This window comes from Zalophus californianus, chromosome 15 (assembly GCF_009762305.2).
Source record: "Zalophus californianus isolate mZalCal1 chromosome 15, mZalCal1.pri.v2, whole genome shotgun sequence".
NCBI classification, from domain to species: domain Eukaryota; kingdom Metazoa; phylum Chordata; class Mammalia; order Carnivora; family Otariidae; genus Zalophus; species Zalophus californianus.
Window position 1 is genome coordinate 16,815,580 of NC_045609.1, and position 142,274 is coordinate 16,957,853.

At 46.6% G+C, this 142,274-nt stretch overlaps 5 protein-coding genes across 10 annotated transcripts in view; 2 read left to right on the plus strand and 3 right to left on the minus strand.

Moving 5' to 3' along the window:
* Positions 1-8,959: 8,959 nt before the first annotated feature.
* On the minus strand, positions 8,960-20,934 carry SPRTN (SprT-like N-terminal domain). The gene is made up of 5 exons (XM_027593373.2): positions 20,399-20,934; positions 19,300-19,399; positions 14,010-14,138; positions 10,998-11,262; positions 8,960-9,795 (listed from the first exon to the last, which is right to left on the minus strand). Exons 1-5 carry the CDS (start codon positions 20,617-20,619, stop codon positions 9,056-9,058), a joined length of 1,455 nt encoding a protein of 484 aa, XP_027449174.2. The 5' UTR covers positions 20,620-20,934; the 3' UTR covers positions 8,960-9,055.
* A 179-nt stretch (positions 20,935-21,113) lies between these two features.
* EXOC8 (exocyst complex component 8) lies at positions 21,114-25,912 on the plus strand. The gene is given in 3 exon segments (XM_027593352.2): positions 21,114-21,630; positions 21,632-23,445; positions 24,773-25,912. Coding segments are annotated over 2 exon segments (2,178 nt in total). The 5' UTR covers positions 21,114-21,249; the 3' UTR covers positions 23,429-23,445; positions 24,773-25,912.
* Positions 25,913-43,830: 17,918 nt separating this feature from the next.
* GNPAT (glyceronephosphate O-acyltransferase) lies at positions 43,831-77,581 on the minus strand. Of its 4 annotated transcripts, XM_027595923.2 has the most exons (17): positions 77,355-77,484; positions 72,072-72,185; positions 68,901-69,083; positions 61,997-62,173; positions 59,490-59,619; positions 56,816-56,943; positions 56,414-56,489; positions 56,015-56,166; positions 55,773-55,903; positions 53,880-54,103; positions 50,243-50,485; positions 48,789-48,868; positions 47,788-47,928; positions 46,580-46,679; positions 46,403-46,496; positions 45,420-45,481; positions 43,831-44,134 (listed from the first exon to the last, which is right to left on the minus strand). In XM_027595923.2, exons 2-17 carry the CDS (start codon positions 72,111-72,113, stop codon positions 44,091-44,093), a joined length of 2,007 nt encoding a protein of 668 aa, XP_027451724.1. In that variant the 5' UTR covers positions 72,114-72,185; positions 77,355-77,484; the 3' UTR covers positions 43,831-44,090. The 4 variants fall into 4 exon arrangements, with proteins under 4 accessions (XP_027451724.1, XP_027451723.1, XP_027451725.1 ...); XM_027595922.2 differs by lacking the exon at positions 72,072-72,185 and having other exon boundaries at positions 77,355-77,581; XM_027595924.2 differs by lacking the exons at positions 72,072-72,185; positions 77,355-77,484 and adding an exon at positions 69,782-69,899.
* Positions 77,582-77,604: 23 nt separating this feature from the next.
* On the plus strand, positions 77,605-92,411 carry C15H1orf131 (chromosome 15 C1orf131 homolog). 2 transcript variants are annotated; one of them, XM_027595926.2, is made up of 7 exons: positions 77,605-77,807; positions 79,903-80,249; positions 89,257-89,313; positions 90,044-90,139; positions 90,291-90,377; positions 90,942-90,994; positions 92,107-92,411. In XM_027595926.2, exons 1-7 carry the CDS (start codon positions 77,720-77,722, stop codon positions 92,243-92,245), a joined length of 867 nt encoding a protein of 288 aa, XP_027451727.1. In that variant the 5' UTR covers positions 77,605-77,719; the 3' UTR covers positions 92,246-92,411. The 2 variants fall into 2 exon arrangements, with proteins under 2 accessions (XP_027451727.1, XP_027451728.1); XM_027595927.2 differs by lacking the exon at positions 90,044-90,139.
* An 8,955-nt stretch (positions 92,412-101,366) lies between these two features.
* The window catches only part of TRIM67 (tripartite motif containing 67), a 45,701-nt gene continuing 4,793 nt past the window's right edge, over positions 101,367-142,274 (minus strand). For both annotated transcript variants that reach the window (XM_027596674.2, XM_027596673.2), the window contains 9 exons: positions 114,413-114,508; positions 113,331-113,453; positions 112,243-112,353; positions 110,958-111,117; positions 108,777-108,922; positions 106,332-106,470; positions 104,649-104,952; positions 102,612-102,774; positions 101,367-101,473 (listed from right to left, as the gene is read on the minus strand). In XM_027596674.2, coding sequence (XP_027452475.1) covers positions 101,408-101,473; positions 102,612-102,774; positions 104,649-104,952; positions 106,332-106,470; positions 108,777-108,922; positions 110,958-111,117; positions 112,243-112,353; positions 113,331-113,453; positions 114,413-114,508 — 1,308 coding nt within the window. In that variant the 3' untranslated portion in view covers positions 101,367-101,407. The remainder of the gene's footprint in view (positions 101,474-102,611; positions 102,775-104,648; positions 104,953-106,331; positions 106,471-108,776; positions 108,923-110,957; positions 111,118-112,242; positions 112,354-113,330; positions 113,454-114,412; positions 114,509-142,274) is intronic.

Here is a 142,274-nt window from a genome sequence, read left to right on the forward strand (position 1 = left end):
TACTCTAACACCAGTGCTGTTGATGTATACTGCGTCACCCCTCTGCAGGAACAGAAGGGGCATTAGGCATAGATCTGTAATTGTCCACAGGTGTCCTGGTGTGTGTGCACAAAAGTTTAATTCGTGTGGTCATGGTCAGAGACTAAAATATAAGCGCTCTTGTAATGTGAGATCAGTACACATGTTCATTTATCTCTTAGCTAAAGACCTTTAGTGTGGTGGTTTTGTTATGTTCTAGCCTATCGTGGGGCATTTGGGAAAATGTACTGAAATATAGCGGGATGGATGAAGGGAGAGGGCAAATGAGTCAGAGATGAAGACTAATTAAATTAGGTCGTGTTGTAAAAAGAGCACAGGACTGACAAATCTCTGTTTAGTTCTAGCCCACTTAATTATGTGACCGTTGGAGCCTTTCTCATCTGAAAACAAACACCTGCCGAGCCGTGTAAGACCTAAATGAAGTACAGATTATTTCCAAGGTGCGCATGGCCCAAGCGTGAGGACTCTGTGGTCGCCATAGACCGCGGTGGTAAATATTTACACCGTATGGTTAATCATGTCCTTGTGGACTGGAGGTTTTCAGTTCACTTATAAACGCTCACGAGGAGATGCCCAGACTCCACCACTTCAGGATCGTTCTTTGACATCCAAGGTCAGGAATCCATTCCCCCACTCTGCTGTTGGTGTTAGTGCAGATTCTTTTCCTCTTCACCAGCAAGTAAATTTCACCTGAAGTACGGCAAGTGCCCAAGGATAACCATTGGACAAATGACGTGAAGGGCCTACCTAGAAGCCAGTGAGGCGCGAACGCCTTCAAAATGCTGAAGGAAAATGCTTTCCAAACGAGAGTGCTAAGCTCGGGCAAGTTATCAATGGAGTTGTGAGGGTAAACAAAGCCACAGGTCTTGAAAAATTTACCACCCACATCCCCTTTCGCAGGAAGACGTGTGAAGGCCATGCTCCCCCAGACTGAGGAAGTCAACCGAGAAAGGGGAAGCTAAGGGATCCAGGAAACAGGAGACCCAGCAGAGTGGTGGAGGGGGTCTCCAGAACAATGGGGAAAGGAGACCTCAGGAAGACGGCTGCCTAGCTGGGCAGGCAGAGAGACAGCTGCCTCCAGACTGCTGTGGGCTAGGGGCCCCGGGGAAACTGGGACAATCAGGACAAGACACAAGCCAGTCGTGGGTGGAAGTCATCACGGTTTAGTCTGCGTCCCAGCTCCGAATACCACCAGGTCGTCTGAACTGTGGCCTGATCTAAGGCACAACGGAATTGCATGAGGAAGATGGGGTTGAGGGCGGCCGGGGGGGGGGGGGGGCTGGACAGGGCCCTACATTCTTATCTTCCATGTGGGGAGCCGGTTAGCAAACAAGCTGTCACCCGGGAAGTCCGACGTGTGGCAACGTGATGACGTTACTGAGAACTAAACAGCTGCCAAACCCGAAAGAACCACTTAAGGTTTAAAATCTGTGCTCAGGAGAAGAAATCTAAAGCCATTCCTATGCCTGGACTCTCTAGATGGAGCCTCCTTCTCTGGAAGCTCGTGGAATTACTCTTTGTCCCTAGAGCTCTGTAGTTTTACAGTGTGCTTTAGTGTGATACCCCTGTCAGCCACTGTGGTAGGCATGTGGACTGCAAACTCATGCCCTACCACGTGGGGGCATTGTCTAAAACTATTACATTAATTATGTCCCCCCTCCGTTCTCTTGCTCTTTCTGGAACTCCCATGGTCCAGACACTGCATCTACTGGGTTGTGCCTCTTGCTCTTAGTTACTACGTGTCTTTGTCCTTTACGTTTTTTTACGTCTCTTTTCCAGTTTTGCCAGCGAGGGTTTCATGTCTATTATCAGGTTTTAATTTCAGGAGCTCTCTTTTGTTCTGTTTTTTTTTTTTTTTTTTTTTTTTTAGTATATGAGAACCAGTTCTTAATAGATACGTATTTAACCTTGCTTTGTGTTCATTTTTTTACTCTTTCATATTAGAGGTTTTGCTCACACGTCTGGTTATTCTGCTGGATGTTCGTGTCTAAGGGGAGGTACTCGAGCTTCTGGTTTTCCAAGAAATATCGGCAGCCGCCTAAATCTGAATCTCTTTCATAATCTTCCCAACACGTGCAGATAAGGAGAACCGAGTAAGTCACCTAGGACACATGCCCTCAGCATAACCATGAGACCACAGAAGTTCAACCTGCAGGAAAGCAGAGAACTAAGCCTCTGAGAGTCAGCATCAGGACCCACGTGAAGGCAGAGTCAGGTGGAAACTGTATAATAAAGGGACGAGGGCAACAGGGGCCTGGTGGTGGCAGTACACACCGGGGGGGGGGGGGAGAAAGGCAGGGACCCCACCACGAGTGATGGAAATACAGACAGTCTCCGACTGACGATGGCTGACTCAACGATTTTTCAACTTTACAATGGTGCAAAAGCAATACGCATTCAGTAGAAACTGTACTTGGGATTTTGAGTTCGGGATCTTTTCCCAGGCCACGGATCACGTGGTACAATCCTCATGATGCTGGGTGACGGCAGTGGCCTCAGCTCCGAGGCAGGCACATGACCACGAGAGTCAACAACCGACCCACTTCCCACCGTTCTGTGCCCCGACAGGCTCTCTGCTTTTCACTTCCAGTGCAGTATTCAGGCGATTACGTGAGCTATGCATCACTTTATTATTAAGCAGGCTATGTGTTAGATGACTTTGCCCAACTGTAGGCTAACCTCAGTGGTCTGAGCACGCTCAAGGTCAGCTGGGCTGAGCTGTGATGTTCGGTAGGTTAGTGTATTAAGGGCATCTTCAGCTTACCATGGGTTCATCAGTTGTAAGTCAAGGAAGATCTATACTGATAAATCTGACCCTGGTTCAGCAGAGCAGTGGCCACTGGGTCGTCGAGAGGAAGAAGTTTGAAAGTTCATGAGATTGAAGGTGGCTGTTTGGGGAAGGTACCGTTTCTGGGAGGAGGGGTAGAGGTCTCCTGGAGGCTTGATGGTAAAGTGCAAGAAGGAAGCAAGGGTCTCACAGGGGGGTGGAAAAAATCACAGAATCAGAAGAGAACAACCCCTCCCAGCTCAAAATAAAAGTGTTCTCTGGGGGGGAATACTGCATTTCCCTGTACCAACAGAACACGAGTAAATCGACTCCAGTGAGCCACACAAACCCTCCTCTCTGCCTGGATAGAACCAACTGTTTCTGCAAGTCAAGAAAGGATGCCTCTCAAAATGAGCAGAAAAAGGAAGACAACATCTATAAACACTGCCATTAGAAAACAAAATGAGAATCGTTTATAGCTGATGAAAAGTCTCCCCTCAACGATAAGGCAGAAGAGAACTGCAACAAGAACTAGCCTGAATCAAGTATCCTTAAACAGGACTTTGCAGAAATTAAACTTAACACTGGAACTTAAAAACTCAAAATGTCAGGGGCGCCTGGGTGGCTCAGTCCGTTAGGCATCTGCCTTCGGCTCAGGTCATGATGCCAGGATCCTGGGATCGAGCCCCGCGGGCTCCCTGCTCAGTGGGGAGTCTGCTTCTCCCTGTGCCCCTCCCCCTGCTGCATGTGCACACGCTCTCTCTTTCAAATAAAATCTTTTAAGAAATCTTTCAAATGTCAGAACAAAAATGAAACAACCTTCAGCAAGCTGTAAAAAATTTAAAAAGACAAAATTATCTCAAGATTAAATTACAGGGTGGCCAAGGAAGAATAGATTTCGACTGAAAATACAGTGAAGGGCATTGGAAAAAAGGAGAAAGCAGCCAAGAGTCCATAACAAAAGTTACAGGAGAAAGTAGTGTGGTACACACAAGTGTGTATGCATTGAGGGGCGCTCACACGGTGAAACGAGCATTGAGTCGGCCCTTACACAACATGGAGGACTCACAGACATGCTAAGAAGCTGGACTTCACCTCCCCTTGTGGATCCTTTGGAGGTGGCTATTGAATATCTGGTGTTAAGAGTGGAATTGAACAAGTGTGGGTGGGTCCATCTTCATAAATGCGTTACTGGGGCGCCTGTGTGGCTCAGTTTGGTTAAGCGTCTGCCTTTGGCTCAGGTCACATTCTCAGGGTCCTGGATCGAGTCCCACGTCAGGCTCCCTGCTCAGTGGGAAACCTGCTTCTCCTTCCTCTCTCCCTCTGTCAGCCGGTCAGGTGCCCCTCTACTGAATTATTTTAAATGTATACAAATGCATAAAAGAACCCTGTGAGGAATCTAATGTAAAAAAATATAAACACCCTCCCATTTCTTTCATATAGACGCAGATTTTCATATATTTAGTTTGCAAGGAATGCCTATAACCTGGAATGATTTGGGTCTTAAGCGTGTTCTAGCTTGAAAATACACAACCTTGCATTCTCAGAGAAATATGGAGAAGAGTCAGTGTTCATGGGGGTATTATTGAGAAAGCACATAAAAATGGAACTTGAAAATGCCTAGCCATTTGATCCACTTAACACCAAGAATCTAAGAGGCTCCTCTTTGTTCTGTTAGACAAATTCTGATGTAGGGGCAAGGGACAGTATTTGTGTCCTAGGAAGCCTTCAGACTAATGTAGGCGAATCAGAGCAAAGTGCGTCGTCTCAGACATACTCAAAGGAAGAGCACTATAATTCAGAAATAGTAGGAAAGTATAGGTGTTGCCGTGTCTGGGAGGCTTCCTGTTATGAACTGCCCGGGTTTTGCCCTATGTGTGGGTTACCGCTTGCTTTCTTGCAGACAACTGTGAAAGTCAGCGTGTTCAGTGAGAGGTGAAATGGAAACAAGGCTGGGGAGGTTAGGGTGCCCTGTACATCAGTCCCTGTTTGTTTGAACAAGCACACATTCTTGGCCAGCTGTGTGTCTTCGCGCAGGACTTGAGATCATAACCTATCCTTTCCCTTCTACGAATCAGAACTGGCAATTATTGTTCCAGTTGTTGGCAAGTTTCTTGTCCATTTGGTTTGGCCTCGGCTTTGTTTTTTCCCTCCCGAGAAGTTTAACTTACCAAGAGCGCCCCCTGGTGTTCGGTAAACAAGAGGGTACGTCTTTTGGCGAGTTTGGCTCCAAGCAGGGAAGGGAGCCAACAGCAGCTTGTTTCTGTATTACAGTGCACAACACTGTAACTAATAATTAATAATGATCTGGCTCCAGAGTCACCCAAGAAGAGCAGGCTTTTCATTTCAAAAGATATGTGATGATGAAGTACGTATCCTATAACCTTCTGGTGGAATGTTAGAAAAAACGAGAAAGCCAGCGCTAATCTCCACATGGCGTCCTTTTAAAAAACTCCCAAGGCAATTTAATCTGTAGTAATAATTGTCATATTAGAGTTTCACTTCAGCGGTGGATATGCTGCTAGTCAACAACTACAACAAATTGCCAAAAAAGCGAGGACACAGGGTAAACAGGAAACCAGTGGCCCTCAGTAAGAATGAACAAACTACAAAGAGCTCAGCTTTGTCCTGAGCAGCCTGATGAGAGGTCCTGCATGGGCCCAGGTGCAGGATCCCAGGGAGGCACTAAATTTGCAGAAGATACAGTAACTGTTTCACTTTGACAGTGAAATTTACTTAAAAATCCTGTAAGCTTTGCGGGGTGCCTGGTTGGCCCAGTCTGACACTTGGTTTCCGCTCAGGTCATAATCTCAGGGTCGTGCCCTGTGCGGGGCTCCGCGCTCAGCACAGTCGGCTTGAGATTCTCTGCCTCTCTGCCCATCCGGCTTGTGCTCTCTTGCTCTCTCAAACGAATCTTTAAAATCAAAATCTGGTAGCACTGGGTGTTACATGCAACTGATGAATCGTTGAACTAATGATGGACTGTATGTTGGCTAACTGAACATAAAAAATCCTGTAGGGGCGCCTGGGTGGCTCAGGCGGTTCAGCGTCTACCTTCGGCTCGGGTCATGATCCCAGGGTCCTGGGATCGAGACCCGCATCGGGCTCCCTGCTCACAGCGGGGAGCCTGCTTCTCCCTCTCCCTCTGCCTGCCACTCCCCCTGCTTGTGCTCACTCGCTGTCAAGTAAATAAATGTTTTTAAAAAAATCCTGTGAGCTTTGAAAAAAACAAACTCAGTGCTTTAGGACAATGGGACAATATGAGTTTTCTGTTGTATTTTCCACTTTAGCTACACATTTATATAGCCTAAAGAGCAAGACAGAACTTTCCAAATTTAAAATTAGGTAGATAATGGATAGCCCCTGACTTGAGTTTTTATAAAGTTTACTACCCTTCTCCCCTACCCCATCTCTCCGGAATGAAGGGTGATAGCATTTAAAGGTTGATCCAGATACACCAGCTGTTATTAGGGCAGGGCGTGCACTTTAATGGGTAAAAAACTAAACCAACGGAACAGAAAACGATTTCTCTGATGTAAGTGACTCAGAGTTGGGGGGTAGCAGAATTCTTTTGGTGCAAGTTTTCTCAAATGCTTTAACACGAATTGAAGTGAGGCTATATAATTCCAAACTTAAAGTTACCTTCCCTTTTCTTGCCACCTAACATGTTATCATCCATTAAACTGACCAACTCAAGGGGCGCCCCTGGTGGTTCAGTCGGTTAAGCAACTGACTTGATTTCCAGCTTGGGTCATGATCTCAAGAGTTGTGAGAGGTCATGATCTCAGCGCAGAGCCTGCTGAAGATTCTCTCCCTTTCTCTGCCCCTCCCCGCCCCCAAAAAACCACCGACCAGCTCTTTATTTTACCACCTAGCTCTTTCTCAGCCCACCCTCTCCCCAGCCCTGCCACTGCCCTTCTTCCTCCCATTTATGTTGCCCCCCGAGAATCCATCAAAACACTTCTCAAATGTTCTTGACTGGCTTACAAAACCTTTCCAGCCCCTCTCCCCACCCGCCCCTCCCCTCCAGAGCACCGCCTCCACCTGAAGCAACAGATGTGTGTTACCAGGGACCACACAAACCAGACATAAGGTGGACATGACACCACCCTCAAAATTCCACCTAGCTAGATCTGTCTGCAGTCCTGCCATTTTACCCCTCACATCTTAACTCTCTTCATTCGGAATGGCTTAGCTCCCCCCGTAGAGTGTGCTGGTCCAGTTCCAACACCTTTCTTCTGCTCCTTCATTCTGCAAGGCCCTTTCCATCCTTCCTTACCAGGCTACCCTGACTCACCCTAGAAGATCCAGCTCGGAACGTGTTTCCTCCAGGAAGCGTCCCCTGACGTCCTGGCTGTGCTGATCGTCCCGAAGTCCCCACAGCTCCCAGCAGAAACCAGTCAAGAGCACTTCCTGTGTTCAAATTAATCTGTTTCTTGTCTCACTACCCAACTAGGCTGTTTATAAAGCCTGAGAACATGGACTATCTTATTCTTTGCCGCAGAACCTCATACAATTTTGGCTCAAAAAACTGTTTACCTGCACATAATTTGCTAAATTGAATTAAGAGAAAATGATCCTCTGTGAAAGTATATAATTGCATATAGTCAACATAATACACATATTGTAAGTCATTTATCTCTAAATATTTATTAAAATACTATTTTTCAACTTCATACTTAAGAAATACCAAACTTGTAAACACTCAACCAGATGAGCTAACGAAAGGACTGATAGTAGCGTGAAGACAGTTGAACAAGTGGAACCCTCCTACATCGCCGGCAGTATTTACTAAAGCCAAACCTGCAAACACCCTGTGCCCGGGCACCTCCAGTCCTGGGTATATGCCCAACAGCAATGAGTCAGAATTTCTTAGCAGCATTATTCACAATAGCCAGTTGCCAGACTGGGACTAATTCCCATGTCCAGTAATATTAGGATGCTCGGATAAACTGGCAAATTGAGACAGACACTACAGAGCAATGGAAACAGAAGGAACTTCTAACGTGGCAACGAGGGTAGTGCTTTATGAAGTTCAAAAACAAGCTCAAGCAACCCGTGGTGACGAGATGTAAACAGCGGTCACGTCTGGAGGTTGTGGCTGGTGCCGTGAAGAGGCACCCACGCGGGCCGCCTCCTGCGGGACCTGCAACGTTCCCTCCGTGACCTGGGCAGCTGCCGCCCAGGAGAGCACGATGTCCAAGTTCACACTTAGGAGCTGGCCCCTCAGGTGTGTGGGTCACGTCGCAACAAAGGTCAGAAAAAAGAAACTTGTGAACTAAACTCTTGGAAAAAGCCAACATGCTAGAGGTACAGGCATGAGAAAGTAAACTGATAAAAGTACCTTTGTCTCTTTGCTATAACTTGGAAAGGGATGTTTTTAAAAAGAAGTATACTTTTTTAAAATGCACAAGTGGTAGTCCTTTTTATTATAAACGGTTACAACTTTGGCCTAAGGTTCATAATACTGTTTCCAGATAATGTTCCACTGTTAACATAAACTAGGCAACTCTGTGATGTGACTTCTGCCAGTTACTCAAGCACCTGACCCACTCATTCAGCTACATTTTGAGAAAACCGCTCAACTCTGGCCTACAGGAGTGCAGGACTAATAGTCTAAAATTTTTATTTTACTATATTCCTTCTGTACTTTAACCTAAAACCTGCTGCCACCTTTTTAGTGATGACAGAAAATAAAATTCTTTAAAATACAGAAAATGTATTTCCGCTAAGATTAAAAAAAGAAACCAAAACCAAAAACGGCTGAGTACCCTAAAACAACTGATATACTTTGTCCTCCAGATTGTATTTTTGGTCAATGTGTCGGTCTGACGTTCTGAATATTAACTTCAGTTCTGGGACTGAGTTTTAATAGTAATAAAGAAATACTCAGTTTAACCAAATACCTGACAGGATTCCTCAGTGAATATTCTGAGGAAAGTCTATAAATAAAAACATTAACAGACTCAAATACCTTTAAGAGCAAGAGAGAACAATAGTATCTAAAAATTGTATGTGTATACACGCAGAATAAACTCTGGGCTACAGGATACACAAGGCAAGGGTGAAAATATAGCACCTTTCAACATAGAATATTTTCCATTACGATCTCATATATGTATATATCAAGCAAAACTAGATCATAACCTACAAATCTTAGTATTCACCAGAACTTCCTGAGTGGCTGACACCCTATTCGTGGGGTAATACAGGTGGCGTGTGACACCCGTTTGTTTTTCCAAGACTTTTTCAGCTTTTGACTTCGATGCTATCACCTTCGAGGCACAAGTCCAAGTGCTCATTAATCTGAGACTCCAAAACTTCATTCTGACAAACGGGACAACCGACCATTCTGGCTGAGCTGCTGGGGTTCGGAGTCGCAGCTGTAGGATGTGGACTCCACTTTGGAGCACCGCCACCACTTTGTACTTGCTCTTTCTTGATAAAAAAATTGTCAAGAACGGTCTTGTCCTCTAGCCTGGGTCGTTTACTTGGGAAGGTCTCGTCAGGCCCACTCACGTCCTGGGGTGCAGTCACAGATGTTGATTCCGGTGCTTTTAAAGAATTTCTCAGGGACTTCTTCGGAGAGGTGACCCTTCTCTGAGAACCAGAAGAGACTGAGTTTTTAGTGATGTCACCAGCTGCTAGACTTTTCACTGGAGATCCGTTCACACTTCGGAAGGCCTTCTGGCTGGCAACTGAGACTCTAGGAAAGTAGTTGCTTAACACGTTTTGGTGACTGGTAGTGAGAACAGGGGACACTAGAGGAGTTTTTTTACTCGAACCATTCTGTTCCAATTTCACCTCAACTTTAGAGTTAGGTCGGAGAGCTTTTGCTGAGTGGTCTTGACTTAAAAGATCTTGGGTTTTATTAAGAGCATACGGAGTGACAAACTTCCCAGATGAAGGCGAATTGCTCGTTTCTCCGAGAACATATCCTTTCCCGCTGAAAGGGATTAACAGTTGGGTTTCTCCTCTGTTGGGTTTCTCTGCAAAAGAAGCAAAGGTTTTCTTGACTCGGAATTAATACAGCACCAAATGTTAAGCTCATGACCTATCAATGGGAGAAGGACGCTCTGCAGCGGTCAGGGGCCCTGGGGCGGGGAGACACAAAGAAGCAGACACATCTCCTCCTGTTCCGGTGAGGAGTTCCGGCATCCAAACACTGCCAGCAAAGGGACTTTACCCTGAAAGTCACTTAGCATTCTTTTTTTTTTTAAAGATTTTATTCATTTATTTGACAGAGAGAGAGAGAGACCCAGCGAGAGAGGGAACACCAGCAGGCAAGCAGGGGGAGGGGGAGAGGGAGAAGCAGATTCCTACCCCCCCCCCCCCGCCGCGAAGCAGGGAGCCGATGCGGGGCTCGATCCCAGGACCCTGGGGTCACGACCTGAGCCGACGGCAGGCGCTTAGCGACTGGGCCACCCAGGCGCCCTGAAAATCACTTAGCGTTCTTGAAGTTTAGTTCCAGAGGGAAAAGTCTGCTCCCACACTCTTACCTTTTCTCCTACTCCCACAGAATGAGGATATGTAATCTCTCCACGTGAATTCTTCTCTAGCTCCTCCACTCACTTAACAGTTTGGATTTGGGAAGAGGAGCTTACTACGTTTCTGGATGCAACCACCAAAATCCCAAGGGAAGAAGCATTAACTTTAGTGACCTGGTTCCCTCTTCAAAAGGCGGTTACTCTGAACTTCATAGGAAAGGGATAAATCTTGAAGATGAAGCACCAGCACATACATGTCATAGCCTTTTCCCATTCTTCTCCCAGCGAAAATACATACAGCAACAGCAGAAGTCACTCGGCTAGAATCCAACCGATAGGAAGGGCTGGGGTCAGGACCAATTCCGGGCATTGTTATTTGAATTATTGTTTTTATTGTGACAATCATTTTGCCTTCTGTTTCCCAATGACTCATCGAGTCAAGGCAGGGAAAGGGACTTTACCCTCCAGGATTATCCGTGGAAACTATTTCCACTTTAACTGCCATCTACATCGAGCCAAGTACATTTTTCTACCATCACTTCATAAACGGGGGGATTTTTTTCCTAAGGCCACGCTTACAAATGTCTCTAGGAGAAAGAATCCTTATTAAGCTCATCCTACCAGCAGTCGTCCAGAGGCCAGCCCCGGCTGTACGCGGGGAACCGCGGGTCCCAGCCAAGGGCGAAGCACAGACAGCAAGTTACCTTTATTTTCGGCGGCTGCTGGCAGCTTCCCCAGTTTTGTCTTTCCTTTGCCCTTCCCGGAGTAGTTCTCTGGCTCCTTGATTTTGATATAAGTGCCGCCGCAGGTCCTCTGGTGCTCGGCCCACCAGTAGTCGTGAGCGGAGGGCGCCCGGTTGGTGGCGCGCTTGACGTAGCCATAGTAGGGCTTCCTGTCCCTGCACGGGCCGCTGCAGCGCCACCAGTGTCGCCGGTACTCGTCCACCTCGTCGTGGAAAGTGTGGTGCACCTGGGCGAGAGAGAGCGCTCAGTGTTAAGGGGACAAGCTAACAGGAGTAAGGAAACAGACAAGCGGCCTTCCACTGTCGGACCTTTCCAGTTTCTGAGAGCTTTCTGCGGTGACGCTTTGGGGAAGACAGCGACTAGATTTAGCTTCTGCGCAGAAGTTCATTTTGATGGACTGGCAGCAGCTAACGCTTCATGAACTGTTCTAAAGACAGAGAGCCGTGAGACTAGAGGACAAAAACATTTTTTTTAACCCATAAAAGCCCTTATCAATGCTAAAAGCTTTAGAAACCGAATTTTAAAATAATCAAAAATTAAAGACACAATTTTATACAATACCATAATAAAAGAATTGTTCCCACTGCTCAACTGATCTTTTCCCCTACAAGTAACACTCCCAAAGGGTTCTGGACTATCTCCTATAAATGCCCCACCCCACCCACACAAGCCTCTTGCCTGATGCAGCCTCTGTGACACCCACTCCACGTTCTCGAAGCTCTTTGCTCGTGTCTCTGTCATGAGCCTTATGGGGCATCATTTTATCTGCTGAAGGCGAAAAGCTCCCCAGATTTCAAATGTTTTCATCTTTGTGTCCCTAGCAGCTAATACAGGCTCTGGCACAGGGAGGGTGCTCAGTCAGTATTTGCTGGCTGACTTAATGAAAAGCTTCATTCATTGATTCAAAGAAAATTCTCTGCAAATGTGCTTTTCAGTCCTTACACAGGATCCTTTAGTTTCACCCTCTAGAAGGGACCTTACTTACAGGTGAAAGCGGTCTGGATGAAAGGAAAGTCAGCCCTCCCGCCTTGGTGGCCCTGCGGACAGCAGGGCACCAATGAAGACCCGATAATCCTAAATAACTCCTCGTACCTTCCTCTTCTGTCTTCTCAGTAGACCATTACTACTGTACGAGGTAAGGAGCAGCCATAGATGAGATTTTTTTTTTTTTTTAACCAAAGACCTTTAACTTTCTAATAATTTCCCTGAGGGAAAGAATGTGAAGCCTTCTATAACGCTACAGCTAAGTTTTACACTGGCTCTCCATCCTAAGCAAAACACCTCTCTGCCTTGCCAAGCATGCCGATAGTGCATGCACGTGATGTTCAGTGCACAAGACCCTGGAGGGTGGGGACAAAGACGTACAGAACACCCGCCTTCTCCCTTATGTTGAGATTTCTTCATTTAATTCACCGGCCAAAGAGCCAGGGCATTGGATCTGTTTTGCTTCCAATTCCTGTAACTCCTACAGCCTGGGGATGTGACTTCTCTAACGATGTCGTCACTAAAATAAAACTGTGCAACTGGATGCCCTGTGGAGTTTGTTATAACAGGATGTAACCTGTAAAAGCAAGGGGTGTCCACTCGGTAAAACCTCTCCTAAATGAAAACACACAGACGTGCAAGATAAGAGAATATATCCTCTTCCAACTGAACAATAGGAAGTACACCAAGACTTGGCTTAAAGTGAAAACGCTAATGAGGAAACTAAAAGCCTTCTGTACCAGCAACTCCACAATTCTTTTGCTAGTTGGGACTCTGGCTTTTTTAATGCAAGCCACTTTCTTATGTTGAAGTAACTCCATTCGATAATTACATGAGCTCTCTAGAAAATTAAAAGCCAACAGCTAGAAGAAAATATACAGAAGGCGAGCACTCTCCATTTCCCACCACGCTGCCCTTTACTGGCTTTTAAAGGCAGGAAATAAATCTTTGCAGGAACGAATAGTCTATTTGGTTCAATCCGATGCGATACCCATTAAGCCCTAGTGGGGGCGCTGCATCACACATCTTACACAAAAAGGTGTACAAAGACAAGAGCCGCCCTGTGTTCAGAATAAAATACTGTAAAAGGTCAAAGAGCTGCGGAGGACATTCAAAGGACGGAGCAGTCCCGGCCCGCCACAAAGACGCAGGGCACGTGCCAGAGCACAGAGGAAGTGGCGCATGTGAGGGAGAGGATGTGTGAGGAGCGGCACCGGGGCTGGAAAGTTGCCTCAGAACCAAGACAAGCTGGGGGCTGTGGGAGGCAGGAGAAAAGGCACAGTACAGTCACCTGATAAAATGAATCAGTAATAATAAAAACAGCTAGTCTTTTAACTTGTACTCAAAGCGGGCTACAATGTTTTGTGTGTATTTTCTCCTTCCATCCTCAAGGACCCACAGGTAAGTATCCTTACTGCCCTCATTGCCTCCTCCTGCGTGAAGGCCCCACCGTTGGCCATCTCCGTGGAGCCAGCATCGGAACCCCGGCGTCAGACTCCTGGGTTTTGTGACCCCGGGCTCTGCTTCCTACAGTAACACGCAGAAATATGAATCCAGGAAGACTTCTGGTGATGGGAATGACACACGAAATGGCAGCAGATACAGGAATGATCGAAGGAGGAGATTATCACAAGGAAATGAAGCTAAGGGACAGTTGGTGAATGAAATGAAGCTAACGACCCAGAGGTGGTGCAGACCTGCAGCCACTTCTGCATCCAGTGTCGCCCTAGCTATGCCCAGAGGCTTTGGGGGGGCCGCAGTGAGGCCCAGCCCGAGACGAGCCAGTCAGCTTCTCTTCGCCCGTCTACCACTCCCTGTGGAAAATCCTCAAAGGCAGTATTTATTCCTACCTGCTGTCTATTTTTAGTTAAATCCCAAGGATTACTGAATAACTACTAAAAATCATAAATGTTATACTTATTTAATATGTAGTAAACTAATTACTTAAATTAGTAAATGTTATATTTATTTATTGTTTAAATCATATACCGTTATATTGGCTCCAGTCAGGCGATTGATGCGATGCATATGTTTACAAAACTCTGGGCCGTGCCCCTCCCGGTCTTTATCATTATTAGTGACAAATAAATAGGCATGTATCATTTCATGCAAGAGGGTCTGAAACAGAAAACAAATCAATTTGTTAGGGTGCTTTTGAAAATAAAAATGCATTTTCTTACTCTACCTGGAGTCTTAACTTTGTTTGGATCACGGGCTCCTTTCAGAAACTGATAGAAGTCATGAACTGTCTTTCTAGAAAAATTACGTACACATACATTCACAAAACTTTGCATATATGCTCCGAAGCTCTGCAGATCCCAGGTTAAGAACTCTGTTCCAAGAAAAGCCTTTTTAAACTCTTCATCAACACCCAAAAGGAAAGATCAATGAACTCAACTACATAACAACTTTAAAATTCTGTGTGGGGGAGAAAACACAGTGACTGAAAAGACAAATTCAGAACGATATATGTGCAATGCATCTCTCAGGCTACTAATTCTTAAAACATGAAGAGCTACTAAAGTCAACAGAAAATGACCAATAACCCAATTTTTGAGTGGGCAAAGGTCATAGATGGGTTCACAGAAAAAGAGATAGAAAGTCTCTGTCAATACTATAGAAACCAAATTTTAAAATGATAAAAAATTAGGATAAGCCATAAACCTGAAAAAAAATGTGCACTTCATTTATAAAAACAAGTACAAACTAATGGTTCACCAGTAGGTCCCTCCTGCTTATCTAGATTAGTAAAACTCCTGAAGTTTGACACAGTTAGTAAAGCTAAGGAAAAAAACATTCCCATCTATCTCTGATGGGACTGAAAAATGGTACACACCCTCACAGAGGAGAATTTGGTAACATCTCACAAAATCACAAATGCATGTATCCTCTGACCCAGCAATCCTGAGACTAATACGAAAGGTCACATGTACCAGGCATTTTCATTGTGGCACTGTTTATAATGTTAAGACTGGAAGTAAGTGTTTAGCAATAGGGGCCTGGCTGAAGGAACTAGGGAAAAATCCACATCATGGAATTCTATACAGACCTAAAAAAGAATGAAAAAGATCTCTATGCAATCATTTGGAGAAACCTACAGGGTATACTGTTTAAATGAAAAGGACAAAGTACAGAAGAATGTACACGGTATTTTGTATAAGAAGTATGTATGTTAGGTGATTGGGAGAGGAAATAAGAATGGACATAAATATTTGCAAAACAGGGGCACCTGGGTGGCACAGTTGGTTAAGCGTCTGACTCTTGGTTTCAGCTCAGGTCACAATCTCAGGGTTGTGAGATTGAGCCCCACGGCAGGCTCCGCACTCAGCACAGAGTCCACCTGAGGTCCTGTGTCTCCCTCTCCCTCACCCCTCCCGGAGGCTCATGCTCACTCTCTCTCTCTCAAATAAATAAATCTTTAAAAAAAACATTTGCAAAACAGAAAAATGAAACAAAAAAGAAACTAGTAACAACAGTATCCTATAGTAGTAGGGAAGTTCGGCATAGAGAGGGATGGGGTAGGACAACATTTCTGTGTGTATAGCTTTCTATAGTTTTGGGATTTTTGAATCATGTAAAATTTCGAAACAAACAATAAAACCTACTGCTCTAGTGAATAGCATCTGATCGTAAATCCTGCAATTGGCCCAAATTTCATCTGAATTCACATAAACCTTCGAATTAAAACAACAGCCTACTGCTCATTTCCACACCAAGGATGCAGAACTGTAGGTGCAAAATTCACCAAAGTATTTAAGGCTGCTATTTTATAATGTATCCTAAAGAAATGTGAAACATTTTTTAAAAAGTGAAAGTCACGGGGCGCCTGGGTGGCTCAGTTGGTTCACCGTCTGCTTTCGGCTCAGGTCATGATCTCAGGGTCTTGGGATCGAGCCCTGTGTCAGGCTCTCTGCTCAGCAGGGAGTCGGCTTCTCCCTCTCACTTGCCCTTTGTGCCCTCCCTCTCTTTCTCAAATAAATAAATAAAATCTTAAAAAATATATATGCGTGGGTGCCTGGGTGGCGCGGCTGGTTGGGTGACTGCCTTCAGCTCAGGTCATGATCCTGGAGTCCCGGGACTGAGTCCCGCGTCGGGCTCCCTGCTCAGCGGGGAGTCTGCTTCTCCCTCTGACCCAACCCCCTCTCATGCTCTCTCTCTCTCTCTCTCAAATAAATAAATGGAATCTTTAAAAAAAAAAAGCAAGTCATTATTGACACTTAAAATTTAAAAAAAAAAAAAAATATATATATATGCTTAAAAAAAGCAAAAGTCATAAAGGTCTTCAAGAGCAAACCTTGTTCATGATTTTTTTACAAAGAATTTCCACCAGAAGAACTAGACTGCCATTAATGAACTATAGTCTTATCAAATTATGCTGAACAGAAAAATGGGTGAATCAAACATTTTAACTTGGTCATTACGAAAACATCCCTTTTAAAATTATCAACTCCGGGGGCGCGTGGGTGGCTCAGTCGTTGAGCGTCTGCCTTCAGCTCAGGTCATGATCCCAGGGTCCTGGGATCGAGCCCTGCATCGGGCTCCCTGCTCGGCAGGAAGCCTGCTTCTCCCTCTCCCACTCCCCCTGCTTGTGTTCCCTCTCTCGCTGTGTCTCTCTCTGCCAAATAAATAAATAAAATCTTTAAAAAGATAAAATAAAATAAAATAATAAAATAATCAACTCCATCTCTGAAAATGAACTTAATCTCTTCAAGTAAATGCCACTTTTTTGGGACTCAAACTCAAAGGGCATTCTACATCTCAAATGTTTTCCAACATTCTAAAGTAATGATCAGTAACTATTCTTTTTTTTTTTTTAAGATTTTATTTATTTATTTAAGACACAGAGAGAGAGAGAGAGAGCACAAGCAGGGGGAGCTTCAGGCAGAGGGAAAGGGAGAAGCAGACTTCCCGCTGAGCAGGGAGCCTGATGCGAGGCCCGATCCCAGGACCCCGGGATCATGACCTGAGCTGAAGGCAGACGCTTAACCAACTGAGCCACCCAGGCGCCTTGATCAGCAACTATTCTTATAAAGGAGAAATAAATTTAGGTTCCTAATTTTGGGTTCAATTTAAATACCTTGAAAATGGCACCTGGCACCATACTGAACAATTCTATTTTTAGATATCTACCATTTTCCACATTTAGGCTAGATCCAAGGCTCTACTCAACGCGGTCCCAAAACACCTCTACTTCCCCCCACCGTTCTCTGGCCAAAAGGAACTGCTTCTGGTCCTCAATACGCCCTAAGTTTCATGCCTCACTTTTGTTCGTAGCATGCCCATTCCTTGTGCCAAGAGTAGTCTTCCTCTACCATCTCTACTTGTCAGAAGCCAGTCTTCCCCATAAGGCTCACTTCCATGTCTTAAATAGCAGGAGTAACAATTATAAAGTGGTAGTGATGAGGCCAAATGGTACAGGGAATAGAACAGGAGCTTCAGAGCCAGGGAAACTAGTGCCTAAACCAAGGATTTGTTATTGATTATGCACAGGACCCTGGACAAGTTACAACGTGCTCCTCGTCCCTAAAATGGGCATATCCTGATCTTGCAGGGCTATACACACTAGGTTAACTATTAACTAGATTAACACTAGTTAATCTAGTCCAAAATATGGCACACAATATACGCTCAATAAAGAGTGAGTGGTAGGAGTGGTGATGTCAGTAGTCACAAAATACACGTGCATGAAGCTTTTCTTCTTTGTCCTCAACCAAAGTCTTTTCCTTTGCTGAATCTTCTTCATTATAATTTAGGTCATACTCTATGTACAGACCAGAGTCACACTGTTCCTCCTTGGTCCTTCTTACCCCGATTTCATATTGTAACCTTCTGCCAACAGCAAATGCTCACTTGATAGCATTACCACACATTTCCCATTCTCTTCTCGCCCATTACCTTTATAAAAAAAAAATTTGTTCGTGTTTAATCATTTACATAATAAATATTCACTAAGCAACTACTGTTCTAATTAGAGCTCCTCATAAGGTTGATTTGTTCAAAATTTTTTATGCTACTTTTTTTCCCTGCTTATTCATTGTGTTACCAAGAGAGTTGTGTTAACATCTGCAACTATGATTGTGGATTCTTTCTTTTTGCTTCTACTAATCTATGCTTCATGTAATTTAAAGTTGTTACTTTTAAGGATCAAATCATGTTTTTATTTAATCGATTATTTTATCATTCTAAATTGTTAACCTTTTTTTTTTGGTAAAACTTCTTCCCTTAAAATCTTTAGTCTGATACAACAGTTTTCTGTTATTGTTTGGATGATATACTTTTTTCCAACCTTCTACATTTAATGCATGTGTGTCATTATCTTAAGCACATCTCTTTTCATCTAGTATGTCATTCCATGTCTAATTAGTGCTTAGTCCATTTACATTTAATATAATTACTGATACTGTCTTTATGCCTTTTTTTGCAGGGTTTTATTCCTTTATTCCTTTCTTTTTTTATTATTTCTGCTGTACCATTTTACACTTAGTAACCATTTACTTTTTTTCTAATTGTTGGTAAAGAGCACGTAACATAAAATTTACCATCTTAACTATTTTTAAGTGTACAGTTCTGGAGTGTGAAGTATATTCACACTGTTCTGAAACCCATTACCTTTCATTATCCTTAAAAACACCATCTTTCATATTTCCAAGCGTGTTTTAACATATTTCCCATCCAATCTCTACCACCCTACCCTCTTTCATGCATTCGTTTCAAGTGCCATAACTGGGGCAAGACCAGTCACACTGGGTGCATCTTGGGGAATTTCAGGCATCTTCTAGACTCAACTAACCATAATCTGGGAGCTCCCACTGCTCCATTTCGCTAGTGAAGCGTGCCCCCGCCCATGCTGGTGGTTATACCAGCTCAGGTAGATATTCTGGGAGGGCGGCACCATGGTGGCTGAACAATCAAAATCTGTGTGCCTCAGTAGGAAGATATGGGTCCTAACTTTTTCTCTGCTCCTAAATATGTAACTTCAACCAGTTACTTACCCTCTCTGAACCTTAACATCCTCGTTTATAAAAAGGAGGACAACACACATTGTACAAAAACAGGGTTGTTGTGAAGATCAAATTAGATAATATACCCGAAAGCCTTTAGCTGTGAAGAACTATAAAAATATAAGGTAATCCTTAACAGTTGCCCTGCAATTAAAATTTGCAATGACAAAAAACAGGTTTTCTTTTTTTTAACATTACAGGTTAATTTCACAGCAGTCTAAATCAGTAATAAGCATTTTTAATTACTCAGCTAAGAATCAAGTTTATGCAAAAAATACCTCTACGAGATCCTTTCTTGGTCTCAACTTTAAAAGAGGTTCACTGAGACGGATGGAACACATTCCACCCCTCCCTTCATAGCTGCATATCCCAGCACACCTGGAAAACAACCACCACAAAAGCATTATTTATGTAATATACACAAAAGAGAAATAGAGATGAAAGAGTAAATCCTTATACATTCTTGGGCAGTTCACACTAGTGTACCTTCCTTGTTAGGACATAATTTGCATTTCACCCCGGTGAGAGAGATTTGTCAACAGTAGTGCATCCCTTGCCCTAGCCAGGCAGGCTGCAGGAGCCCAAAGAGGACGATCCTGTTCTGCTGCTGCTCCCAGTCTCCTCCCTACAAACCATAATCAGTTTGTGTTAACAGCCAGATCTCCATTAGCACATCTCTAAACTGTAACAGAAGGCTTTATGAAGGAGATTTGTTCTTTAAACACAGTTTCGTGTCATATCTTAATCTGTCTTACTTTAGGCTGTTTTGTATCCCTTCAAAAACAAGCACCGTGGTATACAACCCCATCTTAAACTTGTTAACTCCGTTCATGTGCAGGAACAGATTATTTCAAACCGGGACTTCTCAACCTTAGTGTACATCCTTTTAGAGGCATCCGCGAAGATCCTTTGGGTCCAGAAATATGGAAATGTCAACCCCAGGCCCCTTCTAACACCTGAGCTCACTACTAAGTGGTGATATCTTAAGGAGCATAGAAGAGGACAACACACATCCTTGGGAGGCTTCGCTGCCTCCTCGGCATTCTTTCTTAGGGGCTGACTCTGGTTGCTTCTCCCTCCTGGGTCAGAAATGTGTTAATTTATTTTCAAATCAGAGGAGATCCAAAGACACATCCCTTTCTCTCACTGTGTCCTTTACAAATCAAACTGTTATCGGGACGGGACACAAGGTTTCTTAAAGTTGCTAGAGCGGGAGAGAGACAGAGTAGGGAAGAGACAGATACACCAAGATGAGCTGCTGGTCCAAAACAAGACCCCCGCGTTTCACTCCCCCTGCGCCCATCGGGGCGGAGGGGGGGCGGGGGCTGCAGGGGAGCTGCCAACCGCCCTCGTTTCCCAGCGGGGCTCGGGACTCACAGGGTCATTCGCATGCTCCACTTCACCTCGACGGCCTCCAGCTGGCCCCAGAAGAACCGATCGTTGAACTGCACAAACAGGGCCTGCAAATCCGGGGTTGGGTCCACCAACTCCCAGGACGCGTCCACCAGCGACAGGGGCGCCCGGGCCCGGTCGCGCTCCGACCCCTGCAAGTTCCACTCCTCCTGAAGCCGTAGTGCCAACAGCAGATCCTCATCCATCACGGCCGGGATCCCAGGCGGCGTCCGCCGGCGTTACGCTGGCTCCACGTCTCCGAAGCTCCGAGGGCCTGGTCGAGCTCCTAGGAGATACCGGCTCTCGGGCTGCTCTCGGGCTGGCCCGCCGGTCTCGCGAGAACTCAGGAATTACCGGCTCTAGAACGAGAACTGAGTTTGCCCCAAACGCCGAAGCCAAGATTCTGGGGCTTAAAAAAGAGAATTCGGCATGACACCTCCTAGTGGGCTCAAAACGTGGGTTCCCACGGCTTGGACTCCAGGGAGGTTTCAGAAAACTGGTTACCGCCTTACGCTTCGCCGCTAACGTCAAACACCAACGTCATGCTCAGCCCATGCGCAGTACCCACGTCCCTCTGCCTCGCCCTCCACTCGCTTCCGCAATAGCGCCCCCGGCGCATGAGCCCTAGGCGGCGGGCGTTCCCGCGCAGGCGCGCTGTCTGCGCCCGGCCCCTGCGCAGGCGCGGTGTCTGAAGCTCAGACCCGGGCGCAGGCGTACTCGTCTCTCTTCCGTCCTGCTTCCTCAGCCCTGGAGCTCGGCGGGGCTTGGGTGGGTCTCGACCGCGGCGGCACCGGCGGCGGCGATAGTGACAGTGACTGCGTGAGACTCGGACGGAAATGGCGATGGCGATGTCGGACAGTGGGGCGACCCGCCTGCGGCGGCATCTGGAGTCGGGGGGCTTTGAGGCGCGGATGTACGTGAAGCAGCTCTCGCAGCAGTCAGACGGGGACCGGGACCTGCAGGAGCACCGGCAGCGCATCCAGGCGCTGGCGGAGGAGACGGCGCAGAACCTGAAGCGCAACGTCTACCAGAACTACCGGCAGTTCATAGAGACGGCCCGCGAGATCTCCTACCTGGAGAGCGAGATGTATCAGCTCAGCCATCTGCTGACCGAGCAGAAGAGCAGCCTGGAGAGCATCCCGCTTACCCTGCTGCCGGCTGCCGCCGCCGCTGGCGCTGCTGCGGCCTCCGGAGGGGAGGAAGGGGGAGGTGGCGCGGGGGGGCCGAGACCACCTGCGGGGCCAGGCTGGCTTTTTTCCCACTCCCGGGGGTGCCTCCCGCGACAGTTCGGGTCAGGGCGAGGAAGGGAAGCAGCGCACTCTCACCACCCTACTCGAGAAGGTGGAAGGCTGCAGGCACCTGCTGGAGACGCCGGGGCAGTACCTGGTGTACAACGGGGACCTGGTGGAATACGAAGCTGACCACATGGCCCAGCTGCAGCGGGTGCACGGCTTTCTCATGAACGACTGTTTGCTGGTGGCCACCTGGCTGCCGCAGCGGCGGGGGATGTATCGCTACAACGCTCTCTATCCCCTGGATGGTTTGGCCGTGGTCAATGTCAAGGACAACCCGCCCATGAAGGACATGTTCAAGCTGCTGATGTTTCCCGAGAGCCGTATTTTTCAGGCGGAAAATGCTAAAATCAAACGAGAATGGCTGGAAGTGCTGGAGGAAACCAAGAGGGCCCTCAGTGAAAAAAGACGAAGGGAGCAGGAGGAGGCCGCAGCCCCGCGAGGACCGCCCCAGGTGACTTCCAAGCCCAGTAACCCATTTGAGGAGGAAGACGACGACGAACCAGCTGTTCCTGAGGTAGAAGAGGAGAAGGTGGATCTCTCACTGGAATGGATCCAGGAGTTGCCTGAAGACCTGGATGTCTGTATTGCCCAGAGGGACTTTGAAGGAGCCGTTGATCTGCTGGATAAGTTGAACCATTACCTGGAGGATAAGCCCAGTCCACCTCCTGTGAAAGAACTAAGGGCCAAAGTGGATGAGCGGGTCCGGCAGCTCACGGAGGTGCTCATGTTTGAGCTCTCCCCAGATCGTTCCCTGAGAGGTGGTCCCAAGGCTACTCGAAGGGCAGTTTCTCAACTAATCCGGCTTGGCCAGTGCACAAAGGCTTGTGAGCTGTTTTTGAGAAACAGGGCAGCGGCTGTGCACACTGCAATACGTCAGCTTCGCATCGAAGGTGCCACCTTACTCTACATTCATAAGCTGTGCCATGTCTTCTTTACCAGCCTTCTTGAGACTGCCCGGGAATTTGAGACGGATTTCGCAGGCACTGACAGTGGCTGCTACTCTGCCTTTGTGGTCTGGGCGAGGTCGGCCATGGGCATGTTCGTGGATGCTTTTAGCAAGCAGGTGTTTGATAGTAAGGAGAGCCTCTCTACCGCAGCTGAGTGCGTGAAAGTGGCCAAGGAGCATTGTCAGCAACTGGGTGACATTGGGCTCGACCTCACCTTCATCATCCATGCCCTTCTGGTGAAAGACATCCAAGGGGCCTTGCACAGTTACAAAGAAATCATCATCGAGGCCACTAAGCATCGCAACTCTGAGGAGATGTGGAGGAGGATGAACTTGATGACCCCAGAGGCCCTGGGCAAGCTCAAAGAGGAGATGAAGACTTGTGGGGTCCGAAACTTCGAGCAGTACACCGGGGATGACTGCTGGGTGAACCTGAGTTACACCGTGGTTGCCTTCACCAAACAGACCATGGGCTTCTTGGAAGAAGCCCTGAAGCTGTATTTCCCAGAGCTGCACATGGTACTTTTGGAGAGCCTGGTGGAAATCATCTTGGTTGCCGTGCAGCATGTGGATTACAGCCTTCGGTGTGAGCAGGATCCAGAGAAAAAGGCTTTTATCAGACAGAATGCATCCTTTCTCTATGAGACCGTCCTCCCGGTGGTGGAGAAGAGGTTTGAAGAAGGTGTGGGGAAACCTGCCAAGCAACTCCAGGACCTGAGGAATGCATCCAGACTTATTCGTGTGAACCCTGAAAGTACAACGTCAGTGGTCTGATGCCCCTGGCGCTCTATGTATGCGTATATATTGCTTATATATTATTTATATTTATATTACGTTGCATTAGCATATCCTTTATAGTCTTAAACACAGCTTAAAAATAAAAGACGCCCTCTCAAATAGAAATGCAGAATCAAAAGGAAAAAGAAGAAAAAGTTAAAATTAAGGCCAAATAACAAAACATTGGAATTATTAAAACATACACTTTCCTTTTAAATTATGCTCTCTAATGAATATATCGTCACACTACAGCATTTCAGGGTATCCTTTTGGGTCAAAACACACTTTCTTCCAGTCTATATTATGCAGCCCGGAGAAACCATATCTATAAATATGTAGAGTTTAAGTATGTTGTGAGCTTTCCCAGTTCACTAAAAGGTCCTCTTAAAGAGTACAGTGCCATACAAAATACCCTGCTTCATACACTTCCCCACCTTAAAATGTGATCGAACAATTTCGGGAAAAGAAAGGAACTGAGAACATTGGATTTAGGGTAAATTCCGGTCAAAAGAATTCCTTCTTGCAAGCGGCTAGTTTGTGGACTCAAATACTTGGGTCTTTATAGACTATAAGGGGAAGCTTTCATAAAAACAGCTCAGCAAACATTGCCATTGTAATTTGAGTGGCTAATAATTTTCACTGCTAATTAGCAGCTTTCTAATACTTGATTTGGGAGCATTTACTTGAATCTTAAGGACTGTGGTAAATTTTCTTTCCACCTATTCCTGAACTGTGTGAATTTCCAGCCGCAGTTTTTGTCCTTATCATACAAAAAAATTAAAATGATTAAAGAAAACCACCCAAACAGGACAGACTGAGGAAGCTGGTAGCGGCCAGTGATTTTTAGCTGCCTTCCCCCACTTTCCCGATAAATTATATATAGTGGCTCAGACTACATGAAAACGGGAGAAAAGTTTTCATTGAAATATTTATTTAGATTTCAGGGAGGATCTAGGTGGATGGGAAATTAGGAAAAAAAAAATCATATGCAAACCCTACAGTGTTCTCAAGTCGGACTGCTTTGAGCAGAGATTTGGTTTTGTTTTTTTGTAACAAAGTGGAGAACAAAAAGGCAAGACGATGTGTCCAAAGTCAAGGGAGGAAAAGAACTTTCCCTGACTCCTGACTCCTACTAAAATGCTACATACTGCCTTTTTCTTTTGTGTTTTCCTTTGTTCTTAAAAGTAAATATGCTTACTTCAGATTGTTTAGTAAAACAAAAATAGCTAAAGCAATTGGAGCTTCCCAAGATTTCTGAACTACTGCTTCTATTGTACATAGATTACATGAGATTCCCCATACTTTGAGAGAAACTGTGCTAAGATCCATTTCTTCCTCCAGCCTCCAGTTGTGATTCTTGTCCAAAAGTGCCATTTCTGATGCTGAGGACTTCCAAAGGTCATGTCTTTTATTTGAATTCAAATAGTGGTGTTAAGACTGGAAATTATGTAAAACCTAAAATAGCTTCCAAGAGTGGCTTAGGGTTTGTGAAGCTCCTTGACTCAGTTACTCGCTGCCAGAGGAGCCCTTTTATTTATTTTTAGCTATGCATTTTAAAAGTTGAAAATTATCAAAGTTACAGATTTTCTTTGATTACTTTTTTCACATAAATTTAGGATTTTCTAGATAATAACCATAACTGGATATCTCAGCTGAGCAAAAACAGTTATAATTTGTCTTTTTTAAGATCACTGGAAACGAATTTGGTAACAGTGTTATGATTATTTTGTGCAACTTATGGTTTCTAAAATTATATTGTATAAAACACGTGTAAATATCTGGTGCTGGGTCCATGAAATAATACTTCTGAAATCAAAACTTAAGGCATGAAGTTGTAAAAACTTAAATGTGTGTGCTCAGATATTTAAATGGTTGCTTCTTCATAGAACTGTCTGCTTTCTAAAACTGGAAGTACAGAATTTTCTTTGGGTAAAATTTGTGTGTTCCTTAATCAAAGTTGTAGCTGAAGGAAGTCTGCTGGTGGTGATTCAATTAGTGTGGGAAGTTGATCAAAGTCCACCAGTATCATAATGTCTCTTCCCTCTAATTCTTGTTTCGTTAGACTCCAAAACAAATCCTAAAAATTGAATGCAGTTAGAGTTTGTCCAAAAATATAGCACATAATTGTAATGTACCACTATAGAGTTGATTGCCTTTTCTTGTCTGCTTCAAACATAACACTGTCACTCGAGCTTGGAATCACAGACTTGATTGAACTAATTACTGTTGAAAAAAAGACACTGTGGAATTAAGTCTCTTTTTGATTAAAGCCTCGTTTCACTTAAAGTGCTGAACACTTCTTTTTGTTTAAAATACTACCTATAGTTAAATTATCGGCACTTGTATTTTGCTTACCTAGGATTGGGAATTTGGGACTTGACATGAGGTATAAAATCAGTATATGTACATTTTGCTTATTGATACGCTGTGATATGAGGGAATCTGAAATGTTTATCAAAATAAAGCTTAAAATTTTTCTTACACTGGATAAAATTGGTGTTACAGTGTTCTATCTCTTTAATTAGGATTCAATGTTCTTATGTTCTCGTTACAGAAATATTGGGGTTTTATAAAAGATTTTATTTATTTGACAGAGAGCACACAAGCAGGGGAAGTGGCAGGCAGAGGGAGAGGGAGAAGCAGACTCCCTACTGAGCATGGAGCCCCGAAGGCAGATGCTTCATCAACTGAGCCACCCAAGTGCCCCTGAAATACTGTTTTAAGAGCCTAGGGTTTTTTTTTGTTCTGTTTTGTCTTTCTCTATGGGGATGACAGGTAGGAAGCTGTTAGCTAATTTAAATATATGTTCTGCTTACTGTCAAAATTGTGATTAAATCAGATCTCAGTTGTTTGTTTTTTTTTTAGGACTACCTTGAATGGGAAATTTCAGACAAAATGAATTTGCTCTAAAAAGTGGATTTTATACCATCTGCACATCGCTAAATGAAGAAAATATAACGGAGGCCATATGACCTAGGAACTAGGAACATAAATGACAAGGGTCTGTTTTTTAATACATATAGATCCTGAGGGAACTTTCACATATAACTGATTTAAAACTATTATTGAAAAATAAAAGTATTGAATGCTATGCCTTACATTGACTATAATGTGTGGGGTGGGGAGGACAAAATAAATTTGAGCATGCTTTCTCTGAAATTCTTAAGAATTGGAAAAATGGAGAATAAAAATTTGGAAAAACTAGGTTAGAGAGTAAATTAAATACACAATAGTGTGTTGCAAATTACATCAATTAAACAATTGAATGCAGACTGTGTTGTAAGAAAAAACCCAAAACAACCCTGTGCGTTGTTATTTTCATACTCAGTATTTCATGGGAATACTGAGAAGAGGGCAACGTGTTTTTGAGGAGTTTGGAGAGTCTTCATGGAACTGTTGGCATTTGAGCCAAAAACGTAAGAATGAGAACCTCCCTTTAGGGAATCATTTACCAATGATTATTGTGTTCCAAGCAGCATGATAAGCACCTATTGTGTTCCAAGCAGCATGATAAGCATGATAAGATAAGATAAAATAACCTGGTTATTTTATCTAATCTTCACATCAATCTATGAAGGAGTTGAAGTTTTGTGAAGTAATTTGCAAGTAATTCAACCTACAAAGAGTTCCCTAAGTGGCTCAGAAGGGATTCGAACTCAGACTCTGTCTAGCGCTGACTTCTGAGCCATTGAACTCTATTATTGGATTATGTCTGATGGTTGACATCTCACATACAGATCGCTCTTTATTTCAAAGGCTTATCCATTCACAAGTGTATTCTGTTAAAATTAAAGGTGTTATGTCACAGGACTTTTTTTTAAAGATTTCTTATTCATTAGAGAGAGAGCACGAGCAGGGGGGAGGAACAGAGGGAGAGGGAGACGACAAGGGGCTCAAGGGAGCCTGACGTGGGGCTCAATTCCAGAACCCCAAGATCATGACCTGAGCCAAAGGCAGATGCTTAACCAAGTGAACCACCCAGGCGCCCCGTCACAGGATCTTATAATTTATAACTTCCTTAAAAAAAAATAAAGTAGCAGATTTGAGGTAATGAGATAGTTAAAACCAGATTATTTCCATTGACACCATTTGGTTTTGTTTAAAACATTTCATTTAGAGACAGGTGTCTGGCTGGCTCAGTCAGTGGAGCATGCGACTCTTGGTCTCAGGATTATGAGTTTGAGCCCCACATTGGGTGTAGAGGTTACTTAAAAATAGCATCTTGGGGCTCCTGGGTGGCTCAGTCGTTAAGCGTCTGCCTTCGGCTCCGGTCACTATCCCAGGGTCCTGGGATCGAGCCGCGCATCGGGCTCCCTGCTCAGCGGGGAGCCTGCTTCTCCCTCTCCCACTCCCCCTGCTTGTGTTCCTGCTCTTGCTAGCTCTCTGTCAAATAAATAAATATTTTTTTAAAAAGTTAAAAAAAATAAAATCTTGAAAAATTTTTTAAAAAATTAAATAAAACATTTTCTTTCTTTAAAAAAAAAGATTTTATTTATTTGAGAGAGTGAGAGAGCCTGAGAGGGGGGAGGGTCAGAGGGAGAAGCAGAAGCAGGGAGCCTGATGTGGGACTCGATCCTACGACTCCAGGATCATGACCTGAGCCGAAGGTAGCCGCTTAACCAACTGAGCCACCCAGACGTCCCTACTTTTTTTCTTAAGTAATCTCTCCATGCAACGTGGGTCTCGAACTCATGACCCTGAGATTAAGAGTCACATGCTCTGCGGACTGAGCCAGTCAGCCGCCCATTTACATCAATTTGTACATTATTGAATTCTTTGTAATTGGTAAAATTAAGTAGTCTCGAACTTGATGAAATGTCATTGGGCATTAAGATACATGTAACTTAGCTCCTACATTAAGTGGTCAAGCTCCTCAACAGCTGAGTGGGTGTCATTGAAATAGGAAAGTTGCCGGACAAGAGCTTGTTTTTTAAATGTCACCCTTGATTAGTTTCACCTAATATGTTGACTTACTCTCAGATTTATTATCTACCTAGCTGAACACATTAAACGAAGTTATATAAGCCAAGCCAGTGTTGAAAAGTCTCTAAAATATTTGTGTGTGTTGTCTCAAACATCGCTGGTGGGAATTACTGTAAACTGGGGCACTGGCAATTCGGCAAGACTTAAAACCACAGAATTATACAAACCCTTTGACCCTACAGTCCACTTCTGGAGATTTATCCTACAAATATATATATGCATACTTCCTAAATTAAATTGATCCATTAAACATGTGATTTATGAATAAGTTTTTAAGAACACTTCTAGTTTCCGTTTTTGCAAGTTGCACTCAGTCCTGACAAGTAAAAAGCTGAACAGACTGAAAAATCAACAAGTCTTGGATCCACAAAGAGCGGGGCAAACCACTGCCCCAAGACTGGCAAGACCAGCAGGCAAATGCAAGAAGTCCTGTCTTAGGGAAGCAGAGGCTCAGGGGGGAAACCACTGTGGAAACCAGTAGAGAAACCTCAATCGGAACCGACAAAAGCTGGAGACTCCGTGCCCACAACTCAGGGTTAAAAACTCCAGGGGGGACCCAGTCCTAAGGGGAAACCCCACGGTATTGTGAACTATACCTCCTTCCAGGTTCTTGCAGTTTAGTATCAGAGGGAAACTCCTCAGGCTTCCAGTAGGGGGCGGGAGAGGGACCATTCTGAAATGGGATAGAGCCCTCTGCTTTTCTTAACAAGACCTGCCCTCAGGGGAGACTAGTTGACCTGACCCTAACCTGCTAGGGTAGTATCAGAGCTTGGCTGGCCAGGGGAAGGGAAGTACCCAACCTTAGCCCACTTTAGGCACCCTGTCCCCGCCAAGGGGGAGAAAACAGCTGGGAAACACTTCTGAAATTCACTGAAACACAGACGTAATCACCAGCTGATAGAGTTCTGCTCCCCCACACTCACCGTCACCTCACTAAGGGCCTATTTACAGCAGTTCCTTTTTCCTGGGAACTCCATGTCCAGCTACCGAGAAAAAATTGGAAGACATACCAAAAGGCAAAAACACAATTTGAAGAGACAGAGGAAGCGTCAGAACCAGACATGGCAGGGATGTTGGAATTATCAGACTGGGAATTGGAAAAAACCATGATTAATCTGCCAAGGGCTCTAATGGATGAAGTAGACAGCCTGCAATAACAGATGAGCAGTGTAAGCAGAGAGATGGAAATCTTCAGAAAGAACAAAAAAGAAAGGCTAGAGGGGCGCCTGGGTGTCTCAGTAGGTTAAGCGTCTGCCTTCGGCTCAGGTCATGATCCCAGGGTCCTGGGATCGAGCCCCACATCAGGCTCCCTGCTCAGCAGGGAGTCTGCTTCTCTCTCTCTCTCTCTCTCTGTCTCTCCCTCCCCCCACTTGTGTGCGCGTGCTCTCTCTCAAATAAATAAAATCTATAAAGAAAAAAAAGAGGGGCGCCTGGGTGGCTCAGTTGGTTAAGCGGCTGCCTTCGGCTCAGGTCATGATCCTGGAGTCCCTGGATCGAGTCCCGCATGGGGCTCCCTGCTCGGCAGGGAGTCTGCTTCGCCCTCTGACCCTCCCCCCTCTCATGTTCTCTCTCTCTCTCATTCTCTCTCTCTCAAATAAATAGGTAAAATCCTTGAAAAAAAAAAAAGAAAAATAAAAAAAAGGAAATGCTAGAGATTAAAAAAAAAAAAACCCACAACAACAAAATAACAACAAAAACTCACACTTGTAATAGAAATGAAGAGTGCCTTTGATGGGCTGCTTAGTAGACTGGACCTGGCTGAGGAAAGACTCTCGGAGCTGGAGGATGTACCAACAGAATCCTTGAAAACTGCAAAGAAAAGAGAACAAAGACAAAAAACAAAAAACAAAAAACACAACAACAACAAAAACAAAAACAAAAACAAACAAAACCCCAGAATATCCAAAGACTGAGAAACAACCTTAAGAAGTAAGACATACTGTAGGGGCGCCTGGGTGGCTCAGTCAGTTGAGCACCTGACTTTTGAGTATGGATCAGGCCACGATCTCGGGGCTGTGAGATCAGCCCATGGTGGGCTCCATGCTCAGTGCAGAGTCTGCTTGGGATTCTCTCTCCCTCTCTCGGCCCCTCCCCCTCTCTACTCCTCCATGCTCTCTCTCTCAAAAAGAAAAGAGAAAGTGTCACTTACTGTAATGAGAATACCAGAGGAGAAGAAGGAGAGAAAGAAACAAAAATATTGGTACAGGTTTTACTGAAGAGGTTACAGTTTTTGTAATAGCACGAGGGGAGACCGCCCAGAGGCCTATGGAATTTCAGTGCACACATACAACGTAATACATGCAGCTTGACAGTGAATGTCCTGTCCAGGTCCTGAGGTGGAAAGATGTCTAAAATATGTTGTTAACAGGGGTGTCTGGCTGTCTTAGTGGACAGAGCGTGTGACTCCTAATCTTGGGGCTGTGAGTTCGAGCCCCACATGGGGTGTAGAGATTACTTAAAAAAATAAAATATGGGTTCACCTGGGTGGCTCAGTCAGTTAAGCGTCTGCCTTCGGCTCAGGTCGTGATCCCAGGGTCCTGGGATCGAGCCCTGAATCGGGCTCCCTGCTCGGCGGGAAGCCTGCTTCTCCCTCTCCCACTCCCCCTGCTTGTGTTCCCTCTCTCGCTGTGTCTCTCCCTCTGTCAAATAAATAAATAAAATCTTAAAAAAATAAATTAAATAAAATATGTTGTTAAGTGTAAGGCAAAGTGCAGAATAATCATACACTGTGCTACCTTAGGAATAAAGAAGGAGAAAATACAGTTACGTATTTGCACAGATATTCCGAAGGGGTCCAAGCAGCTAGAATGGACTGGGTAGAGGCAGGCATGGAAACACAATACAGATTTTTTTTTTTCATATTTGAACATTCCATGTTTCCAAAACATTTTACTAAGTAAGCAAAACATTTTTTAAAGATTTATTTATTTATTTATTTATATGAGAGAGAAAGAGAGAGAGCATGAGAGAGGGGAGGGTCAGAGGGAGAAGCAGACTCCCCACCGAGCGGGGAGCCTGACGCGGGACTCGATCCCGGGACTCCGGGATCATGACCTGAGCCGAAGGCAGTCACCTAACCGACTGAGCCACCCAGGCGCCCAAGAAAAACATTTTTAAGTATATGATCTTAAAAATAAGGTCCACTCTTTCCATTCCGTCATATGTCTTTCCAGTACTTTTTTTATACGTATGTGTGAGGTCTAAGGATACTTTTTTTGTTGTTTTAAAGGAAGAGAGAGAGAGCGAGCAGGGGGAGAGGCAGGAGAGAAAGAGAATCTCAAGCCGACTTTGCATGTAGCACGGAGCCCCACTCAGGGCTCGCTCCCACAACCCTGAAATCATGACCTGAGCCGAAATCACGAGTCAGGTACTTAACCGACTGAGCCACTCAGGTGCTCCTAAGAATATTTATTTTTAAAGACTTTTATTTTTGAATAGTTTCAACGTATAGAGAGTAACAGGAATATAAAGAATTCCGTGTCTTCATTGCCCAGCTCCAACAATTGTCAACGTTCTGTCATTGTTTCAACTATACCCAGCAACTCCACACCCTGCCCATCCCCACTGGGTTGTGGTTAATTATCATTATTACTTACAGTTTTGCTGGAGATAAACTTTACACACATTGTAATGTATAAATCTTAGCTCTAAAATTTTGGAAAGCGGTTCTACTTACGTAACAACTCTCCAAAAAAGATGTCAACCATTTTCATTTTTCCGTGTGGTGATGATGATACCACCTCTCTTCTGTGTAGCCCCTGTTCTGGTTCTTTCCCTCACCTCGGGTTCTTTTTCTGGAAAAGAAAAATCAGGTTTTCATACATAATTGAGAGTGGTAACACATAGACCCTGTCGCTGGGTGCTTGAAGGTTTCAGTGAGTTATTTTGAGCGAGCCTTATCCATGGAGATACCAGGCACATTCCTGCATCCCCAGACTCGCAGCCCTCGCCATGCTGGGAAGCTGGGAAGGGTTGGAGGGGACTGTGGGGTGGGTGGTTCTAGTCTTTCTCTAGGAGATGAAACATCCAATCCAAGGTCAGACTGTCCGATAAGTAGTCCCTTTGCCACCTGTGGCCGTTTAAATACAAATTGTCAAATAATAATAAAACTCAGTTCCTCAGATATACTAGCCACATTACAAGTGCTAAATGGCCACAGGTGGCCAAGTGTGTACCTTATCGGACTCCGCAGATATAGAACATCTCCATCATTACAGAATATTCTACTGGACAGGGTTCATCTAGGAGACAGAAAGGGGGGTGAGACACCAAAGAAGTGGAAAGTGAAGTTTGCAAGGTGCAGAACTAAAAAAAAATGTTGAAGGACGCCTGAGTGGCTCAATTGGCTAAGCGTCTGCCTTCAGCTCAGGTCATGACCCCAGAGACCTGGGATCGAGTCCCGCTCGCTCGGGCTCCCTGCTCAGCGGGGAGCATCCCTCTCCCTCTGCCCGCCGCTCCCCCTGCTTGTGCTCGCTCTCTCGCTCTGACAGATGAATAAATAAAATCTTTAAAAAAAATTTTTTTAATTTAAAAAATGTTGAAAGCTTTATCTTTGGGATATGTACCCTGCTACCATCATTTGCTCCTCGTAAAAAATCATTCGTCTTTGTGCTTCGTTTTCTTTTTACCTGCTGTTTTACCTACTCCCTTTTTATTGGTCCAGCCCACTGTGCTCTTATTCTCTCTTTTCTCTTGCTCTTTTCTCATTAAATTGTATTTATTGACGATTAAGAGAATTTTGCTTCCAGTTCTAGTGGACTAGGTATTTCTGACCGGTCCCTCCCTGAGAACAATTAGAACTATAAAAGATATATAAGCAAAGACTATATTTGAAGGCCATAGCATAACAAAAATGCTTATCTGGTGTTTCTCCCTGGTCCTGGCAGGAGGCTTCTCAGCCCGTGGAATTTCCCGAGTGATAGGAGTGTCTTTGTTATGCTAATAAGATGCTCCTGGTGGGATCCTAGATGGCTCCAGGCTGGCGACTGGTCCCCAGAAAGCTAATCATGTGACTAGAAGACTAGAACTCTCCACCCTCCCACCCCAAGCCCCGGGAGGCAGGGGAAACTGGAGATTGAGTTCAATCATACGGCAGTGATTTAATCAAGCTGGTGTATGGGACGAAACCTCGATAGAACTGAAAAAGGCTCCCGGAGCTTCCTGGTTGGCAGACGAATGGAGGTACTGAGAGAGCACATCCAGACCTCTCAGGGACAGAGACTTCTGTGGCCCTCCATCCCCTCCATGCCTTGCCTTTTGTGGCTCTTTCATTTGGCTGTCCCCGAGTTGTATCTTTTATAATAAAACTGTAATTGTAAATATAGCATTTTCTTGAGTTCTGTGAGTTATTCTAGTTAGGTATCAAACCTTAGAGGGGGGCGTCATGGAATACCCCAAATTTATGGCTGGATGGGCAGAAGTGAGGGGGTTGAGGACACCAAGGACTTGCAGCTAGCACCTGACATGCGAGCAGTCCTGTGGGTCTGAGCTCCTTAACCTTTGGGATCTACATTAACTCCAGGTAGTTAGGATCAGAATTAGACGGAATTGTGGGATACTCAGTGGTGCTACTGGGGTCAGAACGTAAAGGTATCGCAGAGCTAACAAGGGAGTGAAATATTATGGGGCAAGAGTCCAGAAGAAGGAAACCCAGTGAGGTGAGCCCAGCATTTGGAAAGTAGCTTTTCTGGGGCGCCTGGGTGGCTCAGTTAAGCATCTGCCTTCGGCTCAGGTCGTGATCCCAGGATCCTGGGATCGAGTCCCGCATCGGGCTCCCTGCTCAGCAGGAAGCCTGCTTCTCCCTGTCCCCTACCCCCCTTGTGTGTGCACTCTCCCTCTCTCAAATAAATAAATAAAATCTTTTTTTTTTTAAAAAGTAGCTTTTCCTAGTTTCTCCACTTCGCTTCTTGTGAAGTGGCAGGATAAGTGAAGCAGGCTGTCAACAGACACACAGAGCTAGAGAGAGAAAAATCAGATTTTGGGATGACCCTGACAAAATCCCATCTAAACTTTGGAACAGAACCCTGGAAGTCGATACCCTATGAATAAAGATGAAATAAAGTGGCCATCGTGAGGACTGAAGCCGTCATTCCTGATGGGTGGACCCGTCTTAAACCCTAATTGGATTAAGGGCATCTTAGGTGGCTATTGCCTCTGGCAGTCTGCTAGGAGAAAAGACTCAATCTTTCACCCGGATGATAAAATTCTCCCAAGCCTCAAATATTCCTTTGTGTGCAATGTGTAGCACTCAAATAAAAATAAGGAGCTCAATGAAGAAAAGAGACCATTTGATTAGGACCCAAGAGAAACCGTACATAGCAGAAACAGGCCAACAGAAGACCCACACAGACGAGCTGTCAGGCACAAGACTAATACGTTCACAGGGATAAACACAACATTGAGTTTCTCGGAGAACTGGGCGCTAAAAACAACTAACACAAAAATAATGAAATGGCATGCCCAGAGCTGTAAAACTCAAGAACGGTAATTGAAAACTCCATAGAGGGGTTTACAAGTAAATCAGACGCAGCATGAATGACCTGGAAGGTAGGTTGGAAGAAAAGTCTCCAGACTAAAACAGAGAAACGGAAGGTAAGCGATTAGAACCTCAGAAGGAAAGCATTGTTTTCCTATTTTCGTCTTTATTTTTTCCTTTTACCCGAATGTGTGGGAAATTACTTCATCTTCCAAAATCCTACTGAATTTTTCATTCCATATCTGCTTCCACATTTTTTTTAAAGATTTTATTTATTTATTTATTTATTTATTTATTTATTTGAGAGAGCAAGAATGAGAGAGAGAGAGAGAGAGAGAGCACATGAGAGGAGGAAGGGTCAGAGGGAGAAGCAGACTCCCTGCTGAGCAGGGAGCCTGATGCGGGACTCGATCCCGAGACTCTGATCATGACCTGAGCTGAAGGCAGTTGCTTAACCCACTAAGCCACCCAGGTGCCCCTGCTTCCACATTTTTAATTTCCAAAAGTTCCCTTTGTGTGTGACTGTCCCCTTTTGCTAGAGCACCTTCTATCGCACTGAGGATATTCAGAATATCTGGTTTTGTTGCTGCTTCATGTTGAAGCTTTGTTCTGCCTTGTGCATTTTCTGCTTTACTTCATCCCTCTCGTGAAAGAGGTACTACTTACTTGCCACTCCTGTTTACAGTTTGGGAACCAAAAAACTGACAAGAATCTCTGAACACATGGGTGGGGTCTTGCCACCCCTGGGCTTCCAGTGTGAGATGATCTGGGGACCCCAATGTGTCACAGCTTCCCCTGGCACCCCTTTGTCAGATTGCCCATAGACTTCTCCAGTCTCTTGCCTTGAGGTGTGGTTGACAGCACTCTGGGAGCTGAGGAGACACCTCGTCCTTGTTCTCAGGTACCACTTCGTCGGAGGAAAAGACCTCCCAGTGGTGGGCGCCTGGGTGGCTCAGTTGGTTAAGCCCCTGCCTTCGGCTCAGGTCATGATCCCGGAGTCCCGGGATCGAGTCCCGCATCGGACTCCCCCTTCTCTGTGGGGAGCCTGCTTCTTCCTCTGCCTCTGCCTGCGACTCCCCCTGCTTGTGCTCACTCTGTCTCTCTCTCTCTCTATGTCAAATAAATAAATAAAATATTAAAAAAAAAAAAAAGACCTCCCAGTGGTCACAGAGGCAGACACAGGCAGGCCCGGCTTTGGGGAGTAGGAGACAAGATGGGATCTAATTGCTTCATAAATAGCTTTTATCCCAATCTCCTGAAAGGACTCACCATCGAATGAGAAGAGGGTTCACGAATGTACATACGTGATTGTAATGACCTGTCATATGGATTTCAAATAATAATGGAAGCCCAGAAGAAGTTCCATATCTGAAGAACGGGGTGGGGAAGTTTCCAGGGGAAAAGAAAACAGATTCTGGAAAGGTGACGAGAGAGTTTGTTTGGGCTCTGCAGGTGAGCCGCCTGGGCACTAGCGAGAGCGTGAAACACGGGGACTTCCAACTAACTCTCCAGGTGTGGTCTGCTGTGATCTCCAGGCTTGCCTTAAGGAACTGATGAGTGATGTGATGAGCACTGGATGTTATACGCAACTGATAAATTAGTGAACACTAGACCTGAAGCCAATGAGGTACTATATGTTGGCTAGTTGAATTTAACTTAAAATAAAAATTTTACAAAATGAAAAAAGGAACTGATGAGTCATTCTATCTCTGGGACCAGAAAGCTGGACAAACCGCTTTGCGTCTTTGTCAAACTGAAAGTCAGAAAACTCATTTTTCATTCCCAGCTAACACAGCTGAGGCAGGCTCACACTTTCTAAGAAAAGTTCATTTTCATGTGTTAGTGATTTGTGGGGTTGTTTCCTTTTTGCTCTCTGTAGTCAGTGGCCCAGTTTCCAAAGAAAGCATGTTTCAAACTCTCAGAGACGACACAGAAGCAGCACGTTATGGACCCCACAATCCATTTTTCCCTCTGAGATGATTGGGATCTTTCCTCTCCGCTTCCTCTTATTTCATGGTCAATAACTTCTAATAGGTTTCTCATTTCCTGACTCCCGGAAGCTGTTCTCCATCTGGTTTTGTTCCAGACAGTGCAGAAGATGCTAATTCAAGCCTCCCAAACCAACCTGCCATGGAAGCACAGTTTGGTCTCAGGGATGTGCCTGTTCAATAGCTGTTTGTAGATCAATATAAGCCGGGCCTTGGGGGCCCCCAGTGGCCTTCTAGACTGGTTCCAACCATGCTGGTGCGGTCTCTGATAGTACAATCAGGCAAAACATTTCCCCCCACAGGCAAACTGGTTTTACAGAAGGTTACCTGTTAAAAGTCACAACAAAAATGAAAAACAAAACAAAACAAAACATTCAGAAGGCCCATTCTTTCACGAAGAGGTAACGTGCATGCTTTCAATTACTAACCATTTGTTTTCTCAATGTAGGCGACTGAGAGAAATCTGACAGAAGCAGTGCAGGCTGGATACTTGTGAGCTGAAAGGCGACAAATGAATGGTTGACTTCACTGACTTAGGAGATCTAAACCCTTAACTTGCCAGAGATGCAGCCGACTGACGTGTGCCAGAGAACCCGAGCAAGGCTCAGGACCTGGGGGGGGGGGGGGGCGGGGGGAGAGAGGCGGGGCATGAGGAAGAGGTCTGCTCTTAGGAGTTTGTGAGAGAGCATCAGAGCCCCAGGGAGCCTGCCCACCTCGCCCACCCTCCGGGGGGGGGGGGGCGGGGAGCTGCTCCTCTGCCTCTAGAGGAGAGATGTTCTCTCTGAAGAGGTTAAACCAAAGTGACTCTAGTCTTAGATTCACTGAGCACAGTTGGGTCTAGGTGTTGTGAAAGCGTATTTGCTGGATGAGACCCTCAGCACCCCCAATCCCCCGCATGCTGGCAGCGACTTGCAGGACATGGAACGATTCCTCTCTGGAGAAACTGCCTGGCCAAAGAGGAGAAGACCAAAATCTACTGACGTTTTGGATCTCTCAACAAAACCGCCAGGATTCTGTCCTAATACCTACCTGTGCAGCCCACTCTGGGAAGCCCGCCCCCGCAGAGAGAGCTGCCCATCAGCTCCGTGGTGTCTCACTGCTAAGTGTGAGTGGGTAGGCAAAGGTCACTGGGTATCTGGGGGAAATCTCAGACATGAAAGGCAAAAACAAAGCAAAACAGTGGCAGAGATAGAACTGCAAGAGACAAAGAAAATGTCCACAATACCATAAATGTTATCCAAGAGATTAAGAGGATATCGCGTCCATGAGACAAAGACAGGGGGTTAGAAAATTAGAAGCCAGGAGGTCCTAACATAAAATAATATGAATTTTAGCAATAAAGAGTCGAGAAAACAGAAGGGAGCCAATTATAAAAGAAATAATACAAGAACATTCCTGAAGAACACACATCTATTAAAAAGGTCCACCGAAGGCTCAGAATAAAGGATTTAAAGATTTTATTTATTTATTAGAGAGAGAGAGAGAGCAAGTGGGGAGGGGAAGGATGAGGAGAGAGGGAGAGAGAATCTCAAGCAGACTCCTCACTGAGCACGGAGCCTGATGTGGGGCTCAATCTCATGGGCCTGAGATCGTGACCTGAGCCAAAATCAAGAGTCAGACGCTTAACCACCTGAGCCACCCAGGCGCCCCCAGAAAAAAGGATTTAAAAACACAGACAACAAACCAACAAAATGAAAAGGCAACCTATTGAATAGGAGAAAATATTTGCAAATCATGTATCTGATAAGGGGATACTATCCAAAATATATGAAGAACCCACACAACTCAATAGCAAAAAAAACAATCCAATTAAAAAATGATCAGGGGATTGGAACAGACATTTCTCCAAAGAGGCCATCCAGATGGCCAACGAGTACATGAAAAGATGCTCACCATCACTCATCATCAGGGAAAAGCAAGTTAAAAACCACAGTGAGAGATCACTTCACACCTATTAAAATGGCTGCTCTCAAACTCCAAGAAATAACAAGTGGTGGCGAGGATGTGGGGAAAAGGGACCCTTGTGCACTGTTGGTGAGAGCGTAATTGGTGCAGACACTGTGGAAGACAGTATGGAGGTTCCTCAAAATATTAAAAATAGAGCTACCCTACGACCCAGTAATTCCACTTATGGGGATTTATCTGAAGGAAATGAAAACAGTAACTTGAAAAGACATCTGGACCCCCATGTTCACTGCAGCATAATTTACAATGGCCAAGACATGGAAGTAACCTAAGTGTCCATTCATGAATGGATAAAAAAGTTGTGGTACATACACACATGATATATTATTCAGCCATTAAAAAGAAGGAAACCTTGCCATTTGCAACAGCATGGATAGAACTTGAGGGCATTATGCTAAATGAAATAAGGCAAACAGAAAAAGATAAATACTCTATGATCTCATTAATAGGTGGAATTGAAGAAAACAACCCCCCCCCACACACACAACCAAAAAAAACCAACAAAAAACCAAGCTCAGTGGATCTAGAGAAGAGATTGGTGGTTGTCTGGAGAGGGCTTGGCAATGGGCGAAATGGCTGAAAGCAGTCAAAAGGTGTACATTTCCAGTTACAAAGTGAATGTCGTGAAGATGTAATACACAGCATGGTAACTATAGTTAATACTGCATTGCATATTTTAAAGTAGACAAATTAGATCTTGAAAGTTCTCATCACAAGAAAAAAAATTTTTGTAACTGTATGGTGACAGATTAACTAGACTTCCTGTGGTGATCATTTTGCAATATATACAGATATCAGATCATTATGTTGTACACCTGAAACTAATATAATGTTATGTCAGTTATCTCTTACTTAAAAAAAAAGGGGAGGAGGGAGAGAAAGACAGAAGAGAAAACCAGGAAGATCCAGAGTGAGGACTCCAGCCGACATTGTTGGATTTGAAGGAGCCCCGAGCCAAGGAAGGAGGGCGGCGTCTAGGAGCTGGGAAGGGCAAGGAAACAGATTCTCCCACTCGAGCCTCCTGATCAAGCTGACACCTTGATTTTAGCCCAGTGAGATTCCTTTCAGACTTCTGACCTCATCTACTCTAAGATCGTACATTTGTTGAAGCCACAGAAAACAAAACATAAAACACTGACAACAAACACATCACCTGAAATTTCAGAAACTATAGAAAAGAGATCCTAAAGACTTTCTGAGAAGGCCTATAAATAGGTTGTGTTCAGGAATCAGAACGCTCTTTTGACTTAAGAAGAATAACTTTAGAAACTAGAAGACAAGGGAGAGATGCTTTTCGAAATTCTCAGGGAAGGGCGCCTGGGTGGCTCAGTTGGTTAAGCGACTGCCTTCGACTCAGGTCATGATCCTGGAGTCCCGGGATCGAGTCCTGCATCGGGCTCCCTGCTCAGTGGGGAGTCTGCTTCTTCCTCTGACCCTCTTCCCTCTCGTGCTCTCTATCTCTCATTCTCTCTCTCGAATAAATAAATAAAATCTTTAAAAAAATAAAAGTGATCTATCAATCTGTTTCAAAAAAAAAAAAAAAGAAATTCTCAGGGAAAATGATTTCTAACCTAGAATTCACCCAGCTAAATCATCAGGCCACTATGGGTGGAAAGAAGACATTTTTACACAGGTGAGGTCTAAAGCATTAATCTCTCTTACAGTGGAAGACAGGACTTCACTAGAATTGATAAACAATTGATAAAATTGAAAAAGGAAGAAATGGGACCCAAAGAGGGGAATCCAACACAGAAAAGTGAAGGGAATTGCCAAGAGGACAGTGATGGGAAATCCCCGGTTGACAGCTGTGTAGCAGGCCCAGAGTGGGTTCTAGAAAAAAATGACACTTGAATCTATTGATGGGAGATTTGTACTTTCTGTCAGAGTTGGTAATTTTAATTTAGGAAAACAAGTAAAGCTATGAACAAAGTCAAACCAGGCATCAGTATCTATTTTCTACCCCAAATTGAATGTTCCCATTCTATTAGTGGAAGTAGAGATGTAGGGAAAAGTTGTGATTTCTACCATGGCACAGCCAAACTTGGGATATGGCAGGTGTCTGGGTGACACACTGAGCTATGCACGGCAGCATAATGCTGTTGCGCTGAGCAGCGGGGCTGAGGCAGGCTCTCAAGGTTGTAGGTCAAGGACGCAAGCACCTAGGGCCACAGGAACCCACTAGAGAGCACCCAATCTCGCCTTCTCTTAGAGGCCAACTAGGGTTTGTCCCTGCCAGTCGTAGTAGTAACGGATTATGCTTATTGCCCAAGACAGTTTCAAATATTTTACCGACATTCCTATTTTTCTTTTCTTTTCTACGTAAGCTTTATGCCCAACATGGGGCTTGAACTCAGGACCCTGAGATCAAGAGTCACCTGCTGTACGGACTGAGCCAGCCACGTGCCCTTGGCATTCCTATTTCTCACAGCCCAAGAGGGATTATCAGCATCCTTATTGTATGATAAGGAGCCTGAGGCTTTGAGTATAAATAAATCACACAAGAACACAGGGCAGAGCTGGATTTCAAACCCAGTTGGACCGGAGGCCTTGCATTTTTAGCTGCTACATTATCCTGTTTGGACAGGAGACTTTCTTGGAAAGCCACCTGCGACAGGCCTTTTTACTTCAAGGCAGTGGTGGCTTCAGAATTTCTAGATGGGCGGGAGTGGACGGGCGGAGGGACACCTGTGTGGTTTAAAAGTGGCCGTGCGCAGGGGCATGCGTGGGGGTACAGGATGGGGTACAGGCACGGGGGAGGGCACAGGATACGTGCCTTGAAAGTGCGTTGGCACAGGAAGCATGCTATCCTCTAAGACGCTAGGTTTCCTTGAGTTACTTGAGAGGGTTAGAAGAGACGGGTCCATTCCTCACAGCAGCCTCTGTTCCACAGCCTCATTCGGGTTTGCTGCACCCCGCCTTCCTGCCCCTCTACTTTGCTGGCTTTGATGTCAGAGCCGGCCAGGAGGGAAGCTGACAGGCACGGGCACCCAGAACTCTAGGCTTTGCCCCCAGATTTGAAGTGTATTCAATGTACACAAGTCATCCTACCCCGCCTTCAACCTTTATGCGCATAGTGTGAATGTCGCGGAGAAAACCGAATAAGCGAAATTGGGCGGATGGCGACTCTGTCGAAGGCACACCTACTCAGCAAGGCCTGGCCCGGGGCCCAGGCTCGCAGCTGCCCTGGGCTCACACGCCCTCCCTGCGCGGCGGCAGCTTCGTGCCCCTGCCTGGCTGGCTGGCGTGCCGCGAACTCCTTTGCCGGGGACTCCTCCACTCTTCGTATCAACACGCGCGGATCTCGGGCTTCCCACACAAGCAGAGGCGCACGGAGGCCCCCGCGGCACCGGCGCACGGGCTAGCGCCGCGGCTCTCCACGACCTACGCGAGCAGCGGAAACAGCCTGGCCTCTGCAAAACCACTGCACGTTCCGCGCATCTGGACACAGCGAGTCCTGGCACCACACGCCGAAACGTCCCAACATTTTCCGCGGCACTTACATTCCAGTCCGAATGTTTTCCGAGAGTCCCTCAGCCGCCGGCCGTGTCGACCCTGTTGCTATGGACTGACTTGTGGCCCCCCCAAATTCTCATCTTGAAGCCCGAGCCACCCTCCCCCAGCATCACTGCGGAGATGGAGCCTCTGGGGAGCAACTGGGGCTACGTGGAGTAAAGAGGCAGGGCTGCAGTGGGAGCTCACAGCAAGATGGCGGCCTCCCACAAGCCCAGAGAGAGGCCTGAGAATGAACCCTACCCCGTTGGCACCTTCATCTGGGGACTTGTAGCCTCCGGAACTGTGAGGAAAGAAACTTCTGCTGTGTAAGCCACCCTTGTCTGGTATTTAGTTATGGCGGCCCAAGCGGACTACTACCCCTGCCTTTCTTTTTAATTTCATTGCCACGACTCTTGCTTCAGCCATGCTGGTCTTTCAGGTACTCCAGAACCAGCCCCAGGACATTGTGTTCTCTATTCTCTCAGCACACCTTGCCCCCTGACCCCCACTCTCACGCTTTGAGGGCTGGCACCTACTCATCTTAATGCTCGACTTACATATCACTTCCAGAGGTGGCTGTCTGTCACAATTTTTGGTGTTCACCCATCTTATTTCAAACTTTCTTCCGAAAATTTTTTAAGGTTTATTTTCATTTTTTTAAAAGATTATTTATTTGAGAGAGTGAGCAAGCACAAGCAGGGGGGAAGGGCGGAGGAGAAGGACAAGCAGAATCCCTGCTGAGTGGGGAGCCCAATGCTGGACTGGATCCCAGGACCCTGGGATCATGACCTGAGCCAAAGGCAGACGCTTAACTGACTGAGCCACGCAGGCGCCCTGACAGTTTATCTAAAGTAATCTCTACACCCAACGTGGGGCTTGAACTCAAGACAGCAAGATCGAGAGTCACATGCTCTACTGACTGAGCCAGCCAGACTCCCCCTCTTCTCCCGAATTCTTAGGCCCATTTTTTTTTCCTTAAGCCTATCACTTCTCTTTGTTGCACGTACTTTCTCTAAAGCACTTGTAGTGATCAGGCCCTTGGGTGGCAAACTTTTACATAAGCTAGCTAAGTTATTACACAACTCTGCCAAACTTTTACTTGTTTGAGGCCACTGGATGGAAGGACAGCCACGAGAACTGGAGGTGTGCCCTCACAGTGGTTTGCTTCTGACAGCCACGCCTTCAGTGTCCATGTCACACTGTCATTCATGAATCAGCATACAAGTTTAATACGTGTGATAGTAAGTTGACAAGTCTCAGTGAAATAGGTCTGGGCTGGGGTGCCTGGGTGGCTCCGTCGTTAAGCGTCTGCCTGCGGCTCAGGTCATGATCCCGGGGTCCTGGGGTCGAGCCCCGCGTCGGGCTCCCTGCTCGGCGGGAAGCCCGCTTCTCCCTCTCCCTCTGCCCCTGCTTGTGTTCCCTCTCCTGCTGGGTCTCTCTGTCAAATAAGTAAAATCTTAAAAGAAAAAAAAAAAGGAAATAGGACTGGGCTTTGTTTTCCCAAACATGTTTCCAAAAGACCGTTTTATTTTAAAACACACACAGAGTTGGACACAAAAGCCTCTGTAACCGTCGTGGTGGAGAGGGTTACACCGACTGCACACACTGGTCACCTCCTCTCTGCCGAGCCCACGGCTCTCCTGTTGTACGAAGCACGAGCAGGTGGCTCTCTTCCTTCGTGGCCCTGTTTGTTGGAGTAAGAGTCCTTGGATGACAGCCATTATGTGACCAAATTTCCTGTAACTGTTTGACAATATTAAAGTTTTGCAGTCGCTGGCTTTCCTACTGGTGTCTTACAACCTAAGAGAAAAAAAGACAGCCCATGAAATGACCTTGAGTCATTTCCGCATACAGTTGTTTAAGCCTTGTGTGGTTTCACAGGCTGACAGAGCACTGGTGGAGATACCTGCCCCTCCGCAGGGGAAGCAGCAGCGGCCCCCACCCCCTGCACCCCTTACGGCCCAGGGCAGAGCCAGGATCAGAACCCAGTCTGCTTTCGGGACTTCTAGTCCAGTATGTTCTAGTACGTTCATACCCATGTTATATTTGCCACCCGCGATTAAGAAATCAATTCCATCATCCTCACAGAATGAGGGTTTTAGGGGTTGTTTCAGCTATACGCCCCTCTTACCAAACTCAAAATCGAGTTTCAATGGTACATATTCTAAGATTTCAGACAGAAGACTGGGATTTCAACCTTCATCTTTTCTTCAACAAGAAACTAGTATTCCACCTTGCCTACTGATGTCAACCATTCCTTTGCCTTCGACCCTTTTACTTCAACCATTCTCCTTTACCATATGGTTTCCCCTCATCCCACCAGATATCTACCTGAAGCTCTTCCATGCAGGTTTGACAAATGTACTGAATTAGGGTTAGGTACAAGAATATCCACTCAACAATGTAGTGCTTATTCAATATCATCAGCAGGTAACTATTTTGTTTTTCAAACACTGACCCCCTCCCCTTCTAAAACCACCCCGTTGTTCCTAAGAGAAATATTCGCTACTTCCTCTGCCCCCTTAGATCTCTTTCCCTATATCCACACTCTTGACTCTCTCTTCGTACTGCAAACAAATGACCTGCCTTTCTGGGCTGGACTATCTGTTGATAAGCAGATGGTGTCTGGAGAAGAGTAAGGGTTGGATTATTCTCCCAAGGAATGCTATCACCCCCAATTCTGAGTTCAGAAAGTCTATATGCTGTGAACACTGATCCCAACCCTTTGCCAGGGATCCAACGGTAGAGAGGAAGAGAATAAATCCGAGGACTCAGATAAGAGGTATTTTCTCCATGTCCACCAAGACTGGATGTGAAGGGTCCAGATCTCAGACCCTAATTAGTTATGCTAGACGCTGGTAATTATGTTGTAGAAGACTGACCATGTTCTGCTTGTTGTGTTTTCTCTGCACTTTCTCCTTATTTTCCTTGAGAAAAACCTAGATAATATAAATAGTTCTGTTTATATTAAAACTCTGTTGTTCGTTTTGATAAAGTATTTGGTGCCATAGTATACTTTCTTGTTTTACTGTATGGTGATAAATACAACGTGAAAACCCATCATGTGTCACTGAACTGTACTTACCAAGCATTTCTTCTAATTTTGTCATGGCAGGTTCGTTCACATTAAATACACTGTCACTATTTCTAGGAAAAAAAGCAAAAAGTTCTTATTACATAAACTTGGGTAAGGGAAGTCAATGTTCATTATTTATACAGTAAGACCACTTTTTTTCTTTTTTTTAAAAGATTTTATTTATTTGACAGAAAGAGGGATAGAGAGAGAGAGAGGGCACAAGCAGGCAGAGCGGCAGAGGCAGAGGGAGAAGCAGGCTCCCCACTGAGCAGGGAGTCCCGATGCGGGACTCGATCCCAGGACCCCGAGATCATGACCTGAGCCGAAGGCAGACGCTTCACCGACGGAGCCACCCAGGCGTCCCAAGACTACTTTTCTTTTCAAGTTTGTTTGTTTATTTATTTATTTTTGCAATCTCGAGTTGCAGGTTCTACCAACTGAGCCAGCCAGGTGCTCTAAGACTACTTCTCGATAATGTTCGTCAAGGCCAAGTCTTTAAGTAGTTGACAAGCCCGTTGCTCCTGCCCTACTTGCTGGCTTCATGCTTCATCCTTCTGATGACATGAGAGACATACTACAAGACTCCCCGTGAAGCCTGGTCACTCTTACATTCATTCACTCAGAAGAGGAAACAGCTATCTGCACATACACATATGTGTGTCTTTATGTATTATACGTGTATGTTTGTGTGTCTATATAAGTGCGCGCACACACACACTCTATTACACTCCCCCAAAATCTTTCTTATAATTCACCTATACATTTCAATATTAGGTCAAGGCCAAAATGTTAGCCTAAAATACCTTCTTTCTTTGCTTCAATACCATTTTCATTCGTAACTACGTAAAATTCGCACAGTAACTCCTGCTGACATAACTCATCAGGAGATGGATGAATGAAGCACGATATCCTGTTTCGGGGACTTTGTCTGCATTCGGTGCTCAGCAACTGTTAGCGGTCACTGCCCCTCCAGCCCCGTGCACAGTACTTACACTTTCTTCTTCTCTACCACACCCAGCCTCACAAAAGCTGCTAAGGCATTTTTCTGTACGTCGCAAGACAAGACATCGTAACACTGCGAGGTACCTACGGCACAGGGAGAAAAGAGTCAGAGGACCCCTTTTTGTTCCCAACTACAAAAAGTCACCACCCACAGAGGTATGACTAACCTTGATCAAGAAGCTGACTGGTGAATTTTCGAACTCCAGCCAAGTACTGTTTCTCAGTGAAGCAGTCTTCTTCTTCATTCAAGAGGTATTTGCAAATTATCTGATTTTAACAGAAAGGGTGAGGAGAACAGAAAGAGAAAAGGCAGCCAAATACACTGCAGCAGCGACTGATGCCACCTGCCCCCCCCGCCCCTTGACCGAAAGCTACATGATGTCAGAGCAGAATAAAGACTCTCCAAGGTTTGTCCAGAAAAGCTACAGAATTCTTAGGCGGTCCCTCTGGACCTTGTATCACTCACTGCTTATAATCAGAAAAAAAGTCTGAAATAGTATTGACATTTATTAAAATACATTTTCTCACTTTCACGGGTTTCAAGTTGAGTGAATTACCATCAGCTTAACAGATCTTATGCTGCTCAGGAAGAGAGGGGCCAGATTTTGTGTAACTGCTTTCTCCCTAAAAACACCTAAGAGTTTGTTAGGCCCCCAAATGCTTCATGACTTGTACCACAGAAAGGTGCTTATGGGCAGAAGGAGCATTTCTCAGATACCCACTCAGTGCTGGACTTGGCACAGGGGCTCTGTCATCGGTCAGAGCACCCCCCCGCCAGGACGTCGGTCCCGGGGGCTGCTAACCCATGCTCAGAGCCAGAGCCAGAGCCAGAGTCCTCTTCTGGCAAATATGTATGGCCTTTCTGAGGGGTTCCACTGCAGACCCCCCGTCCCTTTGAATCCTGGCACCATTCCTGCTGGGCATCTCTACCGTCCCCTCTGTTTTAACCACTTCTTAGAGCTCTGACAAACTCGGACACTTGCACTTGAACCTTTTCTTCCCCTTCCATTGGCCTTTGTGATACATATCACTGACATGACATATCATTCCAATCTTGCATTCAGCGAGTGCCCACAATGTTTCAAACGCCAAGCTATGAGAAAAGCTGTAAGGTACAGCATGACGGCGCTTGGGTCTAAGTGTGGTTCCGGGCATCCTGAAGCTGTTACCCTCTCGGGTCTGTAAGGGACCCCTCTAGCGGAGCAAGGTCTTCACCTGAGAGGTGAATCTTTCATCCTACTGAGCAATCTCTCTAGTTCCACCATTCACCTGGGGAAGAGACTTGCCTTTCGGACCAGGAGCAAACACAGGGTGGGAGGTCTTAGTTATACTGGATACAGGAGGATGAAGGAGAACTTGCCAAAGAGTTACATACCTGATAACATTCCACAAAAGGTTTAAAGAGACCTATTAAAAATTCTACCACGGTATTTCCTTTCTCTGTAACTAGGATGTCCCTTGTCGTCACTTGTATTGTCTCATTTTTACAAAGCAGGTAACAGCCTTCTTCAAAGTCCTGGGAAGGGAGGGGAGAAGACAGGGAGCATCCACTAATTTAGGTTAATGGGTACACTGCTGGTCTCAGTAAACGCAGCATGTGCCCTCAGAACGAGAAAACACCAGCTAATTCCACAACCCTTCCAGAAGGTTCTGGTTGTTCGATAGCAGCCAGAGAAGCATGTGTTCCAATACTCAAAATGTTGAACCCCAAACACAGCAAACACACACAAGACTCATGAGTCTTAGAAATCATGACCCGGGTGGTGGATTTTCTCACTTTGCATAGCCACATTCCTTAAATTTACATAGGAAGTGCATATAGCAGGTCCTAAAAATATGTGGAATTATGCTTATGCTCAGAAAACTGCTGACCTCATTCTCAACGGAGTAAAACCTGGGCTCCTTGGCACAGCGTAAAGAAACCTGACCACCTTCTGTCTGTCCTGGTACACCCCCTGCCCCAGCTAACCGGAGGTCCAGCTCTGGAGGCTCTATCCCTGACAAACTATCTACGCCATCAGGCAAGACCATTGCTCTCTAATCTCAAAGCAAAAGGTCCGACACATTCCAACAAGTTCTTAACGGGAAAATGTGTACTGGTTGGTAAATTTTTAACAAAACAGTGTTGATTTATTTACAATGGCTGCACTCAAGGTTTAAAGAATGACTCTCTTCTTGCCAAATAATCCCTACTTTATTGATTAAACTTGACCAAGAATCAAAATAGAGCTCACAGAACTGTGAGTGTCCAAGAGTCTCGTTATTTCTGCTGCGTGTAGCCTTGGAGAAAGGGAAGTCACACGCGTGAATCCAAGCCTACCACGTCCAGAACTCACACTGTGAACACACTTGTGCTCTTTGGCTGTAAAGATTTACCTTTAGTGCGTTTCCCGGAAGGAAGATGAACTCATCTGAAAAAACACTGAGCAGGAAGTGAAAGCCACTGTAGACATCCTCTGGAAATAAATTAATTACATCCAATTACAACGCTGGTTTTTAAACTTTCAGGAAGTACCAAGAAGTCCACGACTCTCCAAAATGCACTTAACTCCAAAGACATATTACTCAATGCCAGGGACGAGAATTCAGGCCCCCAAAGGAAGCTATTTGGCCTTCCAAATTTTATAGTTTAGCAGTGCCAACAGCTGAATCCGAATCACAACCAGGCCTCTACCCAGTCAGTGTGCTGATGAGCGCGAGGCTACATTTCTTAAAAGCTAGGGTACATCACGTACCCCTGCCCAGGGCTCCCTAGTGGAGAAGGAAAGGAATGAATTACTTCAATGCCTTCTCTAGTCCTACCTCCTGTTGCCTTTACCGTATCTTTAGCACTAGGATACACCAGCACACAAAAGAAAATACCGTCTCATTCTCCAGACACATAGGTCTCCCTTGCCCATTAACTACAGAGGTTTCTTCATTTTTCTGACACATGCTATGAACTTTCTCATTAGAAGATATACGGATGTGTGGACACGAAGTGTTGCCTCCAATTTCAGGGTGGTCCCAACACTAGAAGACCACGCATGTACCCCTTAGTTGTGAGTGAACTCTGATGTAAGAAACCTCAGAACTAAGACCAACATTTGAGTGTTCTGTGTCTTGAACTAAACTGACTTCTCCAGGCCCGTTTCCTCATTCACAAATGAGGGCATGGACACAAGACGTAAGGTTCCTTCCAAGGCTAAAGGTCTAAGTCTGACTTTTCCTTAGAATTATCTATGGAGCTTTGAAAATCAAAAACAAGAGCATCAGTGTCTGGCCCACACTCCGGACCAACTGAATCAGCACCTTTGGGGGTGGGGCTCACCCTCCAGTAACTCCAGCAGAGCTGGGGTAGAACACCCCTGACCTTGACAACAGGTTCCTGGGAACAAAACGGTGTTGTTCATTGTTCCACTCCTCACTGCCACTAGAACACGACTGACTGTGTATCTAGAAGGCACTCCTGCACTGCTGGACTGTTTACCCACCCCGCCTGGTGCTGCCAGACGAGGGAGAAAGGGCCTCAGGCCAGGAGATGGAGAGCTGTGCTCTAGGCCCAGACCCCTGCTTAGAGAATTATGTAACTTGCCAGGCCTTCCTTCCCTTATTTATAAAAGGAGAGGTTCAGGTTAATTTCTTAGGTCCCTTTCCATTCCCAAATTGGAAGCAGAGGGCCATGTGTTGGCACCAACCTAACTTCTTCAGAGTGTACAGGCCCCCTTCTTTGCTGCTGTCTGGGGTGCACACATGTGGCTGAGCATTCTAAGGCTTCAAGTGTTGCTCCCTTTAGGGAGCTGAATGTCCGGGTCTCTTCCAAAGCTCAAGACCACATTCCTGTAAGTTACCTTTCCGGAACCCGGGGGTCATCTGCAGTGCCATAGCTACTAAGGAAGGGCGGACAAAAATGTTGAGCAACTGGTTCTTATAAGCCGAGCACATGAGGAGGGTGATATGCTGGAAAATAAGTCCATTGACCGCTTCGGAGTCTCCGGAGTCCATATTCAGAACCACCTGGTCTTTGACGAGGCTGGCGATGTTGGAATGCAGGAGAATGTTGGACTGGATAACTTCTTCAGCAGGTTCATTATCTACACACAGAGACAACTCACTCAGCGGACGGCACAGAAATGGTACGGGTCTCTGCTGGGTGTCTTAGGCCTGGTGTCCAGCAATGCTAGTGACTGGGCAGATTCACTTTCAGGCGCCAGGTTCTAGCTTTGGGCTCTGCCAATTGAAGTAATGATACCCTATGGGAAAGATATATTTTGTTCTGGGTTTTGTTTGTTTTTAAGTAATCTCTGTGTCCAATGTGGGGCTCAAACTGATGACCCTGAGATCTAGAGTCACACGTTCTTCCAACTGAGCCAGCCAGGCGCCCCTGTGAAACAGACTTTTATAAAGTACTATAAACTCTCTCTCTAAAGACATTTAATACGCTTTTTTTTTAATCTACCCCCAGTTTGTCAGCCATTCTGAAATACGTATCAGTTCCTGCTCTGGAAACCAACACTTCCTCAGAAACCAAGTGTATCCGAAGTATTGTTAAGAGCAAGTTGCAGGAGAAGAAAATCATACCCATGTGAATTTAACAATGTAAGACAAGAAGGCTCATGATTAAAACATGCTTCATTCACTTACACACACACACACACACACACACACACACACACACACACACACATTCTCCTTGCTCAGAACAATTAATTCCAAGACTGCAAAAATATTGCTTTGCAACTTTGCTGGTGAACCAAAGGGCAACTCAAGAGGCACTCCCCTAGCACCAGGCTTCCCTGAGCACAGAGGGATGCTGAGGAGATTTTCTGGTTTTCCCACATCAGAGAAAACTAAACGATTGGGCCCAGGATCCTGGTAACTCACTGCAGTGACACTACACTAGCCTGTAGATAGCCAAGGAGTTACAAATACAGAAACATAATGAAGAGATGGTGATAGTTAACATTCTTGGTAAGGGAGATCATTTTACTGTTACCCTGGGCCAAAGAGCTGGCTGCCGGGCTATGTAACCAGGCGTGCTGCTCCCACTGGGCAGCAAGGTCTGCTGATGCTTCAGGGAGGGGGCGACTGAGGGGTGTGGTTTTCCTTCTGGACTCTATCACATCCTCCTGGACTCACACGCCTTGCGTCAGCTTGCTTGAGGTAATGATGTAACCTATGATACTGTTATATACATAAAAGAACATGCTATGGCATGATAATACAGGTCTCATAAAGAGCTCTAGCTATGGGAACGACTGGGAGTATGGGAGGAGCCCAGTAAAGAAGAAGAAAGGAACTGAAATTAGGAAATGTACTGAATCATCTCCACGATTCTGTTACTTAGATACCAACATGGTAACGAGTTATTCTAGTTGCCGAACAGGGACTTTTAGCCATGGACTGGCCACCTATTCATCCCACCTTGAAAAAGGAAACCACTTGGAAAGAGGTGCCTGTGTTCTCACATGCTCTCGGGGGCCAACAGGAGTTAGCACTCTACCTATTCTTTTCTCAGGGTTTTCCACCTGAATCACACTCAACATGTCCTTCGCCTCCCACGAGACCGTGAAAATACCAGGACACGTGTCTGAGTCATCTTCATTTCCCCCTTGATGACCACCGTCCTATTCGATGGCCCCTTCTGCTAGCAGTTCTGCCTAAACGCCTCGTAGCTCCTCTGTGGCTCTGTCACGGCCTCGGTGGAGGCTCGTGTCCTTCTCACTGAGGCCCAGCAGCCTTCCGGTCCGTCTCCCTGCCTCTGGTCTTCCCCCCAACCCCCCGACAGTGGCCCACCTTTAAGAATGACACGGGCTGTTTTCTACAGCTGTTTTCAGTCATGCTCCCCTGCTTAAAATCTGCTCCTACGTTAGCAATCCCTCGCCCACTCATCTTCCTGAACGGCTCTTACTTTTCCATCAAGATGGAACCTGACATCCAAAGTCCTTCCCGGAGCAGGGGCCCTTCCCTACACAGAACTCTCAGCAACCCTCTGCAGTCTGTCCATAGCTCTTTTTTTTTTTTTTTAAAAGATTGTATTTACTTATTTATTTATTTGAGAGAGAGTGGGGTGGGGGGTGGCGCCTGGGTGGCTCAGTCGGTTAAGCGTCTGCCTTCGGCTCAGGTCATGATCTCAGGGTCCTGGGATTAAGCCCCACGTCAGGCTCCCTGCTCAGCGGGGAGTCTGATTCTTTCTCTCTCCCCCTCCCCCTTGCTTGTTCTCACTCTCTCTCAAATAAATAAATAAAATCTTAAAATAAAAAGAGAGAGAGAAAGCATGAGTAGGGGGAGCGGCAGAGGGAGGACAAGCAGACTCCCCGCTGATCATGACCGGAGCTGAAGGCAGACGCTTAACCGACAACCGACTGAGCCACCCAGGTGCCCCTGTCCATAGCTCTCTGTGTTTACTTCACTGGACATCCCCCCTCCCACAAGCCAGGAGAACCTCCAGCACAGGGGCTGCAGCCTGTTCATCTTTGCATCCCTGGCAGTTACCAGCACCGACTAGACTCAAGAGGTTTAATGAGTGAACAGCAGGTAGCTGAGTATAAATGGACTCCATTTCCAACGGTGGTCTCTGCAATTTTAACTCAAAGAGAATGAAAACAACTAAAGCCAACACTTGTCATATAACATCCCAAACTCCCGGCATAGTATTTACAACTCTAATGAGGTTTTTACAAAGTTGTTATTTTCAGAGAATCGTATAAAATTCTACAAGACCAGACCTTCAATCCTTACGATGCAGTGAGGCAAATGGATTGCGAATATAAGGTGGTTTATTTATTTTTTTATTTTTTTAAAGATTTTATTTATTTATTTGAGAGATAGAGAGACACACAGCGAGAGAGGGAACACAAGCAGGGGGAGTGGGAGAGGGAGAAGCAGGCCTCCCGCGGAGCAGGGAGCCCGATGCGGGGCTCGATCCCAGGGCCCTGGGAGCATGACCTGAGCCGAAGGCAGACGCTGAACGACTAAGCCACCCAGGCGCCCCTATAAGGTGTACTTATAAAAGTACACCCCTATAAAAGGAGGTGGGTGTACTACCCTGATCATGGTGGGCACTGAGCCGTGTACGGAACTGTCGAATAAACGCGGCACACCAGAAACAAATAGAACGTGCTGTGCCAACTACATTTCGATAACAAAAATTTTGAAAAAATGAAAATAAAGAGGTGGTATGGAGGAAGGAATACGTGGAGGACAAGAATATTCATTTACTCTCCACTCCGCTGGGGGCCAAGGAGACCGTGTTCTCGTTCTCCAGATACTCAGAGTCTCACAAGAAGTGACGCGTAAACAACTACTGTCGAGTAATCACCATCCTGTACAATGTCCCAGAGTGATGGAAACAAATAAAGTTTTCTTTCTCTCTGAGCAAAGCTTTGCTCTGCATCCTGCATAGGGTTTTTCATGCTTAGGCTAGAATTCTTCCAGAGTAAGAAATAAAAAGCAAGCACTCTCATCATGTACGTCCCACATACGTACCGGGCCAAGTGAGAAAGCCCCCGAAGGCCTGGGTTAAGCCTTTGAGCCATAAAGTCTTCTCCACCAGAGCATCGAAGTCCATGGATGGCCGGTTCTGAAGCAGAACCGCAACCGTTAGGGCCCAGGGGCTCAGAACCAGGTTTTGAATCTGCAGAAGCTGCATTTTATAGGCAACTTCAGTGACAAAGGCATGCATGTCCTCTGACTGTTTCTGAGGAATATACCTACAAGGAAGAACAGAGAAGAACAAATTACAGCTCTGCTACCTACACTAATGTGAAGGGAGGGTGGGGCGTGGGAGAAGACAGACCCTTGAGGAGGCTTCTCGTACTTTCTGCCAACCAAATTCTCTCAGGTCACAGTGCAGGAACATACCTTTACTTCACTACAGCGCAGCCTGTCCAAGGGGGCAGAGTCCTGTTCTTCCCGGTTCTGGGCAAAAAACCCCCTCTGCTGCCTTACAAAGAGACCTATCACTTCCCCTGTGAAAGCAGGGGCCTCCCCCAGTAGACGGAACTACTCGGTCCTCTCAGAATCCACTGTGCTTTGAACACCTGTCTCCCAGAACACGCGTACCAGGTCACATGGTAACTGCTCGTGTCTGCGCCGGACAGGCTAGCCGGTTTGCCTGGCGGCTACGCTGCCCTTCTAAGCAGCTCAAGGTCACCTGCCAAGTACTGCCACGATCCTCAGCTGACAGACTCTTCAGGCACGGATCAGCAAACTGGGAGTCAGATGGTATCAGGAGGCTGTACGGAGCAGATGAAGCAGGGACATGCACAGGACCCAAAGCAGCCACACGGTAAGGTGGCTTCACGTGAAAGCTAGGGCCGATGAGAGAACAACCGGCCAACCCGATCTGAGATCTAGAGAGGGAAAGCCTGTGGCAGCAAAAACCTAACACCGGCTTGAGAGCTAATGAAGCTGCTAGTGACGCACACAGGCGGCCGTGGGCCCACTGGCGCAATAAATTATGAATGATGTTGTAATCACGGGAAGCCTGGCTGAGCAGATGGTTTGTCTCCCTTACTTCCCCAGGTGTATTTCTCCAAATTAAGAAAACCCAAGTGTGTGTCTGTACCTGCATCCTGAAAGGACCTAATACATTTCTGTGCCCATAAAACTACAACCTTCTGGGGGCGCCTGGGTGGCGCAGTGGGCGAAGCGTCTGACTCTTGGTCTCGGCTCCGGTCATGATCTCAGGGTCGTGGGATGGAGCCCCGAGTCGGGCTCTGCGCTCAGCACAGAGTCTGCTTGTCCCTCTTCCTTTCCTTCCTGCCCCCACCCTCCCACTTTCTCTCTTTCTCAAATAAATAAATAAAATCTCAAAAAACATAACAAAACTGTAACCCTGAGGAGAGGGACTCACGCCCATTCATTGTTATCATATAATCCCTTCTAGGATCAAAAATAATACCTACCACACACTCTGGCTGACCTACCAGTAGTGCTCAGCAACTCTCCCCCGCACAGAATGGGTAGGGTACTAGGCGCTGGAGTATACTACAGGCGGTAGAGAACTGGTTCCCCTGAGAAGAATGAGCAGCACCGTCTGACTCTGTGTATTTGACATATATACCCTGCAGCTAACCGTTTTCTTTGGCAAACATAATTCTCCTCTTAATTTTTTTTTTTTTTAACTTTTAAGTAATCTCCACACCCAGCGTAGGGCTCAAACTCATAATCCTGAGATCAAGAGTCAAACGCTCCATCGACTGAGCCAGCCAGGTGCCCTGCAAACGTAATTCTTTAACTGAAGCTTTCTGCTTCCCTGATACGTGGTCTCAGATAACCAAATTTCAGTCCTAGAAGGGGTCAACTCAAGAATCACAACCACACCTCCAGATTTTCATCCTTATTTCTATGTCAGTTATGAAAACACAGGCCTTGCACCTTGGAACCAAGTTATATGGGCTCCGACTCAACCTCCCAGCCGCCAGAGATCGAAGTGACACAGGGTCTCCAAAGTATACATGGATAGTTCCAAAATTTTCAGAGAGAACCTTCCTGGCTTTCAACAATCCCTAATAACAGAGGAAATGAAACAAAGAAGAGTAAGTTCAGAAAGGAGTTGGTGTATAAACCAGCATTTTCTCTAAATTCAAGTAAAATCAAGTTGGTTATCCTTTACGTACAGTTGTAGATTCTTTCGGCTTAGGAACCCCTAGCAGCTCATACACGTAAAGCATTTCTTCCAATATCTTATCGTAACTGATGCTGATTGGAACAAGGTAGGTATCAAAAACTTCTCTTTTAAAAAATGGTTCCATCACAATATTCAGAAGACCTGTCAACAGGGAGAAATGGTTTTCTGTATGCAGTGAAACGAGGATACATAAACAGGAAGATACTGAAGCGTACATTATATCCTAAGCCCATAAATATAAACAGTTACAACTTAAAGAAACAGTTACACTTATAAAGAAAAAAATATCTTGCAAAAAAAAAAAAACAGTGTCAAGCTGTATTTAGCAGCTCCGATGACACCACACCTTCTGGGTTTGTATTCTTCTTTCAATCTCTAAAGGACCTACCAAATTTCGGAGTCAATGTCTTGGCAGAGCGACTTCTTGTCCCTTCGAGGAAAAATTCAACAGGAGCATAACCATTCTTTAAAGAGAAAACACAAACAAACAAAACAAAACACAAAACCCATTGCCTACTCTCAAAGTGAGAAACGCTTCTTTTGATTCCTTTCCCCAAGCTGCCCCCGCACCCCACCCCGGCCTCCCGAGCAAACACTGCGCACAGCGCACCCAGGTAAGAGAGCCGCACGGGGCAAACAGACCGGGGAGGTCATGCACATTCCTTCACGGGGACAAGAAGCCGAGCGGGCCATTCGGGGGTGAAGAATTTAAGTCCGATCCTACGGCAAGCTCAAGCTCGAGTGAAAAGGAAATGCAGCCTGAAAGTACTCGGAAGTTCTCTGCCTTTACCCGCAACATGGTTTTCACGTATTCAGAGAACACCGCCCAGTAGAGTTTATTGCCACCAAAGGTACGCCGCATGAAGAAGGCGCCCGACATCCGCAGCAACTCCCCGACCATCTTCATTCCCAGGAAGTCTAAACAATAAATAGAGAAGGGCTTCATCTTTATTTGCAGATCTTGAAACTTTCTATAAATACCTAAACTCACATTCTGTGACGAAAGAGTTCACGTATGGAAGCCACTGCTATGATGATCACTAATCGTACTTCCCGAGCTGAAAATCCGGAAGAGACATCAAACAGAATTATGGGAGAGCCTTGGACAGCGTGGGCAGGCCCACCGGGGGGCTACCACGTGTGTCCCCCGCACCCCCGCATTTATAACCACGGCCGGCACGGTGATGAGCTCAGTAAGGTGATCATGCCGCTTGACGACAGACCGGCATGTGTCCTCCGTGTTGGCCACCTGGCCAGACCAGCTCTCGCCTTTCTTTCTTACCCATGAGGTAAAAATATCAGCCTTCTTTTAGTAGCACAGATGAAATAAAGCAAGTCTGGGATGCTTTAGTCTGCCATTCGTTTTAAAACCCTCCTTTTTTCCATTTTCCTTAATTTTCAATGCTCACATGTCTGGACAGATGAAAATGCTTTTAAAGTACTTAAGTCCCTGGCAATTTTTACCTCACTCTTTACTGCATTTATTAACCAAGGTGTACGCCTGAATCCCAACTTTGCTGGCTCCCTCCAAAGGGAGAAGATAAACAGTGATTTGCGTTAGCAATCCTGCTTTTAGGAATCAGTCCTCCAGAAATAAAAGCACCAATATGAGAATATATTGTAAAACTGCAACCACAAAACTACCGAATTACGGTTGGCCGTAATATTCACCTACCCTGCTGAATATTATAATGTTAGATATGAAGTTGGGCCTTCATCTTACACTGTATCCAAATTAACTCGAAATGGATCAAAGGCCTAAATGTAAGACCTAAAACTATAAAATTCTTAGAGGAAAACACAGAGGTAAAACTTCATGATATTAAATGTGGCAATGATTTCCTGGATAGGACACTGAACGCACAGAGAACAAAAGAAACTGACAAAGAAATTGGGCTATATCACAATGAAAAGCTTCTGTGCATCAAAGGATCCATTGATAGAGTGCAAAGTCAACTTTGGGAGAAATTTGATGTGAGAAGGGAAAAAATATTTGCAGATCATGTATCTGGTAAGGGGTTATTATCGATAATATATAAAGAACTCCTACAACTCAAGAACAACAACAAAAAACCCAATTCAAAAATAGGCAAAAGACTTGAATAGATACTCTTCCAAAAAAGATACAGAAATGGTCAAAAAGTACATGAAAAGATGATCAACAATGTTAGTCACCAGGGAAATGCAAATCAAAATCACACTGAGATACCACGTCCTACCCATTAGGATGGCTATTATTAAAAAACAGAAAAGCAAAACAAGAAAACCCCAGGAATGCCTAGGTGACTCAGTTGGTTAGGTGTCTGCCTTTGGCTCAGGTCATGATCCCAGGGTCCTGGGATTGAGTCCTGCATTGGGCTCCTTGCTCAGCGGGGAGCCCGCTTCTCCCTCTGTCTGCCACTCCCCCTGTTCGTGTTCTGACAAATAAATAAAATCTTAAAAAAACAAAAACTACAAGAAAATAAATGTTGGATGCAGAGAAACTGGACCATTGTGTACTGTGCTGATGGGATGTAAAATGGTGCAGCCACTATGGAAGACAATATGGTCTTCAAAAAATTTTTAAAAAATTAGCACATAATCCAGCAATTCTACTTCTGGCAATATACCCGGAAGACTCAAACATCTGCAGAGACTCAAGCAGATGTTTGTACACCTATGGTCATAGCAGCATTATTCACAATAGCCAAAAGGTGGAAGCAACCCAAGCGTCCACGGACAGAACAATGGATAAACAACATGTGCTCTATACGTCCAATCAAATAGGATTCGGCCTTTAGGAAGAAAATTCTGAAACATGGTGCAACATGAATGGACCCTGAGGACATGATGCTGAGTGAAAGAAACCAGTCATGAAAGGACAAATCCTGTAGGATTCCACGCATATGAGGTATCTAGAGGAGCCAAATTCCTACAGACAGAAAGTAGAATGGTGGTGGCCAGCAGCCGGCGGGAGACCAGAATGAGGAGTTAGTGTTGAATGGGGACAGAATTTCAGGTCTGCCGAGATGAAAAGTGGGTGGAGTTCTGTGGACGGAAGGTGGTGAGGGATGCGCAACAATGTGAATGTATTTAATACCACTGAACTACGGACTTAAAGACGGTTACGGCGGTAAATTTTATGTTTTGTGTCTTTTACCATAATTAAAAAATATGTAAAAAAATTTTTACTGACCTTAGAGATAAACCACTGATAAATTATCAGATAAAAAAAGCAAAGGCAGGTCATACATATGGTGGCATCTCATTTTTCAAACCTAAACCGAAACGCCCCTGTGCACACATTCTTGTTTCCGTCTGCAGTGAGGACGGCACGGAGAGACTTAACCCCAACTACCGGACACCGGGGTCAGATGGCAGGAGGGGGAGGGGGTCTGCATCCTCATCTTCAAGTACCTCAATCACTGCGAAAATTGTTTCAGTGACTATTTTCATTTTTATAATTAAAACAAAACAATACGTACCTGTTCCTGCAGCTATGACTGGTACCGGTAAATCATAGTTGTATAAGAGAAAAGACAACATCAGAAAGTCAATGTAGCTTCGATGACTGGGCAGCAGGACAACGGGGTGCTCTTGGATGGCTCGTTGTAGCTTTAAAAGAAATGTTACGGTTTGAATACTTTCTGTTTTCCTATTATTAAAATCACATGTCACATCAGAAAATGGAAGAATGGGTATATGTACAGAGGGAGTACTAAGGATAATAATGTCTTCCTGCCTCCCCTACTACACACAGAAAACTTATCTCAGAGTTTTAGTTAACCTCACATAATGCAAGATTAAAAATGTACATTTTATAGATCCTAATAATAACAGGGATGATCACCAACATATTAGCTGGGCACCCTATTAAGCATTTTACATACTAAGCATTTTACGTGCATTGTTTAATACGACATATTTGTAAATAAGGCCTAAGCATTAGGTTCCTCATTTGCGACATGGGTCACGCATCTGATCGACGGCCAAGCTGCAGATGGAACTGAACTGAGTCTGAATTAAAAAGTCAGCTGTTATCCAATGCGCTAGACTGGTTGTGTGCAGTAAGAGAGAACAAAGTGTCTCTCAGGTAGATTAATAAAAACAAATTGGACAAATGCGAGGTATGGTATTTCTCTATTTATACACTGGACTTGCCGCCAGGAAGAATGGGTGCCCTTAGAAGGAATCTGAGCTTCCAGATATATTCCATAGGCTATCAGCCTCAAAAATATTCACCTGGATCAATGTGTTATCTGTTTTTAAAAAATCTAAATATAATTCACCAAGGCAAGGTAATGTGTGATCAGTTAAGAAGACGTGGCCAGTCAACATTCTCTCGATGGCTGTATCAAACATTTTTATTTTTTAAGATTTATTTATTTCTTTGAGAGAGTGAGAGAGTGCATGAGCACGCATGGGGGCGTGGGCAGAGGGAAAGAATCTCAAGCAGACTCCCTAATGAGCGTGGAGCCCGACGCAGGGCTTAATCTCATGACCCATGAGATCATGACCCCAGTCGAAACCAAGAGTTGGATGTTCAACTGACTGAGCCACCCAGGCATCCCCCCCCCGCAAGGGGGGCTCTCTGGCTCTCTTGAGAGAGAGCCAGAGAGTAACTCAGCAAACTAGAGAATAGTCATTGGAGGAAAACAGAAGAAATATATGAAAGTAAAATAAATGACTGAATAAAACATTAAAAAACATGTAGAAGGCCAATGGAGGTAAGAGCTTCTTAGTAAGGGTAAAAACAATATTAAAAATAAAAAATGAATAAAAATAGGAAAAGCTCTTCCTTCCAGAAGAAAGCAGACTATAACACGCCTGTTAAATCACTCCTGAGTGATGGAATTAGAAAAATCACCATTTGGCAATCATCTGAGTAATAACTGGTTCAGGCAAAAATCATCAGTCAATGTGAAAACTTGTGGAGGAGACTATGCTGGAAACCAGGACCCTGAAACATCCTTAGAGTATCTCTCCACACGATACTTATTCTTTACCAAGGGAAATAGGGTAATTTTACAGTGGAGGAACCCGGCTGATACCACATGATGAAAGTGAACTCTACCAGTAAGGGGGCAGACAGCCACCATGAGCTCCTCGATCTGTTGCACTGAGAAGAATACAACGTTGTCTCCTGCCCAAGCCCCACAACTGTGAGTCTAATCCTGAGAAAACAACACTCAAATCCAAATCAAGACATGCTATAAAATGACTGGTCCGTTTTTTTGTTTTTTGTTTTTTTTTTCTCAAAACTAGTATGAAACACAAAGACTGTGCACCTGGGTGGCTCAGATGGTTACGTGTCTGCCTTCGGCTCAGGTCATGATCCCAGGGTCCTGGGATCGAGTCCCGCCTCGGGCTCCCTGCTCAGCGGGGAGCCTGCTTCTCCCTCTGCCTCTTATGGATAAATAAATAAAATCTTAAAAAAAAAAAAAAAAAAAAAAGAAACACAAAGACTAAGGAATTGTTCCAGATTAAAAGAGTCTAAAGAGATACGGAAGCTGAATGTAACACATGATGTAGGATTTCTTTTGCTACACAAGATATAACCGGGGTGATCGACGAGATACGAATGAGGTCTGCATTACTGTGTATTAGTGCTGTATCGATGTCAATTTGCTTATTTTGATAATTGCACCATAAGGGAATGTCCTTGTTTATGGGAAAAACACAGCAGAGTATTGAGGAGAGGATAAAGGAAATGTTGTAAGGGGACCCAGGTGGATCATATGCAGAAATTCTTGGCATTACTTCTGTAGCTTTGCGGACATCTGGCATGAAGTTTGTCTGTAAGTCTTACCTGACTAAGTGAATTAGTCTGAGGTCTGTAGGTCTGAAAGCAAAAAACATCACCCTCCAGAGAAGCAAAGCAGCCTGGACGCCTGCTGACGAGGGCCTGCTCATTTAGTGCAGAATGAGAGGTCTTGGAGTTGATTAAATCGTGAGGGGTAGAAGAGGTTGTTTTTAAACAAGCAGTACTCACTTTCTGAATACCTTCTTCATTTACACACACCTTGGAGAAAATTTGTTTAAATATTTTGCTCAGGGCAAAGGCAAAAAACCGGATGGCTCCCAGACGCAGTTTGTGGCTCATTTCATCCAAAATCTCACAAACTTCCTCTTGGAGGACATCGACGGATTGAAGGGATTCCTTGGAAAGCTAGAAAGAAAGGGGAAACAGGGGTACGACTCTGAAGAAAAGCCAGAACTCTATTCACTCAAACTGCTATGACTAGTTCCAAATGGACGGGTAGCTCAAAAATGTTACATTTTCTTTCTCATTTAAATTGACATAATTTATCTTCCAACATAAATAGATAAATGATCCTATTTAGACAACTTCAATGACTGGAAATTCAAAAAGAAAGAGAATAGGCTCTCTAGGATAGCATCTCACCTTTCCATTTGATTTGTTAATAAGCTTACAGCCAAATTCTCTAAAATAAGTTGTTGCCCAGGAACTAGTGTGCTAGCATAGATATTTGGCAGTTTCTTTCAGCAGATTGCTGCAGCACTTCATCTGCTTGCTCCATGCTACTACAAAGTAATATACAAAGTAAAAATACAAGATTATGTTGAAGTAACCATTCAGACTATATCAGAGATACAGGTTACTGGGACAAAACTCTCCAAAGTATCAAAGGATAACTAGTGAACTCAATGACCTCACACTGGAACTCTCTTTATTCCGAAGGCGTACCACATCTCTTTGTAAAGAGAACAAAATGTTGGCTGTGTGCTAGGCCTGGGGATGGGGATGAATAAGTCAGTGTCTGTCCTCAGGGAATTCTAATTTGACCCCTTAAGCAAGCACGTTGAAAAAGAATGGCATCTATGTGATAAATAATATTTATCCTTTGCAGAGGAGAATGTGATGCTTTAGGATGAGGCCCAGAAGATGAGAGGGTAGGATGCTAGAGTCCCAACTTCCTAAATTACATGAAGCTTCTCTTTAAAAAAAAAAAAAAAAATTTAAAAATAATAAAAATAAAAAAATAAAAATAATTTTAAAAATAATTCTCTCTTTTAAAAATAAAAAAAATTTAAAAATAAGAAATTAACATTGCATAAAATTAGCCATTTCAAACTAAACAATTCAGTGGCACTTGGTACCTTCACAAACGGATAATCCTCCTCTCCCTAGCTCCATATTTTATCTTTTGCAGGGAAATAGAGGAATCAATGGACTGGTGGTAAGGATGGATTTCAGGACACAAGCCTAGGAAAAGGGAGTACACTTGGAAAACCATCAAAATAGTTCAGGCCGGAGACAGAAAAGGCCCCCAGAAAGGCAATAACAGGTGCCGAGGGGAAGGGGACGGGGCGTGAGTGCTCAGCTGTTTCGGGCAACAGAATGCATGGTGGGGCCGTCCTGGAATTGGCAGTAGAGAGCAGGGGTAGAAGGCAGTGCGGTGCAGGGGCTGAGAAGGCAGGTACACTGATTTTGAGGTGTTCAGAGCCATATAAGGGAGAGGGCCTGCAGGGAGAAGGACAACTGGAGATAAGAGTCTGAACCGCGATTACCTAGCCAGGGCTAGAGGTCCTGTTTGAGCACCACCAGACTACAGATGCAAACGGAAATGACAGAGTGGGTAAAACAGACCAGGGAGACTGCAGGGATGGAGGTAAGAGGCTGAGGGTTCAACCTTAAGGAACACTGACCGGCGGATGGAGGAACTCGTCAAGACATTAACAAGGAAGATGATAAGAGAACCCGACTGTGTGATGCCATAAATGTCAAGGTACGAGAGGTCCTGCAGGAGAGAGTGTCCGACAAAAACTGACACAGTCAAGATACAGTGAAGACTGAAGGGACCCCTTCGACTGGGCCACGGGGAGAGCCCCAGTAAGCTCTACTGGCTCAAACGCAGCCGCCTGCTCAAAGCAGGAGGTGCACGGGGAAGGACACACCACACCTTTGAGAAGCTGGGATGAGAAGGGAGAGAGACGTGGAGCATTAAAAAGAACGAATCCATGACTGAGCAGGCCCCCACCGGGAGGTGCTGATGCCCAGCTGGGCCCGTGCAGAAGGCTGAAGAGGACAGACAAGCCCCCTGGGGACCTGAAGGAATTGGGCAGATGAAGAACACAGGTGAGCAGGCTGGTCTGTTCAGAAGGAACGGTCTTCTCCAGGACTGGAGGAGAGCACAGAAGCAGAGAATGACCTGATCTCTCATTTTGTGCAACGGGACTTCTTGTTTGCCCAACAGATATGTCTGTCCTTCCAGATCCTTCTTCCCGGAAACCTAAGATAAGATTAGAAGATGAATAGCTTTATAAACTCCTTGTTCCAGTGTTGTCCCTTGGTCAGTCTGTTCTCCACATCACAAACCTGAGTGGTTTCTTTTTTTTTTTAAGGTTTTATTTATTTATTTGAGAGAGAGAGAGAGAGAGAGAGAGAGAGAGAGAGAGCGAGCATGAGCAGGGGGAGGGGCAGAGAGAGAGGGAGAAGCTTGGATGTGGGGCTCGATCCCAGGGATCCTGACCCGAGCAGATGCTTCACTGACTGAGCCCCCCAGGTGCCCCTGAGCGGTATCTTAAACGCAGAACTAATCTCATCCTTCCTGGGCCGCAGCCTTTCACTGGCTGCCCTGCATGTTCGGTGGGACAAAGGCAGCCTGAGGTGACAGCAGAACTAGAAGAGACAGGAGCTACCGAGGAGGGCAGCGTAGGAAGGGCAAGCGAGAAGCCCAAGACGGCATCTGGATTTCTGGTCTGAGCAGCGGGCATGTGGAGGGGCCGCTCTTGGAGATATGCAGAACTGGGTGGGGGGGGTGTGCATGGTACAAGTGCTGGGGGTGGGGGGGCCAAAGAGCTCCTGAATGTGAGATGCTTTTGGGTTTTCCAAGTAGGTATTCCAGTAGACAAAAATATATGCATGAAATTCAAAAGAGATCTGGGTTGAAGCAACAGATACCAATTATTATTTACTATATATTGTTATTTATAACATATTATTTAATAATATAATAGGGAGACATCAGCATTTAAGGAATCTGATGATAAATAAAACTGCCCAGTGAGTAGGTAGAATAAGAAGGGATTAGAACAAAATCCTGAGGAATAGCAGCATTTAAAGAGACAGGCAAAGGAAAAGAAGCCCATATAGACAACTGAGGAATGATCAAAAAGATTTGGTGGTGGTGGTGGAGCGGGGCACCTGGCTGGTTCAGTTGAAGCATGCGACTCTTGATCTCGGGACTGTGGCTTCGAGCCCCACACTGGGTGTAGTAATTTACTTAAAAATAAAATCTTAAAAAAAAAAAAAGATTTGGTGGGTAAGGGGGAGAAAATATGGTATCACAGAAAAAAAGGAGGGAGAGTGTGCCAAAGGCCACGAAGGATGTCAACAAGGTTGATTTTAGCCATCAGGAAGGAGTCATTCACAGTCTTGGAAAGAGCAATTACAGCGGGTTGGAAACTGGATCCCAGTGAGCTGTGTATACATGGGGGGTGAGAAAGTACAGACCCAAGTACGGCAAACACAGCTGACTTCTTCCAGGAGGAGAGTACAAGTGAGAAAGGAAGTGCTGAGTCATAAGGAGAGAAGGAATATGCCCAAACAAGGCTGATTTCAGCTGGAAGAGGACTGAACGAGTTCAGTGATGATGGTAAAGAGCTAATGAAGAGGAAGAAGTTGAAGACATTTGAGGGGACAGACAATAGAGCAAAGTCCCTGAGGAGGACGGAGCAGGTGAAGTTCAGAGCAAAGGAGTAGGGGAGGGATTGCACTCCAACAGGAGAAAGGGCTCCCTGTCCCTTTTTAACAGGAGGGAAGAAGAGAATGAGGGTACAGACGCAGGTAAATTAGTAGCTGGGTCCCAGGAAGTTGGGAGTTGTCACATAATGGTTTACACTGTCTTTATGAAGTAGGAAGAAATGTCACCTGTTGAGGGTAAGGGACGGAGGTTGGAGGCTCAGAAAGAATAGGGCTGACACTGATACTTCCATTTTGGAGACCGGGAGAGAGTTCCCTGAGGAAACAAGGAATTCTTGGGTAACACTGAGGGCCCAGCTGTGTTGCATAATCCTGAGTTTAGAACAATTCCAATTTACTTACATTAAGTGATTTTTTTTTTCTCAGCAGCACAGCCAAGTGTGAGAAACACTGGCTTATATCAGTCATACTTAACCTGGCCGTGTATTAGAATTACTTGGGGAGCTTTTAAAAAAGAAAAAAGAAGAAGAAAGAGATGCCTGGGTCCTATCCCAGACCAATTACATCGGAATCTCGGTGGACAGGACAAAAGCATTTTTTTTTCATTCATTCATTCGAGAAATATTTATTGAATGTGTACTATGTGTTAGGCACTAGGAATACAGCAAAAAAAAGATAAAAATATAGAATACAGAAAAAAAAGAGAGTCATAAGGGAGATAAAAATTTTTGCCTTCATGGAGTTTTTGCCTTCATAGCCTTCAAGGCTAAAAAATTTAGCCTTCATACCAGTGGAAAATAATAGTTAACTTTCTGTAAAAGTTCTCCAGGTGATCCTAACAAAGAGCCAGTATCGAGAACCACTGTCTTTAGCTTCTAATTGATGAGGAAACTTTACTTCACTTATGAAATAGGCCCACTCAGAGAGGACTAATAGTTTCCCCAAGACAAATCATGACAGACAAATTAAACCAAAAGGGTGAGCATAGGTCATACGTTCATTCAAATCAGAAGAAAACAGACAGGAGCGCCTGGGTGGCTCAGTTAGTGAAGCGTCTGCCCTCGGATCAGGTCGTGATCCCGGGGTCCTGGGATGGAGCCAAGCCCGCATCGGGCTCCCTGCTCAGCGAGGAGCCTGCTTCTCCCTCTACCTCTGCCCCTGCTCGTGTGCACGCTCTCTCTCTTGCTCACTCTCTGTCTCAAATAAATAAATCTTAAAAAAAAGTCAACGGAGCACAGTCTCTACAGGTAAATCTCAAAGCCTGGGAACGCCTGGACAAGGTGACAGGGAGGGCCGGCCATGAGGAAGCTGGAATCGTGCCCACTGAATACCTCTATCTGATGTCTTCAAATGACATGTCCAAAACAGACCTTAGCTTTTCTCTCAAGCCCATTCCCTCTCCTCAGTTCCCTATCTCAGTGAATGCTTCTGTCATCCTCTCTTTTCCTTCCTGTCATTCACCCAACTGATCATAAATAAGGTCTACTCCACCTCTGAAATTTTTCTTTCTGTTTTGAGAGGGAGTGAGAGAGGAGGAGGGAGGGGCAGAGGGAGAATCTTAAGCTCAGCACGGAGCTCCATGCTCAGCACGGAGCCTGACTCAGGGCTCAATCTCAGGTTCCTAAGATCATGACCTGAGCCAAAATCTAGACTCGGACACAACGGACTGAGCCACCCAGGCACCCCTACCTCTTAAATTTCTTAAATCTGTCCATCTCTGTTTCTACAACCACAGTCTAGGCAACTGTGATCCCACAAAAGGGTTACTGGAAGAGCATCATGACCAGACTTCCTGTCTCCACTTGTGGCAGAATGGTGTTTCTAAAACATTAACTGATCACACCACACTCCAACCTAAAACCTTTCAATGGCTTTGCACTGTACGTAGGATAAAATCTAATTCCTCTGGATGGTTTATAAGATTTATTTATTATTTATTTTTAGAGAGAGCGAGCGAGCATGAGTAGGGGGAGGGCAGAGGGAGAGAGAGAGAGGGGAAGAGAGAATCTCCAGCAGACTCCCCACTGAGCGGGGAGCCCAACTTGGGGCTTGATCTCAAAACCCTGAGATCATGACCCAAGCTGAAGTCAGATGCTTAACTGACTGAGCCACCCAGGTGGCCCCTCTGAATGGTTTATAACACCCTTTGTGATGTGGCCCCTGTCTCTAAATTCCTACCATTTTACCCCCTCTTTGCTCTCTCTGGTCTGGTCATACCGAACTGCTCCTAGTACTGTGACCATGCATGTTCTCTAGTTGCTAAAATATACTGGTGGCTCCCAAACTTTGCTATACTTTGGAACCAACTGGGCTGCTGCTCCTTTTTTTTCTTCTTGAGAGACAGAATGTGAACGGGGGTGGGGTAGAGGGAGAAAGAATCGTAAGCAGGTGCACACCCAGCATGGAGCCCAACAAGGGGCTCGATCTCACGACCCTGAGATCCTGACCTGAGCCAAAACCAAGAGTTGGACGCTTAACCAAATGAGCCACCCAGGTGCCGCCCCTCGACTGGGCTTCTTTAAAAACTACTCCTAGGATGTCTGGCTCCTTCCCTGACATTCTAATTCATATGGGGGTGAGATCTATGCACAGGGATTCTTGAAAGTTTCTCTAGCAATTTTAATGTGCAGTGAGATTTAACCATGGGCAAAAAGTTATTTGCTCTGCTAGGAATACTTCTTCACCCACTTCACCTGGAAAACCCCTAACCATCTTTTAGGCATCATTAAGAAAAAAAAAAAAAATCACCTTTCTAATTCCCTACACAAAATTATTTGCCCTATGATTACTGCCCCTGTACACTGGGCTCCCACTAGCATGTCTTGTATCTTATTTCATTGTAATTGACTGTACAACTGTCATTGTTCCCTGTCAGACTACAGTTGACCCTTGAACAACGTGGGGGCTGGGTGCCAACCCCCTAGGTGGTTGAAAATCCACATGTAACTTTTGGCTCCCCAAAACTTGACTAATGGCCTACCGCTGACTGATAACCTTACGGATAACATAAACAGTTGGTTTACAGGTATTTTCAACGTTACATGCATTATAGACTGTATTCTCACAGTAAAATAAGCTAGAGAAAGCCTTTTTAAGAAAACTATAAGGAAAACATATTTACAGTACTGTACTGTACTTACTGAAAAAAAAATCTATGTATAAGTGGACCTGTGCTGTTCCTTGTTGACAATGAACAAATCTGGTTTTGGGTGAAGAGGGAATCACTTACCTGTTTAATGACATAATGAACTTCTTCAGAATTGAGAACACTAGATTTAATATCACTTGGCTTGCAAGGAGTAATTCCCTTATAGACAAGAGGTGTGTAGCATTTCATTGCAAATTTCAAGTCACTGACATGCCTCCTCTCCTCTAAAATATCTTCAAATTCATCCCATTTTTTGAGCTCCTTCTGTGGGTAAGGCAAACGAAAGAAAGTAATGCACATACTGTAAAGTAAATTAGGACAGATGAGAGACTACACTGGTAAGGTTTCATCTTTGCCAACATTTTTATGCTAGGACATACGAACAAGAGCAGAGTGAACGGACAATAGGTCTTCCTATACCAAGAAAAGGAAACGTAATGATAGCTGGGGTCCAAAAAATGGATATTGAAGTATAATATTTTATTATTTCTGCTTGCTATCTTTGTAAAGCCAGTACCCCTCTGGGAAAGTTAACAAAGATAGCAAAGATTGAGTCATTAAGCTCTAGAATCATCTGATCAACTTTGCAATCAATTTTATCTGACCAATTTTATCAAGCACATTGATAAATTTGTCTGCCTCTTCTACGTAGCTTTAAAAATTAAAGCATACAATAGAAATTCTAAATTATGTCAAATCAAATAAAAATACATGGGTGCAAATAAAAGGAAAATTCACTTAAGAAAAAAGTGCTCCCACAGAAGCTATTGGCGAGCAGTCTGTCTTGCTATGACTACTTTCTTACCCCCTTTGACTCCCTGCAGTTCAGCTTCCATCCAACCAGTCCCTGAAACCGCTGTTTATCAGGCTACCAATGACTACTGATTGTTAATTCTTAAAATTTTGTTTTTCTGATTATAAAAGTAATAATAGTAAAAATGATAATTACAGCTAACACGTACAGTTGTTTCCTAAAGGTCAGGCACTATTCCAAGGCATGCTTCCTTAATATGGGAATGATCCTCCACAATGGGAAAACCAAGGCATGGAGAACCAAAATAACTCACTCAGCGTTCCACTCTGCAAAGGACAGAGGCATGATTCAAACTCGAGCCTTATGGCTTCACAGAACTTGCTCCTAACCTCTATCCTACACTACTCACCATGTTAACTATGGAAAGTTTGGAAACGTGGAAACATACAAGTAAACATAAATTGCCCACAATTTTATACCTCAGGAACAACTACTCTTTACCACTTCCTAGTTTCCTTATTTTTTTTTCATTCACAGCTACACAAATACATGGCTTTTATTCAAAATGTGGACCATACCAAATATAGTTTATCTTGCCTTTTCAAATATGTTACGAGCATTTTCCTGTATTACATATTGTTTAAAAACATTTTAGTGGAAGCAACTTCCTCAAATACTTTTTTTTCCCTGGTGACCGAAGGGCTGAGGTTTGGCCTTTACCCTCCTCGAGAAGTGCTGCTGAGATGGCAGGGGTGCCTGGTAATGCATGGCTCCCTTCCATCTCCGGGCTGTGATGAGAAGCCAAGAGCCGCATCCCTTCTCCCTGGCTACCACGGGTTTTGCCAACACAAGGCTGTCTTCTACCCGGCAGACCCTAGGCACTTCCATCTTTCCCGAATTGACCTGTGGAGGCAGCGGTCAACTTACGGGGGAAAAAACGCTTAGAGAGTCTGGGGCACTTAAATAGCAATTAGGTCACTTTTACTTCTTTACTGTATCTTAAACGGGTATAGGGTTTTGTCAAAAAGATTCTAATAAAATGTTCTAAAGCCAAAAAAAAATTTTTTTTCCTAATTACCAAAGTGCTATATGTTCATTATAAAAATCTGGAAAATACAGTAAAGCACACAGAAGAAAATTAAAATTATCTGTTGTCCAATGACTCGGGGCAGGGGTGGGGTGGGGTGGGGTGGGGTCCATTTTAGTGAATGCTTTTTTTTCTGGGCAGGTAGACACATTCCTTCCCCTAACATACATACATTTTGATTTGCCACCTGATTTTTCCACTTCATGTTATAAACACTTCCCTTTCATTTAAGTTTCTTCCACCGTATTATTTTTAATAATGGACATGTGAATTATGTTTCATGCACTGCTATTATGAGAAAATGCAACACACATTATTATTTCTTTCGAACTTAAATCATTAAACCCTGGTCTCTTTCTAGTCTTCATCTTCCTAGACCTCCCTCCAGCCTGACACCATCCTCAAGGGCTCCCTCCTTTCTCCACCTCCAACCATCCCGAAATTTTCCTACTTTGGTTTTTAATTCATGACTCTTGTCAGAGCAGAAGATCCATCTCATTGCTCTAAACCCGCGATTCTCAACCTGAAGGGAAAACTTCCTCCCAAAACTAAAATATGCCTTCTGTCCTCCCACTTCCCTTAAATGTTAACATCTCCAGCCCTCTTATCTTCATACACTTCATACACTGTGCTGAGTCCTCACACCTACTCAACTGGCTTTAGATACTAATTATACACGCCACTGAAACTCCTGCTCTGTTTTCTTTGCCCATGGGAGCTCCTGATAGACACATTTATTTGCAAACACTTCACCTATGGCCTTTCCCAAATTGAACTCATTTCTCCTCTGCACAGTCCTACAACCTGATGATTTCCCAGAAATCTCAACAACCGCCATGCCACATACATCCCTCTGCCTTATCCTATCTGCCTCCCCCCACACCCTCACCCGCGATCCATCTAATCCTGTCCAGGTGGACTTTAAGGATGTAGCAGGACTCCTCCTCAGTCACAGGTCCAGCCTGTGCACTTTATCACCATAGCGCCCTCACTGGTCTCCTTGCCCCTTTGAATCAACCCTCCATGCGGCCACGTGCTCTTTTCAAAACACAATTCTGACCAAATTGTTCCCTGCTTAAAATACTTCCAGGATTCCCACCTCCTTCAGAATTAAGACCTAAGCCACTTGTGGTATCATACAAGGAACTCTCTGACCTGACCCGTCCCTCCCTCTCCAGACTCACTGGCCACCATGCTCAAGGTCTACTCAATACCAAGTGACTTGCATTTCCCCCTAATACAATTCACTGTGGACATGATTCTGGGCCTTAGCACATGCTCATCTCTGGGCCCCGAAGGTCTTTTTGTTCCTCTGTCATCCTTGCTCAGGCATTACTGCTGTGAAAACCCTCCTTGAGCTACCCACAGGGATTCACTCTTTCTCATTAGAATGTCTTTAACTACTACCTACCTCTATTAGGGTATGTAGCCATAACCCTGCAATCGTTCGCATGTCTATCTCCCTAAGATGCAATTATCTTGAAGGTGGGAAACACATGTCCTCTTTGCATTTCCCAACATCGAGCTGCGTTTGGAATATAGCATAATTGAATGACTAAATGTTGAAGTAATGGAAAAAGATACAGAATGTTAAACTGAGAACATGACTAGGCATAATGAGAATATAAACAGGGGAGCATTCATGAGTCTCAATATAAAAAGGGTAGCATGTAAAACATGTGAAGTATGCAAACATGCACATTTTTATGCCCACGTAAATAGAGAATATATGCGGAAAAAAATCTAACTGCTAGAATTCTGGTGTAAAGCTGCAGTCCTTGTAACATACCATACTCCTGCTTCTAAGTTTCAAGAACCTTCTCAAATTTCACATTTGTCATTAGTAAAACAATAGACAATTTATATATAGACTCAGACTTGGTACAATGCAACAAACTATCATAAATTATATAATTTTAGGGATAAAAGGGGACTCAGAGACTTTCCACGTAGTGGTCCTGGGGTGGAAAGAGAAAAGGATCAGAATCAGCTGGGAAGATATATGCTATATATATCAATATACAGGCATGTATAAACAGGTTACATATATATATGAATATATAAAATACTTACAAATAAGTATACATACGGGTACACACACACACACACACACACACACACACGGAGAAAGAGGGAGAGATCCTTCCGCACTGTTCACCTGGAAATACTTAGCCATCAACCACAGTTCCTGTTTACCTCTGTGTACCATTTCCCAGCTCTCCCCTCAACCGAGACTGAATTGATCATCTTCTCCTTTGAGACTTGACTGAGCCTTTCCCAACAGCATCTAAAATACTTCATTAACCTGGATTGTTATCTCCCCTACAAGATTATAAACTTCTTGTCTGTGTCTTACATGTTTTTATATTCCCTAGTAAGAATTCAGTCATTGTAGAATGAAAAAATAAATTACAGCCACTTCCTGAACCCTGCTGCTGATGGCTCCCCAATATTCACAGACTAAAGCTCAAACTGCTCCCAATCCGGTCCTAACCTGATGTCTAATCCAGTAGTTTTTAACCCAGGCTGCACATGAGAATAACCTGGGCACTTTAAAAATATACTGATGCCCAGGTCACCCTAGAGATTTTTTTTTTTTTTTTTTTTTTTTAAGTAAGCTCCACACCCTGAGACCAAGACCTGAGATAAAGAGTCAGACGCTTAACAGACTGAGCCATCCGGATGGCCCTAGAGATTCTTGATTAATTTGGTCTGTGAATGGTACCTGGGCATCAGAATGATTTTTAAAAGTACTCCCAATGATTCCTACATGCAGCTAGGGTTGAGTGTTAACTACTCATTCGTTGGTCTTCCCTAAGCCATGATGGAGAAGTATTTACCATCATAAAATAAATATATTTACATGGCCACTTATCTAGGAGCACAATACAAAGAGGAGCCCAAAAAAGGTTTAGGTTATATCCCCCCCTTTGTTTCTCTCTCTTTTTACAGCAGCCCCTCCTTATTTGTAGCTAAACAGGCTTCTCCTTGTACCTCCCTTTTGACTGCTCTGGAGGATTCATTCATTCAACAGATAGTTATGGAGAGCCCACCACATACCAGGCATTGTTCCACAGGCTGCGAATAAAGCATGAACAAGGCAGACAAAGAATGTGTACTGAAAGAGCCTACACTCCCTTGAGGAAAGACAGACAACAAATAAACAAGTTTACTTAAGCATACCAGCAGGAGCATGCTGGTGAGTGTTTAACTGTGCGAGAGCCCTAATGTATAGCATTCGCCAGTTTCTGTGGCATTTACACTCCCACCGTGGCAGATTTCAAGCTACCAACACGGCCTCACTGAACACAGAGCTGGGGGGAGATGTGTAGTAGGCATGATTCCATAGGATTTCCATCTTACAGTATCATAGACAGAAATAACCTCAAGGGCATAGATAATAGTAAAATCTAGTAAAATAATTAGGAAGTGCTGAGTTTTGAGTATTTGTTACTTTTTAACAAAGTTTATTTAACTGTAAACTTATAAAACTTAATTTTTAATTTTTAATAATGTCTCTGTTCCAACAATGGGCTCACAGACGTCATGGAAAATGAACAATCAGCTTTGACAGTCAGTACAAGACTGCCGTAAGCACAACACTGGAAAGGGAATGTAAAGGAAACAGAGTAACAAGAAGGAGTGACTGGAGAGCTGCTTTAGATCGAGTGGTTGGGTAAGGCCTCTCTGAGAGGGGATATTTGAGCAGCGACCTCAAAAAAAACCAGGGAGGGGCGGGATGGAAGGGGAGACAAGCGATGCAAATTTCCGGGAAAACAGCATGCCACTCAGAGGGAACGGCGAACACTCTTGAGAGACCATGCTTACTGTCCGAGAAACAGAAGGCTGGTGTGGTTGAAGCCCATAGTGCAAGATTAGTAAATTCAGGGAGGTAGCAATTACGTAGTCTTGTAAGATATTGTAAAGAGTCCAGATTTTTCATTCAGACTTTAACAGGAAGCCATAGCTTGGGTTCTGGGTATACCAGTAATTCCCCATCCCCAGTCTTCTTTTCATTCTGTGGTCTCATTGAAAGATTGCAGGCAGACCTATGGCCTCACATAGAATCTACTGGCTGATGTCTGACGAATCCATATATTTAGGCCAGACCTTCCTCTTTTGCTCTGGTACCATATTTCTTACTCTATCCGGATGACTCCACCACATCTTGTGATGTTATCTGGTCCATAACATAGTAATCCATAAGTTAAAAATCATTAATTTTACCACTGGCATCTCACACTGAACACATCCCAAACTGAAATTATTATATTACCCTGACTAAACCTGTTCCTCTCCCCAGATTTCCTATCAGCAAAAGGCATCAACATCCGCCCACGTGCCAAATCACAGACACCTCCATTTCCTTAGCCACGACATTTCCACTGTCCTAAATATCACACAAACTCACCCATCTCCCCTCTCCCCAGGCTCACTGCCATTGCTTCAGGCTTTCATCACTTCTCTGAATTACTGCAGTGGTGTTCTGCTGCTCTCCACGCTCTGGCGTCAGATTCCTTCTCCAGTGAGATTCTCCTACAGTCTCTACTCAAGTAAAGGTTATCCACACAAATAACCATTCCAGAAACCTAGTCTTCTTAGACTTCCAAAAATACAAATCTGATCATCCTGAAATGTTCCCTTAGAAAGTGAAGATTTTATCCTTAAGGGTGTATAAACCTGATATATAAAACCCCCTTAGGAAGTACCTTCTGCCTACATCCTTGGTTTTGTTTCTCACGTGTCCTTTATTCCACCCTTACTACTTGGTTCTTCCAAACATGCAAAGGAGGGGCTTTCTTACATGGATGCCTAGGCCAGCCTTCCTCTCCTCTCTCATCTTCGAGTCACAACTCAAAAACTCAGCTCAGGTGTCACCTTCTCTTAAAAGCCTTCTCTGAAGCCCCAAACACATCAGGTGCTCCTTCTTATTCCTCCCACAACATACCGTGCATGATTCAGTCATTGGCCTTATCTCAACTGTAATTGTTCATTGCCGTGACTTTCTTTCAAGTCCACAGACACAAGGGGTGGAGCTTTCACTTCCACATCTTGGAAGTTGAGATTGAGTAGGATGCTGTAGGTATGAGTGCTGCAATGTTTGCTGCAATCAAGAGTACGTCAAATATCTCTTGAGCACCACTCTCACATTAGATGGGAGTATTGTGCAGTGTGGCTGAAAAAAGGACAGCCTGAAATAGGAAGAAAACGTTCAGGTCATCATGAAAAGCAGACTATGCACACAAGAGTAGGGAGGGTTCTGTCCAATTCAGAAGCAGAAAAAGCTCTCACACAATTGCTTTAATTTTTCATGTGAACAAATTGGCAAAAGTGTTATCATGAAAGAACCAGTGGTAAACGGGGATGTAAAAAAACCAACTCTTTCCTTTAATACACAGGTGCAAAGCTGTAGTCAACTCACAAACCGGTTTAGGGCTGAAAAAGCTACCTGTGGCGAGTCAGATGTACTAAGCAACCTGCTTCCCTACATGTCGGCTCTGGAATAGCAGAATCAGAAAATGAGGTCAAAGATAGTTCTACCAGAGTTGTGGGGTGAGAAGGTCAATGAGGAGAGAGGTTAGAGTAATAACCCTCACAGAAGTGGACAGTTGACAGCAATTATAAGCCGAGAGCTCTCCCCATCAAGGAAACAAGCTGACACATCAGTATTCTTTGGAACATGGAGAAACTTCTGTTTCCTCCATATATAGCCCTATATATATATATATATAACGATTCTATTTTGAGACTGAGTTTTTTTGTTTTTCTTGTTTTGTCTTTTCCCTGTTATGACCTTCCGACACAAATTAACATTAAAGTCAGAAACTGGCACTAGCCTGCAGGACATAGTAACATGCTCTTAAAATGCACTCTTTTATTTCCTTGTAAAGTAGATAAAAATTAATTTAGTGGTTAAAATATATATATATATCCGTTGCCCCAGGACTGTGCAATCCTGAGAACTACAAAGGGTTGACCTCATCATTTCTTCACATAAATTGTGAGTGACCAACATTGTGGTGGCAAAAAAGATCGGTTAACATCAGGAGAGGGGGAGGGGCCTGGGGGTTAGAAAGCAAGTTGGGAGAGGCTGGGTGGCATTGGTTGTCTTCCAAAATGACTTCTGCAAAAAAAGTAAGGATGGAAGACAAAACGCAACAAAAATTTCCAGAAGTTCCAAATCTTCCTAGATTAAAAACTTTACGTCTTACAAACTCTATGCCCACATACAAGCCAAGTACTTTTCTTCCAGGAACATCACGGCAGCAAAAGGGCAGGGTGGGGAGCCGGCCGCATGCGGGATGTAACTCAGGCCGAGTCAGACCCGCAGGTTTCTCCGGTTTAATGAAAATTTCAGGTAGCCCTCGCTAGAGACGGAGATCCCATTCTCACGCCTCATTCCTGTATCAGGGGCTTTCTGAAGGCCCCGTGCCTGGTGGAGGGAACGAGAAGGAACGAGTGGGAAGGAACCAGAGGAACCATCACCCATAGAAACTTCCAAAAGCATACACACAGTTACACACGCAGCGATACACCGTTGCCTTGGAAACCAAGTCAACCACCTACCCCCTCCTCGGCGGCCCCGGGACCCACTCTTTTGGGCCAGGGGTCGTGGCCGGTGGGAGGCCGGGACCGAGCGGGTGGGGTCCTCTCTGGCGGCCCCGCCCCAGGCCTCGTTCCCCTGGGCGCCTACCGAATAGAGGAGCACGACAGCGCCGGGACTGGCGGAGCCGACGGAGAAAGAGTTAGACGAACTGGAAGAATCCATGGTGCGGCTGCCGTTCCGGGCGGGGCCTGAAATTCTTTGCTAAGCGGTGGTGATGCTGCTGCTGGGGGCGGTTCTTCCGCGCTGGGCGTCCCGACCTCGCCTAGGGCGGCGGCACCCTCTGCTGCCGCTCCACAGGACCCCGGGCGCCGCCATCTTAACCAGGACGGAAGCCGCGCCGGGACCTGCGACGCGCGCGCGCTCACCGCGTCGGAACTCGGAAGTGTGGGTGCCGCGAGGCCGAGATCCCCGCGGGCTCTGGGCAGTACCGCGGGGGCACACACATCCCCCCGATGGCCCAGGAGCAGGGGTTGGGGTCCCGCGCGCTTCCCGGCTCTCAGACGCTCCTGGACGCCCTGCTCCGGAACCTCTACGATTTTGGTGAGTGCGGGGCCTCGGAGCCCACGTGGAGAGCGGGCTGGCAGCTGAGGTCAGCTGTGCCTTCGGAACTAGGCCGCCCTCGGCTCTCGGTTCTTGCACGTGGAGCACCCCTCAGCTCGTCCGACCTGGTTCTTATGATGGGTCCGGCACACACCTCCGACAGAGTTCCCCTCCCCCTCGCCCCACGATCGGGCTCCGTTGTTGTTCTTCATGGATCGAGCCTCCCAAGTCGTCTCTGAGTGCGGGCGCCAACCTAGTTGCTTGTCGTTAAGCACCGAGGCTTTCAGGCTTACAGGGTGTGATGCACACAGGACCTTGGGCTCTCGAAAATAGCCCACCCTTTGTCATTTCGCGGCCCTCTGGGAAGCCCGCTTCCCCCACACCACCGTCCCAGCCCCGCGTGACCCTGGCGCGTTGGTACCGCCTGGTCACCGTAGAGCCCCAACCTTCAGTGTGTTCCAACCCCCGCGGACTTCAGAGAACGTTTTCACGTGAAGCTTTTCACAGCCTTTTCTTCCACCAAGTTGGCCACCCTCTCCTATCTTCCTTGGGGAAAAGGAAATAAAAACGGTTATTCAAGATTGGGAACCGCTTGGCACCTTAGTAGGAAGACAGTTCCACACACTCCGAAGAATTTGCTCCAGGTGAGGTGACATCCCTTGTTCAGGCAAGAGATAGCCTCGGCATTAGTGTCTTTAAGAAGCAAACGTTTCTTAAATTTGTAAGGTGCTGTTGCAAAAGCTATCGTAGTTTGGAGCCATTGCTCAAAATTCTAAGCTCACTTACACGGTAAAAATAATAGCTAAAAAGTATAGAGAATTTGCCATATAGTCCATGTCTTTCATGTATTTACTCATTTAATCTTCGCTTCCTGGTGAAATACATACTGTCATTAATCCCATTTATTACAAATGTAGAAACAAGTATTAGGGGTTAAAAAAGGTATTGAAGCTCACCTAGCAATTAATTTGCCGAGCCTGGGTTCCAATCCCCAGACTGTCTAGCCCCTGTCCCTCCCCTTGTATTGACTTGTCCTATGGACACAACATCTCTGTGCCCTTGGGAATATCGGAGGACAGAGAAGACTTAGTCTCTGGCCTTGAGAAGTTTAAAAACTAGAGGAAAAGACAATTCTGCCAAATCCTAAACATAGTTTATGTTAGCCCAGGCTTGAAATTATGCGAGGCGCTCTGAAGGCTTGGGCTGTAACTACCCATTTTTAGGTGCCCAATGCCAAAGTTTAGTTGACCCTTAATGTTAAGTGAACATAAATAAATGATCAGCTGATACTTAGCACTGTGATACTTGCACTGTAGGTGAGTAATGAGGTCAGAACCTTCAGGTGACTGGTCAGAATTGAACAGGTGAAACAAAGAGGAGATACGGGGATTTCGTAGAAAATAAATGTGTTCAAATTGAGTCACTTGCCGTAGGTTCATCTTAATTAATAACTGAAAAAAAAAATAGGAAGACTATGATACCCACCTGTAACCCTAGAGAGTGTTAAAAAAAACAAAACACCAGCTGCAGCGGCAGACATTTTTAGCACAAAGTGAGATCCCCAACTGGGATTACCAGGGGACTATTGCCTTGAGGTCGCTGTTAGTATGGAGTGAGGTGAGGGCTGAAGTAATTGTGCCATGAGTCCAAGACATGAATACAGTTAGTTACCTAGCAAAAGATGTTGCATCTTGGATTCTACAAATTGTGCAAATACAACAAACCATGAGAGACTCAATCATAGGAAACAAACTGAGGGTTGCTGGAGGGGAGGGAGGTGAAGGGATGGGGTAACTGGGTGGTGGGCATTGAGGAGGGCATGTGATGGAATGAGCACTGGGTGTTATATGAGACGGATGAATCACAGGCCTGTACCAATAATACATTATATGTTAATTAATTGAATTAAAATTAAATAAATAAAAATACCCCCCCAAAATTGTGCAAACACAACCCCCTTTGAAGAAAAAGAAATCTTTTGTTTCTTTGTTATTTCTGGGTGTTGATAGCCATGGCGTACGTACAAGCGCATTCACATGATTTGACGATTTGATAAAACCAAAGGTATTTTTCCGCTCTGTGTTTGAACAAACAGGAGAGGCAGAAGATGAAGCAGAACAGAAAAGCATCAGAAAGAGAGTAGAAAACAAGAAGAGAGGTGCCGGGACTCCGGTGGCTGTGGCAACAGAGCCAGCTCCCCTACCAGGTTCTTCTGTAAGAGGCCAAAGGAAGAGTGCCTCCAGCTTCTTCAAGGGACTCCGAGAAGAGCTGCAGTGTGCACCTGCCGTGTCCCCCACCGGTTCCCCTTCAGGACCAGGAGTCCCTAGTGCTGCAGTGTTTCCCTCAACCCTGAAGAACAACAGGGAGCCAGTAGAAGTGATAGAATTTCACAGCGGAAATAAGAAAAGAAAAGAGAAGCTGGGTGAAGATGAGGACACGCAGGTAATGAGTTGGTTAGTTTATATGTATATGGTGAAAACTCTGACATTGCAGTTTTAGAGAAGTCTCTTTTCTTTCTTTTTTAAGAAGGTCTGGGCACCTGGGTGGCTCAGTCAGATCATGGCTCAAGTCATGATCTCAGGGTCCTGAGATTGAGCCCCGTGTCGGGCTTCCTGCTCAGCGGCGAGTCTGCTTCTCCCTCTCCCTTTGCCCCTCCCCCTGCTTGTGCTTTCTCTCTCTCTCTCAAATAAATAAATAAAATTGTTTAAAAAAAATCTTTACAAAGAATATATACATGTATATGTAAAAGTTTTTATTCATTTAAGTAATCTTACACCCAACGTGGGGCTTGAACTCGTGACCCCAAGATCAAGAGTTGCAGGCTGTACTGACTAAGCCAGCCAGGCTCCTCTAGATGAGTATCTTTATAGACTGTGTCAGGGGTCCCCAAGACCACCCTCTGGCTTGAGGATTTGCTAAAAGCACTCACAAGGGTGCCTGGGTGGCTCAGTTGGTTAGGCGACTGCCTTCGGCTCAGGTCACGATCCTGGAGTCCCGGGATCGAGTCCTGCATCGGGCTCCCTGCTCGGCGGGGGGCCTGCTTCTCCCTCTGACCCTCTCCCCTCTCATGTACTCTCTCTCTCTCTCTCTCTCTCTCTCTCTCATTCTCACTCTCTCAAAATAAATAAATCTTTAAAAAAAATAAAAAAATAAAAGCACTCACAGGACTCAACACTCAGCATGTAGTCACCATTGTGGTTACAAATTACTACAGCAAAAGGATACAGAGTAAAACCAGTGAAGGGAAAGGGTGCAATGGGGCGAGGTCCGGAGGAAACCAGGTGTAAGTGTCTAGGTGTCCCCTCCCAGTGGAGTTGCATGGGTTGTGTTTCATTTCCCCAGCAGTGACGTGTAACGGCATGTGGGAAGTATTGCCAACCAGGGAATTTCACCCCAGCCTGGGTGTCCAGGGATTTTATTGAAGATCACTTATGTAGACATGCAGACTGACCTTAGTTACTGAAGCTCGAGGCCCCCAGAAAAAAAGTAGGTATTCACCATAAATCACATTTTTAGTATAAATAATCTGGGCAGACTTGGTGTGGCTTGGCTCAAGGCCTTGGGTATGCAAAAGCACTCTTACCAGTCAGCTCCCAGGAACCAGCCAAGGGCCAATTCTGAAAACAAGACTTCCTTAGGAATGTGCAGAGTTTGAGAAACGCAAGCCTGCTGAGTGGACCCTTTCATGCTGATAAGCCTTCTGCTTTATGGTGCTCAGAAAAGTCAGCTATTCAACAACTATTTTTGGCTGCAAGGCACCAGGATACAGCATTGAACAAAAGAGACAAAACTGCTTTTTCTCAAGGAACTTACGTTCTGATGGAAAGCAGTTGGATTTCACTGAACAGTAATCTCTCCCAGACTTCATTTGTAAGGCTCACTCAAAATTCAGTCCAGGAGAGAGGTGTAGTTGCTTATCCACCTTTTCCCACAGGGATATTATGGTTTTGTCAAATTCATTGCAAAAATCCAGATACTCTGTTTCTGTTGCATTCCTCACGTCCTGTAAACTTTCATCTATCATCAAAGGAAAAGGGGATTTATTAGTTTCCTCAGGGGCTGCTGGGCAGAAATTCGTTCTCTCACAGTTCTGGAGGCCAGAAAGGCAAAAATCAAGGTGTTGGCTGGGCACACTCTCCTGCAAAAGGGAGTCCTTCCTTTCTTCTTCCAGCTTCTGGTGACTCTGAGCATTCCTTGACTTGTGGCTGCATCACGCTCCACTCTGCCTCCATCTGCACATGGCCCTCTCTGTCCGAGTCCTCAGATCTCCCTCTGCCTTTCTCGTAGCCAATGACAGTTGTCCTTGGGTTTAGGGCCCACCCGAAATCTAGGATGGGTCTCATCATGAGGTCCTTAATTTAATTACACTACAAAGCCCCTTTTTCCAAATAAGATCCATTCATTGATTCTGGGTATTAGAACATGGATGTGTCTTTTTTTGGAGACCACAGTTCAACCCACTTCAAAGACAGTCGGGCTTGTCTCGTTCTTGGTGAACGCGTATGAGCATGTCCTGGCATCCAGCGCTTACCATGTCTTTTTTATGTTTTTTTTTTTTTAAAGATTTTATTTATTTAAGAGAGAGAGAATGAGAGATAGCGGGCACGAGAGGGAAGAGGGTCAGAGGGAGAAGCAGACTCCCTGCTGAGCAGGGAGCCTGATGTGGGACTCGATCCCGGGACTCCAGGATCATGACCTGAGCCGAAGGCAGTCGCTTAACCAACTGAGCCACCCAGGCGCCCTTTTTTATGCTTTAAAAAAACCAGCTGTGTCATCTTTCCTAGCATTGAGGTAGCTCTTCATGTCATGCTCACCCCCGTGTCTTCCTCGAAGACTAATAGCGCTTTTTGTAATCATCTACCTTTATTTTAGGATTCTAGGTCAGTTTCCAGCTCATACTCTAAATATTGGGGCACCGGGAGCTCTGACAGGCAGGCCAGGAAGCGGATTTCCTTGGCCCTTCAGCTGGCCAGAGTCCCCACGCTGGCTAGCCAGGGAAGCTTACAGTGGTCAGTATTACCACAGCGAAACCTCGTGCACCTTACAAATACTAGTATCTTCTGTGTGTGCCCTGCAGTGAAAAGGGTTGGGCACTGCTTTGCATTATATATAATTCTGCGTTTGGAGAAGCTGACTAACAAAGCATGTGAGTACGCTCCCTCATTTCCTCAGGTGTCTTGGTCTTCTGTTTCCTCTTACACTCGTTGTTGGGTTCTTTCTAGAATGGAAAGTTTTCTAATAGGACAAAAACGTTGGCATTGAATGAGTGCATTTCTCTGTCTCTTACTAATAGAGCATCTGCTGCCGGCTGTTGGATTCTTTTTCTTCCCGTTCCGTTTGATCCCTTTTTCATTGTAGTTGGCTTTTCTTGGGAACCTCAGCTCATCCGACATTTTGGATTTTGTGACCTTTATGAAATTTTTCAGTTGTGTTTGGCGTTCTGCCCTTTCCTCCTTTTTAAAATGTATCCTTTGAACACATGAATGTGTCTGGCTAAGGAGACAGAAAATGAACACAGTCAAAACACAAACGCCTGTAAAAAGACTTGAGGATGTCGATATTGCAATGTGTAAACAAATAGAAATGAATAGAACGTTAGTTATTAACGGCATATCCTGGGTAAAGGGAATGCCAGCTAAGGAATAGTCAGTCAGCTGGGAGTAATTAGGTTACGTGACGCTATGCCAAGAGTTTGTATAACGTGGTAAATGATAGTTGTGGCCCCTGTTCTCTGGAAGCTTATGGGTCATCGTGGGACAGTTTAGACAGACATGGAATCAGCCCAAATGTCTAATATATTGATAGCCTGCACAGAGTCAGCTGGTTGTCTTTGGAGAATACTTGAGAGGTACTAACAAGTTGGACAGCCCAGCTGGCCCTGCCTGAACCCAGGAAGTGACTTTCTTTCCCTAGAACATAGACCTGTGACGTATATACTGTGATTAAACAGCATTGTGTATTGAAACAGGTGTTCATGGTGTGCTATGGTGATTTATAATAAATACATATAGATTTGGTCTTTGTCCCCCAATTTTGGCGCAGAACTCCGATAACCCCTGTAATTCCCTAAGTGATGTAAAGGTGTCTTTTGTAGTGAGGGACTTGGAGAAGCTATAAAGGTGGGAGCAGGTTGCCCAGAGAATCAGCCGCCTGAATAGAGGTTTAGAAATTTCAGTCCCATCTCCCTGATCTCTGGGGAGGAGTAATGGGCCGGAGGTTGAATTAACTGCCTGGGGCCAGTGATTTTATCTGTCATACTTATGTAACGAAGCCTCTGTAGAAACCCAGAGGGCCTGGAAAGCTGGGTTGGTGACCGTGTGGAGGTGCTTGGAGAGTGACATGTTCAGAGAGGACATGGAAGTGCCTCGTCCTGTCTCACATGCCTTACCCTATGCATCCCCCCATCTGCCTGTTCCTGAGTTACATCCTTTTGATAATCAGCCAGTGATCTGGTAAGTTAGATGGCTTTCTTGAGTTCTGTGAGCCACTCTAGCAAACTAATCGAAGCCGAAGAGGGGGCTCGGGGAACTGCTAGTCTGTAGGTGGTTAGAAGCACGCACAGGTGACAACGTGGGCTTGCAGCTGGTGAATGAAGTGGGTGGCAGTCTTGTAGGACTGAGCCCTTAACCTGTGCAATCTGATGCCATCTCCAGGTAGAGAGCGTCACAATTGAACTGTAGCTGGTGCGGGAGCATTGCTTGTTGGCTATGTGGGAAAACCCTCCCCCGACATCACCCCATTTAGTGGATTAATCAGGGAACGTGGCCATCATTTATATAACATTTTACCCATTCCAACTGTCTAACCTACCAATGAACTTCCTAATCCTATCGCTTTTATAAAGCAGTGACTATAGAAGTAGTTTGACAGGAAATAGTAGGTAACAGATCATTTATGCACTTACTCATTTATTCCACAAATAATTGGGTGCCTGCTATTCGCCAGACCCTGGAGATCCAACAGCGAACAAGATACAGTCTTCTGCCCTCATGGAGTATACAGTCTACTGCTGGAGTCAGACAAATCCCAAGTAAATTAATAATGTGATTAAAAAGTTTTAAAGAGCGCCTGGGTGGTTCAGTTGGTTTAGCGTCTGCCTTCGGCTCAGGTCATGATCTCAGGGTCTTGGGATCGAGCCCCACACCGGGCTCCCTGCTCAGCGGGGAGCCCCTCATGCTGGCACTCTCTCTCTCTCTCTCTCTCTCCCTCTTTCTCTCAAATAAATAAAATCTTTTTAAAAAGTTTTAAACCCTCTGAGGGAAAGAAGTAGGGTCTTGAGAGTAAGAGGCAGAACGTCCTTTTGGTAGAGTGGGCAGGCAGTCTCAGGAGGCGGTGACACGAGGCTCTGCCAAAGCTGACCAGTGAAGGAAGCCGGAAGGGTAATGTCCTGGGTGTGAGAAGGCTGGAGGGGCTCTGGAAGCTGGAAACCTGGTGGAATTGGACAGAGGCGAGAAGCAGATGAGCTGTGGTGCACGGTCAGGCCAAGGCCAGCCGTTGCCAGGTCTTGCAGGCAATGGTCAGGCCTTTGAAATTTAGTTTAAAGTACATGGAGAGCCCCCAGAGAGTTTTAAGGGCATGAGGTGATGTGACTTACTCGGGCCCCTGCATAGTAAATAGATTAGAGGTGAGCAATGGCAAGAGGGCTGTGGGGCCTGAGTTAGGAGTTTATTGCAGTGGTCCTGGGTCAGGTTGGGGTGACCTGGACTTGGGATTGGAGGAATGAGTGGGTGAACTGCTCTTTAACGAGTGCAAGGCTGCCTATGAGGAAGAATGAAAGCACCAGGTGTGGCTGAACATGATCCAAGTGTTGCTTGGCTGGTGTGTCTTATCAGTATTTTCTCCACCTTTAGCATCATCTGTGTCCTGAACCCTAGCCTCCTATGTGGCCTCCATAGAAAAGAGATAAGAAGACATAATAGTAATAATAGAACAGTGGACTCTAGATCCGAAGGGGCTCTTGGCTTCTGCGGCCTGGACACAGGTACGTGCAGACTAGCAAATCACTATAATACCGAAGATTTACGGGTGCTTGCTACATACCACAGGCGATTACTTTGTTCACTAGTTCATTAATTATCTCACTGAATCCTCACAATTCATGTGCCCTGTCTTCATTTGACAGAAGAAATTGCTGCCTAGAGAGGTTAAGATACTTGCCTATGTTTAAACAGTCAGCCGCCCCCTATCTGCGGTTGCAGAACCCCAGAGCTTTGGAAAGCACAGTTTTGTTTCGAAGCTTGGTGCAGATTTGTTTGGCAGCAAAACCTTATCTGAACTCATGTGAGGCTTAGGAGTTATTTTTGTCTGTTCCATTTGGCATGAAGATTCATAGATATTGTGGCAGAAATATGAATGTACTTAATTACGGGTTACTGTCTTGGCCCCCACTGGAAGTGGTATATTGTATTTAGCATATTCACAGTATTACCTTTCTAAAATGTCAAAGCCTCTGAATTTTCTAAGGATTCCACAGAAAGGATTGTGGATGTGAAGTAAGAACCAGAGTTCAGGTTCGTACCCCCAGGCTTTCTGGCTTGAAAGCTGCTCCACCAGAGAGAGGGAGAGAGAGAGAGCAGATTAGGTTAGGCTTGTCATCCTTTGAGTAACACAAGCGCACGGACCCAGAATCTTCACTAGGTGTTACTGCTGCAGGTTCTTACTGCCCTCATAATCTCTGCAATATCTAGTCACTCCCTAGGGCGCAACCCTGAAGTCCCCCACGCTCCAGGGCACCCTTTACCTTTGTTCCACACCCCTGTTCTTTAGCAAATACAGTGCTGGTTAACAAGAGAGTGTTTATTTACCCAGCGACTCTCATTGGACAGAGGTTGGACAGTAACTAGTAGAATAAAAGAATCTAACCAGTGCAGCAGAAAATAGCCGTGGTCAGCAGGTCAGCCCGTGGACGCGTTCACTGAGCCTGGGGGACTGCCGACCTTTATCAGCCGCACCCCCAAACTCTTCCTTCCTTTGTTTTATAGCTTGCTTCTTCTTCAGAGCCTAACACGCAGGTTCTCAAAATCCGCAAACATTTCTCTTTACTGTGTGTGGGACAGTAAAGCTTTACTGGTCAGGATAGATTAGGCTGTGGTTTGGTAACGTAGTCTCTACATTTCAGTGGTTTGAAGGCAAAAGTTAATTATTTTTACATGACCATCAGGCTTGGCAAGGACAGTGTGTGCTGCTCCACAGCGTGCTCATGTAGGGACCCAGGATAATAGGGGCTCCACCGTCTGGAAGGCTCTTCATTGCTTTGGTGAAGAAGGGGAGTCGATGAATGGCTCTTAGAGGTTCCTTGTGGAAGGGGCATACTTCCCCTCTGCTCACATTGCTTTGACCAAAGAAAGTCACGTAGCCCCTATCTAACCTCAGGTAGGCAGCGAAGCCTAGAAGCAGGGGAGGACCCAGTGTTGCCTGCAGGTAAGCCTGTTGCAGTGAGCACCAGGGGAAAGCAGACAGGGAGAACCACTGATGGTCTCTAAATCAGGCAATATGTGATGAATACTGGACTGAAAGGTCTTTAAAGCTGTGAATAGAAGTTAGATATTGGTGGGGTCATGCGTATGGACTCAGCATCACAAAATAGTGAGCTAAGAATTATTTTCCAAGTGTTTGCTCTTTTTTTTTTTTAAGAATTTATTTATTTGACAGAGAAAGACACAGCGAGAGAGGGAACACAAGCAGGGGGAGTGGGAGAGGGAGAAGCAGACTCCCTGCTGAGCAGGGAGCCGGATGTGGGGCTCAATCCCAGGACCCCGGGATCATGACCCTAGCCGAAGGCAGACGCTCAACGACTGAGCCACCCAGGTGCCCCCAAATGTTTGCTTTTATGATAAACAAGGATCCAGAATCCAGACCTTTTCTCAAACACATCAAGAGCTGCAAAGCTGAGCTATTTCTGGTGAAACGTTAACGGAGGGCATGGGAAGGGCAAGGTACATACGTCCCGCCAGACCTGCCACCCAGGACCGCCCAGCCCCCTGGCCCAGGTGTCCCCACAGCCAGGATGAGCTGAGGCCTGCATGCGGGGACGGGGTTATTCTGTGGGGCTGGCGTTCGGGAAAGCAGGGACATTAGAGGCCGTGCCCCTCTCCTCTGTGGGCCACTTTCGCCCCATGGTACCATGGCTCCACAGCTCCTGTTGGGAGAAGGCGAGACCAGGAGACCTGTAGAGTGCTGTGACTACCGCGCTTCTCAGCATGGTGTAGGGCAGGGCACTGGGCTGTCCCCACACAGCGCCCCCTGCTGAGCAGGATGGACGGGAGGTGCTACCCTGGCGAGCCGCCGGCTGGCCATCTCTCCACCGTTGTCCTGTGGGGGAGAAGGGTGCCTTCTCTAGAGACTTCACAGCTTGTGGGGCCTGCTTCCTGCTGGTTCAGATTTGGTGGCTGGGGTTGAGTAGTGACCGCTGCTGTTAGCCAGAAGTGACAGTACATTTCTTTAAAATCTCAAGCTACTGGTCAGTTCTGTGGGCCGGTAACCATAGCTAGTGGCTGTGTCGCCGTAAAGAGTCACACGCTTTGAAGGCATTTGCAGCATCATTATTTTCTATTGGGAATTATAAACCAAATCTCAATTTCTAGAAGTGTGATGTTCCTGAAAGAAATATTTAGTTAAGAGAGTTTTATTAGCCATTATTTTAATGGCTGGATGGGAAGAAAAAGGGAGAGAAAGAGTTATTTAAATATAATGCTTAGGGGCGCCTGGGTGGCTCAGTCAGTTAAGTGTCCGACTCTTGATATCGGCTCAGGTCATGATCTCAGGGTCATGATTCTCTCTCTCTCTCTCTCTCTCCCCCCCCACCCCACCCCCCTGCTCATGCACACACTCTCTCTCTTCTAAAAAAATAAAAAATAAAAAAATATATAATGTTTACCCTCCAGCATCCCTGCTCCCTCACCCTCTTCTAAACCCCCTACTGAACAGAATCTTCTGCATGTGGTTTATGAGAGACAGACATCGGTCTCTCTCATTATCTTTTTTATTTTTGTATTTTTTTAAAAAATTCTCATCCTTAAGCTATGAGGCCTTAACGTTTTTTTTTCTTCATTTTTCTTCCATTAAGACTTTCGTGCAACTTGCTTGTGTTATCATTTGATATTTAGGCATCTGGGCCAGTTTCAAAGCTTTTTAAAACATGACTACTCTGGGGGCACCTGGGTGACTCAGTCGGTTAAGCGTCTGCCTTCAGCTCAGGTCATGGTCCCAGGGTCTTGGGATCGAGTCCTGCATCAGGCTCCCTGCTCAGTGGGGAGCCTGCTTCTCCCTCCCCCTCTGCCTGACGCTCCCCCGCTTGTGCTGTCTCTCTCTGTCAAATAAATAAATAAAATCTTAAAAAATAGTAAAAAAATGTCTTCATTTGTATTAAAAAAAACAATTACTCTCTTGGGGACAAATACTGCAATGATACGGTAACAGATGATCTTAATAAGAATTCTTTTCTTTTCAGACCAAAACTAGTATCCCTGAGAAAGATGTGGATAGACAAGAATTTAACTTAGAGAAGGTATGTGTTTTGAAACTGTTCAATTTTTTCAGCTTTCTAATACCAAAAAAAAAAAAAAGCTTCTATGTCCAGTGGTTGAAATAATGGTTAAGCAAATCCCACTGCATTCAGGTGATAAATATCAGGCTATCATTTAAAACACGCTGGTTTGTGGCCACAGTGCTCACGATGCAGAGGTAAGTAGAAAAGCAGGGAGGGATGTGTGTATTCTGCAGTTGTAACTAGTTTTTTAAAATGCATGAGAAAAAAGACAGGAGGAGGTAATTGAACTGTTTAGGGTGGGCCTTGGTGACTTTTTCTCTTCCTCTGCAGCATCTTTTAAAAAAACAAACACACGGATTTATGTTTGAAGCTGCTATGAGAAATGGTTTCTCAGTGTGAGTAAGAGTGTTCGGAGAGGTACTTTTAAGCGGCAGTTCTTGTCCGGAAGGGAGATAGCTTGTTTCAGAGAGAATCCAAGTATGCAGAGCCCTGCATTTAATCCTAATTCTGTTGCTCATTTGTGTGCTGGTGAGTCTTTGATTCAACTGTCAGAAATTCAACACGGGAGAACGGGCGTTGTGAGGTTATGGTAGGAAGTTACGTAAGACCTCCACAAAGCTCCATAAACCACAGCACGGCCGGCTTCTTGCTACAGCACATCGTGTCGGGTGTGGGCCGCTCCTAGGGGACAGAGCTCTTCTCTGGAGTCTGGAATGCACCTGGGGCTCATTCCACTCTGCGTCTACAGGCTCGCTTGGAAGTGCACCGGTTCGGGATCAGGGGTTATGGAAAAGGGAAAGAACGAATCCTGGAACGGGAACGTGCCGTCATGCTGGGTGCTAAGGTGAGGGGCTGCTTCTGTCTTCCATCAACAGACAGGATACATACAGGAAAGGGGAGAGCCCAGGGCAAGGCAGGGCAGGGGGCACTGGGAGATCCTTGCAAAAGAAAAAATGCTATCCCTTGGTTTGTTTTTTTTTCCCCTTGCATTTCAGCCTCCCAAAAACAGTTATGTGAATTACAAGGTGTTGCAGGAGCAAATCAAAGAAAAGAAGGCAGCGAAAGAAGAAGAAAAGAGAACGGTACGAGTAATAGCCCTTTTGTTACTAAGCTAGAACGGGAAGGTGGCTGCGACTGGCCATGGTGGAATGCTGGATCTGCTCTTTGGGGGGCAGTGTAGACCGCAGTAAGATGAGAGCGACATGCTCGTTCTCTCCACCTGTTCAGGTCAGCTTCATTTGTAACACCAGCCAGGGAAGCCGGCATATTCACGCGAGAGGTTTGCTTTGAAATAGCAAGTTCCTGCTCAGGTCACGTCAGCTACTGTGATCTTTTTCCCATCTTGCGTTTTACGTTGTAAAACACAAGGGCCTCTGACAAACCACAGAGGGGTTCATGCTGTGCTCCCTTCCTTTCCCCTAAAATGGAAGATGGGACATCTCTCCTGTCAGTCTTTTCTGGAACGACCTTTCATGCTCTTGAAAGAGTTTCAGGATGAAACCGAGTGTATGTTTAATATTGCCTGCTTGAGAAAAAGTTGAAAAGTAAATGGTATCTCACTGGTTTTTGATCACAAACCTCTAGTCTGTTTTTCAATCTCCATTATCCATTACTGACTCACATATTATCTTAAATTCTGAAATCAGGCCCAGGACACAGATATTTTCAAGAAAAAGAAGAGGAGAGGGCAGGAAGACAGGTGAGTGACATCCTCAGGTCCTGGGGTGGAGTGATCTGGATAAACCTATTGATTAGTTCTGACGGTGACACCCTGAGTATACGAGGTGTTTCTAGCCTGTTAGAGTGCTTTGCTGTCCCTCATGCATTCTGAGCAAGTCCCGGGAGGGGACGACGGGGGAAGACATTGTCCCAGACTGAACAGCTCCCTCAGAACTGAATCAGGAATCTTCTCTAGGCTCCCATTTCCAAAGATCAGACAGCTCAGGTGACTCATGGAGAAACCGAGATTCCCATTCCCAACCCCTGCTAAGAGCCTGCCCACATGGCAGCGCAGTCTGGGCCTGAGTCCTGTTCACCGACCCACCGCAGGAAGCAGAGCACCGTGGTCTGAGGAACAGAGCATTGATTCTGTTGCTACGTGCTAGTTTCTTAGCTTTTGTTCAAAAATGCCTTTTCTCTCTCCTTGAATTTACTGTTTCAAAATTGACTTCTTTCGTCTTAAGCTTTTGCTTGGATTCCTAGTGAGCTTGCACATGGGTGGTCATTTGTCCTGGCCACATATGTCTGTCTGTCTGAGGGTCCCCTGCGTGCCAGGCATGTAGGTGTCTTAGGTGTCAGGTGTCGAGGATTCAGCCATGATCGCACGGGTGCCAGGGGTGGGGTCGGGGGTGGTTAGTACCTGCCTTTGAGGAGCTTACATTGTAGTGAGGGAACACCCCGAAACATACAAACAGGTAAGCAAGGGGATGTCAGGTGCTGGCAGGTTCTATGAAGAGGTTGCAATAAAGCGTTAAAAAAGAAAATCACTGGGGGTGGGGGGGCCGGGCTGTCATTCTAGGGAGGTGACCTCCGAGTTGAGAACTGAGTGAAGAGGAGGGAACAGCCTGGAAGGATCTGTAGCAGAACATTCCACATAGAAGGAGCCAGTGCAAAGGCCCTGAGACAGGAAGGCAGCTGGCCTGTTTGAGGGACCACAGGAGGGCGGGTGGTTGTTGCGGTAGGGCAGTGGAGGATGTTGTGCACGGAGGACCCCAGGGGTTTGCAGGAGCAGACCACGGTCAACTGGTTGAAGGTGCTACCATCCCTCTTCGTAAGCTTAACTCTGGTACCTTTCTTTCCCTTTAACTGCAGGAAATCCAAAAAGAAGAAATCAGCTCCCGGTATTTTGTCCAGTGGACGGATCGGGCAGGTTGGAAGATTCAAAAATGGGACACTGATTCTGAGCCAGGTTGATATCAAGAAAATAAATTCCTCCCGAGTGGCTAAGTGAAGTCCTTCGTAAAATAGAGAGAGGAACAGGAAAGTGCCGCTGCATTGAAACTGGACCCCTACATGACTTCCAGATTGTTCTTACTTATTTTATAATTCATAGACTGCTTTTCTATTTTTAGAGAAAAAAACATCAGATAGAAATAAAAAAATTTGTAGTTTCTGAAGCGTCTGTTTTACGGTGATGAGCGTATGGTGGGAAGGGCCAGCCGCGCTGGGAGTATAAAGCAGACCTATTGAAAAGGATCCTTAATCTTGTCCAGTGAGAGTTACACTAGAGTCGCTTTCCCTGGTATTTTGTGCATTTGCTTGTGATGTGGTTTTTCATAAACTTAATAATTTATTCATTTGTAAATGCTAATAATTAGCTTTAAATTGCCTTTTTTTTTTTAAGATTTATTTATTATAGAGAGCGAGCAAGCAAGCACATGAGCAGGGGGAGGGGCAGGGAAAGGGAGCAAGCGAATCCCAAGCAGACTCCCCGCTGAGTGCGGAGCCTGCCATGGGGCTCAGTCTCACAACCCTGAGATCGTGACCTGAGCCGAAATCAAGAGTTGGACGCTTCACTGACTGAGCCACTCAGGTGCCCCCAAATTGACTTTTATTTTCTAAAAGTGGTGTAATGTTACTGTTATCATGAAAGAACCAACAGTGTGATAATTTGGCAGCTGTCTTGTGAAGCAGTTGTCCCAAGAGTATAAGATGTCCTTTGTAAGAAGTTACGTAAATAAAACACAACTCTGTGGTATATCTAGCCGTGACTATTAACACAGCTGAGAATTTTAATTTATGTCCTAATACCTACACATAAGCTAATGTTCCCTCCTTCCAAATAATTACCTTGGGTGGCTGAACATTTATTTTATAATGATATTGCACTTGCTGAAAGTGTCTGGAACGTCTCAAAGCTTGTGCCATACAAAAAGTCTTCAGTGGTGGTAATCAATTTTGACTTTTTTTTTTTAATGACCAAAAAATTCTGATCCAGACCTAGTAAATAATAAAGGTTTGGCTGAAACAAAGGGGCTTAAACGGCTGATGTTCTTGTGTGGCTCAGAACTTGACCCCAAAGGCATGGCCAAACGAGGAGTTCCACGAAAGCTCTGAGCTGAAGCAACAGTGTAGTCGGTGTTCTATTTTCCAAATTAATTTTGGAAGGCGGTACTCGGCAGGATAATATATTTTGGCAGTTTTTGAGGGTGGTTTTTCTAAAGGTGTGGAAGATCCCAAGCATGACAAAGCACCAGGAAACACGTCAGGCGCTAGAAGTGACCTGCCAGTTCTTTACAGAGAGCCAGATCAAGGCAGCCCCACTTCACCCCCACCTCCACGAGCCGCGTGTCGGAGACCCCTGAGCGCTTAGCCAGACTCTGGAGCCACAGGCTAGTCAATTCTGGAAAAGTTCCAAGTATAAATTACCGTGTTTGGGTTTCACTTTTTAATTTACTGAATTAATACTTGAAGAGTGGTTTTGTTACCACCGGCTGCTCTAGAAATACTCAGACGCTTAGAGGCTCAAAGAAACCTGTATTTTAAGGGCTGGAGATCAGGCCGAAGACCATGCTTTTTATTTCCCTGTTGAGAAAGTTTCTTCCAGCAAGATTAGCAGAGAGAAGCCCCCAAGAAAAACAGGCATCCAAAGGAAGATGGTTATGACGGAGATTCTGACAACAGCCCCAAAAGAAAGGGACCTGGGCTTCGGTGCAGTGGATCAATGTTCCCTTCCTGTCTACATACTGCTGTTTCCCCCCTGCGGGGTTTTCTTCCAGTCTTGGACACAGTCTGGTGGATCAGCGTTGCTCCACACGACACCCTGCCTACAGTTATTCCCAGTGACCCTCTCAAGGACCTTGAGATTCCTGTCCCCACGACTCTTGGCCCCACGGACCTGGAGACTCTGCTTCCCCAAGGAAGAAACAGCACAGCACATGCCCCACCGAATGAGGTTGTTGTCCGGGCGAGAAGAGCCACACCTGGCAGGGGTGACCCTGACCATCAAGGGGAGCTAGGGCTACTGTCATCCAGTGGGGCAGGGAGGAAGGTGCACCCAGGCCCTCTCCCCTCAGGCATCTCTTCATATTCTTTTTGCCTGATTTTGATGGTAAATAGACAAATGCAGCAACCCTGGGGGAGAAGGGCCTGGTGACCTGAGGCTCGGACCCCCAGGGATGAGGGTCTGGATCACGATTAGCAGAGGGCGAGTGGAGTCTAGACTGACGAGGAGAGGAGACAGACCATGAGCGTCCCTTGCAGCTCCAAGACCAGTTACAGCCATGTGGAATGTAGTTTGAGTCCCTGGCCTCACCTAAACTTCCCCCACTGGAATTCTCGAAGAGCTTCTCCCCAGACTTGGGGGAAGCGTGAGTCTGTGGCACGGGGGTGGTGATGGTGGGCGCTGTGATGCCTCACTCAGGTCCCCTTTCAGGAACCAGTACTTCCCGCTTCTTCGTTCTGAGCGGGGATCGCGTCACCTCCCTCCCGGGGTGGCCCCGTGCTCCCTTCCCAGCCCAGACTGGCTGAAGCCTTTGCTGGGTCTGTGTCACAGCTCGACTCCCGCCCCCCCCCCCCCCCCACCATGGCCAGTCCTGCTTCCTTTGCTTCTGTGGGGGGCGATGGGCAGAGCACCTGCTAGTAAATGTCCTGCTGCCTCATCTCAGTCCGCAGCTGCCCCTACCCAGGTAAGCCGTTCAGGGATCCAGCAGGTAACTGAACCGTGAGGCCAGGCGCAAGGGGCCGCTGGGAGGTGTGTGAGATGGGTGCTCCTGAGGACAGAGTTTTCAGGTCAGACGCACCCGGGCTCAGTCTGTGTGCTTGAAGGGGCTGGTCGGGGTCCTCGGGGCTCATAGGTTATTAGGATGTCTTCCCCAAATCTCAATTTCTTGTAACCCCTGATCAGTGTTTTATTCATGGATGTATCTTAACCGGAATGTTACCTGTTACCAGTTTCCAGCCCTGTCACCTCTTGCAAGAATGAATGCATGAACTCCCCCTTGTTTGAGATGGACCCTATCATCGAGAGTCATGGAGTCGCCTCAAGATCTCGTGGGCATGCGCAGTGTGGCCATATTGACGCTGGCATCTCACAAGGCCCAGGCCCTCTGGGTGAGAGACAGGGTGGCCTCCCCTCCTGCAGCCTCCGCCCCGGCTGCCTGCCCACTGGCATTCAGGGCCTGCAGGGGGCTGAGCAGTAATTACAGACTGTACCTTGTCTTTCAGTTGTTGGCAGTGTCAAAAGAATTTATTTCAAATCTGCTTAAGACTGATAAAACTCAGGTTTTCCAAAAGGCAATACACAAAGTTCAACCAACCCCCAAAGACCAGAAAACACAGTGTTTGCAGTTCAAAAAATACAAACGCTTGTGGGTAGCAATACAAAAATTAGAAAAAAGTTGCTTTCCTCCCCAGCCCCTCAACCCCCCGCCTCCCCCCACCCCGTGTTTCCAGTGGGACATGAACACCAACGGGACCAAGAGCTGTCACCATATACCAACAACTCTCACAGGAAGTGGATGCCATGGCGGGGGAGGTGGGGAAGGGGAGGGAGAAACCCAGGGACATGGAAGTTCTGTGGACAGTCAAAACAAGGACACAAAGCTCGTTACTCTTTAAATTCCTTTGCCAACGTTAAACAAATCTCTCATGCTTAATACACAGTTTAGTGGGAAAGCAGCAATTCTACATCATGCATTTAACATCTTCTGCTTTGCTCACTCGGCGCTTCCTCTCGGTGCAGAGGAAGCCCGGGGGCTTGGGGCGCCCAGTCACCAGGTGTGGGAGGAGGCGGAAAGGCCCGTCCAGGGCTAGGCTCTCACCCAGCAGACGCCTACCATGTTCCTGCTTCCACAGCCACGGGCAGTCACTTTTCCAAACCTGAAGTCTGTTTTTTGGACTCTCCTCAGAGCCTGCCTGAGGGTCTGGCCGGGGTCTTCCCCAGGACTAGGGTGGGCAGCCTGTGCCCTCCATGAGGTGCACTCTGAGAGAATAGTGCCGCCTCCAGACGAGACTCCCCTGTAAGGTCTCAACTCCCAACCGCTGACTGAAGTCAACGTCGTTCACTGAGAAAGCCAGGAACACCCCCTTAGCAGGTACTGCAAGTGGGCTCCCCGGGCTGTGATGACCGCCCAGCGGGTGCCTCCTGCCTTACTCTTGGACATTGGTTCTCAGAGCCGCTCCCCTGCTGACATCTTGGGAGATAATGGGGTTACACTATGGTTTGGGGACACCTTAGATACTAGAACTTAAGGGGACCAAGGAGGCAGAAAAGCAGGTTAACCTCTTCCCTGGTTTTATGGGGGCTTCTGCATTTGGATGCCTTTGGGACTAACAATGAGAATGCTGATACGTAGCCTGTTTACAGTACTTTGTACGGAAAGTACCATTAAAACAGGCCTCACTGGCAATGGGAACATGTGGGATGTTGTGTTGCTTTGTATGGTCATGTAAAGCCTATTTTGAATGTCAAAATTTTCCCTCCTAAAGGCCAGGCAGCAGTGTAATAAATACATGCTCCTGGTCCTAAGAGGCTTGGATGGAAGACACTGTCTGTGGTCAGAGAACATTCTGGAAAGTCACCACACGGCTTGATTCACTGAATGGGAACCGTTAGCCTGGATTCAATAGATGAAGGACTATATTTTTTTCCTTTAAAAAGTGTTATTCTATAATCCTCACAATACATCAGAGGAGGTAGGTTAGTATGACTCGTTCCATTTTCGGGTGGGGATACGGAGGCACAGAAAGATTTAAGACGTTTGCCCACACCCATGCCATGAATCAATATCAAAGCCAGGTTAAAAAAGAGATGAGTTTCTGAGGGCTGAACTTGGGGTCTGATCAACACATCCTACCCCAAACTTCGTCTTGCCTATTTTACAGTCCGTTGAAAGTTAAAGCCACCAGGATCCTGTTCTCACCAAGGAGGAACTGCCAAGGAATGTGATCAGAGAACACAGTTACTGGCTTACTTGCCAAACAAAAGTGGAGATTTCCCGGAATCAGCATAGACCTTAAATACCTTCTAAGGAGAACCGATTCCATTTTTAAAAACCAGATAAAGGCCTCAAATCCATTAAGAAGTTCCTGTTGCTTCCAGTCAAAAGTGGCCAAGGAAAAAGAAGGTAACAAGTTTTGCCTTCTAGGAATGGGGGTGTGGCGTGGGGGGCATCTGCAGGAGATTCCGAGTGAGACCTGACAGCTTGGCTTCTTCTGGTTCACCCCATCTTCCCCTACCTTACCCAGCCGGCAGAAGGCTGCAGGCCCATGGAAAACCCTGGCCTGGGGTGTGAAGATGAAGGCCTGAAGCCTATGATACGGGCTTTCCATCTAACACTGAGACGGACGCCCCGCATAGCACACTGCGTATGGACCCATGACAAACCACCAGCATAACCTAGTGGTTCTCAGCCCAGGGTGTCCCCCAGGGGGACACTTGGCGATGTCTGTAGACACTGAGTCGTTGCAGCTAACTTGGGGGTTGCTACCGGCCTCCTGTGGGTGCAGGAGAAGGATGCTGCTAACCATCCTCCAGAGCACAGGACAGCCCACAACAGTAAGAGAATTACCCACCCCAAAATGTCAATAAAGCTGAAGTTGAGGAACCTGGCATCATCTGTGGGCCTTGTGATGGTGTTTTCCAGCATTCACATGCCGAGTCCCCCCCAGGGCTCTTCCCTACCCTCACTATCTCACCATGAGCAGGTGGCCACGGACGGACCAGCAACAGCTTTGTGTAAGAGCTGTCCACCCTTCTGCTGAAACACGCCTTCACGGGGGACCGAGCCTTTCACCTGCAATCAGAATTAAGGCTAAAATGCAAAGAGCCCCGGAAGAAGGACACACAGAAGCTGCATTCTCATCCTTTCCTGAGAGTGCTCTGGTGGGCAGAGAAGGGTGGGGCATTCCCCAGGCGCCAAGAGCACGGAGGATGGGCCTGTTCCCATCCCCGGGCTCACTCCCCATCCTCCTTCCTCTCAGCGGGCCACGGGGCGCCTGAGGGTGCTGTCACAACGAGGGCGTTCACACAGGGCTGAAGACTCAGCCTAGAACTATATACAGTGTTACAGCTTTTAGGTCAGTTATTTTGTGGGTCAGGATTACTGATGTCCACTTTAATTAGAATCATTATTTTCCCAAACAGGACAGAGAGGGGGAAGCAGGGCTGTGTGTGATATCTTATCTTGCTTTGAATTAGGAGCTAGGGTGCTATGCAGTGAGTTGCTAGTGGACGTTTTTAAAAAGGATTCATTCTAAAAGGAAAGGCGTACACGTTGACCAGACCTGCTCACTAGCAGAGAACAGACCGCAGAACATTAAGGAGGCATTATTTACAATGCAATGGAACGTGACATTTTCAGTTACTTTGAATTCCTTTCTCACTGAAACTGCTCAATAGACAAACAGTTATTCCTCGGCCAGCCCAGCAAAAGCATCGTCGTGATATAATTTTATGTACAAATATGCCACCACGTTCGCTGTGAAGGGACAGGGAATTCGATGGCAGATAAGAAACCCATGCCCCGTCGCCTCTCCTCCAAATCCCAGGGGCTTCCTGGGAGGGTGACATAAAGCCATGAGCTATTGATGATTCCTCCTTCGTTTTGCTGATCTCTCAAAAACACAGGTGTGTGGCACGGACCTGCCTTCTCTCTGCGGTCCATTCTTGTCCCTGAAAGGTGTTTTGTGCTGAGGACAGGAGAGGGGGCCGCAGGACAGCCTGACACAGGGCCCGGCATCGGCCGTATTGCTGCTGGGCTCCTGGAGGACTGGCAAAGGTACCAAGGTGCTTGCTCCCGGCCCTCACGGGGCCTCCTGGGGCTGCAGACCACTGCAGAAGTGCGGGAAGTTCTGGAAGCTTCCCTCTGGAAAATTACCTTTCATTTCCTAAAGAGACCGCCCCGCCATTGTGGGACGTCCGCTGGTCCCTGTTCCCATCTCCCTCCGACCCAGGTGCTGGCTGTCCTGAGGGTGGCACCCGGTCCGGCTGATCTTGAGCAGCTCCTCTCCAACGAGGCAGAGCCAGGGCCAGCTTGGGGGATTCTGGAGGCTCCCTGGCCTCTCATCCGGAACCCACTGCAGAAAGCCACCACCGCCTTCCCAGCCACACTCACTCCTGGTGTCACTCCCAGCGCGCCGGTCCTTCTCCCACAGCCGAGATGGGTCTGGACCCGCCGGCCACGTTTCATCAGCCCCCAGAAGGCCGTGGCTCGTCTGTGTCCTCCAGTCTCCAGGAGTCCTCCCCACCTTCCCAGCTGAGTCCACCTGGAGCTGGCTAAGGAGTGACACCAAAGGCAAGTGGAAGCAAAGAGGAGAGAGGCAGCTGCCGGAGGACGGGTGGCAGCCTGGGGTCCGGGAGGGCCGTCCCCGGCGGCAGGGATCTGGCAGAGCTCTGGGACTGGATGAGGAGCGCCTCCGTGCACCCAAGGAACCACGAGGCCGGCGGAGAACGAAGAGGCGAGACCTCAGCTCCCCTGGCAGGTGGCTGCCGGGAGCGGGGCACGGAGGCTTAGACAGCACCAAGCAGCTCCTGAAGACGCCTAGCCGGTCACACCTGCCCACAAGGCGGGGACAAGGCAGCCTTGCGGTCCAAGGGCGCAGGCTCTGAGGTAGGATTGTCGGATCTGCTGCTAGGGGGCAGGGTCTACACAGCAAAGCAAGGGCAGCGTCTGAACAAGCAGGTAGAACCGAGTCAACACAGTTGCTGCCGGTTTACGGGCTAAGTTTTATAAAACTCCGATCCAGCAAGTGGACAAAATAAAATGCTTGATAAAATATATTCTTTTAAAAAGGAGAGAGAACGGTTCACTACCAGATGGAAAGTGGAGGTGGCAGGTGACAAGGAGGAAAAGAGGGAGAGGCCGGCAAAGTGCTCTGGGAACAGGAGCAAGGCAGGCTCCGGGCTCAGAGCCCTGAAAGTGAGCTTTCTGAGAGACGCAAATGACTGGTGAGCATCTCCGGGGAGCAGATCCTCCAGGGAGGAGGTCTGCGTTCCCAGCAAGGAGGCCCCACCTCTGGGCCTCTCGGACTCCGCACACCCAAGCTCCCTCTGGGAGACTGGGGGGCTAGGAATATGCTGATATTGCTGTTTCCTGCCTTCTTCCAAGGACCTGCCCCCCCCGACTCCCCCCCCTCCAGGGCAGAACCACCCCTGCCCTTGGGGCCGCCTCCTGCTTTCAGGAGACGGTAGGGTGGGTCTCCAAGCAAGGGCCTAAGCGGCTTCCCCAGGGCCTCCCACCTTGGGCTCTGTGAGTCTGGGAGGGGCCCAGCCTGGAAGAGAGCACCTGAGACAGGCTTGCAGTTCCAGAAAGAGCCACCAGGTGAAGACTCCTCACACTGTCATTCCAATGTTAGCGTTTTCTTTGTGTTGAAGAACTAAGAACTGAGTGAATGAATTTCAGCAGACTATCGTGTGTGTGTGTGTGTGTGTGTGTGTGTGTGTGTGTGTGTGTGTGTGTGTGCAAGAGAGAGACAGAGAGAGAGAAAGACACAGACAGACTGGTTGATTAATGAAGGACCAAAGGAAACCATTTTAAAAGGTTCTCAACAGTTCGGCGGGAGTGGTGAAGGTCAAAATTAATGCCCATTTCTATCGACCTTGGATTAGGTTTGCAAGGGCATAACATAGTGGAGACTCGAGGACCAAGAAGCAAAAGGATAACATTTCCTGGCGAAGATGGGACCCTGCAGCCTTGGGACTGAGTGATGTCCTGGCCAAGGGTCAACCCCTGGGGCATGGGGTTCCAAAGTGTCTTCCTGCCTCCTCTCAGGATGTCAGCCTGCCTTCCTTGTGCTCCCCCAGCCGCCCAAAAGACAAGATTTAAAAACAGGTGGCAGGAAGCATCATCAGAAAACCCGGGTGCTTTCTCACTCCCTTGAGAAAGGTCCTTCTTCGGGAGTATTTGCAATGTCCAAGAGGAATGAAGGGGACACACACACCCATGTTCACCACCGACCAGTGGTCACTTTCACAAGTGGCCAGTCTAACCAGTTGCCTCAACAAGCATGGCTTGCAGACCTGTTCTGCATCTCCCAAAGAAAACTTGTCTCTAAGATACTCAGTGGCTGCTGGGGCTGCACCCACGACATCATCGTCCTTACCCTCATGGGTTCTTGGAACATAGTGAGGGGCGCTTTTCCCAGATTCCAGTGAGCAGCTAGAGCTGGGAGGCTAGTGGCCCGACAGCTTGGGCCGCCCCAGGTTTGTTGGCACTTCCAGTCCTGTGTGCAGAGTGACCTGGAAAAGAAGACAGGGTGAGTGAGGGTGGGGGATGCCACCGCGAGAACCCCGAGGGCTCCCGTAGAACAGTGGGTCGCCACAGATAGGGGCCCACTGTGTTGTGTGCTGTGCTGTTTACTGTGTGGCTCAGTATCACTCATGCAGTGTCCACGAGTCTGCCCTGAGGAGCTGGTCTGTGCCCGCATCGCCCACTTTGTCCTAGCGGCCAGGAGCCCGGACGAGGCTGATGCTCTGTTGCAGCAGGTATACGGTTCTCGCGGTTGTATATTTGTTTCTGCTTTCTTTCCAGGCCCCCCGCCGCCCCGTTCCTTTCTGGCACCTGTTCTATTACCCTTGTGGGAGGACAGCCCATATTTCAGGCTGCCTCAAAGCCCTTCTGTGAATGAGTGGAGGTACAAATCAATCCATTAGTGATTGATGCAGACCTGTTCAATATTCAGAGCCAGTGGGCACCACAGAGCAGGACTCCCAGAGGGGGGAGGGCTTTGCTAGAAACCAAGGGTGCTGCCTCCACATTACTCTCCCTCCTCCCTCACACCCTCATGGGCTCCCATTTTGTCTCTGTCCTTCTGGGGCCTCCTCAGCCCTCCCCCAGGACGGCCCAGCCCTGAGATCTAACAGGACATCTTTCCTGCCCGCTTCATATGGGAGCCAGAGGGCGCAGAGGAGGGTGAGAGGAAGCAGAAGGAGACTCACAGCCCCTAGGACTGGTCTCTCCCAGCCCTCCGCTGTGTTTCTCCTCTCAGGGGAGAGCCACGCCTGGAAGGCCCCAGCCCACACCTGGCCATCGGCTCAAGCCGGGCAGGGGGCGCACTGATTTCCTCCCAACTGCTCACCGAGTGCCTCCATTGCACCTTGCCCAGAAAATGGAACCCCAACCTGCTTCCCCACTCCAGTCCCTTCCCCCCTCCCTCCCACTGTGTCTCCACAAGCTGCCACCGTAGAGCCTCTGCTTATTTCAAGTGAATACCTAAGACTTGATCGTGCCGGAGAGACCATCTCCAGGGAAGGTGGGCTGGTGGTGGGTAGCAACAGTCAGCTTCCTTATAGCCCACATTGCCCAAGTGCACTTCGGAAGCCCCCGAACCCCGAGGGGAGCCGCCAGAGGGGCTCCTGCCTGGAGGGTACGCAGTACCTGCACGTTGCGGTTGAGGCTGAGGGCCGGCATGAAGACCCCGTCCACGTGGCTGAAGGCTGTGGGGCCCTGCTGCTGCCCATTGATGAAGAAGGTCAGAGTGTGCTTATTCAGGTCCAGGAGCACCCCAACAGTGGCCCCCTTGCACACGCCGCCTTCCGTCCTGGGAAGAGAAGCCCCAGGAAGCCCCATCAGCACACCTAGCTCGGGACGTAGGTGATGGCTCAGAAGAGTCACGTAAAGGATGCTAGGAATATCCTCACCCACACACAGCCCCCGCGGCCACACAGGCAGCTATTCTTCTGGGCTATGAGACTTGTCTTGAAGCGCACTCACCGGTTAAGGGCCACACAGCAAGGCCTTCCCCTTCGCGTGTGCTTCCTTACCCTGAGGGAACCGGCTTACTCAGTCAGTCCCTTTTATCCTCACACAGTCCCTGAGACCAGGACCCCCAGGGAGTTTTAGGGTTTTGATGAGCGGGTCCCACCTGAAAACCTGGAGCGGGGAGCGTGGGTAGGGAAGGCTCCTTTACCTGCCAAGGAAAGGAACTAACTTGGCACCCTTGACAGCTTTAACCAGTGAGGATGTTGAGATCCACAAAGGGGCAGACGGCCCGGTCTTTGGGAGATTTCAAAAGGTCCACCGGCCTTCAGCTCATCTCAGAAACCTCCCAGGGACTCTTGAAAGGCCGTGCACGGCGGGGGACAGATGCTGAACCTGGAATCAAGTCCCCGCATCTGAGTCGCCAACAGTGGAGCCTTGGGGCTGAGTTGTGAAGCTCTCAATAAACGGTCCCTGACCCCACATTTGGCGGTGGTGGGGATTCACAACGGCCCCGCGAGAAGCATCAGCGAGAGGCACTGTGCTGCGGGGCCCTGGCCCACCTGCCTCCTCGCCATGTTGGAAGGGGGTCCTTCAGACTCCCTTCCCTTAGCTGAGGGCTGAGGTCTCCGCCTCCCCTCCAGCTGCTCCACTCTGACAAGAAAACCGTTTTTACCCTTTTCCAGACGAGGCCCGAGCTCATCAGCTGCAGGCTGATGGCCGGCCAGAGAGCAAGGGCGTGAGGAAGGGCGTGAGGAAAATTCGGGCGCTGACCGGAAAAGCGCTTCCCAAGAGGGCAGGATTCCCCGGGGGTGTCCTTGGACCCCCGGGGGGCCGGATCCTGCAGGTGGGGAAAAGGAACTAGAGCCCGGCCCCTGGGGCTGTTCAGACACCGACCGCCGGGTGGCGGTAGAGACCGGTCCGGGGCGCACACACCTGCTTTCCACCCAAGCGCTGCCTGCGCCCAGGGTCCGCTCGGGGCTCCCCTCCGCAGCGCCCTACCCGGGGCTTTCACCCGCCCCGCAACCCCACACAGAAGCGGTGGCGGGACCCTGAGCTAAGTCCTGACAGCGCCGCGAGGTGGCCCTGTGACTTGGGACACTTGTTTAACCTAAGCCCTTCATATACTCTGTAAAATGACTTTAGTACTGTTGTGAGGCCTGAATGAGATCACGTAAATCAGGTGCTTCAGACAGCGTCCGGCGCGAAGTAAGCTCAATAAATGCTCCCCGTTATTCCTCCCATGGGAAGCGTATCTGGGCCCCTTTTGGTTTAAGCGAGTAGAGACGGAGCTGGTGGGTCTGGATTGGGCCCCTCTGTGGTTTGTGCCCCGCTCAGGGGCCGGGTAGGTCCAGTGCCTGGACAATGGCACCTGCTCCCTCTGTAGAGACCTGGTCACAGCCGTGAGGGCACCGGCCGTGGGGGGACTCGGGCCCGGCTGCCAGTGCGGAAATGAAAGGGGAGCAGAACTGGGAAGGAAACGACAGCCGATGGCCTGGGGTCGTGGGGCCTGCGGAGTGTCCTGTCAAGGCAGTGCCCTGGGGCTGCTCTAGTCTCTGCAGCAGGCTCTGCAGGCAAACACTCACTTCTGCCTGGACACTGGACACCCAAGTAGCTGCAACACCTCCCCCTGCTCCTGATGCCTGAGCTTGGGAATGGCCGCGGGGACACGGTCCCCACAGGGTCCTCGGTCCCAAACAGCCCGCGATGGCGCACCTGTTGGTGTGAGAGTTGCAGTGCATGAACCAGCTGCGGTTGTTGTCCACGTACATGGCCCAGGCCTTGTCATCCTTGCCCAGCATCATGTCCTTGACCACGCTGGCCCTGGCCACCCCAAAGGCGGGGTCTGGGTGGTTGTCATACCGATCCACGTGCAACTCCCAGTAGTGCACGCCCTTGGAGAAAGCCGCCGTGCCCAGCACCACCCGGTCGTCATAGCTGCTGCAGGTGGCCGTCTGGTTGTCATTGGATAAAATGATGTCCCTGTGCCCAGAGTTGGGGTCAAAGGTGAACCAGGCCACTGGAAAGGAAGGAACCAGAGTCAGGGATGGAATTGGCTAGCAGTCTCTAACCTGGCCTGGGAGAAAGACTTATTTGCATCTATCAGAAACTTGGCATCCAGCATCGAATGTTCTTTCCTGTGTGATTCACACCCAGGCACAACACGTGTTCCCATGTACATGCGTGCGCACACACACACACACACACACACACACACACACTCTTGGATCTGTGTTCATCCAGGTTCTCAATCCCAGGAACCCAACCTCGCCAAGGAATGCAGACATTCGGGCCTCAGAGCCCCAAATCTAAATGCATTTTATGGAGTCTTGGTCTCCGACACCCTTCCCTTACGTTCCATACACTGCTGAGAGTTAAAGAGGAAGTAGATATCCATGGCCCCACCTAGTGGGCGGGGGGGGGGGGTGAAGTGATGTGACCAAAGTCACCAAGCTTTATCCTCCTGTTTCGCAGCCCATTGAGTGGCCTCCTCTGTTCTCCAATCCCTCAGGTTGTGGGAAGTGAGGTGCTTACTCTGAAATTATGACCACAATGCACAGGGCAAGAACTGCTGTTCTCCAGGGCAGGGGGCCCCTGCGGGCAGAGAGCTGGTGAACTCTTCGTGCTTTCTAAAATGAGCCTGCAGGTTGCACCATTTTCAGTAAAGCATCCCCAGTTGTGCCCTTGACAAGAGCATCTGCTCCTGCCCTTTCTCCCCTCCATCCTTGGGAGACTAACCAGGTGTGTCACATTTTCCTCAGGGCGCCCAGCGGATGTGCTAAGATACACGATGACAATAAACAGGATCGGCGTCATCCCGGGACGCTGCAGCCAAGGCTGGGGCATGTCTGGGTTAGCAGGGCAGATGCTTTTTGGAACATGTTCTTTATTTATATCATCACTCCCTGCTAAGGACTCAGATGACCAAAATCCCACGAACGCTGACGTGCTCTTGTTGCCAGAAACCTGAAAGGTTGCAGCTAGGTGTGTAAACCATCAGATCTGGGCTCTTGCACTAGATATTCGAGGGATCGTTTCTTGCTGTGAGGAAGGTCATACCCAAGGACCAGTGGCCTTTTCTCCAGGACCGTCCTACCCATTCTCAGCCCCTGGGTCTCCCTGAGCCTCTCAGATGCCCATTTCCCTTCTCAGTCCAGCAAATGGGGTGAAGAACTGGCTCTCTTTTTGGTGGCTTGTGGGGAGGGAGGTGCAGGCAAGGGGCCACGGTGAGCAGGGCAGGGAGAGGCTGGGAAGAAAAAGTATACACTTCACCGCTGCCGCATTCCCTCCATCCCGCCACTCCTCTGTCCTACGCAGCTGAGCGTTCCCTCCCATCCTCCTTCAGAAGCTCGTCCACAGTGCCTGAATCTGGTCTTCCCCTGAGCCCCCAGTGCTCACCGTCAGAAGTCTGCAGGACGACGGTTTTACTGTAAGGCCCGACGCCGGAGGAGTTGAAAGCCTTGACCCTGGCATTGTAGGTGCTGTTGAAATGCAGACCGTCGATGGTGCACAAGGTCTCTTTGCCAACATACACTTCCTAAAAGACAGCCAAGAGTGCTCAGGAGGTGCCTCTGTTAGCTGGAAATTTTCTCTTGGCAACATGTTGACATTCAAAGAGCTAGCACCTCAATAGAGCTCTTGAATCAGGGGAATTTGGATGAGTGGCTGCAGGGCCACAGACCAGGTCCAAGTCGGGCACAAAGTCCGACCACTGGCTGGCCAGTCCATCTGCCTGTGCAGATGGGAGGTGTGACGGGGTCCTAGGGAGGCAGGGAGGGATGGCGGGTCTGCAGCCAGCTAGCATGCCTCCTGAGAATGTCCTGCCTCCGTTGAGGTCAGCTGGTCAAACAGGACTTCCCAAGGGGCTGGAAGTACAGAAACCCCCACTTCCTTCTTGGTTGGAGCAAGAGAAGTTTGCTGGGTTTTAGTGGGAATGTAAGCTAGGAAATGTGAGCTAAGCATCTAACTAAACAAAATCACCAATATTTTTAGAAGAAGGGTCAGCACACGTGATGGGTAGAAGTGTGGCCAAGCACAGGTGGGGTCAAGTTGATTTGGATGGAGAGGGACACTCCACCCCCTCCCCATCTTCTGCCACCCCTGAGGTTGGCGTCTTCCACTCCTTGGCCCTCGTCCCCCAGAACTGCTTTGCTCACAGCCTTCTGAGAGGGTGAGACATTTCTGCATGAGTCCCCAAAAATCTTTTAGTAGGGATTTATTTTCTTCTCCATTCACTTCAAACTTATCTTTGTCCTCTTAACTTCCCCAAATGCAGAGCCTGGCCCTCCTCCTATGCCACTGTTTCTACTCTGTCTAAAACATCTTTCCTATCTGGTTGTTTAGGGGCTTGGCTCTTCATTTGTTATTCCAAGTTATTAATAATAGCAGCTATGTGCCAGGCATTGGACAAGCCATTTTAATTCTCACATGATCCCTGAATGTTGTGGGGTTTTTTTTTTTTTGTTTGTTTGTTTTTTTGTATTTTATATACCAGGAGACCTGGAGAAGGTTGGAAACCTGCCCAGGATCAGAGTGAACCAATTTGGAAGCCAGGGTTCAAATCCAGGCCCACCTGCATTCAAAGCCAACACTCTTCCCACTATAACGTGCAGCTCCTCATAAATTCTAGCCCCTGTGTCTAGCTTTTGTTAGTGGTAGTGTCTCAAAGGGGAGAGGCCATCTGTATTTGAATTCTGTGGCTGCTTCTTTGCACATCCTAAAACAGTCTTCTCTTCCCATTTCAGAAACAGGGGCTCTTTTCCTGGTTTCCGGTCCCAGAGTTCTTTCTGGTCTTAGCTCCTTTGCACAGCCAGAACACCTGAGGTTCTGAACCCAGTGAGTGATCTGCCCTTCCGTGCTGACCCGACCCCAACTCGTCTCTTCCCTAAAATGCCCATATTCACACGGGACCCAACAATTCCTAAGGGTTCTTTCCCCAAGTCTTACGTTCCTGTAGGATATCTTTCAAACAAACAAACAAAAAAAATGAAACAACATATGCATAAATCCCTTTGAGAGAAACAAAAGAAACATTGGTCTTTGGCAAGATTTGTTAGATGGTGCAGGTCCCCAGGGAATGTCACAATTGTTATGGTGGCCGTGGTTTGTTCCAGTGTGTCTTAGTCTCCTCAGGAAGGGAAAGGAGGAACTCTCAGAAGACCCAGAGTTTGTTCTCCTTGGTGTTCCTGCCCACAAAGCAACTTGACAGTGACCTGAGCTTCACTGTGTGAAATCTCAAGGTAGAGTTCTATTAGGGGGGTCTGGGTTGGGGTCTCTACCAGATGGGGGAGTCGAAGACCATTTCTGGCTCCCTAAGAGCCTTTATTGTCGCCACGATATTTCATCACTGGAAACATGAGTGTAGAAGGTCATCCCAACCCAACCACCATTTACCAAGTGTCTGTCTTCACAGGCAGAGCACCTTGCCAGGTAGAACCATCAGTGACTCGGGCAGAGCAGGAAGCGACAGAGCGTTGAGGGAGTGGGGACCTGTGTGAGCGGGCATATCTGGGAGGAAGGATGTGGAAGAATAGCCGTGACTACACTGGTGGGGTGAATTGGGAAGTTGATCCATGCAGGTGGCAACTTCTCTGAGCTCTTCCTCGGCCTCAGACCTGTGTCAGTCTTCACAGGGGAGCTGTCCTAAATTTTCTCTGTGGCTGCCACCTCTGCCCGGACCTAGCCCTTGGTAGAGCAGCCCCATCTTCCAAGGGTCCAGACCCACCAGCCCTCTGTTCTGGGGCCAGTGCCCTTTGGGGGCAGCATTGGAGCTGAGGGCAGCCCCATGGACTAGTCTGGAAGCCTCGGCGTTAGGACCCCCCAAAGCAATCAGGAGGGCCTCACCCGGAACTGGCCCCCGTCGCCGTCATCCAGCTCCAGGATGTAGCCGTCCACGGGGCTGTGGGTGAAGGGTGGCATCCTCCAGGCCAGCGTGACACTGTTGTTGTGGGTACAGCACTTCTCCAGCTGCAGCAGGGGGCTGGGCGGCACTGTGACAGGAACCGCTAGTTCAGTGCCCCAACCCCTCGCAGGGCCCCGGAATACCTGTGTGGACTTTCCTCCCCCCTGGCAGTGGCCCCCAGCCCCCAGAAGGAACGGTGGCCACCTGTGGTCACTCCCAGCCTCTCGCAGCCCCAGGAGTCTCCCTCTCAAGGCAGGCAGGGGCGAAGGCAAGCACGGGTGACAGGCGACCGTGCACTTCCAGCGTGTCCTGGAATCTGGGGTTGGGGGATGGGAGAGACATGGCAGATGTCCCTGCACCTCTGTATCTGGAGCCCTAAGGAAGGGCTGTCCTTTTCCCCATCTGCCCACTGAGAATCCCTAGTTTTGAGTCTCAGACCCACTAGGGATTCCCACAGAGCTGGGGTCTGCTGTGTGTCCCCGCACGGGCCTGTGTGGACCCTCTCTGTGGCTTATACCGAGGCTTGGGAAGGAGCTATTGGGGTGGGGGGCATGCAGAATTCAAAGACACATTTAAACCTTTGGCCGGAAGCACCTTAACGGCCCAGGGAACCAGATCCGGGAAGGAGAGGCAATCTTAGAGTATCCACAGCCAACCCTCGGAATCAGGGATGTGAATCAAATGTATCCTAAGTTCTATCATGGCGAGATCGGGGAAAAAGGTTTTATATTCTAGCTTTTTTCGGGCTCAAGAGATTGTAGAGATAAATCCAGTCCACACTGACAATTGTTGAAGGGAAAATCGCAACATCGGATTCCTAAACACTATGGAGTTCAGTTTGGCTCCAGTCATTAGGGCTGACTTCCAAAACGCACCTGATGGTTCAGCTGGGTGCAGCCCTGTCTTGTCTACAGACTTGGTCTCAGGACTGGCTGAGCAGAGCCAACTCCCCGGGCCTCAGTTTACAAGCACGTAAGGGTCCTCTCTCTGTCCTAGGCTCTGTTGTTGCTTCTCCCACTTCCTCTGTGAATCCACCACCCAATCCCACCCAGAGCAGCATCAAGCCTTGGGAGCGGCTCCAAGCCTCCTTCTTTCACACTCCCCCTTTCCAGAACCACCCCTTCTTCTGTCACATCTCCCTATCTACCGGACTTCCCTTGCTCCTCAGTACCATGTCTCATTCACACCTAGGGCAGGTGGCGTTTCCAAACCTCGCCTGAGGTGCAAACCAAGTGTGGGAGTGAGCACACAGATGTGCAAGACACTTGTTTCATCTTTAGTGGAAAACTGGCCACATGTTTTGTGGCCTATGGCCCAGCTCCAACTGGCCACTCATAGATTCCATAGGTGTGGCACTCTGTCCTTTGCTATTTTGGTTTTAAAAAACCAAACAGCTGTATTCCCACTCCAGAATGTACCCTTGATGCCTCTGGAGAGAGAGACTTTCGAATAGACTCTGGTTCTGGCCAAGCACTTGCTAATTTTGTAACCTGGTGCAAGGCATGCAACTTTACTTGACCCTTAGCCTGTGTCTCCCATGGCTCTCCCCCACCTCCTAGCACCCTCCATTTTGTTCATTCTACTCTCACCTCTGACCTTCTTGCTCTTCTTGGAATCCAGAAAATGGATTCCTGCCTCAGGGTCTTTGCATTTGCCACCCCTCTGCCACCTGGAATATTCTTCCCCTATATTGCATTCTCTCTCCTCATCCTCACCTCAGAATATCCCCCTTTCCCAAAAAGCCTCCATTGGACATTATATGATATATTTGTGTGCTATTTCCTTTTCTAGAATATTAGCTCGATCTTGTGGGAGAGTTTGTTGACTTGTTCAAAGCTGTGTCCTGCACCTAGAAGAGTGCCTGACACACGGCAGACACTCACTAAGTGTCTGAATAAACAACTAATCCTCTTTTACAAATGGGAAAACTCAGGCTCAGACTGGGGTGCTACCCGCCCTGGGCCACCCAGCTAGTGGGTGGCTGAGCTGGGACTTGAACCCGGGTCTGTGACTTTGGCATCTCTCCCCTCTTGCTCTGTTTTACAATGACCCTGAGCTGCCCCCTCAGAGTGGATGCCTCTTCTGAAAGAAGCACAGACTGAACTGGGCCAACCACGGCTCACCCCTACATTTCATCTGGATGAAGTCCAGCTGGTGGATGGCCTGCAGCAGTGGCTCGCTGTCCAAGGTCAGATCAAACTCCGCAGACACTTTCGGCTCCAGGGCGCCTTTGACCCACTGCTCCTGAGACACCTGGACACGCTTGATCAGAGCGTCCGAGATCTTAAAGGGGAGCACAGAGTTCAGGGTTTTGATTTGCAAAGGAAAATTCATGCAGCAAGTGGTGGGGAAGGAGGAGGGGCTTGGTGTCTGTGGCTGGGGAGGGGGAGGGGAGGGGGAGCTGTGCTAGCCACGTGCTCTCAAGCCGCGGCAGAGAAGATATGATCCCTGCCAGCACGACACTGAGCAAATAAAAATGCGCTGTATCGTTGGAATCATATTTTAAAAGAGCAATCATCTAAATGTGAAGAAGAAGTTGCTGTTCAAAAATATCAGGCCAAACCATTTTGTGAAGCAAATGATTCTTTTTTAAATACGCAAAAGCAGTCTTCATTATACTGCTTTTGCTAGATCTAGTCCTTTGCAAAGTGAAACACACCAGTGGTTTGTCCCAGGGTCTGAAGGAAGTGCTTTCTATAGCCCCAGAGTTTTGAAGCTCGCTCTCCACAGTGTGTTCCCTCCAAGTTGCTCTGCTCCAAACTCCCCATCACGCCCCCAGCTCTGTTCTCCTCTGCTCATTCCGACACTTGCACGTGTCCCCAGGGAGCCATGATCCTGTGTACCCTTCTTGGGGACTAGTCAAGGAGATTCATCATCTTCCCCACAGATGGAGGACCGCACCACCATCTGAATCACTGTCATGTTCTTGAGAGCGGCTCGTGGCCCTGAGTCAGCCCCGCTATTGGAGGGATGCCCTAGCAAGGCTGCTCGGGCTCTGCGGGCAGTGGCCATCTGTCTACGTCTGCAGGACTCTGCACATGGAGGTAATGGGCCGTGTGGATTCTGCTAACTCACTTCCTCCACCACAGTCTTTCCAGTTTGTCTGGCAAAGACCGTCCTCTCCCATTTGTGGGAAAAATGTTGAGTCTCTGGAAGTCGAAGCATAAACGCATGACATTTTGGCCCTAGAAATTATGACATTTGACTCCCTCTTGTAACAAGGACACAGAACCAGGGTCACAGCTAGTGAGAGTCAGAGCCAAGAGGAGAATGTAGGTCTTCTGGAATTCTCTGAGCAAAGGAATATCTACTCAATTCCCTGGAAGGGACTGTCCTAAAACTTCGCCTAGTTTGGGGACTTGGAGGTGGGAAGCCAAGCCTGTCTCTGTCCCCCGAGCGCAGGCTTACCTGTAGGAACCCGGAGGGGTCATTCTCCTTGATCACCTCCAGGCAGTACTCCATCAGCCCCGTTGACTGGCGCAGCTTCAATGTGCAGTGATTGATCTGGTCCCAAACCATCTGAGATGAAAAGAACCCCCATTGACCTTCTCATCAGAGGAAGAGCAGCTGGGCTATAGTGGGAGTTGGAGAATTCGCACGGAGAAAGCCCTGAGAGAGGCGACCACCTTGCACCTTCTCCTCTGGCTGTTCTGCTTCTGAGCTCCATGGGCCGTCTCTCCTGGGGAATAAATGGGCCCACTTCCCAACAAGTGGGCCCAATGCCTGACAGAACGAACTCTGTTCCTAAACTCTGGATAGCAGAGAAAGTGCACAGTCTGAAACTCTCCACGGGACCAGTGACCAACTCCTTGTCTTACTTCTCACCTGTCATGGATGGGTTCTGCTGCTTCACTTGAAAGCCACGGACCATCCCCAGCACTCATTCCTTCTTTCCTTGAACGTATTATTTCCTAATTCACTTGGGAAATGTCTATAAAATAGGTTGAACCCCCAAGACAATGACGCAGTCTTCCGTCAATGCAGAGTGTTCGTGGCAACTGCCTGGACCAGGAGCCCAGTGTCCTGTGAGGGGAAACTCTCCCCTTCCCACGGTGGACATTGGTCATATTATTATTGCTCATTTGAGGGCATGAGATACTAGAGAGGGCCTGAAGAAGTGGACTGAGTTGGCGACCTCAGCAGAGTGTGGCCTCGCCACCAACACTGGTCACTTCTGCTCTGCAAGGTCAGAGGCAGAATTCCTTAGACAGAAAACAGGACCTCAGAGAAGATGGGAGACAGTACTTCTGACCTGAGCAGGAGTCTGGGCATCTTACTGCAGCTTTGTAGGGAGAGCATAGCTTTGGGGAAAGTCACGTGAGTGTGAGCAGGTGCAGGGGCAGCTTGCTCATCCCTTCTTCACCTCATTCATTCATTCATTCATTCATCCATTCTCTCACTCAGCTCATATTGACCCGGTGCCTACTGTGTGCTCCACCCCATGTGCGGTGTGGAGGCTGTGATGAGGACCAGAGTGTCATCACCCAGGTACCTACCTTCAGCTTGTGCTCCCTCTCTTTGGTGACCTTGGTGAGCAGCTTGGCTTTCTGCCGAGTTAAAGCGTCGACCAGCGCATCACACTGAGCAACCAGGCAGGCTTCATAGTCCAGTCCGTTTTCCTGGGGGAGGCAGAGAACTTTAGGGAGAAGACATGCTGAAATCTGGCCAGGGCTAGACACAGAGAAGTATTTCAGAGAAGTTCTTGGCCGAGTCATCTGTAACATTATCACATTGGAAACAATGTGAATATGAGTCAGGGGAGGGGTACCATGAGTCTTGGCACATCTCTATGGTGGAATACCCATTGTCATTCAAACCTTGTTCATTGGGAGTTTTTAATATCATGGAAAATGCTCATGAAAGACTGGGAAAGGGAAGAAAGGGGGGGGCTTACAAGTTGTGTACAGCCCAATCCCACACTGTGTGCATGCACACGTGTGTCTAAATCATGGAGGAACATGTCAAAATGGTGAAGCGGTCACCTAAGGTGGAGAGATATCGAACTTTTTCTTAGTCCTGTCTATTCTCTACTTTCCAAAATTTCTACAATATATACTTTTGCTTTTTTGTAATCAGAAGACAGGAAAACAAAATACGGTGCTCTTGCTGTAGGATCTGTCTCGGTCTTAAAACAGAATCCTTCGAGGTCTCTGAGATCAGCAAGGATTCTGACCCCGTGCTGTGGCCTGTGTGGAAGCTCTCACCCCCGGTGACCCAGAACGTGACTGTGTGTCCCTTCCGGGTTCATCATCTCTGTGAACCAGTCCTCCACGCATGCACATTCATATAGAGCACATGTGTGTGCACTCTCCCCTGCAGACAGCTCCTGAGGCCAGAGACTGGGCCTTCTTGATCTGTGTTGGGCTCAGTATGGGACACAGCATGGGTGCTCGGTACACAGATGGATTTAGTAAATGATGCATTGATATTTTGATGCACTGATTCCCTGCGTCTGAGGCTATGCAGTAGGACAATAAACCTTCTACAAAATGCTCGCCACAGGACTGTCCCTTCCCTCTTGCCACTTCTCATCTGCATCCTACACTAACTGCCCTCCTGGGGCTGGCACTCTGCTCACCTGGATCTGCTGCAGGATGTTCTTCAGCTGGACCAGAAACTCCTTTGCTTCTTTCGCCTTATCGGAAACCCCATTTAAGGCCTGGGACAGTTGGGCCTAAAAAGATATCGTGTGTTGAAAAGGCAAATTAGGGGTGAACAGCACACAGTTTGCCCTTCACCAGCAAGGCTGGTGCATGTAGGTGAGGGGCTGGGGCGGATCCCGCGTGCCCCCATTCCTCATGTATGCAGAGACCACTACTGACTCATGGGCCCTAAATAGTTGCTTATTCCTCCAGCAACAGTTAACAAATGTTGATTGACCTACACTCTCCTGTCTGGACCCCAAAGCTGGACAGAGGTAAGGAGCATTCCGCTAACTGGTTGAGTCTGACAGGTCTGCTCCTGATGTTTGCAGAACCCAGGACCAGAAGGCAAATAGAGCCCTCTCCTCCCATGGTAGTTCTATCCCTCATCAGTAGGACCCTCAGATGCTTACATATGGACATCCCAGGTCCCAGCCACCCCCCCACCCCTATTCGTCTTTTGACCTTCGGTGGGGGAGGGCACCGGTGGGGGAAGAGGCTTGCCGGCCCTAGAAATGGGCTGAAGCCATCTGGACTGGGAACCCTGAGGCATCATCTAGAAGTGGGATAAGGGCTCTATGGCAGTCCCCTTAACCCTTGGGACCTCTCTCCTTGCAGAGAGCGGTGTGGACAGAGGAGGCCCAGAGGGGACATCAGTGGCTGGGGCCCAGAGGTGGAGCTGCTGGCCTGGATGGAATCTATGGCCTTTAGCATCAGGCTTCTTTTTAACAAAATGCACACACACACACAATCGAATTTGTCTCCAAACCTAGCTATCACAGAGACTGATGACCTTGATTGTTAAGCATGTTAACCATGAGTCACATTTTTCTAATTAAAAAGCTGAAGATGGGGCCAGAAAGGCCAGGGTCATATCCTTGCCCCTCCCTTGCTTTCTTGAGGTCTTTGCTCAGATGTCACCTGGTCAGTGAGGCCTTTCCTGATGACCCCATAAAATAGCCCTCTTCCCTCACCCTGCTTTGTTCTTTATAACGTTCATCACCCCTCGACATAGCTTTGTTTACTGGTTGTCTTCCCTCGCTCGAATGTAAGCCCCCTAGCACAGGAAACTTGCCTGGTTTGAGCCCCTGGCACATGGTAGCATTGCATGAATATTTGTGGAATGAATCAATCAGTCAACGGGATTCTTTAGACCATACCAAGGATCCTCCGAGTGTGGTTCCTGGACCAGCAGCCTCAGAGGCTCTTGTCACCTGGGCCTTTGTTTGAAATGCGACTTCTCTGGTCCCATCCCCGAACCTGCTGATCAGAAACTGGAAGGGAAGGGCCAGAGCCTGTCTTTTATGAAGCCCTTGAAAGGGATCTAATGTCGTTTGAGATCCACTGAACTGTACAAACACAGCCTGGCTGAGCATCTCTGAGGACTGTTGTCACTAAAGCCATGGAGTAGAAGAGACGACTCAGGGAAACATGCGGAAAGAGAAGCAGGGGGCCTCAGACCTAGAGAGCACCAACAACACTCAAGGTGAGGTCAAGGTGAAGTTTGGGCTTGGTCCTGCTCAGTGCTTTCTCCACTGCCTTCCCCATCCCTACCCCTGCCCCAGGTGGTTTAGACTCCTCCCCCCATGGCTCACCCAGGGTGTGCCTCTTTCTTTCTTTCTTTCTTTCTTTCTTTCTTTCTTTCTTTCTTTCTTTCTTTCTTTCTTTCTTTCTTTCTTTCTTTCTTTCTTTCTTTCTTTCTTTCTTTCTTTCTTTCTTTCTTTCTTTCTTTCTTTCTTTCTTTCTTTCTTTCTTTCTTTCCTTTCTTTCTTTCTTTCTTTCTTTCTTTCTTTCTTTCTTTCTTTCTTTCTTTCTTTCTTTTTTAATTTAAAATTTAGGTAGTGAACAGACAGTGCGATATTGGTTTCTGGAGTAGAATTCAGTAATTCCTCACTTACATACAACACCCAGTCCTCATCACAACACGCACCCTCCTTAATCCCCAACCCCAGTGCCACTGTCTATTGCAAGCATCGATGCATGAAGATGAGCCAATCAAACTTACGGGGATGACAAAAGAGTTTTATGTCTGCTCTGTCCAATTCGGCAGCCACCAGCCATGCGTGGTACCCAGCATTGAAAGGCCGCTAATTTAACTGAGGAGCTCCATTTTACATTTTATTTAGTTTAAGCTTCAACCCCCACAGGTGGCCCCTGGCTACTGTTCTGGACAGCACAAGTCCCTGTACCTGTCCTGGGAGGGGCGCAGGTCCTAGGACAACTCAGCCCATCCCCAGATAGCTGCACCCACAAAGGAAACTGAGAGGCCAGCATTGTTCATGGGCCCCAAGGGGATCATTAACAACAGAGATTTTATTTATTTATTTATTTATTTATATTATTATTACTATTTTTATTATGTTATGTTAGTCACCATACAGTACATCATTAGTTTTTGATGTAGTTTCCATGATTCGTTGTTTGCGTATAACACCCAGTGCTCTTTTATTTTTTAAAAAAGATGTATTTATTTATGTGAGAGAGAGAGAGACAGTGCGTGAGCATGAGCAGGGGGAGGGGCAGAGGGAGAAAGAGAATCTCTAGCAGACTCCCCACTGAGTGCAGAGCCAGATGAGAGGATCAATCTCACGACCCTGAGATCATGACCTGAGCTGAAATCAAGAGTTGGACTCTTAACCGACTGAGCTCCCCAGGCGCCCCAACAACAAGGATTTTATTTATTTATCTATTCATTTTTAAAGATTTTATTTATTTATTTGACAGAGAGAGACACAGCGAGAGAGGGAACACAAGCGGGGGGAGTGAGAGAGGGAGAAGCAGGCTTCCCGCCGAGCAGAGAGCCCGATGTGGGGCTTGATCCCAGGACCCTGGGATCATGACCTGAGCCGAAGGCAGATGTTTAACGACTGAGCCATCCAGGCACCCCCAACAACAAGGATTTTAAATTGAAGTCTATCAGTGTCTAGAAAAGTGTAGCACTTCCTTCCCTATTCTAATCTCTGAAACATGGGGCCCACAGAGGCTGCACCAGTTCCTTCCCCAAGGAGGGGTCCATCTCCTGCTAACCTATATAGTCCTTGATGCAGGGGACTTTGTCTTTTGTCTTTGCATTTCTAGCCAGTGGTGCCACCACAAAAGAGAGGTGCAGAAAATGCTCACTGACAGATAGTGATTGCTTGACTGGAGGTATATGCTAACGTAGGACAGATCCCGGTAACTCCATCACGGCTGCTCACGCCCTTTGCCAGAGAGGAGCCCTGAGTGCCGCCTTAGTGAGGGTCCTCCACCCTCTGGCTGGCACTTGGCACCAGCTCGGCCCTGTCCCTGCTCCAGCCATCTAGTGCCAGCCTCCCAGCAGCCCAGCCCACTGCAGGGCCCATCCACCTGCTTCCTCCTTGGCAAGTAGACCAAGGAGCATGGCCGGGAGCCCAAGAACAGAGTGGTTTTGAAGGACACCAGTGACCTTAGGCCAATACCCAGCTCAAAGGGGAATAATCTCACAGCTCAGTAGACATTGCTGCCAGGTCCACCAGCCTTGCTGCCTGATCTTTCCCGCCCCTTCTTCTCAATGCCCCCTGGAGGGGCTACCTGGGCACAGACCATCCCAGGGCCCAGCAGTGTGTTCATTTGCCTGAGGGTTCCTGCACCCTGGTCTCCCATTTCTCCATGGAAGAACCCCGGATGGCAGTGTGAGTGCTCGGGGAGGGGGAGGCACTAGGGGATGTCCTGCAAGCACACACTTACACTTTTCTTGACCTTGATTGTTTCATGTACAAAATGGGCACAAGTCACCTCTACTGCCCAGAGGATAGCATTGTGGAAGTTGGATCTGGCTGTTCTAGTGGAAAAGAAGCAAAGGTTTTTGGGGTGAATGTGGAAATCATTTTTCAAGAGGCAAATCGTTTATTTGTTGGCATTGTGTCAGGGGTTTACAGCATATTGTATTTCGCTTCTGTTTTATTTATTTATTTATTTATTTACTTACTTACTTATTTTTTTTTAAAGATTTTATTTATTTATTCGTGAGAGACAGAGAGAGAAGCAGAGGGAGAAGCAGGCTCTCCGCAGAGCAGGGAGCCTGATGCGGGACTCGATCCCAGGACCCCGGGATCATGACCTGAGCCGAAGGCAGGCGCTTAACGACTGAGCCACCCAGGCGCCCTACTTCCTTACTTATTAATTTATTTATAGACGTGCTTCTTCTTTCCCATGGAGACTGTTTGGAGTACTAGCTGTGGACACTGAAAATTGACCCTTTCTGGTCTGAAAGAAGAGCCTGCGGTCTGAGAAATGAGAATGGGTTGTGTTGTCTCTTTGGATGGCGACTATACCAAACTCTTGAAAAGAAAGGAAATATCCAGGCAGAAGATGAATGTTTTTCATGATTGGGTGGATTTTTAAAGTATTTTAATTCCAGGATGGTCAACATCCAGTGTTATATTAGTTTCAGGTGTACAATATAGTGATTCATGGCTGAATGGATTTTTTTTTTTTTAAGTAGGCTCCACACCCAGTGTGGAGCCCAGCATGGTGCCCAAACTCACAACCATGAGCCCAAGACCCAAGCTGAAATCAAGAGTCAGACACCCAACCGACAGAGCCACCCAGGTGCCCCATGACTGAATGGATTTTAATCTGCATCAGAAAGTCGCATTTTATGTCTCCCTATTCTTTGAAGGTTAGAATTATGTTCCTATAAGTATTTCCGAGCTGGGTCAAAGCAACAGTCTTCCTGGCCCAGCATTAGGTCTTCACCAGCAGCTCCAAGGAACCGCTTCTAGGTATACAGGGCCCTCGTCTTCCATTCTGGATGGTGGCGCAGTACACTGTAATGCATGAGGCATGAGGACCCTGGGCTAGTATGGTTCAAATCCAGGCCCCATCATCGGTTAGCTGGGCATCTTCATCTCTTTGGTCTACAGTGTCCTCCCCTATAAGATGGGAAGGATGGTAATAACCCCTACCTCCAAAGATGTCTTACGATTATGCTTAGTAATGTAAATCAAGCATTCCTGAAATCCTCTTTAATTGTGAAACCCAGGTCTGCCATATATGAATTGTTGCGGACTGAATGTTTGTGTTCCCCAAAAATCCATATGTGAAGGCCCTAACCCCCAATGTGATGTTATTTGGACATGGGCCCTTTGGGAGGTAATTAGGTCCTGAGGATGGAGCTCCAATGATGGCATTCATGTCCTTAGAGGAAGAGACAGGAGAAATATCTTTCTCTCTCTCTCTTCTTGCACATGTACCAAGGAAAGACCATGTGAGGACACAGTCTAGGGGTGGCCGGCCAGCGGAAAGGCAGGAAGAGAGGCTCAATAGGAACTGACTCAGCCAGCACCTGGATCTTGGACTTGCAGCCTCCAGAACAGTAAGAATGGATCTGTTGTTGAAGCCACTCACTCTGTGGTATTTTGTTACAGCAGCCTGAATAGCTTAAGGCATGCATTTATCTAAATTATCTAACTGGGGGCGCCTGGGTGGCTCAGTTGGTTAGGTGTCTGACTCTTGATTTCAGTTTGGGTCTTGGTCTCAGGGTCCTGGGATCGAGCCCCTCGTCGGGCTCCCTGCTCAGGGGGGACTCTGCTTCTCCCTCTCCCTTTGCCCACCCCCCGCCCCCGCTCGTTCTCTCTCTCTCTCTAGAATAAATACATAAAATCTTAAAAAAAAATAAATTGCCTAACTGGGATCTATTACAGTTTGGGTTCAAATGGCCTCAGAGATAATTCTCTCTTCTATGTTCGTCATGGTCTCTGTGCACAGGCTCCTAAGCTGCTTCCTTTCCAACCTGGTCCTTGTTCTCTCACATCTGGTTACCCAGCAGGAGGGCAGGAGGGCAGGAGGTTAGAACCAAGAATCTAAACATGGCTCAGTCCAGCCTCTCATTTCACACACACAGAAACTGAGCTTCTAGTAAAAGGTGACTGTAAAGAGTGCACACACAGATTACTGCATTCCCTTTGATGGTAGAAGGCACACCCTGTATGAGTAGCATGCCTCACACACAGTGGACACTCATTAAATGTTTTTTTGGAAGTTGCCCAAGGTCATACAGCTTACTAGAAGCCATTCTTGTTTGAATGTAAAAGCTCGAGAAACTTGGTGCCTCTCTCAAGGAAGCTATTGTCCATAGGCTTGAAGGGGGTGGAGGAATAAGACCCATGTTATTATTATTTTTTAAAAGATTTTATCTATCATCTATCTATCTATCTATCTATCTATCTATCTATCTATCTATCTATCTATCTATTTATCTATCTATCATCTATCTATCATCTATCTATCTATCTATCTACCTATCATCTATCTATTTAGAGAGTGCAAGCAGGGGAAGGGGCAAAGGGAGAGGGAAAGAGGGAATCTCAAGCTAACTCTGGAGCTGAGTGTTGAGCCTGATGCAGGGCTTGATGCCATGACTCTGAGATCATGACCTGAGCAGAAATCAAGAGTCAGACACTTAACTCAGCCACCCAGGTGCCCTGAGACCCAACTTATTACAATGTCCATTTGTGTGCATCTAACATCATTACTTAAGTTTGAAGAACATTTTCCCCACAAGCTAGGGAATCCTTCCTTTTAGCACTATAGACCCCGCTGCTAAATGAGAAAAGGCAAGGCCCCCAGTAGTGCCCGTCTACTGGGGTGCAAGGTGGGGCTTTGAGTTTAACGCTGCCCACATGCAGTGATGGGGCAATGTCCGATTACATGCTGAAGATCACCACTTAAAGGTCATGCCAGAAAACTGAATCCCGCATATCCAAGTAACCTCTTGACCACTGTCTCTCAAACGCAGCCCTGACCATGGCATTTCCCTTCCCACCAATGTTTTCTACACCCCACTGAATCAAGGTCCTGTCCAAGGCTCTGGACGTTGTCGCCCTCTCTAGTGTCACCTCCCAGGGCTGCCCATGAGGTTTCTACCCTTCGGTCAAACTGGAATCAGCCACCTCTGGGCTTCTGTCCTCCCCACCTTGGCTCCTGCAGTGCCCTCTGCCTCATAAGCTCTCTCGCTCAAGTTGTGCAGGCTGTTGCCTGCTAACATCCCATCCATCTGTACACACCCTTCCCAAATGCTACGTCTTCCCGAAGCTTTTGCTACCCTCCCCAAATGAAGTGTGCCCTTTGATCTCAGACCAGGCTGGCTTCTAGGACATAGCTTACTGTCTTTGAGACATGTGGCCCAGGAGTGCATTGGCTTTCCTGCTCTGTTGGCCCATCCCAGGCCCCCGATGCCTGGCAAGCTTGTCCTGTGCATGTTGTGTGGAGAACACTGTGCCTTACACTTACAATGTGCTGCATAAATAGCTGTGTCAGTGAGTTGATTTTGTTCTAGATTTTGTCTGACTAGCTCCCTTGAGCTATGCAAGACTCAATTCTCCCACATGCTGGGCATAATTAAAATGGCCATGTGGTCACTCTGAACCCACTGTTTCTAGGGCACAGAGCCCCATATGGTACTGGGCACTGGCAGTCTGACCCTACCCTGCTGATTGAGATGCTTTTCATGACTTGTGGGTATTAACTCTAGTTACCTGCCACCATTGATCCACCCAAATGTCACCATACAAGGTGGGACATACCGATGTCCTTCCATGCCCGGCTTCTGCTTGAAGACCAAGCATTCTTCCACCTACTCCTGCTCACTCCCTTTTCTTAGCGACATGCCAGCAGCTGGAGAAGCCCTGTCCCAGAGCAGCATCCCCTCTCCAGATGGCAGAGAGCAACTCTGTTTTCCAGTCTTCTCCAAACTGCTAGCCACAGGCTTGAAGAGCTCAGTAACCAAATAAACAAAACTGTCCTAGTGGTCAGCCTAAATTAAGGCTTGGAAACCCAATGGTGGGCCTTACTATTGAAATAGATGTAGTGACAGATCCAGAGACTAGAAAACCTAGCACCCGTCTCCTGGGGGACAACTCACAGGGACAGGCAGGTGCAGGGAGGTCCTGGGAGAGGGGAGGGGATTGACCCACACAGGGTGCTAAGATGGGAATGGGGACACCCCCTCTCCCCAATGAGGTAGTGGCAGCCAGACCTCCCAGATTCCTTGACCCCGTAAGATCCCTCCTTCCCAGTCGGCTCCCAGGACCCAGTGCCCATGCCCAAGGGGCCAGGTTATAGAGATTTTGTTCCACAAAGTGTGGACGACTGATGCTAAGGGGACAAGTCTCTCAGGTAGAAGTCCACTTAGGGAAAGATCAGACCAGTCTTTGCCGTGAGAGGAGAAATGCTGGATGGCAAGCCTCTTTTGTGTCTACTGTGGGCCACAGGCTAACGGGGAGCCCCCTCCAAGTAGCAGAAAATATCTTTGGTGGAAGAACTAAGCAGCCAGGGGTTACCCAGGCAGCTTCTTTCCAGTGGATGTGGCCCAGATTTGAGGGGGGGGTCCCCTGAGGCTAGACAGCATAGAGGATCAGCTCCGTCCCCAGTGACTCCTGTGTTCCTGGCCACTGAGCCAGTAAGGAGGAGACATGGTATTTGAATGGGGCTCTAGATACTGATCCAGTGCTCTGTTCTGTGATCCGCCAAATCCAGAACCTCTAGCTGGAGGCTGTTGTCATGACCCTGTCCACATCGAAGAACTGTATCTATGAAGACCCCACCTGCCCTTACTGCCCCCACCCAGGGCTGACGCAAAATAAACGAATACTCTAAGGGGATCTAACTTTCCTTGATTTCTCAGACCTATTCAGTTGCCCCGGTTGTGAGTTCTTAGGGTGTATCAGTTTCTTGCTGCTGCTAGACAAGTTACCATAAACTTAGTGGCCTGAGTCAATACTGGGTTTATTCGCTTACAGTTCTGGAGTCTTACAGAGCTAAAATCAAGGTGTCAGCAGGGCTGGTTCCTTCTGGAGAATCTAAGGGAGAATCTGTTTCCCTGACTCTATCACCGTCTAGAGGCACATGGACCCCCGGGCTCCTGGCCCTTCCTCCACTGGTCAGCCTCCTGCTGCGTCCTCGGGTCTCCTACCACTAACTCTGGCCTCCTCCCTCCTCTTACATGGATCCTCACGATGACATCAGACCCCGATGAGTAATCCAGGACCACCTCCTTATCTCAGACTCCTTAGACCTGCAAAGTCCTTTTTACCTTATAAGGTCACACATTCACAGGTCCGAGGATTGGGACAGGGGCATCCTTGGGGGTCATAATTCAGCCTGCCGCACCTGGCAACTGAACTTATCCTTTCCAATCTCATCTCACATGTGATGACTGGAACGTTCAGTGTCTGGCACCTCAGAGGCCCACGCTCGGGTGAGGTCACGTTGGGTGTATTCAGTGTTGTATTCCTAGCTCCGGGCCAGGTGCCTGGCACACAGTCGTGACCAGAAATGGTGCCTGACTGAAGGCCTGTTTCCACTTGGATCCCCTGTTTCTCACAGAGGGTACGGGGCAGGTATGAGGACAAGACCCATCCACGAAAGACCCGCCTTCTGAGGCCAGAAGTGGGGGTCCTGCTGAGAGGGCTATAGTTTGTGTGCCTCAGAGCACACTGTGGCTGCCTGAACCCGGCTGCAAGTTGTCCTCTCTTGCAGTGGCACAGCTCTCTGACACTGGGGACGTCCCATCAACAACAACAGTAACAAAGGATGACATTCCCTAAGTGCCAAGCCTTTCCATGCCTAATTTAGCTGATTGCTCACAACCTCTCAGGGAGGTGCTATTATTATTATCCTCGTTTTACAGCAGAGAGGACTGAAGCTCAGAGAGGTGAAGTAGTTTGCTCCAGATCACACAGCTGGAAGGTGGCAGAGCCAGGGCTCAAAGCCAGGTTTTTCTGGACCCAAAGCCCGGGCACTTAGCTCATGCTGCTTTCAGATACTCAACCAACATGGAGGAAGGAGAAACCTGATCTTCCACCAACACTCCTTGGAGGCGGGGCTGGTGGGCTGGGACAGCCCCTCATCGCTGGCTGCATCTTTAGTCTTGAACAGATCCCCGTCCCTCGCATTCTGTCTGTTCAGTCAGGGCTGCCTATCTGCCAATGTCTCAGGAATTTGTCAGACCTGAGCTCCATTCTCCACTCCATGAAAATTTCAGATATGCCGTGGCCATAGCAACTTTCCAGATGTCAAAGTGACATTCCCTTCAGCCTGGGCGATGCACCTGCACAGCCTAGTGGCCCTCCCACAGGTGGAGGAGATGCTGACCAGCACACTTACTTCCCACTCCAGCGCTGCCCAGGGGCGGGCTTAGTGGGGAAAGCAGGAGAGACGAGAGTGCACCCGGTAGGTAGAGGATAGGGTCGGCATGTGAACCCCACACCTCATTCAACCTGGGTCCTAATGCAGTTGAGGGGTGGGAGGGATTGTGTGAACTCAGTCATAAAACATAGTTCTCAAAAAGATGTTTCTATTTATGATTCTGACACCATTTTCAAGGTGTGGGTTCTTTCCGCCGCACTGAGCAACACCAGCTGGGTGTGCACCAATTCAACTCAATACCTGGAGACAGCATCAGATCCCATAGGTTAAGGGCTCAGTCCTACAAGACTGTCCACCACCCACTTCAGATGCCAATCTCAAGCCCACATGTCCCCTGTGCTTCTGGCAGCCGGGCTATAGATCAGAGGTTCCCATGACCCCCTCCTTGGGTTTGATTAATTTACTAGGGCAGCATCCAGAACTCAGAGACACACTTTACTTACTAGATTACTAGTCTGTTAAAATGGGATAAAACTCAGGATTGGCTAGATGGAAGAAGAGATCATAGGGTAAGGCCAGCGCCTGGAGAGGCGCAAGCACGAAGGCATACCCACATCCCACCCAAGCAGGCGGCCTCCTCACCCTCCCAGGGTAAAATCCAACTCCCCCCTTGGGGAGTCCAAGCCCGCTGGGACCTTTCCCATGCACCTTCTGAAATGTTCCATCCTGCCGTGTAAGGGATGAGGACCCAGCAAGTGAGACACCAATGGGTGACACAGTGGTGACCTTCCAGCCTCATCATTTCCCCGGGCAGCTTCCGAGCTTCCCATTCTTAGATGTATCTTCTGTTCAAGATTCGTGGGCCTGGTAAGATTAGCACACTGTTGACCTTGGTGATCAAGCAGACAAGCAAGCTACGGGAATATGTTGGTAAGACAGGCCTCTGGCAGGGAATAGAAGCACACCAGATGGCCAGAGCATCCATCATCCCAGCCATTGGGGTGCCAAGTGGGGAGAGGCTGCCATTTTCCTGCAGTCAAGATACTTCTCAGCTCAAGCCCTCACCTTCGATCAGCCTCAAGGGGACGTGTTATGGGTTGAATTGAGTCCTCCCAAAAAGATATGTTGGAGTCCTAACCCCAGTACCTCAGAATGTGACCTTATCTGGATATGGGGTCTTTAAAGAGGTATTCAAGTTAAAATGAGGCCCTTAGGTGGGCCCTAATCCAATAAGACTGGTGTCCTTAGATACAGGGGAAGTTTGGACACAGACGTAGACACACATGGAGGGAAGTCACCACATAAAGACGGGGTGATGCAGCCACAGGCCAAGGAGCTACCAGAAGCTGGGAGAGAGGCCTGGAACCAATCCTTCCCTAGAGCCTTTGAAGGAAGTGGCCTTGTGTCACCTTGGTTTCAAACTTCTGACCCCCAAAACTGCAAGAGAATAAATCTCCGGTCTCCCAAGTCACGTAGTCTGTGGGACTCTGTTAGGGCAGCCCCAGCAAGATGCAAAAGGGTCTAAGTAGGACTTTCACAGATGTCCTGCTTCTGTGAAGCAGGAGTTGATCCTCCTCTATTCTGCTCTGCCTGGAAATGCATTCCTCCTTCTATAAAAAAATCCCGTCTCTGCCAGAATGTCTCTCCTTCCAAACCCCAGGTTCAAGGTTTTCTCTCCTGTGGCTCACGCAAGACGAAGTCAGAACTTCTCAGCCTGGCTGTCAACACTTTGATCTATTCATCGGTCTTCACTCAACAGCCATCTGCTGGCCTCCTACAAATGAGGATGGGTCAGAAGGGTCAGCACCTTCTCCCTCCCTGGGCTAATTTGCAACCCAGGTACCTACCTTCTGGCAGACCCATGACCCTGAGCTCTTGTCCCGGCTGTCACTCCCACTGAGGATGTCCGTCTTCAGTCCTGCTCAGCTTGCCCAAGTCCCACTCCAAGTTCTCTTCTGCCACGATGGCTTCCAAGAGTCCATGTGTTTGTGGGGGCCCTTCTCCCCTGTTCGCCCTCAGCCTCTCACTTTCCCCCAGGGCTAGTCCTTGTCACTGTCTTTCTTGAGATTCAGTTACTCGATAAACCTGCTGGTGTCACTCACTGGCCCAGGACTGCCAGGGTGAGCAGTGAATTCCTCTTTGTGTCCCCAGTACTGTACCTGCACAGAACAGACACCCACTAGTGTCTGTGAATTGCTCACTCATGAATAGTGAATCGACCAAATCTAGTGCATGGGCTGCAGGGCAGCAGAAGAGCAAGGATGAGTCTTTGTTCCCTTGGGTGGGGTCCAGGGGCACAGCTGTAGCCTGAAGTTCTATTTCTAGAGCTATGATGCCTTATTCCGGACGTGGCCTCACCTTCCGGCCTGCCCTTCCGGCTCATCCCAGCTTTGTGGACTCTTCCCAGGGGTCCTACCCTGGTGGGAGCGCCTGAGACCCACTCCTTTGGGCGATTTTAGATTCTTCCCCACTTCAGATGAGAAAAATAGAGCCAGACACCCTTCCAACTTCCTTCCTTCCCCCTCGCTTAGACCCTTCCAAAGGAGGTGGGTGGGATGGAGGGAGGTTCAGGGGAAGGGGAGGCTCCTTTCTTGCAGAGAGGTTTCAGATAAAGGCAATGTGAACCTGGAATGGATGCAGTGTAGCTACATGTCGGCTGGCTGGACTCAGAAATTCCTACAGAGGGAAATTTTCCACCAAGCCAGCCACTCAGGCTTTGGTAGATGGGAGACCGTCACTGAGGTGCTCTGCTCCCCAGGTCACAGTTCAGCTTCACACTAATGGAGGCCTTGAGTGCAGAATAAGAGGACCCTACCTTACCTGTTGGCCATGTGCTCAGAAGCCCCGCCGAGTGGACCCCTAGAAGTGGACTTGGGAGTCAGGGTCTGAGTGCAAACCCTAATTTTTCTGTGACTGGGTTTCTGACCCTCTCTGAGCCCTTGTGTCCTTACCTGGGAAATGGGGTAATGATACACACCCCACGTGGCTATCTCAGATTCATGGAAAGCCCTGGGTTCAAGGGCTGGCACTACTAACAAGACCCCGGGGAGGCTTCTCCAGAAATTGCAGGGACCCCGGTTTTTCTGCTGTTGGCCATCTAGTTCCTCATAATAGCACGCTCATTTCAATTTGAGAAATTGCCTCTTCCCCACAGGGTACAGTCTGGTGGGAATGGAATAAGCCCTGATCCCACAGTCTTCACCCCCACGAGGGGCAAACACATGCCCTGATCTAGGCCAGCATTATGCCAGCTCCTTGGAACTCAAAACCGAGCAAACAGACAAAGAGACCTAGAAGAATGAGCATTTGTTCTGTTGCTCTCTGTCCTCCTGTAGATCCTGCTTTTTAGCATTTGGAAAAGCCTTTGGAGCCCGAATGCTGGGTTCAAATCTTGACCCACATACTCTGTGAGCTTGGGTGAATCATTTCATCTCTCCCTTTCCCCATTTTTCTCAACCACAAAAGGGACAATAATGGCGGTAGCTACCTACAATGTTATTAAGCAAGTTCATCCATGTGAGGAGCCGAGAAGAGGCCACCGCACATGGGCTATGTGCTCACTGTTGTTACATTGCTCAAAACTCCCACTGATTCTGCGAGTACTCAGGAAAAAAAGTATTTTATTTCCAACAAATTCTCTTCGAGTTACCTGGACTTGATTTCTTTTGTTTGCAATAAAGAACTCTACGTGATTTAGTGGTTAGGAGGCCAAACACAAAGATAGCCAGGTTAAAATTCACGATTCTTGTTGCACCTCGATGAAGGTGATCCTTACGGAGATGGGGAGACAGGAGGCCTCTTTTCTTTCCTCACCACAACTCAGCTTCAGGCTCCGACTCTCCAAATGCTGACAGCTTAGGAGTTCTCCGTGAACTCCTGTCCCCAGGCACACAGTGGGAGCAGTCGGGCCCGTCAACTGGGATCCGGAAGCTGCCAATACTGATAATGTCAGAGCCCCCAGCCACACTTCCTGGCTAGGATGTAATGCTGAGGTCAAAAATAAGAAGAGGCAAGCCTGGTGGTGAATATCACCGGGAAGTGGCTTCCAATCATCAGATATACCCGTGGGCACACGGTTCCTTCCTATTCTGATAAGGCGGTCAGTGAGTGCCAAATGACCCTCAGGAGTGCACATGTGCAGGAATCAGACTCAGAATAATTGGAAAATTCATGCCCCGCTGGGACTCGGGCTTGTCAGTTCCCGTTACACTGAACGGGCAAAGGCAGTTGCGGGTCCCACCTCCCAGACACAAGCCCCCCTTAGTACAACTGTCACATCTCTGTGCCTCTGCACCTGCTGCGCCCTCCTCCTTGCTTTGCCAGAGCACACAGTCATCATTCAAGTGTCCCTCCTTCATGTTGTCTTGCCCGCAGCCCCAGCCCTCCCAGAGTCTACGGAGATGCACCTTTTCTGGGCCCCCATGCCACCCCACACCTTATCATATTATCTGTCATCATGCATTTACTGTTTCTTCTGCTAACCTGTGTGGTCTTAGAAGATGGAGACTCTGTTTGCTTCATCTTTGGATGAACTACCAGGGTATAGGCAATAAGTATTTGTTGAATAAGTGAATAATTTTTGTTGTTGTTAGATAAACGACAGGGAAGTTTAAAAGTGAACCAAGGATTGAAGGCAAGGACTAGAGCTCTATCTTAGCTTTGGATCTGATAGGCAATATAACATTAGAATGATTGTGCAATTTCCTTTCTTACTCTTTGGGGTCACTTACTCTAAAAAAGGATTATGTGGATCTCATTTGTCATTAACCACATAGAGATACTATGAGGAGAATATGCTGTGGAGGTATACTGATGATCTCAAACTATCACTTTTAAACTTGCTCAGGAAGTGCTAGATTTATGTTTCTACCATAGTAGAGTACATGGATTTTAAACGAAATGAAACTATCCAGAAAAAGGTTTAGGGCAGAGCAAAGAAGTTCAAAGGAAACCAAAGTAATAAAAAAAAGACAATTTTGGGGGTGCCTGGGTGACGCAGTTGGTTGAGCATCTGACTCTTGGTTTTGGCTCAGGTCGTGATCTCAGGGTCCTGGGATCGAGCCCCATGTAGGGCTCCACGCTCAGCAGGGAGTCTGCTGGAGATTCTCTTCCTCCCTCTCCCTCTGCCCCTCCCACCCTGCGCTCTCTCTCTCAAATAAATAAATAAATAAATCTTTTAAAAAAAAAAAAAAAAGAAAATTTTTAGTCACCTCTGGACAGCATGCCCTGTTCCAGGAGTTGTATGTGTGACACGGAATATCTCTCTCTCCCTAGTTCAGGGGATCATGGGGGAAAAGCCCAAATTAAAAAAAAAAAATCAAGTCTAAGAAGAATCCTAAATATGGGTTTGGTAGAGGACACCACTAGATTTAAAAGTGTTTCCTCAGTGTTATGCAATCAAAGGAGAAGAGAGAAATATTTTGACTAAGAAACAGAGCAAGGCTCAGAAAAGAGTTGCAAGATATGTAGTGGAAAGAATGTGGTTTTATCAGACTGTGTAAGCTAGTTAAGCCATTGTAACAAACACCCCCCCACACACCCACACACACAACTCAGAAGCTTCCAACAGCAAAGATTTACTTCTTGTTCACATAGAGTGCTCACTGCAGGTCACCTGTAACTCAATTTCATGTCCTCTTCATTTCAGGATCCGCCTAAAGGAGCATCCCACATTTGAGATGAGGAAAACAGCTACAGCTGAAACACATACTGATTCTTAGAGCTTCTCCTGGGAGGTGGCGCACATGACTTCAGCTCTCATGTCATTGGCCCACGCGAGTTACACAGCCTAGCCTTGGGCGGATGGGGCAAGAAGTACAAAGTACTTTGAAGAAGTAATAAAATGTAGCAATGTGATGCCTGGAGTCTGGCTGACTGGCTTTCCTTTACTAGCCCTGTGCTCTTGGGAGAATCCTTACTCTTCTATAGAGTCTATATGTAAGAAGCCTACTTCTTACTTAAGACAATTAAAATTGAAAAACATACCAGAATATGTGCCTTTTTTTCTTCCTTCCCCTGGATCACCCACCCTTCCTTCTACCATTGCCTTCTTCCTCCATCCTTCACTCTCCATGCTGATGACTTCAACGCGATGGATATGACAGGAGTCCCAGTACAGTTTGGGCAAGAAAGTATTTGAGATCGATCAATCTGTTATCTATCTATCTATCTATCCATCTATCCTGTATCTATATATCTAGCCACTATTAGGGTAATTATATATGTGTGTGTGTCATACACATTGTAAGTTATAAGAGTACAGGTGATTTTTCACATTTTTCTTTGCATCTTTGTGTTGTCTGAATTTTTTAAACAATAAGTATTATTTCTTTTACAATCAGAAAAAACAGTAAGGCTATTTCTGTTTAAAAAAAAATGTTATTAAGATCACATTTGAAATCTCCACCCTGAACTGCTAAGCAATTTTACAACTGAAAACTAACAACAACGTGCTCTTTCCCGCAAATACCTTCTAACTCAGGACATTTAAATGTGAGAACAATGTCCCAATGCAGCAATACTATGTATATATATTTTTTGCCACTTTTATTTTTTATTTTAATTCCAGCATAGTTAACTAAGCAGTAACATTTCATATGGTAAACCTGGATGGTTAATATTTTCAATATAGATACTTTTGGTGATTATTGTGAGGACTCATGGGAAAGTTATAAGGATGAAAAGTTGTAAGGATGAAACTTGCCTCTCCTGCATCCTCTCCTACTCTTTGCCCAGAGTCTTCAGGGCCCTGCAGATGTCCAGTGCTGTCACCTAATACCCCGAGCCACCCCCACCGCACCCCCTACCCCCTGCCCCAGGACCACATTGCCCCTGACCCACAGCTGGAATCTAAACCCCTATACCCATTAGTGAGCCTGGTCTCTGCCACGTCAGGAGGAAAGCCATTCAGTGTGGCTGAATATTTTCACAGGGCTTCGGGAAACGGTGGTTTAAATCTGCTGGGACTTTTGCCTTTCAATTGCCAGCTCTTTTTATGTTTCATTCCTCCAACCAGATTGACTATGAATGTTATTGTGTGCCAGGGGTTGAACTGCGTCCCACAGAAATTCTGACATGGAAGTTCTACTCTCCACTATCTCAGAATGTGACTTCTTTGGGGTTAGAGTCACTGCAGGTGTAATCAGTTAAGTTAAAACGAAATCGTCATGGAGGAGGGTGGGCCCTTACCTGATGTGACCGATGTCCTTATAAAAAGGGGAAGTTCGGACACAGTGACACACACACACACACGGGGGAGAATGCCATGTGAAAATGGGAGTTCTCAGTCTTAAACCGAGGGACCACCCCAAGCTAGGGGAGAGGCCGGGGACCCATCCTTCTCTAGAAGCTTCAGAAGGAGTGTGGCCCTGCTGGCATCTTGATCTCTGACTTCCCACCTCCAGAACAGTGAGAAGGAGAAACTGTGGCTGTTTTAAGCCACCCATTTGTGGTCATTTGTCTCCACAGCTCTAGCAAGCACATGCATTCTGTGTACTCTTCTATCCTGCCACAGACTTTCAGATGTATTCACAATCTGGAATCATATCACACACAGTCTGGCTCACATCATAAATGTGGGTGTCAGGTTAAAAGGAAGCAGGTCACAGTCCTGGTACCTTCAGGAAAGAAGTCGGGGACTATAATGAACAAGTGCCTCGAAGGTACAGTAGGTACCTTCACTTACTTCATCTTACTTCGTCCCACACCAGCCTTTCCAGTGTGAGGAAACTGAGGCACAGAAGCATCAGAAACTGACCCAAAGACAGAGCTCCAAACCCATCCTAGATCTTTTGATTTCAATTCACATCCTCCCCATTACTTCAGCCAGTGAGGGACCAGACATTTGGTGCAGGCGATCTTGGGATGGATCTCTCTAGGCATCCATTTAATGTGATAGTGTGAAGTGGTCCCATCCAAGGACGGCGCTGCTTCTCAGCCCTACCTCAGGAGGACTCCTGTGCACGACCTCTGCCTTGGTGCCCTGCCACACCACACTCAGCCTTGACCCTCACAGTAATAACCAAGACAGTGATGGCAACAGTGGCTTTCTCCTACTGAACACCTGCTATGGGGTGTGCACTGCCTTCAGTTCTTCAAGCGCATTATCCCATTTAGTACACGGTCATTCCATGGCAAGAGATGGAGTTTTAGGACTGTTGCCTCTAAAATGAATTTTCTTACTCCCTGCATTCTACTGCCTCCACAGCACTAAAGATTTCAGTAACATCCCTTTCGCAGACTTCTGCTCAATCTAGTCTCTGGACAAGATGTAGCAGTGCTTAGGCGATGTATAGAACTCTTGAATCACTAAACTATACACCTGAAGCTAACATAACACTGTATGTTAACTATATTGGAATTAAAATTGAAAAATTTAGTGAAAAAAAAAAGACATAGCAACACTAACATCTGGGGAAAGTCACACCGACATTTTCAGTTAGCTTCTGTCATGCCATGAGACCAGCTCCCTGTTTCTGATACCACTTCCACATATAATAAGAGGGCGGGTGCCATGCTAATGAGTGTGGATGGCTCTTTTCAATCAGGGGCCCAGAAAAATGCAAAATCCCTCCTCCCCTCATTTTCCATGCCATTGGCTGGAATGTCCCCCCGCACCCCGCCCCACCTTCATGAATCAGTCTGTTCCATGATTCACCATGAGTTAATAGGGACTGCACCAGAATAGTCATTTATGGCACTGTTATTAGAATATGTTTTGGTGTTATCACTATTCTTTTATGAAATAAATGTTTCTCATAGCCTATTGGGTGTCGGCTGCTCTGCTGGGTACTGTGAATACAAAGATAAATAAGACACAGTTCTTGCTGCCAAGACATTCAAAGTGTAGTGTTATTTATGCATGTGATGTATAAAGTTGGTTAAATAAAGAAAGACACCTGGTAAGTCTGTTAGCTGCAAGACACCATTGATAGGTATAAATAAGAAAAGTCTAATCAAGGTGGGATTTTATTTTTAAAGCTGTCTGGAGTATTAGAATGAGCATCTATAAAGATTGGGAAGACTCAGTTGGCAGAAAAGTGAAATTGGGCACAGTTAAGACCATGTTTACATGAAGACAAGCCTGACACCAGACAGTAATTCCAATCATGCGTGGATGGTACCAAACAAGCCTGGGATAGGATGTCAGGTGCACAAAACCCTGGGACCAGAATCCTGACTTTGCCAATGTATAAAAACCGTTTGCTGACCAAAGGCAGGTGAGGTTCTCTATCACCTAGTAACCCAAACTGCTCCGTTAGGATCAGGCCAACTGCAGTCACTGGTAACCATAATAGAATTGTCTTTGTGACAATCATGCTTGACGAGAATTGGTCTTAGAAATTTCCTTCCACGGTCACATTACAGAAAAGAACATTTGCCTTTTTGTTGGGACACCTCTTTCCTTTTCACCTCTCCAAATTCTTCCTGTTGTCTGAAACCCACCTCAACTCCCCTCTTTTCTCACAGTCCTCCCTCATGTCTCTGTTGGTAGACTCCCTACTTAGGGTTGGTTCCATACGCTTTCAGCACCAGCTACTTATGCTCCGGTGGCATTGTTCTTTATTTCTTGTGCATTAGTGGAGAGATGAACCCTCCCGTCTATCTAATGCCTGGAGCTAAGGACCAAACCCAAATCATCCTCTTAATCAACCTTTTGGTCTGTTCCCTTTCCTTGTCTCCTTCCTCCTGTGAATCTCTTTTCTCATCTAGCTTTCTCACTTTTTTTTTTTTGTCTCCTCTCTTCCCACCCTTATCCTCTTAACTGAGCAAAGCAGGCTGTAATGTTCAGAGGTTTTTGCTACCAGGTTTTACTGGCAAACAGAGTAAATATAACAACCTGGGAAAATGATAAAAATTTACAAGAATCTTCCAAATGAATATAGCCAGACTATTCCTGTTCTCCACTGAAATTGAAATAAAGCTAACATCTGATCTTTCTTAACCTTTCAGGCTAGATGTCCCCTTAAATGTGGCTTCTGGAATCCATTTATCATATCATTTTTTTTATCACTCCAGATCTACAATGTTTTCAGTAAGTCTCACATGCTAAAAACTGGGTAATTGAAGATCTCTTTTTAAAAAAAACAAGAATCAGAAATGGCATCGTATTTCTTAATGTCCCTCCCCTTCAAGTGAATATATGTTAATCCCTGGCACTCTACCATCAGATAATAAGCTGTTTGAAAGTAGGAACTAGATTTTAAACATCTCTCTTAACACCTCACACATTGCTGTACATTTAAGTTCCTTCTTTCTTTCTTGACTGATAAAACTCCTCCTCATCATTCAAGACATCAGCTCAAACATCATCTTCTCTTCAATCTCCCCTCACTACTCTTTTCCCTGCCCCTTCTGGAACTCTAGGCAGAATTAACTGCTTTCTCTTCTCTGTTCCCTTACTGGTTCATTCACATTTCAAATATGGCACTCATTCCACTTTTTAATATTAGTTCTATGTACATTAGGTTGGTTATAAAATGATCCCTCTCCTCCAGTCGGCTGTGAGCTCTCTTATGGCCTATTTTCTATGTATCCACAGCCCCCAGCACAGCCTATGAGTTATAGTAGGTGTCCAACGAATGCCTATCCAATGGAATGTTTTGATTGGATAATACAGAGAGCCATGAGATGATGTTTGTCCTTCATGTGCTAGAGGAAATGCAAATAGACTCAGGAATGAAGGTACCTTAACGGGGCAGCTTTAACTCATGCTTTATTTGGGCCCCAACACAGAGATCACACCATTATCACCATCACCACCACCACCACCACCATCATCATCATGATACCCAGCAAACCCCAAACATGGCAGATGACAGCATGAATCCTGCCTATTTCACCCAGATGGCTCTGAACCCTGTCTACCCCAACTGAAAGAAGCAGCTTTGGGAAATCGAGGGGCCCATGTAACTTCCTCTGATGTACACGAAGCAGAAATCACTCAAGGAAGAATTTCAATTTTGATTTAATACTATTGGAAGCTACTTTTCCATGGGTCTCTCATTTCTGTAAGTCTGACCAATGAGGGACAGATCGCTCTTTTTTCTGGACACTCTTTCTAAGAATGTTTGTATAGACAACAATCTTGGAAGCTAGAGATGCTGTCTCCCTCTGGAGCAAAGTGCCCCACACTAACCACCCTTTATAAAAGATTTGAGATCCCCAAGTTCAGGGTTCTTCTCCTGTGATACAACCTACTATGTGTGCAGGCGGCATCTGGCCCTCTTCTTACAGCCCAGTGTGAATGGGGGCTCAGGAAACTGGCACAAACATGCGGATACTCTGACTACTGCTATTGCTATGAGTGATAAACTGTTCTTCATTTCTGACCCGGGAGTCTCATGTCTTCCGCCTGCATCCATGAAATTGTGGTAAGTGAATTTGCTAGCTGTACATAGGCTAAAATTGCAAACCTTCCACAGTTCCTGACACTACCACCCCCAGCAGGATTTTCTTGCCTTTAATGTGCCCTGATTTGCCCCCTGTGAGGAAGACAAACATTCATCAGTAAGAAGCTGCAAATACTTGTAAAGGAAACCAATTTGAGGGGCAATAATCACACCCTCTGAAGAAGCTGATGGTATGTGGTGATGTTCCCTTGAAAGATGTGAAATAAGGTGAATGATCCTATTGTCTAGAGCAGGTACAGTCATTTGGGAGTCTCTGAAAGGGAGCTGTCCCATGTCCCAGTGACTGGGAAGGTCCCTATTCCTTGATCTGAATGTTTTCAAGCAGCATTTCTTTAACAGTGACTGAGCACTGCTCAGAAGTAGGGTTCTAGCTTAATGAGATTTTCCAGAGGTTTCTTGTTCTCTTTGGTTTTATTCAAGTAGGCCACTGTTTGCTTCTTTATTAATCTATTTCAAAAGGTATTTAAGGCAGTAGAATTCAATAGTGCATACCTTAGAAGAGAGAAAGAGAAGGGTAGGGACACAAAATGAAGCCAGAAATAAGCCTTGGAATCTGTAACATAATTAAATCTACTATGTATGCACCAAATATTTGGCTCTAAACATTTTAGCAGCTTAAGAGAAAAGTGAAACCTGATTAGTTACACAATCCAAAAAGACCATTAGATTAAAAAAGGGCAACATCTGCACCCAAGAAGTTGGCTTGCAAGAGGAACGTGACAGTCACTGCAGGGAAGTATAAAGCCCCATGAGGACCCTTCTCCCTTCCACAACAAAATCCTAGGCCACTATAGAGAAGCAGCAACTTCTATCCTTCTCTCCCATCACTCTGAGCAAGGTGAAGACCCCATGTGGCTAGAGAAAGGGAAAAGAGAAAAACCTATCCTTCTGGGGGAGATACAGAAAATAGTCATTGGTCCAAACTATTTGAAGCTTCCTACTGCTAGAGAAGGGGCAGGACAACTAAGAAAATGCAGAGAAAAATCTGCAAAGGGGCTAATCAGTTGATATGACACACCCTAGGAAAGAATCAGTGAGCTTGAAGAGTGGTCAATAGAAATTATTGAAACTGTAACACGAAGAGACAAGAAGAACGATTAAAGAAAAAAGAACCAGAGCATCTAAGAATTGTAGGACAATATCAAACAATCTAACATATATGTAATTGGAATTCCAGAAAGACAAGAAAGAGAGAGAGAACAGAGCAAAGGAATTATCTAAAGAGATAATATAAGAGAATTTTCCAAAAATAATAAAAGATATCCACCCAAAAATCTAAGAAGCTCAGAGAATCCCAAGCAGGATATGAACATGTAAACTTCTTTCCATTACTGCTGTCTCTCTCCTAATTCAAGTCCCCATCTTTATAGCCCAAACTACTCCAATAGCCTCCACTGGGTCTTCCTGCCTCCACTCTTGTCCCCTTACTATGCAGTTTGTAAATGGCAGTTAGAATGATTTAAAACAAAACAAAACAAAAACATCACTTCCCAGCTTAAAGGCCTCCAGCTGTCTCCCACTGCATTTACCATAAAATCCAACCTGTTCCCTGTGGTCTGCCATGCTCCGAGTCCTCTGCACCCTGCCTATCTCTCTGCTCTTGTTACTTATTCATCTTTTTTTTTTTACACTCCAAACATAGGGGCCCATTTCTGTCCTACAAATACATTGGGCAACTTCCACCTCTGGTTCTTGGTTCTTGGTTCTTGTTTTCTGTATGAGACACGCTGTCTTCAGAGCTGAACAGGGCTGGCCACTTCTCATCCAGTTTTTAAGTCTTGCTTTTTCAACCTTCCCCCAAAAGAGTCCACCAAGTCCTTTTTATCACATTACTTTACTTCCATCTTAATGGATATCAAAAATTATCCAATATCCACTAAAAAATCATCCAGTATCAGAAATTATCCAATTTATTTATTTGTGCCTTGTTGATCTCTTTTCTCTTAGGACTACATTGCTCTTTGTGGGAAGGGAACACATCCTTCCGTGGCCTCAGTGTTTAGAGTGGTACCTGGTATGATATAGACGAATATTCAAGATTTACTTGTTGATTGAACAAGTAATTAGTTGAATTGAAGAAAAAATACTCATTAGGAGCATAAGCTCAGAAAAAGGACTTAAAGTTCAAAAGACACCATCAGCTTTTTAGTTATCTATAGTTAAGTATTAGAGATTACTTTTAGTTACGTGGGTATACCGCTCAGCTGATACGCAAAGCCAACCATATGGCAACACATAATTTGTTGAGTGATGATAAGCCACCCTTTTCACTTTAAGAGGCCTATCATTTCTGATTATTTATATTTTATTGGTTTCCTGGTTTTATTACTGCCACCCAGAATCAAATTATTAACAAGGATTGAGAGATTGGACAATATTTGTACAAATATTTGCCTATTTCCTAACACAAACTTGACCTCATTTTTAAAAACTATGTTCTCTCTGAACAGATTTTTCAAATGACATGTGACCAAGGCCCAGCCTTCTGGCAGGTGCCAATGTTCCTGTCTGCTATGTCTGTCATTTAGACCTCTTCCATACTCCTGAGTTCACCAGCCCCACCTCACCTGTCTCTGTCCCTTCTGGACCATTCCGTACTCTCTCTCTCCTCCAAACCACTTATCCCCTCTAGAGCTCCCTGGAAAATGAAGAGGCCCTGCTACATGATCTGTTACATTCCTTCCAGCCCTCAAACTCTTTTAAGGTATTTATTCTAAACAGGATTTTTTGTCTCTTCCTCATCCCTTGACTTCCATTTTCTGCTGCTCCATTAAGTCGAATGAAAGAGGGGTTGTGTCCCAATTTCTGTCCTTACCTTTTAGAATATTTCTTCCATTTGTACTACTCTTTATTTTTTTATTTTTTTTAAATGTTAGCAATATACTTTTTTTTTTAGATTTTATTTATTTATTTGACAGAGAGAGACACAGTGAGAGAGGGAACACAAACAGGGGGAGTGGGAGAGGGAGAAGCAGGCTTCCCGCAGAGCAGGGACCCCCCTATGCAGGGCTCGATCCCAGGACCCTGGGATCATGACCTGAGCTGAAGGCAGACGCTTAACGACTGAGCCACCCAGTCGCCCCTGTACTACTCTTTAGATGATGCTCCACACATCTGTTTTTGTTCAGATACATACACAGCATTCTATTTCATTTTCATAGTTAATCAAAATGTACAATGAAGAAATTTAAAGGATCATCTTTTTACAGAATCATTTCACAACTTGCTGTGCAACTATACCAAGCCCCTGCATCTCAAGTTCCTCATCTGCAAAATGAGAAGGCTGGAATTTATGATGTCTGCTGGAAACAGCCTATTCCAGGAATTAAACATTTTAAATCCTGCACAGTTTTTGCTTTGTAAGAGGAAATTCCAAGCAGGGAGGGGTGAATTCGCACCCTCCCCCCGCCTCCACTCTCCTCCAATGTTACCTGGATTCTCCCTTACCCCTTTAGGTTCCATGGTTTTGATACTTCCAACCTCCACCACTCCCTAGGCAGGCCTTTCAAAACTGGCTAAAGAGTGGATAAAGTACTCTCTTTGTTTCTTTATAGAACAACGAAGTAGCAAACCAAAAGGAAATCTAGAGATTTTTAAACAGTAAATCTGTTTCTCTTCAATCCAGGAAAGCAGCAAAGAGCATTTGTCCAGGATTTCCTTCTCCTGAGACACCCATGCCGGAGCCCAGAAGGGCCCAGACAACTCTGCACACACCTCCACCCCTCAGAGATTCCCATTCCTCTGGGCCACATGATCCTTGAACACTACATTGTCTCCCAGCACACAGAATTTGCTAAACCTAAATATTCTGTTTAGTGCCCGAGGAATTAAGTAAGGCTCTCTGGTTCAATCTGCTCAGACTCCTTGAGTCTATGTATTGAGTATCAGCTTCAGGCTTGAGGGGGCACCCCATTTCCCAGATGACTTGCACAGTTAGAAGGACGGGCCCAGTGCCCTGGACCCCAAAAAAACATCCCCATCAGGGCTTCTCAAATTTTGAAGTGCATACAAGTCAACATGGGATCTCGCTAACATGCAAATCCCAAGTCCATAATTATAACCGAGGCAGGTCTCATGAGTCTATATTTCCAGGAAGCTCCTGGGTACCGCAGTTGCTATTTTTTTTGCTCAGCTGACCACACTGTGGTCACAGGTCCTAGTCTAGAGGCAGCACACTGTTTCCCTACAGAGGACCAAATGGTAAATATTTTTGGCTTTGCAGTCCATGGAGCTCTGGAGAAGCTATTCACCTCTTCCAACAGCCACTGTAGCCAAATGCAGCCATAAGCAATATGTAAACAAATGAGCATGGCTCTGTTCCAGTAAAACTTTATTTACAAAAACAGATGGTGGGCGACAGTTGGTCAACCCTTTCCCTAGTCTGTCTCAAAGATGAAGAGATAAGCTCCCTTGTAGAGATCTCCCCATTGTTGACATCAGCAGCTAAAGTCTCATCACCATGAATATCCATCCACATAAAGGACCTCCCACTGAAGGCTAAAAATACCATACCTCAACCATGGAATGACACCACCGAGTACAGTATGAACTATATGTACCGCTAGTAATGGTCTTTCTCATTCTTCAAGGTCTTCCCAAATTCTAAACCCTTCTATCTCTATAAACAGTCTTCAAAAAGAAGGTAAAAGCAGTTCAAGTTTATGGATTTTTGCCTTCTGCTCTGAAACCCACTTTCTGTTTTCCAAATGTGTGGAGTGCTGAGGAAAGCATATCTTTCAAAGGTTGTTAACATAAGGGTTCTTTCTAATAATTGTTCTGGAATACCGACCTGCTTGGAATTAATTCCAAGCATGGAGCAGGGCTATAGCCCAGGTGGCTTTGAAAACATGGTGATGTTAACACAGAGGGTGGTTTGAGAGGCTCTGGTAGACGTTAGTTATCAGAGTAAGCTCATGTTTCCAGAAGTTGAAGCAGATTAGCCATTGGTTCTTAGACAACCTGGGGCAGATGGATCAGAAGCCAGTCTAATACTTCATTTCTGAGAACTTCAGTATTGGTAAAAGAGTCAACAACTTTTCAAAAATCCAGGCTTTCATTCAGATTGAGCATATTTCCATGCCATGTGCTCTGAGGACCCTGGTGCAGTTCAACATTCAGTAGCACTGGGCTTAGAATCGTCAGCTCGTGTGCAGCAATCAGTCATAGAATATTAGAACTCAGACCTCCCCAAAGGGTTTTACCAAACACTTCTCTCTACCAAACTCTCTTTCCCCCCCATCCAACCCCACCCTAAAGTGCCTCAGGTAAGCCCTGAAAGCTTGGTCTTTTCATAGGCCTTCAAACCAAGAGGGGTACTTGGGCAATAGCTGCTCAGCTCAAGCCAATTTTTGAGAGAAGGCAGATTGCCCACTAGTAGTTAAAAATATAAAAATCTAGATACTTGTAATCCTCTTTTAAAAAATAGATATAACAATAATGTGATGAAAATAGGAAACAGTAATTACTAGAAACAGGATAATCCACCTTATTTTCACTCCCCATGGTCCCTGTCTACATGAATTCTTTTTATTACTTACATAATTTTTCTATTGGGAGAAAATGGGTGTAAACCTTATGGAAGGCAATTTGGCAACATTAAGCAAATATCTTAAGGCCAGATATATTTTCACATAGTATCTCCATATTTAGAAATTTAACCTAAGGAAATAATTAAGAGGAAAAAAAAGAGAGTATAAGCATAAATTTAACTAGAAAGATGTTTATAACAGCAAAAGACTGAAAACAACCTAAAGTCCAGCACTGAGAAGTTGATCAAAGAAAGTATTAAATCCTTGTGAAGGAATGGCATGCAGTCATCACAAATGATGTACATTAACTGACAGAAAAGATATTTATATTATATTATTGCCAAAAAAAGACACAAAATAAATGTATGATAGAACTCTACAGGAAAAACCTAAAACATTAGAATTTTTTTTCCTCTCCAAGTTAGAATTTGGAGATATTTAATTTTTACATTTCTACATTTGTAATTCTAGTTCTTAACAAGTATTTATAACTTGGTCTATAAAGTACTACCGATATTCAAATAAGTGTACCTCTGATCATAGTTCACCTATGATTACATGTTCTGCCTTTCTTATTTATATATTATTTCTTTTAATGGAGTAATTTTTCCTCTGAGGCTTTAAAGGCTTTATCTTTTTTACAAAACAAGGTAGGAACATGATGCTGACAAGCCAAGTGCCCTTTGGCAGAACCTCAAGACATGAGAGTAACCTGATGTTCTGTTTTCCCTGAGATTTCTAGGCCTCATCAC

Coding starts and splice junctions, on each gene's coding strand:
- C15H1orf131 (XM_027595926.2), top strand. CDS start 77,720: ATGGCCCAGGAGCAGGGGTTGGGGTCCCGCGCGCTTCCCGGCTCTCAG. Junction 80,250..89,256: donor GTGAAGATGAGGACACGCAG/GTAATGAGTTGG, acceptor TTTTCTTTTCAG/ACCAAAACTAGTATCCCTGA. Junction 90,995..92,106: donor AGGAGAGGGCAGGAAGACAG/GTGAGTGACATC, acceptor CTTTAACTGCAG/GAAATCCAAAAAGAAGAAAT.
- GNPAT (XM_027595922.2), bottom strand. CDS start 77,429: ATGGATTCTTCCAGTTCGTCTAACTCTTTCTCCGTCGGCTCCGCCAGT. Junction 54,104..55,772: donor CCATATAACTTGGTTCCAAG/GTGCAAGGCCTG, acceptor TCTTCCTTGTAG/GTATATTCCTCAGAAACAGT. Junction 46,680..47,787: donor CTTTTGTGGAATGTTATCAG/GTATGTAACTCT, acceptor TGTTAAAATCAG/ATAATTTGCAAATACCTCTT.
- SPRTN (XM_027593373.2), bottom strand. CDS start 20,619: ATGGATGAGGATCTGCTGTTGGCACTACGGCTTCAGGAGGAGTGGAAC. Junction 14,139..19,299: donor CAAGAAAGGATCTCGTAGAG/GTATTTTTTGCA, acceptor TTTCTGTTTCAG/ACCCTCTTGCATGAAATGAT. Junction 11,263..14,009: donor TGACTGGAGCCAATATAACG/GTATATGATTTA, acceptor TCTCTCGCCCAG/GTGCACCACACTTTCCACGA.